The 144179-nt window shown below is 41.0% G+C and overlaps 1 protein-coding gene across 1 annotated transcript; it reads right to left on the reverse strand.

The window, feature by feature from the left end:
- Positions 1-18059: 18059 nt before the first annotated feature.
- On the reverse strand, positions 18060-69409 carry LOC126253147 (peroxisomal membrane protein PMP34-like). Its single transcript, XM_049954292.1, has 8 exons — positions 68993-69409; positions 68367-68427; positions 68224-68290; positions 45506-45657; positions 36178-36297; positions 25666-25913; positions 21527-21594; positions 18060-20646 (listed from the first exon to the last, which is right to left on the reverse strand). Exons 1-8 carry the CDS (start codon positions 69056-69058, stop codon positions 20487-20489), a joined length of 942 nt encoding a protein of 313 aa, XP_049810249.1. The 5' UTR covers positions 69059-69409; the 3' UTR covers positions 18060-20486.
- Positions 69410-144179: the final 74770 nt, after the last annotated feature.

A 144179-nucleotide genomic window follows, 5' to 3' on the forward strand; every position in this document is an offset into this window, starting at 1 on the left:
CTGTCAGAGACAGCAAAGCACTTGGAAGAGCAGTTGAACGGAATGGATAGTGTCTTGAAAGGAGGATATAAGATGAACATGAACATCAACAAAAGCAAAACGAGGATAATGGAATGTAGTCGAATCAAGTCGGGTGATGCTGAGGGAATTGGATTAGGAAATGAGACACTTAAAGGTAGTAAAGGAGTTTTGCTATTTGGGGAGCAAAATAACTGATGATGGTCGAAGTAGAGAGGATATAAAATGTAGACTGGCAATGGCAAGGAAATTGTTTCTGAAGAAGAGAAATTTGTTAACATCGAGTATAGATTTAAGTGTCGGGAAGTCATTTCTGAAAGTATTTGTATGGAGCGTAGCCATGTATGGAAGTGAAACATGGACGGTGAATAGTTTAGACAAGAAGAAAATAGAAGCTTTCGAAATGTGGTGCTACAGAAGAATGTTGGAGATTAGGTGAGTAGATCACGTAACTAATGAGGAGGTATTGAATAGGATTGGGGAGAAGAGAAGTTTGTGGCACAACTCGACTAGAAGAAGGGATCGGTTGGTAGGACATGTCCTGAGGCATCAAGGGATCACAAATTTAGCATTGGAGGGCAGCGTGGAGGGTAAAAATCGTAGAGGGAGACCAGGAGATGAATACACTAAGCAGATTCAGAAGGATGTAGGTTGCAGTAGGTACTGGGAGATGAAGGAGCTTGCACAGGATAGATTAGCATGAAGAGCTGCATCAAACCAGTCTCAGGACTGAAGACCACAACAACAACAACAACAACATAGATTAGAATAATAAAGTTTCTAAACTGATGTACATACAAAAAGTTCAACATAATGTTGCAACCCTTACCAGCTTGTGTCAGAAAACATTTTATTAAAAATCATTCAGAGCTTCAGAATAAAATTTTATTATTATAGCTAATGTACATCAAATCTGCCCGTACACAGCCAAGCCATCATAGTCTACACCAGTACTGTCCAACTTTATGTGCTCAGGAATATTTAACTCATACCTAAGATGGTGAATTTGCCACTTCCGTCACAATCACTATTTTACTACCGCTACCACCACCACCACCACCACCACCACCACCACCACCACCACCACTACGACCACATAATACTGTAAATGTATTTAAAAAAATTAAAATTACATGGATTTACAATTTAAATAATTAATGTGAAGTTTGGCACAGCATGTTTGCTGTTAAATTCAGAAAAATCTGGTGTGTAGCTGGGACAAGCTGTTCTCAATGCCTCACATTGATATGAGTCTGATGGGCTGTGTTGGTGTTTAATTCTTGATGATTCTCATAGATGAAAATGTGACCTCACACAGATATGTTGAGCCAAAACACGAATAAGTTTTTGAAGCAACACTAATGGTCATGGGATATTTATTTCCTCTGAAAGGCAGTTCCTGTACTTACCATGGCTGAAATTTTGTGATTTTTCCTTTGCAGCTGGAGAGTTAGCTCATTTAATTTTGAGGTTATATCCGCCAGGAAACCTAAATCTATGAGTCATGGTATCTCACTACATAGTTGACAGTATTGCCCAGATGGCGATTTCAAAAAATCTCATATCTCATCCAGAAGGCTGCAGAATAGTTCCATAGTGTTCCCTCTACTAAGCCACTTTGTCTGCATGAAGAATTATGTCACTATGCTCAAATTTGATGTATTCAAAAGATTTTTGAAGAATCTATGAGATGTAGATGATCGGATTTAATTTATGAGGGTTGACTGAAAAGTAATGCCTCTACCTTTTGTAACTCTTCAACAGTTGGCAGCATTGGTATGCGGCAGGTACTGGCTTGTTCTGTAGCCTCTTCTATACAGTTCCAGCTGGCGGGAAGCCTTAGCACTGAATGGTTGAGTTGTTAACAGTGTAAAGTATGGAACCCTGAGCAGACAGTCAGTTAATGCAATTTAAGCAATGTGCAGTCATTGAGTTCTTGACAGCAGAAGGTGTCAACCCAAAGGAGATTCACCAGAGAATGAAAGCAGTTTATGGTGATTGTGTTGATGTGAGTACTGTGCGTTGTTGGGCAAGTAAGTTTAAAGATGTTGAAGTGGGAATGTCTGACCTGTGTGACAAACAAAAGAGTTGGACATCCTGTGACACCAACCACCAAGATTCACAAGCAAACTATTGACAGATTGATTCAGGATGATTGTCGTATCAATCAGAGAAATTGAAAGTGCAATTGGCATTTCACAAGAATGTGTGGGTCACATTATTGCTTTGCTTGGCTATCGGGAGATCTGTGCACGACGGGTACCCCAGATTGTGACTCCTGAAATGAAAGTGCAAAGGCTTGAAATTTGCCAGGAACTCCTCTCGTGTTACAAGAATGAAGGCGACACCTTTCTCCATTCAACTGTGAAAGGAGGAAAAATGTGGGTACACCATTATGACCCGTAGACGAAACTTCAGTCTATGGAATTTCGACACAGACTTGCCCCGAAAAAGAAATTCATGATGCAGTCCTCAGCTGGAAAAATCATTGCCACAGTGTTCTGGGATGCAGATGTTATCCACGTTGATTTCCGTGATTGTGGAACAACAAGAAATCACAACGCTGCGAACTCTGAAACGTTGGCTAACAAGGGTCCGAAAGGAAAAGGGAAATGTTTTCCTGCAGCATGACAATGCCAAACCACAGACTTCATGTGCCATCACAGCAGAACTTCAGAGACTGAATCTCACCATACGGCAACCTCCATGCAGTCCAGATTTAGCGCCGTCTGACTTCCAACTGTTCCCAATAATGAAAGATGATCTGCGAGGACATCATTATGCTTCTGATGAAGACGTTGAGGTAACTGTGAAACTGTGGTTGCAAACAGAGTGTAGCGGTTCTGCCTGCTTTATTTATTTCTTCGTTTGTTGTCCTCGGTGTCAACATACTGCTTTGCTACACTGGCTGAAAAATGGGTTGTGGATTCTGACACTGACTACTGTAAATAATGTAGCCGACAAGTACACATTCGCATTTCACTGTAGTTTACTTTCACTTTGCACAACCCCCTCCCCTCCCCCAATAATACACAGTTATATACGTATGGCCAGTGCACTATTAAACTTTCCATAAGCCTTATTAATAGTTTGCAGGTGAACTTCCACATACTGCAACTATAGTTTACTATTGAACATCTAAGAGCAGTAAAACCTAACCACAAAGTCCACAGTTCTTGAAGAATAGAAAGGTACACATGGAAACAGCTACTGTCATTGTTTTTACACACGGCCTAATTGTTAACACTTATTCCACAGTTAAGTTGAAGCATTGTTGTAATCCACATCTACATACATACTCCGCAATACACCATACGGTGCGTGGCAGAGGGTACCTCGTACCACAACTAGCATCTTCTCTCCCTGTCCCACTTCCAAACAGAACGAGGGAAAAATGACTGCCTATATGCCTCTGTATGAGCCCTAATCTCTCTTACCTTATCTTTGTGGTCTTTCAGCAAAATATAAGTTGGCGGCAGTAAAATTGTACTGCAGTCAGCCTCAAATGCTGGTTCTCTAAATTTCCTCAGTAGTGATTCATGAAAAGAACTACTCCTTTCCTCCAGAGACTCCCACCCGAGTTCCTGAAGCATTTCCGTAACGCTCGTGTGATGATCAAACCTACCAGTAACAAATCTAGCAGCCCGCCTCTGAATTGCTTCTATGTCCTCCCTCAATCTGACCTGATAGGGATCCCAAATGCTCGAGCTCAAGAGCTCAGCTCAAGAATAGGTCGTATTAGTGTTTTATAAGCGGTCTCCTTTACAGATGAACCACATCTTCCCAAAATTCCACCAATGAACCGAAGACGACTATCCGCCTTCCCCACAACTGCCATTACATGCTTGTCCCACTTCATATCGCTCTGCAACGTTACACCAAAATATTTAATCGACGTGACTGTGTCAAGTGCTACACTACTAATGGAGTATTCAAACATTACAGGATTCATTTTCCTATTCATCTGCATTAATTTACATTTATCTATATTTAGAGTTACCTGCCATTCTTTACACCAATCACAAATCCTTTCCAAGTCATCTTGTATCCTCCTAAAGTCACTCATCGACGACACCTTCCCGTACACCACAGCATCATCAGCTAACAGCCGCACATTGCTATCCACCCTATCCAAAAGATCATTTATGTAGATAGAAAACAACCGCAAGACCTACCACACTTCCCTGGGGCACTCCAGATGATAACCTCACCTCTGATGAACACTCACCATCGAGGACAACGTACTAGGTTCTGTTACTTAAGTCATTCTAATGAACACAGGTTTCTCTCCTGAAACTCAGCCATGGACTGCCTGTCTTGTGACCAAATCAGGCCCTTATATATATGTATCATCACAATAATAGATACTGAAACTACACATTGTTCTAAGTTAAATTTACAGAAATTACAATTAAAACTTAACTTGTTAAATTAACTGAATACATTGAAAAATTCCATCCTTTCAACAGTTTCTTCTACCACAAGAGTTAGGCCAAATTATTTGTTTAAATGATGAAATTAACAAATATCATTATGCAAACAGTACTTTTGACAAAACTGTTAATTACATTGGAATTAAGGGCTTGCTTTGCTAACATGTTTTCGAATAGGGCCGAATCAATACTTTAACATTACTAGTATTGCTCCTCCAAATGTTTATAGTTAGTACAGAATTTATATTTGTTTATATGTCAACAATAGAACTTAAGTTATGAAACTGATTTCACCCTATAACAAACGACACTAACTAGGAATAGCCGAAATAAATTAGAAAATCAGTTACGTACATAAAACTAAGCACAAAATTAGGTCTGGTGTTATTTACTTTAAAACTGAGGGCCAATCTTTCTCTATTTTGAAAATACAGATTATGCTCATTATGCTAATGGTAAATAGTTAAAAGTAACAAAACAAATTTAAGGAGGCACATGGCAAAACAAGAGGGGAATTAAAATTATCCCAGCTTGTTCGTCACAAGAGTGTTAAGTTCCGTGACGGCTTCAGAAAACTTGTTCATTGTTGGCAGAAATGTATCCAATTGGCTGGTGATTATGTGGAAAAGTGAATATTGGTAATTAAAGATCACATTCTAAGGATTATTTCTGTGTTTGATTTATTAAAATATTCCCTTCCAAACCCAATTAACGAAGGTGAAGGCATTACTTTTCATTCAACTCTTGTATTATGCAAGTTACAAATTGGCTAAACTTCAAAACTTTTGTATGTAAAGCTTCCTGGTGGATAACAGAGTTGAAAAGACAGAACTTTTGTAAATGAATCCTATTTGGCACAAAGAGCAAGAAACCCATTACCTTTTCACTCTTTGATCTGTAATAATAACAACCTTTGAGTGTGGAAAGTCAGTACCCTTCACAAATTTTAGGAATGCAGTAATTATGTCTTCTCAAATACGTCTTCTCCTATAGTGTCAGCACTTTCATGAACTCCTACTCAACTTGTAAAATCATGAAAGACCATAGCAATACATAACTTTCCAATATTGGAATGTCACGCTTTCATCAAACTGAAGCAAAAAACATTCACGTGAGTACCAGGTTGTAAAGTGACATCCTCCTCTAGCATTACTTTTCCTCAACAGAAGTTGTCAATACCAGAAACATTTTTTCAAATTTTGGACAGGTCAGTATTATCTCAGCTATTTACCTGAAAAATTTCATATAATTTTATACACAATATGTTATATTTCAAGCTAAATACAATGAAAGGGGATTGCTTTATTTTCATTGTTACAATCAATGTGTACTAGCTCTGAATGTACAGTAAATTTTTTTTTAGAAATATATGAAATTACAAAATATTTGGCACACTTAAAATTTCTATTATTAATTACACAATCTAGTACTGTTTATTTCTGGATTCATTTATATAATAATAATAATAATAATAATAAACTAATACAAATTCACTTGTCAAGAAAGATTGTAAACCCTTTGGAATATTGTTATTACAGCAGAGTTAGGTGGTAGTGGGCATGTCTCTGATGTGATGGGACGTGTTTTTGTATTTTGGACAAACAATGTAATTTCAGCTTTGTTAATACGAAAATTCAAAAGACAGTGTGATGTAGTAAAATGTGACACAAATAAACATCGAAAAAACAAACATTCTTCAAATTTATTTAGATCGATTGGACCATGAAGACATAAAATGTGAAAATTTCAGTTTCAAGAATCAGACCCCTACATATGAAGAACTGGAGCCAGCTGTGTGAGAAAAGGGGATAAGTAAAATGTTTATTGTAAATATTACTCATCTCAAATCTTATGAAAAGTCTCAACCATAAAGACAGTTGTGATAACAAAGGAGGGAGGGCAGATTACAAGTGTGGATGTCGTCCACGATCAATTGACTAATAATGAAGTTTTGTCTGTTGCAGAAAAGAAAGTTTATGTCATTAACAACATATGTATGAATAAATTTCTGATCACACAAAGCAAGAAAACTGAAAGCTGCCAGACAAAGCAAATCATACTAACAGTTATGATGTACTTCCAATAATGACAGACTAGATCAAATGAAAGAAGACTTTACAACTACAACCAGTGACATCAAAAAGAAAAGATAAGTACAAACTATCTGTGAAGTTAATTTGTTTATGGACTCGTGCTTGTTAACAAAATGAACAGGGATGAGGGTAGTGATGTAGAAATGAAAACTGTAGGATCCAGTCAGGACTTGTCTGAGCCGAGTAAAATTGTAGTCAGTAAAGAAACAGTAAAAGCTGATATTTTTGCAGTTAATTTTAGCAAAAATAGAAGAAATTAAGAGAGATAACAATAGCAAATTAGACAAAGTACAAGATCAGATGGACCACCTTAACAATCATGCTTCAGCAGTAAAAAATAGGTTGTCTGAGAAGTTAAAAAGTGTGAATGAAAAAGTTGATGTTTTAGAAAATAAATTTAATGTTTTGGAAAATGAGTTGGAAGTTGAGTCAGTGAGACAATCAAAGTATGTTGATGATGTAAGAGTTGAACAGAAGGCTGTAGCGGAAAAAAATGGAACAAAATATCGCCAGTTTAAACCAAAAAAATTTAAATGTTGAAAACAATATGCAAATTAATGTAACTGTTTATATCAAAAAAATTTCAGCAGTTCAGGAAATTTATGAGAACCAAAGTGGAAACAGTGCTATTGCATGGTCCAACACTCCTATCAAAAGTTTTCCATCAGACAATTTACATCCAGTGGATTTTCTGCACCTCTGTGGAGATAGTTTTGTGTCAGATATGAATGACAATCAAAACATTAAATTTGTTAAAAGATGTCTTGAAGGTGAAGCTCTGTCACGGGTAAATTCAAATTTAAGGCCATGGGAAACTTATCAGTTTCAAGAAAAGTTTTTTAAATAAATTTTGGTCCAAAGCTGAACAGGAGAGAATCAAAAGTGCATTTTTGAATGGTCCTAATTACAGGAATAGGGACGGCACTTTGAAAGAGTTTTTAAGAGCCAACTTAAAAAATTACCACCCCTTGACAAACCATTTGACAAAATCACCTCGATTGATGCACTTAAAAGGAGATTACAGAACGATTGTAGTGCAGTCTCCCGTACAAGGACCTGACAATTGTCTTTAACAATTTATTTTTAAGATGATGGATAGGGCATTAGGAAGAAGTGTGTATCATAGTAATCGAAATGATAGAAAAAACAATGGGAGTAATTACAGAAACAGAGATAATGGTAACTTCTATCAGGATCAAAGTGCCAATAGAGGCAGACGTTTTGATCAGCAGCAGAATAGGAATAATGGGGATAACCATGGGCATTTTAATAGAAGAAACAATCATAGAAGTAACACTTGGGGAAACGGCAGTTTGCCTCAATGAAGGTCCACAGTTTTGGGGCGAGAAACGAAACGAGCACAAAATCCCCAAGTTACACTTGCAATTAGACAATAATGATAGGGTTAATGATATGGCACATGTATCTGAAATTGAACAGAAGGAATATAAGAGTTGTCATTTATGTTTTGATCAAAAGTTTTGGGATTCTGTTTAATTATGGTGATGTACGTGCTAATCACAAACCAAAATATGAGAGTAGTGAGAATTTTGAAGTAGTATGTACTAATGATTTCTTCTCTTGGTTGGCAAACAGTGTTATTGATGTATGTAAATCAGGTGATGACTGTATTGAATCTGAATTAAGTGATATTTTTTATGCATATGATGATATAAGTGAGAGTCATGGAATACAAGTCTAGTCAAAACAGTTTTTCATTAAGGTCATGCAGAGTAATGATCCAAACAGTAAAGGTGAGTTATCTGTGAGCCTAGAGAATAAAGCTGAAAACTTTTTGAAATTGCCTGGGACCAGATTGATGATAACATAGATAAATGTGCATTCTGGAATAAGTTATCTGTGGTTAGTCATAATTTGTATCCGTAATTTTGACAGTAATGTGTTTAGTGTTCCTTCTGTAACAAGTGATGTTAGTTGTGCCATGGAATCCATTCATTGTGTTCAATCTTTACTTGACAACATGAGTAACCAACGTAATTCTGTGGTACCAGTAAAGTTGATAAAACCCTGCAAAGACAGTGTGGATGTAGCATTTGATGAAATTGAAAGTGATCTTTTGCAGAAAGTATCTGACAACAGAAAGGATGTTTTAGATTTTGGGTACCCTTACATTAAAATTAAGGCTGATCAGTGGGAAGGTAACTGTTTGATACAGATAGCTCGAGTTGTGGTATATCTGAACAATTTAGGGACAAGATCCAGTATAGTAAGAATTTTGTGGAAATGCCCATTGTAGGTGTAAAGGAGTTACAGGCAAGCAATGCAAGTTTATGAAATCTCAAGTGCTGTTAACTTTTAGTATAGAAGACAAGACCTTTGAACATCGATGCATAATGATCCCTAGTCTGGAAGAAAATATACACTATGTTTGCAGGTTCATACAACTATATAATTGTGTTTTGTTTGTCAGGAATGTAGTATGTAAAATGATGTGATTTCTGAAGTTCTGTCTTATCCACTGAAAGAGTTTAAATCTATGTCATACTATATTTGCAGGTTCAGACAACTATAGAATTATGTTTTGTAATAGATTTGTGCTTTGGAATTTGATACATATGTGCCATGATACTATATGAGTAGATCCTTTTACAATTTTGAGTGAAGACTCATTTTATACTGTTAAAAATTAGGAATAATATCTGTGTGTATCACCTTAATAGTTCACTTTTTCATTGCATTAGCCCTGTTTATCAGTTTCATATGTGAACACTTTTTAATCCATTGTCATGTAAACCCTGTATATTTGTTTTTTCAATATAAATAGGCAAAGCATATGCTGTGTGATATGAGGGAAGTATTGAACAGCATACTTAGTATACAGAAAAATATTGCAGTTGATGTGATTGCAGGACAGGAAGTAACCTACCCGTTGGAGCATGTGATGAGAAATCGAGGGAGGAAACCAAAAGATGTGGGTGGATCCACTCCCCACACTCCTGTATGGCTGCACCCTTGCAGGTGCAGTCGACTTACAAGAGATCAGAGGTGCTGGGTTATGTACTTAAGCACCTGTCAACTACATGTGTTGTGTCTGAAATCTGTAAATTGTTAGCCAAGAAATTATACTATATGAAGAATTCCTGGAACTATTTGTTCAGAAAAGAAGTCACTGCTATGGACAGTGTTATTCCACATAAATGTACGTTTTTTCAAGTATGGGATTAACTTCCCAGTACATTATGTAACTTTAAAACAATATTTTTTTTTATTAACTGTAAATGAATCTTCTATGTATGTAGTTTAGTTTGTATGAACTATTAGCAAATAGTGTGGAAGACATTTACGAGTATAGACAGTATAAAAGATGTATACATTTCTGATTTCACACACTGGTATTGGTCTGAAGTTGCTCGATTATGTCACCACTCAAAGCTATTTATGACTGATTACCTGTATTTATCCTGAGTACTGCAATATGGTATCTCATAACTTACTGTTATATGATTATGAACTTTATTAATTTTGTTGTGTCGAAACATTTTTGCTGGTGTGTACCTGGTCTGGTTTAGATTCTTGGGTTGGTCCCCACATCATTTAAGCTTACGTCCTAATTTTTTTTATTATTATTATTTTCTCCTTTCCATAAGTCAACATATCCTTAAATACTCTGGTTTATCTGGCTGATTGATTTTGTGCTATATTCCTCCTCATGACTAAATATATTCTTCTGGTCTGTACCTGTCATGAGTTTGAGTCAGCTCACTCAATCATACACTTAGGCCCTGAATTTTTTCTCTCTCTTCTCCTTCGAAATTGTGACTTTCTAGATGTAAACTTGCAATTTGTAATTTTAGTAATTTACATTGTCTCTGGACTAATTTATATAGTTTAGTGTCGTAGTTTTGACTTTCTATCATTTGTCTTGTGACAGAATGTTCTGCAGATCTGAATGCCATGTTCTCATATACAGGGTGAAAAGTATTTAACCCGACAAACTCTGGGAGGTTGTAGGGGACATCAAAACAAATATTTTTCCTTAATGTCATTTTCTCCTATGAGGACTATTTAAACCGGTAGAGGAAGATTTCTCTGGCGGCAAATTAATTAAACCAACAAACACTTTTCCATTTTTTATGACCAAGACATAACACATTTCAAATACAGTCGATTTTCAAAAATGCCTCCATTGTCAGGTAAACAAAGGTTACACCATCGGATCATGTTCTGTCTGACATGGGCAAAAACCCCAGGAGTATCGTGAATTCTTCTTGCTGCTGCTACTATCCGGGCAACCAAATCCTCTTCTGATGCAACAGGAGTTACGTAAACAAGGTTGCACATCTCTCCCCACACAAAAAAGTCCAGAGGAGACATATCTGGGGATCGAGAGCAGGCCATGGTACAGGACCACCTCTGCCAATTGACCTTTCTGGGAACCATCGGTCCAGGAATCGACGCACACAACGACTTAAATGTGCCGGCGCCCCGTCATGTTGGAACCACATGCATTGTCTTGTAGGGAGCGTGACATCTTCCAGCAATTCTGGCAATGCGCTGGTGAGAAAATTGTAATAGTGCCTGCCATTTAATGGCCTAGGTGGCAGATACGGCCCAATTAAACAGCCCCCAACAACACCGATCCACACATTAACGGAGAACTGCACTTGATGAGCACTAGTAACTGTGGCATGTTGAAGACTCCATCAAGCCCGAACGTTGCTTCATCGGTAAACACAGAGGATGGAAATGTAGGATGCATTTCACACTGTTCCAGGTACCACTGCGAAAACTGTGCTCTGGGTACATAATTAACTGGTTCCATGTTGTGGACATGCTGTAAGTGAAATGGACATAACAATTGCTCTCGAAGGACTGTTCTTACATTCCTCTCATTCGTCCCCATAATACGTGCAATTGCACGAGTGCTGATTGAAGGATTCCACTCCACATCCTGCAAGACAGCTTCCTCAAATTGCAGCGTGCTTACCGTGCGATGACGTCCCTGTCCAGGTAATCTGCTAAATGACCCAGTCTCATGCAGACGTTGGTACACAGCAGCAAAAGTCGTATGATGCGGGATAGGGCGATTAGGATATTGTTGTTGATAAATCCGCTGTGCAGCTTGTCCGTTGTGGTGTGCTACATAGTACGCAACAACCATAACAGTGTACTCACTCCACGTGTATCGTCCCATTAGTAATCAGAGACAATGCACTGTAGACTAATGCACTGTAGACTGGTGGACAGCAGTTGCCTACAACTGAAGAGCGTAATACGGCCTCCACTGGTTTAAATAATATTCATAGGAAAAAATGACATTAGGGGAAAATATTTGTTTTGATGTCCCCTACAACCTCCCAGAGTTTGTCGGTTTAAATACTTTTCACCCTGTATGCTATGATCGGGTACTTCAGTACATCTGTATTCTATCTGTTGGCATCATTCCGTACACCTTTTAGCAAACCTTAATAGTAGTTCACAAAATGTTGTAAAAACATTGTTTCCAAATTTTGTGAGAGGGATATTGTAAAGGGACATCCTCATCTAGCATTACTTTTCCTGAACATAAGTAGTAGATACCAGAAATAGTTTTCAAATTTTAGACACATCAATATTGTCCCAGCAGTTTATCTGAAAAATTTCATATAATTTAATACACAATGTGTTATTTTTCAAGCTAAAATCTATAAAAAGGAATTACTTTATTTTTGTTGTTACAATCGATATGTACTAGCTCTGAATGTACAGTTAAAATTATTATTATTATTATTTTTTAAAATATTTGAAATTATAAAATATTTAGCACACTTAAAATTTCTATTATTAATTACACAATATAATACTACTGTTTATTACATTTATTTCTGGATTAATTTATAAAATAATAATAATAATAATAATAATAATAATAATAATTCCCGTGGAGGCCCGGGAAAAGAATAGGCCTCCGGTATGTTCTGCCAGTCGTAAAAGGCGACGAAAAGAACAAACCACTAATAGGGCTAACCCCCCTTTTAGTGTGATTACTTGGTTCAGGACAGAACTAAAGAAGCCTCGGACAAGCGCCGTCATGGTCGGGGACGACGCTTGAACCCTATGCCCGCCCACAATGGTAACGACACTGCTAGCCAACTGGAAAATGATTTAAATCCAAATAGAGGTGTTTTGCAGGATATGCTTCCTGCAACCACCCTAGAAGGAAAACAAAGACAGAGGATGAGATGGTCAGATGAAGTTAATCGACACCTCATGTTCTGTTATTACCAAGCAACAAACCTAGGAACCAACACAACTGGATACAGATCACAAGTACACACAACATTTATTACCAGATACCCAGAATTAAAATTTTTAACAGAACAACGACTAGCTGATCAGATCCGTGTAATAATCAAAAATAACAGGATACCCCAGTCAGAATTAGAAAACATCAAACAACAAGTACAACAAATACTAGAACAAAATAATGTGCAATCAGAAGAAGAAGAAGAAAATACAGTAATGGACTCAAACATCCCAGAGCAAACAAACAAAGAACAACACACATCAATTAAACAATCAGAGGAAAACGACATCTTAAGACAGCCACCAGAACAAGCACAAATAGAACACGAAGTGACACACATGTTAGATATAGAAGAGAAATTTCAGCTGACATATATAGAATACAAAGACACAAATACAGACATTAGACCATTCTTGCATAGACCACCAAATAACCCACAAGTCGAAACAACAATAACAACTATCAACACAATCATACACAACAAAATAAATGAAAATACAACAATGGAAGAGTTACAACTACTGGTTTATGTAGGAGCACTCACTACACTAAATATACACACTAGGCAGAGATCAGAACCAACCAACACACAGAAGAAACCCACAAAACCAGCATGGCAACACAGGCTACAGATCAGAATAGAAAAACTGAGAAAAGACATCGGACAGCTAACACAATTTATAAGAAATGAAATATCAGACAAAAAACGAAAAAGGTTAGGTAAAATCTCACAACAAGAAGCAATGGAGCAATTAGATGAAAAGAAGCAGAAGTTACAAGCATTGGCCAAACGACTTAGAAGATACAAAAAAAGTGAAAATAGAAGGAAACAAAACCAAACATTCAACACAAACCAAAAGAAATTTTACCAGACAATAGATAACACACACATTAAAATAGACAATCCACCAAACATAACAGACATGGAACACTTCTGGAGCAACATATGGTCAAACCCGGTACAACATAACAGGCATGCACGGTGGATACAAGCAGAAACAGACTCATACAAGATGATACCACAAATGCCTGAAGTGATAATTTTGCAACATGAAGTCACCCGAGCAATTAATTCTACGCACAATTGGAAAGCCCCTGGAAATGATAAAATAGCAAATTTCTGGCTAAAAAAGTTCACCTCAACACATTCACATCTAACTAAATTATTTAACAGTTACATTGCAGACCCATACACATTCCCTGATACACTTACACATGGAATAACCTATCTGAAACCTAAAGATCAAGCAGACACAGCAAACCCAGCTAAATATCGCCCCATAACATGCCTACCAACAATCTACAAAATATTAACTTCAGTCATTACACAGAAATTAATGACACATACAACACAGAACAAAATTATAAATGAAGAACAAAAAGGCTGTTGCAAAGGAGCACGAGGATGTAAAGAGCAACTGATAATAGATGCAGAGGTGACATATCAAGCTAAAACTAAACAAAGGTCACTACACTACGCATACATTGATTACCAAAAAGCTTTTGATAGTGTACCCCACTCATGGTTACTACAGATATTGGAAATATACAAAGTAGATCCTAAATTGATACAGTTCCTAAACATAGTAATGAAAAATTGGAAAACCACACTTAATATACAAACAAATTCAAATAATATCACATCACAGCCAATACAGATAAAGCGTGGAATATACCAAGGAGACTCATTAAGTCCTTTCTGGTTCTGCCTTGCTCTGAACCCACTATCCAACATGCTAAACAATACAAATTATGGATACAATATTACTGGAACATACCCACACAAAATCACACATTTGCTATACATGGATGATCTAAAACTACTGGCAGCAACCAATCAACAACTCAACCAATTACTAAAGATAACAGAAGGATTCAGCAATGATATAAGTATGGCTTTTGGAACAGACAAATGTAAGAAAAATAGCATAGTCAAGGGAAAACACACTAAACAAGAAGATTACATATTGGATAACCACAGCGACTGCATAGAAGCGATGGAAAAAACGGATGCCTATAAATATCTAGGATACAGACAAAAAATAGGAATAGATAATACAAATATTAAAGAAGAACTAAAAGAAAAATATAGACAAAGACTAACAAAAATACTGAAAACAGAATTGACAGCAAGAAACAAGACCAAAGCTATAAATACTTATGCCATACCAATATTGACCTACTCATTTGGAGTAGTGAAATAGAGTAACACAGACCTAGAAGCACTCAATACACTTACACGATCACAATGCCATAAATATAGAATACATCACATACATTCAGCAACAGAAAGATTCACATTAAGCAGAAAGGAAGGAGGAAGGGGATTTATCGATATAAAAAACCTACATTATGGACAGGTAGACAATTTAAGAAAATTCTTTATAGAACGAGCAGAAACTAGCAAAATACACAAAGCAATCACTCATATAAATACATCGGCTACACCACTACAATTTCATAACCACCTCTACAACCCTTTAGACCACATAACATCAACAGATACAAAGAAAGTAAATTGGAAAAAGAAAACACTTCATGGCAAGCACCCGTATCATCTAACACAGCCACACATCGATCAAGACGCATCCAACACATGGCTAAGAAGAGGCAATATATACAGTGAGACAGAAGGATTCATGATTGCAATACAGGATCAAACAATAAACACCAGGTATTACAGCAAGCATATTATTAAAGATCCCAATACCACAACAGATAAATGCAGACTTTGTAAACAACAAATAGAAACAGTAGATCACATCACAAGCGGATGTACAATACTAGCAAATACAGAATACCCCAGAAGACATGACAATGTCACAAAAATAATACATCAACAGCTTGCCTTACAACATAAACTTATAAAACAACACGTTCCTACATACAAGTATGCACCACAAAATGTACTGGAGAATGATGAATACAAATTATACTGGAACAGAACCATTATAACAGATAAAACAACGCCACATAACAAACCTGACATCATACTCACCAATAAAAAGAAGAAATTAACACAACTAATCGAAATATCCATACCCAATACAACAAATATACAAAAGAAAACAGGAGAAAAAATTGAAAAATACATCCAACTGGCTGAGGAAGTCAAAGACATGTGGCATCAGGATAAAGTTGACATCATACCAATTATACTATCAACTACAGGAGTCATACCACACAATATCCACCAATACATCAATGCAATACAGCTACATCCAAACATATATATACAATTACAGAAATCCGTAATTATTGATACATGTTCAATTACCCGAAAGTTCCTAAATGCAATATAACATATACCGTACAGCAAAAAAGGAAGTGACGCTTGATAAAGGTCCGCGTCACTCCATTCCTCACCAGACTTAACGTCTGAGAAAGTAAAGATAATAATAATAAAACAAATTCATTTGCCAAGAAAGATTGTAAACCCTTTGGATTATTGTTTTTAGTGCAGAGTATTTTCCATCGTTGGCCACTACCTTCTCCCATCTTTCGGGCAGTGTGCGAATCCAAAATTGTTCATCTTTTGAAGCAATCCACGAATCGATCCATGTGTGACTTCTTCGTGAGATTGGAAGTGTTTGTCAGTCAGGCCATGTGTCATTGATCTAAACAGGTGCTAGGCAGAGGGAGCAATGTCTGGAGAATATGGCGGGTGGGGTGGGACTTCCCATTTTAATGTTTCGAACTCTTTTTCAATGTGAGGTCGAGTGTTTCGTGCTTCAAAATCACTTTATCATGGCTCTCGCTGTATTGTGGCCATTTTGTCTTTTAATGCTCTGCTCAAACGCATTAATTGCATTCGATAATGAGCACCTGTGATTGTTTCACTTGGTTTTAACACCTCATAGTACACGACGCCAAGCTGGTCCCAACAAATGCAAAGCGTGATCTTGGAGCCGTGAATATTCAGTTTGGCCATCGACGTTGAAGCATGACCGGGATATCCCCGAAATTTTTTGCATTTAGGGTTGTCGTAATGAACCCATTTTTCGTCCCCGGTCACAATGCGATGCAGAAATCCCTTCCGTGTTTTCCTTTGAAGCAACTGTTCACAAACACGCAAACGCTGTTCAACGTCTCTTGGTTTCAGCTCCTTGTTTCTGAATCATGCCCATAGCCTCAAGACATTTTGAAATGGCTTGCTGTGTCACTCCCACTAATTGTGCCAATTCTTCTTGAGTTTGATGTGAGTCTTCACTCAGCAATGTCTCCAATTCTGCATCTTCGAAAACATTCTCTCTTCCACCACTGTGCCGGTCTACGACGTTAAAATCACCATTCTTGAAGCATTGAAACCACTCACAACACACTCTTTCACTAATAGCGTCCTTACCATACTTACTTGAGAGCATTTGATGAGACTCGGCCGCTGTTTTCTTCATATTGAAACAAAACAGTAACACCTCCCGCAAATGACAAGAATTAGGCTTGCAAACTGACATTTTCAATCAAGAACAACTTTATGATGCAGACACAAATCAACTAATGTTTGAATGAGATTATGTTGACTGAGGTCCAAGCAAACTGCCTGACGTCTGCGATCTGTTTCTTCCGACCACTACTTACCGTTGTCGCCACCTATCTGCAAAAGGCAGAGGCAAAGTTGTACACCTTGTATTATACCTTATAAACAGAAATGCTGTATCTAACCTTGTAATATTTAAGGCATAACACCAGTCCCATGTCATTTTACTCTTCAAAATGTGAATGGTATGTCTGGTCAGAACCTCTTAACATTGATGTCATTTGGACCAATTTCTGCTTTGTAATTCGGGAAGAAGATTAACATTTTATTGACAAGAAGGGGAAGAAACTCTTAATATTACAAGGCTGAAGAAGAGAAACCACTATGTACTTTTGAAAACCATCTTCCTGCAGCCACTTTTATTGATTTAAGAAAATCTCAGCAAACCTGTGGAATCTTGAACCCTGGTCTTGAGAGGGTGAGTTTAGTGCCTTGATTGAACCACCTTGCTCCATATAGAATAAATATGCTCTGGAGACTGGAATCACAACCTGTGTAGACTTCCTGAGTGACTCTGGGAAGCAGATTCTCTTTTATCCCCCCCTCCTCCTCCACCCATCATTTAGTTGTTGCTGATTGTGTAATATATCATCTGAGTCTAGGACACACTACGTATTGTTGGTTTCAAGGAACAAATATTTTAATGAAAAAATTAATCTGCACAAAAAAATATTTATACGTGGGAGACTGTCAGCTGTAGTGTGATATGGTGAGATAATTATTACATGAAACATTATTCACAAATATTTTTAATTACAGTAAATTAAAGCAAAGTAAAAATCACAGAAATATGCTCAATGGCAACACAATCACAGTTTTATAGTCTCCTAATTAAACAGAAACAAAATAAAGGGATGTCTGCAAAGGTTCAATAAATACAATAATGCTTTTACAGGGATAGTTTCAAGTTACACAAGATACAGTCCACCCTCTCTTTTAGCTGACATTAAATAGTAGCTTCTTTCATAATTGTAATATAAGGAAATATAGAAAACTTAATCTACTAAAAGCAGTATTGTCTTACATATTCATTATTTTTGATCCAGTGTCAATACTAAACACAGAGAGCTGTTACCTCATTTCCCCTTTGCCATTATTTTCAGGACTGAGTAAGATTCCTGCTTTATGCTCTGAGTATTCCCTATTTCATATGTACTGTGACACAGAAAGATTAAAATATACATCTGGTTTCACAATGTTCCAGTTTCCAAATATGGAAACTAATAAGACCTTGTGAAACTAACATATGTTCAATATAAGAGTTATACTAATGTGATGAATCATAGTGACATACTTAGTTGTCTTTCAATACAGATCCCAGGCTAAAAGAAGTTTAGATTGAGTGGCACAAGAGTTGCCTCTCATTGATAAAATAAGGAAGGAAATAATTTTTACATAACACTGAGAATTACTTTTGGAATTTCAGACCGATTCTGAAGGTGTGCATACTGATGAGAAGAAATAACTATAGGCTTAAAAATGTTAAAACTATTTCCTACTTTGTCATATATGAAGTGACTTTTGTGCTGTTCTGTATAACATTGTGTTGAATTTCCATTTTATTTCCCTGAGACCACCAGAGAACATTTATGTAATAACAGTCGCCCATCAAGTAGTAACAATATGTCTTAAATTTCCATGTAAAAATAGAACTACCCACAAAACACCACAAAGGGCATGCTAAATCTGGAGCAATAAGTTGTCAGACAGACAGCTAGTACTTCAATGTCTCACAGTAACTTTTCTTTTTCAGTAATAGATTACGCATTCAATTTGAGGAATAAAAAACAGGGTAGTTTTGATCACATAAAGCACCTGAAATACCAGTGGGAATGGGAATTTTTTAGAGAGCAATCTTCATCTGCTTTAAGGATGAAGCATTGCTATATATAATGTGGCTTTTTAAGAAGGAGTGGTTCTGAGTGTACATTAGTGTACATTTCTGCTAAAAATAGATTATATATCTGCAATAGAGAGACAAATACCAACCTTTCATCTATTATGGAATGATTATACAGAGATGAAAACTTCGGCAGGCATTAAAATGTATGATGCAGGGCATGTTGAATGGTTAATTATACGGTTTGTGTGAGCTTCAAGTGTCACTGGAAATAACAAAATGCTGAATTGCACATTTAACAACCTCTTGCTTGACATCATCACTAATAATTCATATAATTCCTATTTCTATGTTCAAAGATGTCAGGCTTCACCTCACACTCTGTTCCCATCACAAATATTCTACTTATGGCATCAGCAAGTCCCTACAGATCTTTGAAGCCTTCCTTGTTAACTACATAGCTCCAAGCTCTTTGTGTACCACATTAGTTTTTTTTCTGCAAGTAAGTGAATGAACATTTGACATTTTGGATTTTTACCTCCATTTCATGTGTACGGAATGCATGTATTATTCTACCCAACAAAATCAACAGCAATATTTTGCACTGCAGTGTAGAATGGGCAATGAAACTCCAATAGTCTGATTTGGCCAAGACAGACATGGAGGACACTAACAAGGTTAGTCTTAGTATTTGTCATTACTGAGAAATTAATTTCATGTTAATCATTTTTATAACTTTATCTCTGACATTTTCTTATTTTTTGTAACGCACTTCTTGAAAATGATCTCATGTCTATGCTACTGGGTTCTACTTTTGAGAATAATACTTAATTTTTGACAGAAGAGGATGTTCTACTTTCTTTGATATCTCTTAATGACAGAGGTAAAAAGGAAATTCATATACAAAATTAATAAAACCAATAAAAAATCCTCCAGTGAACAGATAGGCAAGAGTATTGTATGACATACAGTAAGAGTGTGCAGTGAAAAGACAGACAAAAACACAGCATGACACAAACAGTAAGAGCGCCAACGACAAGGAAATACTGTAACTTTCAATGATCACAATATTGTCTATAAGAAATATACATCATTACAATTTCATTGGCAAGTGTCACATATACTTTTCTGATCACTACACTCATACACCACCAAAAGAAATAAAGACTGCTTAGCACTGTCATGTATACAAGAGGATGTCTTACGTGAAATGCCTACTCTTCGAGTGTTATTCATTCTAAAGATTACTGGCCTTTGGTATTCTTAGGTAAGACAGACTAGTATCTACACCGAATTCTACTCTTTATAAACCATTTTCCTAATGATTTCTCTTAATTACTGTTTGTTGATGACTTAACATCAACTTGAAGACAAATGCTGCAATCTTCTCATATGTTGCAAACATAAGTGCAGCAGTTAAAACAGTCTGAAGCAGTTTAGATTCCATTCCCTTGAAGAGTCCACCAACCCCATGTTTCCTACCAAAAGATAAACAGTGAAAAGAGACATTAGTAAAAATACTGTAAAATGTGCCTCACCAAAAAAATTACAATACACTTTTTTAATTAAGAAAACTAATTCTGGTATTGTAAAATAAAGTTTCTGTTACAGTATTTGTTTCATTGTATACATTGCACATGCCACAGCTAACTGTTTAGTGACAATAATACCACAAACCAGTGTAACACAAACTTTAAGATAATTTGCTACATAAAGAAAACTAAATACACTGAAAAATAACAGTTGAACTGTCCAAGAAAGTGTGTTTGAGTTTATCTCTGGGCAAGTGCAATTCTGTAAAACATTTCAACAATGTTTCAATAACATTATTTGGGGGGGAAAAGGCTGATCACTTGTTGGAACTATTGCTCTATTGGCTTTGTTATACTGATACATTACAAGTGAGAAGTACAAGAGGTAATGATATTTGAATGATCAGATAATTAATGTTTTATACCCATCAGAAGCCTGCATGCCAATTTCAACCACCACCTTGCTCCTTGCACAGTGTAGACTGAAAGTCATATAGTCACTTTTCCCATTCCATACACCACAGAAATATCAAGTTCCAAAGAATCCCACCAAGTTACCAAATTAAAGCTTCTTAAATATTACTGCTGTTAGCATTTATTAAGTCACAGAAATGAGCATCAGCATCCTATCTAGTCATATGTTCGGTATGATATGTTTTCAGCTCCAAACAGTTTGCTATTCACATTTCATAACTCATTTGAAATTGCTACCAATATTGCTTTCAGAGCACCTCGAAGTCTCTTTCTTGGCTGTTCTCAGTTCTTATATAGGAGCATAGTACAGTAGAGTTGCATTAACTGTGGTAACAAGATGCATACTTCTTACCTGAGTAAGTATAAAGTCATTTCAATCATCCCAGCATCAGAAGTCAAATCTTTGAAATTGTGCCCATGCTGCAAAATGAAATATAAAAAAGGTGAATTCCTTTGAAGAGTCACTGCAATCACAATTTTTTAAAATTTCCTGCTGCCCAGTCACACTCTTCTTTGGAGTATCATAACAAAGGAAAGGCTAGTTTCTTACTACAAGTAAATTTTCAAATAAACAACAATAAATAAACTTCAATAGACTATTTTCTATACACCTGTCAGGCAGACAACTATGCAGACATTCTACACGGGATAGTCACTTCAGTTTTCCTGGGACCTATGGTTGCTACAATATGCACCTCAAATGATGTAAGCATTGTCAATATTATTTCTGACTACCCATATCTATTTACAGCTGATTACTTTCTTACTGGGTGTAAGAATCATCTAAACACAAGAACAGAATAAGCTGCATTGGCCTGAGGAATTTTGAATGATCTTCATCCCCAAGATATTCTGATTGCAATCTTATTTGGAATGCCATTAAGCATCAGAGCTCACAAATCAGCTTTGTCATAATATTCAATAAACCACTGATCAGTTTGTGGAACTAAGTGCTATACAACTCTGAAAATACAAGATCTTTTAGAATTTGTGCAACAACAGGTGCAACTGTTGTGCATGAACACAATACTGCAGATGATGATTTGGTGAACAGTTTACACTTTATTACACATGATTCTACATTTTTAATTGCAGACAAATACAAATTGAATTTTCTACTCTGCATGTGAAAACAAATTTTGAAAGACCGGGCACTGGTTCTTACTGGACAAAAATGTGACAAGAAATCAGTTTTGATGTTATTTAAGTGACCATCCCAGCACAGGAATCCTTGTCTCGCCCACAGTTTCCTTAAATCACTTAAGAGCCCACAGTTTCCTTAAATCACTTAAGAGGAGATTGGGATGTATTTGCCTTGGTGGCATGGAGCACAACACAGTGGCCAGATTCCAGTGATGTAGTATACTGTATCACTTGCGTACTAAAATTTATTTAATCCATCTAGCTTCACATATTATCTGCAATAAGAAAAATTCAAATGATTCTAACATTACTGTGCAAGCTCTGCAAACAGTCTACTTATCTAATGAAACTGATAAAAGGCTAATAATTACTGGTGAAGTAGGGGGAGTCAAGTTGACCAGTACAGTTATTAATAAACTACTTTATTGTTGATCACTCTATCCCCAGTTCTAGAGAAAGAGAATCACAGAAATAAACATTTACCTCATTTCGTTTCAGTTTAACAAGATTTAATAACATAGGGCAAATATACAACTGAGAATACTAAAAAGTTAGACAAATTAGGTGCACTGATCAGAAAAATGCCAAGTAATATAAATAAAATATATGGATAATAAAGCTGAAGCTGTCCTCCGCTGAAGGTTGGTTCAAACATCACAGTGCTTTACTAGACGTGGCCCTATTGGAGGTGTGTTACTTTTGCATTTCTCCAGTCTCTGAACTAGGTTACAGGCGGTCTTACACTATAACCTAGACTTCAAATCATGATTGTTGCCAGACATGAAAGAAATGATAAAGGACAGAAAAAGTCCTAGGGCCAAACAATGACAATGTTAAGGACCCTGTAGTGTGCAGCCTGTCACACATCACGCCATATATTTAGTAATGTTAGATAAAAAATGATGGAAAGGAAAGAAGTGATATTCACCAAGCTGCTATGAACAAGGCAGAGAAAAAAGTTAGTATTATGGAGAATAATAGCTTACACAAAAATATCTATCTGGATCATACTTTATTTATCCACACAGATTATCCATTTCAGCATACTGATATCATTGGATCAAAACACAAGGGAAAAATTGCCAGCATGAACTTACACATTGTACATTCAAGTACTATTTGGCCTGATACATTGTATTTATTTTTCCCTTGTGTTTTGATCTGACAAGTGAAGTCTGCTGAAATACGTAATCTACATGGATAAATGAAGTGCAATCTAGACAGTTAGTTTTGTATAAATGCTTCATAACTGTTGCCGATCCCTACAATGACTTTCTACCAACTACTATAACGAATAATAAGGTAGTAAGTGCAGCAGCAATTAACCTACACATAGGGTCTGCAAATACATCTGACTTCAGAAATTAAGATCTGGATGAGAAAATAATAAACGTAGTAAGTAGGTAAAAAAGCGCATAAAGGGATATTTATAGTTGATTACTTTTTGTCAGTATATCTGTTTGACCTTTAAAACATTATGATCACAGTAGTGCTACAACACGATTTTAGATAGTAGATATGAGAATGAGAGGACACACAGCAAAATCTGGAAGCAAGGTGGTGTAGCATTCAGATGTCAAACAAAGTAAAGGTAATTGGCCTCAGATTTTCTTTACTAATATAGAGAGAGGAAAGAACAAAATAAGTGAGACACAAACACTTTCACAATTTGATAGGGGGGAAAAAAAAAACACAGGAAGAATTTTAGGGAAAGAAACACAATGCAGGATAAGAGATGATGGGAATTAACTATAGACCAAAACTGTCAACTGCCACATCTCTCAGAGTAGAAAGCCTGAATCATAGAAGATTACTGCATTCCAAGTTGGACAGCTGCACTTTAATCCTGTAAAGGCAGCTGCTCAGATGGATAATGGCTATGTACCAATTTCCAAAGGTTTTTATATTGTGACGGTGTTTTCAGACCTCTAATAGAACTGATTACTTTATGTGCATAATATTTATTTGAGTGGCCCAATCTTCTTCAGGCACTCCTGAAAGTAGTCTTACTCCGCCTTGCTGCCTAAACTACGACCATATGTGAGGCAATATTGATGTCGCACCCTTACTGACAGCCAAGTTTGATTCCAGTTCCTTTGATCCACATTTGTTTTCTCCTGCCAGTACCGTTATTCTGTTGATGTCTTCAGGCTTTGATGGATGAATTGACCAATGACGTATTAGTAAATTTAGTGCTGAACCTTAGACCCCTGTCCTTGTTCATTCATTTCACTCCCACTGAAATGAAGGTATTGTGACATTACATTAAGAATGATCTACAGATCCGAAAACCAGGCTCATAGCACATCCCATGCCAGTGTGGGACATCAGGTATGAAAGAATTCAGAACAACTGAGAAGAGGTGCAAAGAAAATCAACAGCACATCCAACTGAAATGGCCGAACAAACTGAATGTCAAGGAGAAATGCCTGAAGTATCAATACGAAATATGAAGCTGCTATCCTGGCACATTGTCCAAATATCTGGCTCAGAATAATTACAGATTCTACTGAAATAAAAATGGTGACAAAACTCAAACAGGATCAGAGGTTTCAAGTTACACAAAGATTGAAGCTGACATTCAATTTATTACAATCTTGTCAATCAGCTGCTAGTAGTTTTCATCTATTACTCCCACTTCCACATCCTCTCACAAACGTATAACTAATTGATCAGCAGTGTATAATGGCAAAGAAGCTGATTAAAAGTTATGTTTCAGGATATGTTCTACAAACCACATATGGTGCAGTATTAACAAATTTATACCTAGCAGAATGGTATTTCCTTAAAATGTTTCAGAAGACACAGATGGCAGATTCTTAATGCTACGATTCTAATATTTTTAAATTATGCATGTTACAGTCAGATAATGTTAATTTTAATTGGTTCAAGACTATTTATGGAAAATACCTAGAAAATAACAAAAATATTGTCATAGTAACCATTTGTTATCAAAAGAACACACTGCCATTTGACAGTACATTACTAAATTTTTCTTCTGTACAATCTAGATTTCGGATTTTATGCCATTATCGAGTACAAAGCTAAAAGTTCTTAGATCGTTAACACGTAATATCTTGTAAAGTCAGCCCAAAGCCAACTGAGCTCATTGTACCAGTTATGACATGTTAATGGTCTAAGAACTTTTAGCACTGTACTCAATAGTGGCATAAAAGCCATAATCTAGATTGTACAGAAGAAAAACGCAGTAATATTAAGTCAAATGGTGGTGTATTCTTTCAAAAAATACTGTATGACTATGGTTCAGTACTATTGGAAACTTTTTACTTGTTAACCAGTTTTATAATAATAATTATTATTATTCTAAGAACAATATTAACACTTTACCCTAAGTTTTGTCTGCACAATCTGAAGTGGGTAAGTCAATATTGTAGCAACAGCTTTTGCCACTGCTCCCATAAGAAAATAGACCCAACCACTTGTTTCTGTTGGTCCATACACAGCTCTCATGTGCCTTTTCAATGACTCGTACACCATAAATTGAAGAGCAGGGTTCACAACAAGTAATAATGAAGGCAGAGTACCACTCCATAACGACCCCACACCTTCATTGCGAGCTACTCTCATGAGGCCATCTATATAAACAGAAAAAAATAGTTGGTACTGCTCTATATGACACAGAAAACTCATGATGAACAAGAACAATTTAGATAAGTCATCACCAACTTATCCAAACTAACTTCACAACAATTAAGAAGTCCATGCTGTTTAACACACCACCTCCAGAAGAACTGATCTGTGTGTGTGTGTGTGTGTGTGTGTGTGTGTGTGTGTGTGCGCGCGCGCGCAAATGGATTGACTTATTTGCTATTTTAAAATTGGTGTTGTTCCCATGAAATTAGTATGATCCAAATATGTTAACAGCAAATTAATACTTGTTTATTGACTTGTGATATGTTTTACTTACTAATGATATGGTGTTAAATCGTTGTTCACTACCTAGAATGAAAATGATCTAATTTTTCTTCATGGAAACTAGCTTAAGCTTGGAAAGTTTTCCAAAATCTTTGGTCTTTAGTTATTTGATGTAAGATCTTTGATGAACTACTAAATTAAATTCGTGAAGAAACTCAATATTTTGGACTGATTCTTTTGCACCACAGATGAATTTTTATTTAGAAATTTATAGCTTACATAGTGAAAGGAATTTCATAGTTTTGGTAAAGTAAAGGTCCTTTTACTGTTATAATCCTGTGCCAGTGGTGTAATATACTAGGTGATCCATATAAGTTTTCCACCTCTAATAATGAAAATTATTTCCAGTCCGATGACCAGTCGCAAAGGGGTTTATGGGAACGGGATCGGTAATCGGGATATAGAAAACTTAATTCCCATATATGTCGTAGCTTGTATATATTTACACTTGACACTGCGTCTGTACAGAATGAAGCATAACAAAGAACTGACTAAAGTATAGTTAAGATGGAGGCTCGACAGAGCACTTAGAGTTCACAGATATTAAGTTTCGTGGTCGACACGAACTATCAATGCCACACAGTCCCCCCCCCCACCCCCCGCCCGCGGTACGGAGTACTACAGATGTCCAAGGGCGAGGGCGTGTGGGCCTAGATAGAAATCATGCGTGTAGGCACACACATCACAAGTACTTCCATCTCTAAAGAGGTGGGTTGTGCAGGCGCTGCGGTAAGAGGCAGGTCCACTCCGTAGTCAGTCAACCACCGGGGCCAGATGAGGCGGCGGCCGGCCCGGGAGTAAGCGCACGAGGTGGTCGACGTGGAGGCATGTGTGGCCCGTAAGCGGATCGATCCATCCGCAGAAATGAAAGCACGTAGAGATGCTCAGTCACACTCGTGCGTGGGATTGTGAGGTTGTGTGCAATGTTGATGTGTAAGGGACCGTCCGATGGCAGGGGCCACAGTATCTGTCAAAAGAATGAGCCTAGGTTGTCAAACGTCACTATAGAAACGTCATTCACTTGGTGCGGTAGCACGCTGCAGGACAAACTGATAGTAGGTGTGTGCGTGTCTCCGACGTTGGAGGTGAGGGCGCGAAACCTGCACAAGCTGAACAGGGGGCGACGTCGGGAAACCAGTGAACGGTGGCGAACAGTCTTCGGCGGAAGAGGTGTGCGCACGATCAAGGATGGATCGTCTACAGAGTCTGACTGCAGCAGTGTGAGACCATCAGGGTCAACGAAAGCCAGTTTCATGTGATGCAGAGAAACTGTCTGTGTGCAGTCTTGAATCATGGTATCAAAAGTCGTGTCCCCCCCGACACAGGACGTTGAAGAGGCTGCCTAACCGCATCATCACGCAGTATGACATGGGAGCAGTCGGAGAGTGCGGTGGGAATGTAAGTCTTGGGCGGTGAGTGACTGATGGGCGGGTGCAAACGCATTTGTTGAAAATGTGTGTGCATCCGGCTAATGAAATCTAGCGAGGGGGGAAGATCCTCACTAACCTGGGTGAAGAATAAGTTCCCCTGGTAGGACCAGATTCTCGCCGAAAACAAAATCGGATATAGTCCCCTGTAGGTCAGGTTTATAGGTCGAGCATAGACCAAGTAGCACCCATGGGAGAGCTTCCGACCAGAGACAATCATGACATCAAAGGGCCGTCTTGAGGGTGCAGTGCCATCTCTCCACCACCCATTGCTTTGTGGGTGATCGGCGGTATTGTGTATTTTTTTAATACCGTAGATATTGCAGAGGATGGTGAACAGGGAGGATTCGAACTGTTGACCCTGATTAGTGGTCATAGTGGTCCGACAACCGAAATGAGCGATCCACAAGCCAATGAAAACCTTGGCTACCGTCTCGGCAGTAATGTTAGGGAGAGGGACAGCCTCAACCCAGCAAGACAAACGTTTGATAGTTGATAAGACATATCTATGGCCCTCCGAAGGAGGAAGAGGCCTGATCAGATCAATATGTACGTGACGGAATCGTCCTGTGGGAACGCAGAACTTGCCCAGAGGCGGGCAGGTTGGCGGCTGATCTTGTTGCGCTGGCAAGCGACGCAACTGCGTACCCATTTGATATTCTTCCAAACAAAATGTTCTGACATGAGACTTGGAGTGGCTCGAATGCCCGGGTGGGCTAGGTTATGCAAGGCATCGAAAACCTGTCGGTTCAGCTCAGGTGGAAGCACAGTAAATTTAACCTTTGTGAAAACAAGTGATGTTTGTGGGTCTCGTAGGAGAGCCTGAGAAGCTTCGTCAGAAGCTTGGAGGGAGGCCAGATCAGAAAGATCAACAATGCAGGACACAGCACTGATCCACGAGAAGAAATCCGCAGTGATGTTATCTGCACCCTTGATGTAATGGACATCCGTAGTGAATTGACAAACCAGGTCAAAGTGGCGGTAACAATGAGGAGGTGGGGCCTCAGGTGGGTTGCAGAATGCTTGTGCCAGTGGTTTGTGATCGATGAGGACGAAAAACGAACGTCCCTAAACATCAGGACAGAAATGTTTGATTGCCTTATAAACAGCAAGGAGCTCTCTATTGAAAACAGAATATTTTCTCTGAGCCGTAGATAGTTTCAAGAAATGAAGGGGACAAACCGTGTCGCCCTTGCGTTGTTGCAACATTGCCCCCACCATGATGTCGCTGGCGTCCGTTGTGATGAACAACTCAGCTGAGGGGTATGGGTGAGCCAGTGTCACATCATGAGCTAAAGAAGTCTTCAGAGCCCGTCCAAGAGACGGGTTTGATACCGGAAGTTTGTTTGCCTCATAGCGCATCCATCAGGGATGCCTGAACAGTGGCGGCAGAAGGCAGATGGCGACGATAGTAATTGATGGTGCCGAGGAAACAGCGTAGCTCTTTGTAAGTAGCTGGGGGGGGGGGGGGGGGGGCAGAGACATGATAGCCTACACAAGAGATTTGGGAGGCTGTATTCCGGCAGCGGAGATGGTGTAACCTAGGAAGGAGACTGACGCCTGGTGCAACTGAAACTTGTCTTTGTTGACCTCAACACCGTTGGAGTTCAAGGTCTGGAGGACCGTAGACAGATGATTTTCATGTTCTTCTGCTGAGCTGCTGAAAACGAGAATGTCGTCCAGGTAAGCAAAGCAAAACTCAAACTGTCGCAAGATAGAGTCAATGAAACATTGCCATGTTTGCGCCGCATTCTTTAGGCCGAACGGTATGAAGTGGTATTTGAAGAAACTGAGCGGCGTGATAATAGCCGTTTTAGAAATGTCTTCCGGCACTACAAGAATCTGGTGGTAGGTGCGTTCAAAGTCAATAACACTGAAAATTGTGGCACCCGATAACATATGAGTGAAGTCACAGATGTTCGGCATTGGGTAATTGTCCACAACGGTATGAGCGTTTAAGCATCTGTAATCGCCGCACATTCAAAAAGATCCGTCGTGTTCGGGGACGAGGTGGATTGGTGAAGACCAGTTTCTCTCTGAAGGTTGCAGAACACCTGTCGCCAAAAGTTCATTAATCTGCTGCCGGGCCAGGCGCAACTTGATAGGGTTGAGGCGTCAGACCTTACGCCTAATAGGAGGGCCGGCAGTGGTAACTATCTTGAGTGTCATTCAGTCAGTGACAGAAGAAACTGAGAACTGCACATAAGATTGGTTAACGTCCTGGCACTGTCTTCTGACGAGTAGGGTGCGACGAGGCATAGCCGATGGCGCAAGTGGGGAAAGGTAGCACATAAGTCACATGTCTCTTACAGGAGTGCGGCGTGCACTTGTGTGGAGGGGGTGCGTGCACGCGCAGGCCGAGCGAAGGGGAACTGGTAGCGACTGTTCGCTGTTAACCTTGCACTGGACAACCGGCACGGGCGGGAGCAGTGTTGGCATCGCTCGTGGGGCCACAGTGGCCACTGGGTCATGTGGCCGGTTAGTGAGAGAGGCGGAATGTTTATCAACACGCACGGTAGCTGTCAGAAAAATGGGCGTGGTCACAATGGGCACAACTGTCATTAGCAGCACTATTTGAAACACATGGCACTGGATGAGGCGAGCACGACGGGGGCGATTGGAATGTCACAAGCAAGTAAAGTTTGTGGACTAACCTGGTGAGGCTTTGAGCTAGGCTTGGCCGAGCAATCTTGTTTAGGTGGCGGTGCTGTGGTATGCAATTGCAGAAGTGAGGTACGGGCCGCGACGAGCTCGCTGTAAGTGGATGCGATGTGTTGTGTCAGCTTCTCGTTGTCCTTGTGGAGTTGCGTCACTGAGTCATATTCTGACAGTAGATCAGTAACGCAGGTAACAATGTTGCCCGCGAGGGCACAGCACTCGCGTATGTTATCATATGTTGCGGTGGAAACAGAGAGTTGGACATAGGTGCGGGTGCACAGTATGTGAGTGTTCGTGAGATGGTGGAGCACTGAACGCTGTACAACATTCAGACATACTTCTTAATGAGAAAAAAATCCATACGGAGGATTGGTTCATCGATGTCGGCAATGTAGAACATCCATGGAAAATGTAGAGAAGGAGATGGGGTCACCGTAACCTTTACTGTGCCCCAAGGTAGGTAACGTCGTTGCGTTGACAGCTTGTAGAAGTGACTTTGTCTGTGAAGAAGTGGGTGGAGCCATCAAAGTAGGTATGATCGACACATCAGCACCAGTGTCGACCAGAAAGCTAGACCTGATGCAATGTCAGTCACATAGAGACAACCACTCGGCCGGGTGGATGAGTGAACGGAGTGTAATGTAAGAGGACGCCTGTTAGGTTCCCCGCAGGACACAGCGTATCTTAGTTCCTGCGGTCAGCGTTTGGGTATTGGCATGGCAACCTGCACTTCTTGGCGTCGCTGAACACTTCGTGGTACCAGCAGAAAGGGTGAGCAGGGTGAGGAGGAGGTGGAGACTGCGACAGCGGGGGCGGCTTGTCCTCGTTGATTTGTTCTGGTAAATAGACCAGTATGTAAGGTGCGTGGGCGATCCTGGAGTGCTCGGACAGTGGAGAGAGAGAGCCGACGCTGCCAGGAGAAGCAGGTGAGGTGACAGCGGAGCAAGCCCTGCCTCTGCCAGCCGAAGGCCGGTATGCGGGGGCGGCTGTGCCAATGAACAGTGTGGAATGAACTGGCTGATGTTGTCGCAGCAGCGAATACAACTGGTCAGCGATGCGTAGGCAGGAGCCGATGGACTCTGACGAGTGTGTTAACTGATGGATCTGTAGATCGGTAGATAGTTTGGCAGACTACACAGCCCATAGCGTGGCATCAGGCATGGTATGCTCGTTCACAAGAAATCGAAGGTAACTCCAGAATTGTGAGGGGGTGCGTTCCCCCATGTGCTCCTCGCAGATAATCTTGATTATTAACTCTTGTGGCGAGCAGGCAAGTCGTTCCATTACAGTCTTCTTTACAAACTTGTATTTTGGTGCAGGCGGCAGCGAAAGGAGCAGGTGACAAATCAAATCCGAGTGGTCGTGGAGGTGTGCGATGAGGTAGAGAAACTTTGAGTTGTCGTCAGACACACAATGTAACTTGAACAGATGTTCGATGAGCAAGAAACACAATGCTGGGTAATGTAACTTGAACAGATGTTCGATGAGCAAGAAACACAATGCTGGGTTGTCCTCATATAAGGGCGGTAGCTTCGGCAAGTAGCCAGGAGGGGTGACGACGGCGGCTTCGGTGTCTCCTGGGGTAGTGGCTGAACTGAGGTTAAGTCAGAGGCTGGCGCACTAGGCCTGGATTTAAACCAGGCGAGTGAATGTGTAGTAGCGGCAGCTGGCGTAGTTGACTGTGTGTCACGAAAAAAATGGCGCGGCAGGCACGGACAGTACCGTGGAAACAGGCACATGGCACACGAGGGGGGCCCAGAAACTGGACAGTGAGTGACAAGTGCTGGATGGAAACAACCCGCTTCCAGAACAAGGTGAGAGACCAGCGTGGCAGACACAGGTGGTGCCGTGGGAGCGAGCGGCAGGTGGTTGAGCAACCGGAAACGAGGACCACCCCCCTCCCCCCCCCAAGTGTGTGTGTGGGGGGGGAGGGGAGGGGGGGGTGAGAACGCCACCCGTGTGGAAACTATCTGATGCATAACATGCCTGTAGTGCACGTGGCGGACCACTGAGCCGAGGTAAGGGGTCCATGTTACGTGAAAAACTGAATTGTGCATGTAAATTGGACACAACTGCAACACCATGTGCGCAGAACGGATCCAGCACGGGTCACAGTAATGGCGGCGTTGCACACTGCCCGACAGTAACTGATGTAGCATGCCGGTGGGTGGCTAAACACGTGTTTGAATGGAGATCACTTTGTTCTTGAAACACTGCAATTCGAAATATTGTTCAGTTCACAATTCACTGTTGGATGGGCATAATCCGGTGACATGAAGCCTGAGTCCACTGTTCACTCTAACGGCGTAGTTGTCGACCATTGAAAACTAAAGAGGTTAGCACACGGAGTTGGTTGAGAATGCGAATCACTGTGCGTAAATGATGAATATGCCGTTGGCAAAGAAACAACGAAACTCTGTGAGCGGAGTTGTGCTTCCACATCTTCAAACAAGGCTTTGTTTGGTGTGGTCATTGCGTAGTGCATGTAACCTGTTGCATAAACGCAAGTGCGGAAGATGCGAAACACAAACGAACTGCGGGGTCACCACTATGGGAACGGGATCGATAATCGGGATATAGGAAACTTAATTCCCATATGTGTCTTAGCTCATATATATGAATATAATAGAGGGAAACATTCCACGTGGGAAAAATATATGTAAAAACAAAGACGATGTGACTTACCAAACGAAAGCGCTGGCAGGTCGATAGACACACAAACAAACACAAACATACACACAAAATTCTAGCTTTTGCAACCAACAGTTGCCTCGTCAGAAAGAGGGAAGGAGAGGGAAAGACAAAAGGATGTGCGTTTTAAGGGAGAGGGTAAGGAGTCATTCCAATCCCGGGAGCAGAAAGACTTACCTTAGGTGGAAAAAAAGGACGGGTATACACTCGTGCACACACACACATATCCATCCACACATATAGAGACACAAGCAGACAGTCTTTGAATATGTCTGCTTGTGTCTGTATATGTGTGGATGGATATGTGTGTGTGTGTGTGTGCGCGAGTGTATACCCATCCTTTTTTCCCCCTAAGGTAAGTCTTTCCGCTCCCGGGATTGGAATGACTCCTTACCCTCTCCCTTAAAACCCACATCCTTTCGTCTTTCCCTCTCCTTCCCTCTTTCCTGACGAGGCAACTGTTGGTTGCGAAAGTTAGAATTTTGTGTGTATGTTTGTGTGTCTATCGACCTGCCAGCGCTTTCGTTTGGTAAGTCACATCATCTTTGTTTTTACATATATTTAGCTCATATATATTTACACTTGACACTGCGTCTGTAAAGAATGAAGTATAACAAAGAACTGACTAAAGTAAAGTTAAGATGGAGGCTCGACAGAGCACTTAAGAGTTCACAGATAAGTTTCACGGTCTATACGAACTATCGATGCCACAGGTTCATACAATAATTAATTATAGTCAATGTGTTTTTGTAATTTGATTAATAATCAACAAAGAACATTAAACCTGTTTTTTTTTCAAATGTAACTACTCTGTATTTTGGCTCCAGATAATTAATTTCTTAAAAAAAAAAAAAAACAGATTTACACTTATTATGCCTCATATAATTACACAGAAATATTGCTTTTAGAATAGGGATTTTATGTTTCCCTTGTTGTGGGACACATGGCACACCGCATGGAAGGTATGCTACTCCCAATGCCAAAACGTTTTGCCAAGACAGGAGATGGTTGATAAGAAGCGTATTGATCTCTGGAGTATTTGAATGAAGTGTAATGGAATCTTGTGTGTCATCTGAATGAGACACAGCCAGGACAAGAGCACCACAGGCGCAATGATGCAAGCTGGTGCCAGTGCCATAGAGACTCGCCACCTGTGAGAGTTCCAACAGTACCACGGGCAGCGCTGAGGATGAAGATATCGACTTTGCCTCAGCCAATTGCTGGCTGAGTACAATTCGCCAATGACTGGACGGTAACAGACAGAAGCCTACTCAGAAGATAGAAGAGCAGCTCTCGCCCACTTGGTTATATATCATCGTCCAGGGCTGACTTTGATAGGGAATGTTATTTATTGAACTCTTAGAATTGAACAGACAGTTGTTGTAATTGCAATTACTATGTACTGTGAAGTTTACCTACAATTATTTTCACTCGGCCATTGATGGCCTTTTTAGTGCTACATTACAAGCAGTGTTACAGACTTCAATATTCAAGTAGTCACAAAGATAAAAAAAACTTTTAACTCATTTCTGAGACTACGTTACTAATTTGTTGGAGTCTTGTAGAACCTTCGTTCTCCTATCCTGTTACCTGACCCAGGCATAGCTGTCTAATAGTGGCAGCACAGAGAAATTGTCTTAGTGGTGTACTGTATCAGAAGCCATTTCACAATCTCGGCGTATCGTAACAGTGGCACCTCGGCCTCCACAGCTGTAGCAATGAGGCCTTTACAAAACTGGCGACGAGGGTTTACAAAAGAATTAATGCCTCTGTACAATGGAAAGATGAAAAGGTCTGGCTTGGAAAATGTGGTGGTGATAAGTTAATTTCTTTTGAACTGTTCACAGATTCACTGGATTAAATAATAATGTTTTTACCTGTAACTCTGAATATATTTATTTCCCACAGTTCCAATTTAGCCATTTTCAAGTGGTTGCTGCAGAAATGCAATCTAATTACATATACAATTAAAAAATACATACTTAACACTGTAGAACTATTTGAAAAATGGCAACTAGACTCTTAAAAACTTATACGCAGTACATCAGCACATTTCAAAGGGTAAAATGGTCACCAAGAGAAAATAAACACTCATCGCCATTAATGACAAAAGCAGTGAAGAACATCTACACAAAACATAACACACAAAACATAACACACAAATCAACACTGGGTCCACTGCAGGTAATTCTCATCAACAGAAAGACAAGTATTTCTAAAAATTATACTGAAGTATTAACATTAAAAAGAAAAATCCTAACAGACCTTACATAGCAAAGGTTTAAATATGCAACCTAGACATAACAAAATCTTCACTTTTCATGAAATGACCCTGAGGCAGATTTTATTTGCCAGGAAGATGACAAAAGTTTCTGAAATATGAAAGGAATTATTCTTAATGTTTACCTTGCAAATGATAAACCATTAACCTGTGACCATTATGCTGGTCATCTGGACCACCTCCGACATGAATTTGTTAATGCAGCACTGAACTACTGGAGAATGCCAACATAATGCAGTAGAACAGTGAGTAAATCTGTACAGCTCATCTTTCTTTCATCGATAATGTCAAAAATGTTCACACCACTGGCAGCTCTGCCTCAAGAAAAGTTATCTGAAGTAAGAATACTGCCATTGATACTGTAGCAACACTGATTCTTGCAATTAAGCCTGATGCAAAAAATTAGCAATTCAGCTGTCACCAAATACAAAGACTTAGATGTTTTACTGTTAACTCTTATAATGTTAACTTATTTCAGTATACTTCCCAATGAATGTGATCTCTACAGCAATTTTCTGAACTGATAAAGTATCTCTATTTCAGCAAGGCATTCTTCCATCAAACGTGCAATAGTCTACCTAGTGGTGCATCATTCAACTAACCACAAAAACAGAACGTACTCTTTTGCTCCATATTTTCTGCCTGACCTAAAAAGCATATTCTGCCTCAAAAACTAATAATCCAACCCCTTACACACACACACACACACACACACACACACACACACAAAATGTGTCATACCCATTTGCAAACCAATCACATTTACTTATCTTCATGTGCACATGCAACAAAATTTAAACACAAACTATGGCAAATAGCCTAACCACTGACTAATTTCACAAAATTATGATACATCTGTCTACTCACCAATGAGGCCAGTGTATTCAACACCGTTACTTTCATGTGACTTCTTTGGCTGTACACCTTTCATTTTCAGTCGTGTGTTAACAACCCATAATGGAGTTGTCAGAAGAACATTAACAACACCTGAAAAGCATTCAGGAAATTGTTTAAGAGCATTCACATAGAAAACTGTAATTGATTACAGAGTAACAGGAATTACACATAGAAAAAAGTGGAAAAACTACGAGGGTGGTTTGGAACGTTCTTGGAATCACCACTAGAGGTCAGCACTAGCGCAATGTGTTGTTCACGTGATATTCATTGAACTGCTGCCTGTAAACACGTGCCACATCAGTGCTCTTGGAAGAGAGCTGTGACGGTAACATAGCTCTGTGGTTGTTCCCGCGTAGTGACTTGCAAAGATGGAAAAAAAATTGAGATTCGAGCAGTGATTAAGTACTTTGTAAAGAAAGGTACGAAAGCAAAAGACATTCATGGTGATTTCCAGAATACACTGGGGACTCTGCTCCTTGATATTCGACTGTTGCCACATGGACAAATGAATTTAAATTTTGTTGGGAGAGCTTATATGATGACCCACGCAATGGTCAACCAAGATGTGTCACTACTCCAGAAATCATTGCGTAAGTGCACAGAATTTGACGTGGAGGATTGCCAATTGAAAATGTGTGAAACTGCTCACACTTGTCAGATGTCATCTGAAAGGGTATGTTACATTTTAACTGAAGAATTAGAAACGAAAAAATTAAAAAAATTACCTGCAAGGTGGGTGCCACAACTCTTGACGTGTGCCTGCATGCATGTGCTGTTGCCATGGCAAAATTACACGAAGTAAGGTACGAATTGTTGCCACACCCGCCTTATTCACCTGATATGGCTCCGTCAGACTCCCATCTCTTCCCAAAACTGCAAATTTTTCTTGGTGGACGAAGATTCACTTCAAACGAAGAATTGATAGCTGGAGATGACAACTATTTTGCAGGTCTGTAGGAAACTCATTTTCGAGATGGGATCAAGGCATTGGAACATCGTTGGACCTAGTGCATTAATCTATGAGGAGACTACATTGAAAAATAAAGAAAGTTTTTTCTATTCCGTTCTGAGAACTTTTCAAACCACCCACGTATTTGTATGGAGTGCACACAAGCCAGCCAGGCAGCCCCCCCCCCCCCCACACATATACACATTACACAGCTGACAAAAACAACCAAATCTGGATCAAGAAGTTACTCCACTTTGTCAGAAAAAAGGGAAAAGTTGGAGGAAAGAAGTTATCACAAGACAGGGAGAAAAGAAACTATCAAATGATTATTAGGGAGAACTTAATACACATGTCTACACCAATTTTCCTTAAATAGTACCAGTTTTATAATAGCTTACTACATTACAAGTTAAAAAACAATGATTATGCAATATGCATGTGTTAATAACCAATTCTGAAGTGTACAAGCTCCAGTCAAAATAGTGGAATTCTGAAGACTCTTAGTGGTAATCAAAAATACGATGTATGTCTCCATCAAAGCACCACTATTTGTAGATAAGAATGAGCTTCCCGTTCCCAGCCAAATTCAAAACATTCTTTTTTTTGCTTGTGTAACATAACAATCTAAACTTTGTTAAATCAAATCATGCTAGTCTGTCTTATCCAAATAGCTTTATCTCTGTAACTAGTGGCAACCTTCCATCCACTTCAACTTTATTACTACAGACGAATATTTCATTCACAAAGGATGGAATTTTGAGGGTTGCAACAATTGATACATACAATTAAATTAGTTTTCTGTGTCAATGGTTCAAATGGCTCTGAGCACTATGGGACTTAACATCTATGGTCATCAGTCCCCTAGAACTTAGAACTACTTAAACCTAACTAACCTAAGGACATCACACAACACCCAGTCATCACGAGGCAGAGAAAATCCCTGACCCCGCCAGGAATCGAACCCGGGATCCTGGGCGCGGGAATTTCTGTGTCAATCACTTATTTATTATTCCACTACACATTTTGATGGTTCACACAATCAATTTCAGGTGGGGAATCATTTAATTACATAACTAATTTTACTGAAGAGCACAGATGCTTTTCACAATAGCAGACCAAGCGCAGTGAAGGTTATGTTGCATCTTTTGCTGATGGTAAAAATTGACTTTTAGAGAAGACACTTTTAAAGTTAAAGAACATGAATTTGACAGTAAATTGTACTTACATGGACAGCAGAGTAGTGAGAAGTCTGGATACTGCTATTTCTTTTATGTCCTCTTCACTGTACTTTGTGTATACACCATTACTCCAAAGATGATGTACTGGGTGTGATCGAAAAATAATGGGAATTTTTTCATTTTGTGGGCTTTATACATTGAATTTTCTTTTTTTATCTTGTTGGTACACATGTTCCTGATGTATGTTCGTATTTTCAGCTCTTTTGAATATTTGGTTTATCGTTGACACCTGGAAAGGTTATGTGGGTTTTCAAGTGTTCCGCAAATTTTTACTTTTGAAAAAGATTGATCGGAGAATTTACATTAACTTGGGCACCACTTTTGCAAATGTTGACTGCGGCATTTGATGAATCTACTACAAGTAACACAAGAGTTCAGAAGTGGTATACACGTTTCAAAGAAGGTCAAAAAGACACTGACGATGATGACCACCCTGGATGCCCTACCACATCAATTGTTGATGACAATATGGAACAACTAAAGAAAATAGTTCTGGAAAATCGCCAAATCACCATCAGAGAGGGTGCTGATGATGTTGACATATCCTCTGGCTCATACCAAGCAATTTTTTCAGATGTTTTGGGCATGAAATGTTTAGCAGCAAAGTTTGTTCTGAAATCATTGAATTTTGACCAAAACATACATCACGTAGATGCCGCTCAGGAATCTTAGGAATTGCTGACTGAAGTCAGTGACTGAGGATTTCTAAAGAAGATTATAAACAGTTGGCAAAATATGGTTATACAGTTATGATGTAGAAACCAAGGCCCAATTGTCCCAATGAAAACTGCATGAAGAGCTGAGACCAAAATAATCCAACAAGTTAAATCACATGTGAAGGTTCTTCGCAATGTTTTCTTCAGTTATAATGGGGTAGTGCATTGTGAGTTCATGCCTTGTGGTCATATAGGTCTATAAAGAACACTATCTGGAACTTATGCACTGTTTGCATGTAGCAATCTGAAGAAAATGATTGCAATTGTGGCAAAACCACTCGTTGAAATTGCATCACGATAATACTCCCACTCACACCTTGGCAAAATATAAAGCCATTAAGTTACCTCAACAACTGTATTCACCAGACATGGCCTCCTACGCTTCTTTCTGTTACTGAAGCAGAAGAGAACCGTAAAAGTATGTCGTTTTGCCACCACTGATGAGATGCTGATTTGATGAAGGAGCTGAACACCACAATGAAAAGTGAGTTCCAGCAGTGGCATGCAAGATGGGAAAAAGTGCTGACACAAGTGTATTATATCTGATGGGGATTATCTTGAAGGAGAGAAAGTTGATGTTAGTGTATAAATTAAGATTCTTTAAGGGGGAAAAAAAAGAAGAAAAAACTCATTACTTTTTGATCACACCTCATACATATTACATACATACTGTCTTATAGTGGATACAAACCTGAGAAAGTGCAATAGCTGGAACTTGGTTATTCATTACTCTACATTACAATTCAGTTATTATATTAAACAGTTATCAACATAAATATTTTTCTTTATATTAAATGTATGAATTGGCTGCAACAGAACATGGACATCTGCACAATTCAATTATTTTATTAAATGCTTATGTTAAAAAAAAAAAAAAAATTACAATAAATCATGCATATATATTGCAGGTTGAACTTATTGGGAAATGAATGGCAGTGTTTAAATAAATTGCTGCCCACTGAAATTGTGCAGTGGAGAAGATATACAATAAGTAGCATTATGGAGACACATTAGAACCCTCTTGTTCCTGTATGTTTAATGTTACAAACTCATGCTCTTTAACTTAAGTGCTTTCTCTAAGAGACAACTTTTACCATCAGCAAAAGATGCAACATAACCTACAGTGCCCTTGGTTGGCTGTTGTGAAAAGGCATCTGTGCTCTTCACTAAAACCAGCGATGTAATTAAACGATTCTCAACCTGAAGCTAATTGTGTGAACCACCAAAACGCGTAGTGGCAAGATAAATAAGTGAATGATTCAGAAAACTGTTTTATTTGTATTTTACACTACAGTTAAGACTTGGTCTCCCTCTACAATTTTCACCTCCCTTTAACCCCCTTCCCCATGCCCTACCCTTTCCCAATTTTCCTCTGTTACCATATTAAATATACCTCAATGCCTGAGAATTTGTCCTCCCAAATCTCAAATTATTTCTTTTCAAGTGTGCCCTAAAGCTCTTTCTCCCCAATTCCAAGCAGTGTCCTTTCAGTAATTACTCGACTTATCCAACTAATGTTCAGCATACCTCTATAACAACACGTTTCTTAAGTTTCAATTCTCCTCTTGCCTGTATTGACTACCTTTAATATGAGGCTACATCCCATATAAGTACCTTTAGACAAGACTTCCTAACACTTAACTTTACATTTTGTTAAAAAAACTTCTATTTTTAATAATTTTTTTCTTGCTACTGCGTACCTACATTTTATATACTTTTTCTTCAGTCATTGATTAGTTATTTTACTGCCCAAGTAGCAAAACTCATCTACTACTTCTAGTGCATCATTTCTTGATCCAATTCCATCACCATCACCCAATTTAATTCGATTACACACCATTACCATTGTTTTATTTTTGTTTATGTTCCATAAACTGAGGTGAATCTGATCACGAAGTGCAGTTTTCTAATACCAATTTGAAGTTTTAACTGTACAACCTTGAAGATGGTATATTCACATATTAACTTATTTGTAATTCATAAATGCACTTATTATTTTTATTTGATTGTTGATTGCATTCACCTCATAAAGTGGGATGAATCCAATCACTCATTTATATCGTACGGCAAAAATGGAATCAATGTAGCGAGTCTGATCACTATTTTGAATTTAAAAACAAAATATTGGCATATTCACAACAACATATTACATTTCCTAACACAAACAAGTTTTCATAGCTACATTAAATCATACATTCCTATTATAAAGACACTTGCATTGAAAAAAGCTAACAGACAAATTTCAGTTTCAGTAATTCTGTGAAACAATCAACATGAAAGACATTTACTCAATATCATGATTATCTATCCCTTCAAATATATTTTCACCTCACCTTCTATATTCTGGCACAACATTTTTAATATTATGGGCTCTCTCTTTACCAATAAAAAACTGAATCTTCTTTTCATAGGAAATTTCACTATGGTGAAATTGTTTTTATTGAATTCTTGGCAATTTTTATTCTTCTCCTTGTCCATTCCTTCATTTTCATTTGACCAGTGCTGTTCTACATCACTGTTAGATGTTCTCGAGATAGGGATCCTAGATGGGGACTCCCTTTTTTCAATACTGTCACTATCACTTTCACTGGAGACACTAACAACAATACCTTTTCCTGGAGTTAACGCTGAGCACTTTTCTCAGTGTAGCATTCCTTTTGTTTCACAACTCTGTTTTTCTTTTTCCAGTCATCCATCACATTTATTCAGGCAAGTTTTAGAGGTCTGAAATGATGGCATCAAGTGGCTGACACTAATGAATAGAGTAAGGAGGGAGGAGCAGAAATTGAATGTCATGTTCATGGCATTATTTAATCACATTAAAAAATGTGATGACTGAGAGACTGTCACCTATAATCACTTCTGGTCTCTCTAACTGCCAGAGATAAGACAAGACAATTTCAGCAAACCACAATTCAAACATTGTTGGGTCAAACCAACCACTTTGTCTCCTATTATAATCTGCACCAGTTAAATCTCCTTCAGTCCAAGTATTGTGGAGGTGTTTTGCCCTATAAACTGTGTACAGTAGGAGAACTGTGCCATCTGCAACTACTGTTGTATTACACTGATACTTGGTTTGGAACTATCCACAACCCTTTCAGGATTTGTTGTATCTGACTTCACTACTACTTTCACTTGCCCAGGATCATCACTAAGTTGGTCTTATCACAGTTATAATGTTCAAGGGAAGAACACCATTCAAGAACACTTTCAGTTTCTTAAAATAATCATTCACTGTTTATCACATAACTACTGCCCTTGCCCTCTTTACGTTTTCACTTACTATCTAAATGTTAGTTCCTTATTTCCTTTCAGAAAAAAACACTATCCACTTATGACTAGGTCGATTGTCGTTAAATCTTTTTTCAGTTCACCATGCTTGATTACGAAATGTCTGTATGATGTCCCTAACACCATTATTCCTTAGAGAAAGCCCCCATTCACACAAAACAATATTCCTTCTATCAGATTTTCCCCCCCTCACTGTTGAGTAACATTGGTTGGCCACCTATTTTGTATTTGTTCTCTAATTTGTCACTTAACATTGCATAAGGAACTGTAGGACATGTTCTGAGGCATCAAGGGATCACCAATTTAGTATTGGAGGGCAGCGTGGAGGGTAAAAATCGTAGGGGGAGACCAAGAGATGCATACACTAAGCAGATTCAGAAGGATGTAGGTTGCAGTAAGTACTGGGAGATGAAGAAGCTTGCGCAGGATCGAGTAGCATGGAGAGCTGCATCAAACCAGTCGCAGGACTGAAGACCACAACAACAACAACAAGAAACTGTATATACTTTTGAAGCTTTGTGAATGCTCAATCTTCACGATTTGACTGCCTTCATGGCACTTAGAAGTAATTTCTGGATCACTTAGAAGTAATTTCTGGATGTTGATGGATTTCCAGGCTGGTCCTAGAACTTTCTTGTACACTCACATGATCAGATTTACACTTCAAAAAATTCACTTTTGTAAGAAAGTGTGCATACCATCAAAGCAGTATTAACAAAGAACAAAAATTAAACAGTAGCACTCAAGATGTTCCTATGCAAGTAGTAATATTACAACTTACCAATTACACACAGGAAATACCTGATGCCAGCAGAAGTTTTAGTACTGATGCATTTACTTCGTGAGTCCAGCACATAGTTACTGTCTCCTTACAGTGCCATTTGTTGGTATCTCACACTCAGATACGCCACTGTTATAGACATATCAGTCAAGAATTGACATTTGTTAACTGCGATGTTCTTGTTAAGATGCCACATTCACATATCCAAATGTTGAAAATTTGATTCACCTCATTTTACAGTTCAGTGTAATAATCTCTTTTCGAGACACCACCTGCTTTGTCCAACTGCTCTTCCAAGTTGTTTGCCATCTCTGGCAGAATTGCAATGTCATCGGCAAATCCTGAAGCTTTTATTTCTCTTCCCTGAACTTTTAATTCCTTTTTGTAATTTCTCCTTGATTATGCACATTGTCCACAAATGCTTGGTTGTTCCTATAAGTACATCATATACAAAGGAAAAATAGCATTTTCCGTAAGCAATCCTTTCCTGAAACTACGTAGCAAGTGTGACAAATTGTTTACTGAAAATTAATACTATTCTTTTACAAAAGGCTTTCACAAAAACTCCAAATATGCTCATAATACAAAACTTGTTCTTAACTATCTACTTTCTGCATTTTTATAAGGTGGTTTACCTGATGGCTATTTTAATCTGTCTGGACTCTGAAAATTGTTACACACTTATCTGTACTAGCAAAATTTGGACTTAACTAGTTAGCTACTGACAGGAAGTAATCATCGTGTACTTTTCAGGTATCTGGTGAATCGCCAGTTCCAGTTTTCTGCAGTAGAAATGTGTTATTTTGTCCATAATCTTTCCATTCTTAATACTTTTATATAGTGCTTTTTTATGGGAAAAAGGTGCTGGTACCCACGAAGATGATGTTATTCTAGCAGCTTCCACAGTCCTCTGATGTACACTGGTTGTTTCTAGACCACTTTTTGCTTCTGCTATCAACTGCAGAATAACGAACTTGGAACAGCCATGAGTCTACATATTTATTAAGACTGAACTGAGGGAGAGGAGGCCCTACCATCCCGATGAACAGCAACGCAGAAGTTGTCTACACAAGTTGAAGTTGTTATAAAATTCATTTGAGAGAAATTCATTTTACATTCACTAAAAATACTGCAACCATGCCCAAAGTGTGCTTCAGAAGAAGTAGTATATCTGGTAATTCATTTTCTTGAGCACATCTTCCTGTTTCCAATACCAACATATAAAACAAAAAGGTGTGGTGCCAGCTTGTACAGAATAAATCACGCAATTTCATTTGCAAAGAGCAATCTACTGGGATATTTATAATACATTTTGCTCTAAATAAATCAAACACTTTTTGAAACAAAAAAAGTGCCAGTACAATGCACTCTTGTGTGGTGCAGAAAACTGCTTTTATCACAAAAGACTATAGGGTGACATTTGTATCAAGAGTGCCCTATTCTCTTGGTAAAATGCACAGTTTTAACCTGTCTGAAGACATCCCTCAGCACTCTTAAATATTTTCTGTGGTGAAATTCCACATCTGAGCAATGACTATCCCTCAGATTACAATTCAGCTTTGGTTTCTTTCTGCACAGTTTTTGAGTGCTATTTCATTCCCAACAGATCACTTATTAGTACACTATTTTTCATTTTAATGAGAAATAGTTACAATAAATGTGATGGAATTGTAGGGACATTCTTTGAATTTTAGAATTCCTGCGAAACGTCTCTTGAGATTATTTACATAAATGTATGTACTCCAAGTGGACCTGTTAAGCCTAAACATTTCTATGAACTGATGTGTCATATCTGGAAATGATTAAGAAACATAAGGAACCTCAACACCTCTCTGATATCCTTGAATTTGACGTTATGCAGGAACAAAGCACTGAGTGTAGATTTCTTCCCCACTACCAACAAAACTCGCAAGTGTGTTTTTCAGTTACTTCAGCTCTGACATCCCTTCTCTGTGGCTGTCTATAAACATCTATTATTTTTTACTGTTTTTTTAGCATTCTGTTACAAAAAAACAGATTATAGTATGCTGAAAATGTGTAAAGTTGCCATTTTTGAAATCCCTGTGTCAAATGGCATGAAAAACAAGCAACAATCAACAGAACATCCCACAGAAACTAGGAGAAACTACAGGGTCCTATGGTTTTCCAGTATCGGTAAGCACTTGGGCTTAGCAAAACTGTCAATAAAAATATTGGCAACAGGAATGATATATTTATTGATAAAGACATTAACACAAATGTATTCACATTTCACTACTACAGACAAAAAATATTAGTGGACCCACCACACCAGTATGAACATCACTAGTTATTTACTCACCAGCTACGGATCCAAGAAGCAAGTCTCTCACTGCACTGTGCTGTACAGGATGAACTTTTGTTCCCTTAAGGCCATGGAATGTGTAAAAATACACAAAATTTGAGGCACACAGGCTCTCCAAGACAGGAACCATGCCACGATACAACGTACAGCTAAACAAAGCACCATACACAAATAAGAGGACTAATAACAACACAACATAATAGTAATAGGAAGGTGTGTATTCTTATTTATCAGATAGTAATAGGAATTACTAATAATAAAAAAAAAGAGGTCTGAAAGATATGTTTAATATAAGCACAATGATCAAGCACCAATTTTTCTTTAATCTACAGCTACTGATCAGTCATTACCAAGCAAATGTACTATCTCTTCACCTGCTGCACTTACACTACCATTTTCCACATAAAAAAAGAAAATCATACCCATTATAGAAACAGTTCACAATAGGATCAATTGAAATTTTAAACAATTCTCCACATAATTCATTTCATTTTGAATGAACTGAGAAACTTTGGGCAAGTGGTGGTCTATTGAATCTCTGGGAAAGATGTAACCATATTTAAACTCCACAATATCTTACAGAAACGAATACAGGAGAAGCTCTAAGTTTTAAAAATATAATGGCTTTGACTTAAACTTCACAGAATGAACATACTTCATCTGATACAGGTTAACATCCTGCAAATTACATTTTTGCCTTTACAAGATAGTACTGTTTTGACACGGAGAACTGTGGCCATTATGCTTTGTTTCTGGAATTATCAACAATAAATTATCCAGGCACTAGGAAAAATGTATAAAATGGCAATTTAGTAACGAAAATGTGAATTTTTTTCAGTTGAGACAGGAAGAAGTAAATTAGCCAGTGAATCACTGTGTCACAGTTCTAAAAATTATGACAATGTATTGAATTTTTTACATGTTTTACGCTAATACTTCCTCTTAAGAGTCTACCATAAAAAACTGTAATCATATGGAAATGGGCTAAGGCTGCTATAAAAGTACCAAATGAATTTTTTTTAAAAAAGTTAGACAGTAAAATGGAAAGCAATACAGATGTAAACTTTATAAGCCATGTCAAATGATATGAAAATACATTTAGAAGCATGATGAAGCCACAAAAAATACTGCACAAAATTCATTCTGAACCATAGAAATGAACAGGATGAACAGTTTTAAATTCTGAATATATAATTACAGCTAAGTATGCAGAGGAGTTAACATTATTTTTAAAAAATAAAAATAGTGGTCAGACTTTGATTTACTGAGGACCAATAATAAATTTGAAGGATTTCCTGGTCCATACATACTTCCAAAAGGTACACAGAGCATCGAGAATATCATCGATAATACACACCTGGAAATGGAAAAAAGAACACATTGACACCGGTGTGTCAGACCCACCATACTTGCTCCGGACACTGCGAGAGGGCTGTACAAGCAATGATCACACGCACGGCACAGCGGACACACCAGGAACCGCGGTGTTGGCCGTCGAATGGCGCTAGCTGCGCAGCATTTGTGCACCGCCGCCGTCAGTGTCAGCCAGTTTGCCGTGGCATACGGAGCTCCATCGCAGTCTTTAACACTGGTAGCATGCCGCGACAGCGTGGACGTGAACCGTATGTGCAGTTGACGGACTTTGAGCGAGGGCGTATAGTGGGCATGCGGGAGGCCGGGTGGACGTACCGCCGAATTGCCCAGCACGTGGGGCGTGAGGTCTCCACAGTACATCGATGTTGTCGCCAGTGGTCGGCGGAAGGTGCACGTGCCCGTCGACCTGGGACCGGACCGCAGCGACGCACGGATGCACGCCAAGACCGTAGGATCCTACGCAGTGCCGTAGGGGACCGCACCGCCACTTCCCAGCAAATTAGGGACACTGTTGCTCCTGGGGTATCGGCGAGGACCATTCGCAACCGTCTCCATGAAGCTGGGCTACGGTCCCGCACACCGTTAGGCCGTCTTCCGCTCACGCCCCAACATCGTGCAGCCCGCCTCCAGTGGTGTCGCGACAGGCGTGAATGGAGGGACGAATGGAGACGTGTCGTCTTCAGCGATGAGAGTCGCTTCTGCCTTGGTGCCAATGATGGTCGTATGCGTGTTTGGCGCTGTGCAGGTGAGCGCCACAATCAGGACTGCATACGACCGAGGCACACAGGGCCAACACCCGGCATCATGGTGTGGGGAGCGATCTCCTACACTGGCCGTACCCCACTGGTGATCGTCGAGGGGACACTGAATAGTGCACGGTACATCCAAACCGTCATCGAACCCATCGTTCTACCATTCCTAGACCGGCAAGGGAACTTGCTGTTCCAACAGGACAATGCACGTCCGCATGTATCCCGTGCCACCCAACGTGCTCTAGAAGGTGTAAGTCAACTACCCTGGCCAGCAAGATCTCCAGATCTGTCCCCCATTGAGCATGTTTGGGACTGGATGAAGCGTCGTCTCACGCGGTCTGCACGTCCAGCACGAACGCTGGTCCAACTGAGGCGCCAGGTGGAAATGGCATGGCAAGCCGTTCCACAGGACTACATCCAGCATCTCTACGATCGTCTCCATGGGAGAATAGCAGCCTGCATTGCTGCGAAAGGTGGATATACACTGTACTAGTGCCGACATTGTGCATGCTCTGTTGCCTGTGTCTATGTGCCTGTGGTTCTGTCAGTGTGATCATGTGATGTATCTGACCCCAGGAATGTGTCAATAAAGTTTCCCCTTCCTGGGACAATGAATTCACGGTGTTCTTATTTCAATTTCCAGGAGTGTATATTGGGAACGATCTATTGGAATGTATTAGCAACAAACCAACAAGTACTACAGTCAAAATTCCAACAGAAAAAAAAACTGGATAAAAAAAATGCCAAATTTGTCGACGTTACGGGACCCAAACTTAGAAAATGGTCTGGGCTTGCTATCCTTATGGGAATTCTAAAAGGAGGCAAGGATCGATGATTATTGGTCAACGAATCCGTTGATAGACACACCGATATTTCGCAAAATGACGTCCCGCAACCGATTCAGGTAAATACCATCATTTTACATTTTTCCGACAACAGCAATAAGCCAGATAATGCGGACCAGCTTTTCAAAGTGCAATTTGTAATTGATTATTTTTCCAAAATTTTTAAATAAACAAATATTTGAAACAAACAAATTTTGTATATATTTACGTATGTATATCTTCCAAATTCCACAAAAGTGGGGAAACAGGGTTGAGAACTTATGAGAACTAAGGATGAGATTAGTAACACTTAACAATTTATAATCTCCCGATAATGTCAAGAATGCCGGCGACACGCCAAGTAATCCGAATTAGTGCTGCCGGCACCAGGCGAATCAATGTGTATGAGACATGTGGATGGCAAAGTGTTACGATCTACGAGCACTTGCTCAGTAAAAGAGATGTATTTCACAGTTGTGAATATGAACAGCTCTAAAGATAAGAACTTCAGTGCCCCTATTTACTGAACTTTTTTTTTTTCAGTCCATACTACCGCCTTACAAAATATGAAAAGCAAAGAGATTGCTGTAGAAGAGATTTGTATCACACTATTGAAGATGAACAGATACTCATAGCTCTTAAGGTATATATTTTACAGCATCCTTTTTGCTTTGAATGATTATGTCTGTCATATCCTCCAATACTGACCATTCATCCTGGGACATCCTCTATAAATAATTTACTCCTGATTATTGCTTTCCACTCTGTTTCATTTGCAGATCACATCTTTCTAATTGGAAAGCAAAACCAAAGAACGAATTATCCTGAGTCACCAGCACCCTAAACAGCTTAGAATTTTGGCTTGATCTAAGAGGATAAAAATTGAAGATGATAAACACCCAACTAAACCAGTTTAAACTGTCATAAACAAACAACTTCTAAACTACCCATAAAAATCAGGAACTTAAGGAAGCGGATTCTATCAAATCCCTGGTGATATCTGTAAAAAAATTATTGTTATGGTCTTATACACAGTGTGTCCCATTTATCTTTACCACCCTAAATAACTGTTTGTCCAGATGCAAATTACAAAATGTTTCAAGCAAATGTTCTTTAGCCGTCAGAGAACATCGATCAGCATGATTGCCTTTGTTTTAGCTTTGTTTTTTACAAAGATATGAACAGCGGTATGACTTTTTAAAATGGCACCCTGTATTTTTTATTCAGTATTTTATTTCCTCTCCTAAAGACCTATTCAAAAATGTATCACAGTGTACCATTCACTGAAACACAACATTATTAATTACACAACAAAACACTGACTTTGAGCCCAGGATCACAAACTCGTCCACTTGCTGGAGCTGTCAGAAGATAAATGAAAACCAAGTAAAAACATAACACGAAATTGACTCTCCTGTACCATTGCCCAGGAGTAGAACATGCAAAGGTGCTAAAAGTGGTGACACTGGACACCAATACACAGGTGCACTCATCGAATGAAAGAATTATTTACTACTTCCAGGACTGCCTGCTGCAGAGAATTACAAGCAAGCACAACAGATTCCTGCATGTCCTCTGGAGTTGTTGGAATATCACAATAGACATCATCTTTAATGCATCCCCAAAGAAAAAAGTCCAGATGATTTAGATCAGGAGACCTGGCAGGTCAAGTAACTGTTCCTCCTTGATCAATCCATTTAGCAGGATACCTCCGGTTCAGAACACAACGTGCACACAAGGCATTATGTGCTGGACATCCATCTCGTTGACACCACGTAAGCATTCTGATTCTTAGCGGCACTTCATCCAGAAGAGGTGGAAAAACTTGTCTGAGGAAGGTGGCATACGCTGTGCCATTTAGACTACCATTGATGAAATAAGGGCCAATAATTGTAGTACTAAGCATCCCACACCAGACGTTAACTCTCCATTGATGCTGATGTTCCACCTGTCTAAGCCACTGTGGGTTGTTGCTGGACCAATAATGCATGTTCCTTGTATTTACCTGCCCTTTGTTTGAGAAGGAACATTCATTGGTAAATAGAACATTGGAGAAGTAGCCGACCAGTTGCAAAGGATAAAGTAATCTTTACCTAGGTTTCAATAGATATAAATCTATCTTCTTCAGCTTGACGTGGAACCGTTGCTGTATCGCAGCTATGTTTAAAATATTGGAGAAGTAGTTCGGGTTGGCGAGGATTTGCTGCTGTACCCACTGACAGAACTGCACACGATTCTGGAAATAATTCCCATGCAATTCTTGATGTAGGTGTACATAGTAAGAATGGAACCTGTAACGTGTAAGAATACGATGTACACTGGTTTTAGAAATGCCAGTCTCGTGTTCAAGCTGACGTATTCTCGCATGTGGATTCATAGCAACGGAGGCGAGAACAGTAACTTTGGCATCTTCGTATGTGCGAGTGCTACGACGATGGCATTGTCATGGATTGAAACTTCCAATTTCCTGAAGCATTTCAACAAGACGAGAAAACATGTCGAAAAGGTGGGTTCTTGTCAGGATATCGCTCTCTGTACAGTTCCACTGCCTGTGTAGCATTTTGCCTACCTTCAACAAAAACAGCAACAACAACAACAACAACAAGAACAACAACAACAACAATAAAATAAATGTTATGTCAATGCAGTTTGCTGTATTCCTGCCCTACACAACAGTATTTAAAAGGACTAAACTACTGTACTAAATGTACCCGTACATAAGAAAACAGTATTACAATTACTGTTCTGCTAACTTACATTCCCCATAGATGAGTAGCATTTCTACCTTCTCTTCGCGGGTGTACATTCTACTCACACAACTCTTCAACTGCCGATGGTTGAGGGAATGACAGGTGTGCATTCTACTTATGTTTACATTTGTCCTCTGTCAATGTCAGCACGTGGATGTGTTCCATTACCCGAAGAACTTGCACTAAGCGCTGGGAGCGTCAACGTAGATACCAGTTCTACCAGCGGACAAAGGCAACGCAACGGTTCTTCTGTCACGTGATGACTATCTGGGAAAGATGGATCTCTTACTTAAGGACTCAGCATACAGAACATTGCAGGATGACCCAACTGAACGGATAAAACGGAAGACGCTTTCACTGCTGAAGAAGAGTTCTTTACCTGACGACGTTCTCAAAAAACTTCGTCCTGGTGCTGCCGTGCCACCGAGACTATACGGCCTACCCAAGATTCATAAGAAAGGGGTCCCGCTTCGTCCGATCATGAGTAACTTGGGTGCTCCTACCTACAATCTAGCCAAGCATTTAGCATCTGTTCTTGGCCCTCACGTCGGTAAATGCGAACATCACATTCCCAATTCTATGGTGTTTATTCAGAGATTGAAGTCCTTGTCTCTTAGTCCCTGCGATTTGCTTGTGAGCTACGATGTCGTGTCGCTTTTTACACGAGTTCCTCTGGAAGAATCCTTGCAATTAATTGGTGAGAAACTGGATGAGGAAACAACCAGGCTTTGTCGCCACGTGCTGACGTCGATGTACTTTTTACTCAATGACAAATATTTTGAACAGACTGACGGAGTGGCTATGGGGAGCCCATTGTCCCCAATAGTCGCCAACCTTTTTATGGAAGATTTGGAGGACATGGCGCTGAAGACGGCGTCCTTAAAACCAACCTGTTTCTGGAGGTACGTTGACGACACGTTTATGGTGTGGCCTCATGGGAGAGAAGCTCTTGACTGCCTCCTAGATCATTTTAATTCCCTGCATCCTAGCATCAAGTTTACCATGGAGGTGGAAAGTGACGGAAAGCTTCCGTTTCTGGATGTTCTGGTGTACAGAAAGGATGATGGGACACTGGGACACAGTGTTTATCGAAAGCCTACGCCCACGGACCGTTACCTGCATGCTTCTAGCTGTCATCCATCGTTCCAGCGTATGGGGGTCCTGTGGACGTTGGCGAGAAGAGCTTATGCCATTTCAGATGGAGAAAGCTTGACACAAGAATTGGACCACCTTAAGGTTGTGTTCAAGCAGAATGGCTATACAGATAAACAGATCCGCCGTGCTTTCCAGTTTGGACCATCGCCTGAACCACCAGAAGATACCTGCAAATCGGTGGCTTTTCTGCCTTTTGCTGGGAGCATTTCCTCGAAGATAGGAAGAATTCTAAAAAGATATCATATCAAAAGTATTTTTCGTCCGCCAGCCAAGATTAGAGCGCTTCTTGGCTCTGTTAAGGATGACTTGGGTTTGAGGAAGCCCGGTGTGTACAAGATCCCTTGCCACTGTGGGAAGGCTTATATTGGTCAGACAATCCGGACCATTCAGGACCGATGTGTTGCGCATCAGCGGCACACATGGCTGCTTCAACCTGAGAAATGCGCAGTGGCGGAGCATTGTCTCACCGAGGGACACAGAATGCTATATGACGCGACACAAATGGTTGCCCCTGCATCTCGCTATTGGGACTGTGTTTTAAAAGAATCCATAGAAATTCGTTTATCTGACAATCTTATTAATAGAGACAAGGGTTATCTTTCAAGTAAGACTTGGGACCCGGTGTTATCTGACATTAAAAAACAATGGTCTGTGTTTCAATCGTCGGAATAAAAATTTTTAAAATTTCTTTTATTTTTGACAGCGATATCTTGATTTCGCCTCTTTCCACCACTGGCGGCACGCTATGTTTACTGCGCTAGAGGGCAGCTACGGCACCTTCTCGCACACGCGTTGTGGGTCTTCTGCGGCCTATATAGGGGCTGCCGCTTGCGCTGGGCAGTCAGTTCCGGCGAGATTGTGCACCAGCACTCTCACCTGAAGATGGCGGCCAGTTGGACCGCGGAAATATTGTGTCATGGAGACGTTATGATCCGGCTGCATACCCGAGAAGAATATTATCATGATCCAACATCTTTATCTAGATTGGTGGAGTTTTTCCAGTACACCAAGTTTTACACCTGCATTCATTCTGTTCTTTTCATTCCTTATCTTATCGTTTATTGTTTGTCTCAGCATATACAAACTTTGACATTAAAGTTCAGTGAATAGTCCTGTAACATCAACGTAGATGAACTATGAAATACAGTTACCTTATTGTCCTTCGAAATAGTCACCTCCCATAACTATGCACCGCTGAGCTCTGCGATACATGTCCTGGAAACTTTGGACAGAGTCTTCCTTTGAGATGGTGTTCAAAAGTCACGTCACATTTTGTTGGAGGTCAGGAATATCGTCAAATCTCTTTCCTTTCAATGCGAGTTTGAGTTGAGGGAATAGGAAGAAGTCTGGAGGATTGAGATCCTGGTGAGTATGGTGGATGTCCAAGTTGCACCACCCCTTTTTTGCCAGGCACTGTTTGACGATATTGGCTGTGAGAATTGTCGTGAACAAAAAAACCAGGAACCTTGTTGTGCGTACTGGGGTCATACCCTGTGTCGATGTTGCATGAAACGGGTCAAAATTTCAACGTACGTGCAGCATTCAACATTGTTGCCTCAGGTAGAAATTCCTTATGGATAATGCCTTGACTATCGAAAATGGTGATGAGCATCGTTTTGATGTGTGATTTTTTGGCTCTGAACTTTTTCCGACGGGGTGATGTTGGAGAACGCCATTCCGTGCTTTGCCACTTTGTTTCAGGGTTGTACCGGAAACACCAGGTTTCATCCTCAGTGACGATACAGTTCAAGAAATAGGCTGTCACATCCACCACTTTGACAAAATCCTGTGAAGCCTCTAAATGTGCCAGCTTCTGATCATCAGTCCAGTGACGTGGCACAAGGCAACACATTTTCTGCTTCCCTTAACTACTGGGTAAGGATTTGTTGCACGGATTCCCCACTGATCTGCAGTTCATCCAATACTGTGTGCACAGTTAATCGATGGTCATTCATGATTAATGTCCTCACTTTCTCAATATTTTCTTCACTGATGGTGGTCCCGGTCATCTGATATGGCGATTGTCAGAAACACTTTCCCGGCCTCCTCGAAAACGTGTGAACTACTCGTACACACACCTAATGGACAGTGCTTGACCCCCCCATAAACACATACCAGCATTGTATATGTTTCTTTCGGTGTTTTGCCAAGCTTAAAACAAACCTTTCAATTGATCCTTTGCTCGTTCATTGCCCTGTTCTCAGTTCAGAACCAATGCAGTAAACAAGCACTTCATCAAACAGGTCTAACATGGAACACACAAAGTGCTCAACTGAACTATGGTGGGGACAGGTTGTCAACACCGGCTGCTATGCAGCTGCAGCGTTGTGAGTCACCAGTATTGACTGATCAATCATTCTGACTTCATTCACCAAACTTTATTGTCAGAGGTTGTATTTAATGAACTTCATTTCAACAGCTTGGTTTTGGTTATTCTCTCTCTCTCTCTCTCTCTCTGTCTGTCTCTGTGTGTGTGTGTGTGTGTGTGTGTGTGTGTGTGTGTGTGTGTGTGTGAAAGGAGTTACCTTATTTGATTGTAAAACTGGGCAGCTTTATTTGTGGAGTTTAGAACTTTACTTCAAGTTAAGTTTTTACAATCTCTCACAATGCCCAAATATGGGAAATGTTGCACATTCTCTAAGGGTATTCCATACAGCTGTAACTCAGGTTTTCCTTGTCTACTTACCTTCATAGCTATTCTTCAATTCACTGACAAAGCAAAGTCCTCAAAAGTGATCGTTCTATATACTCAGTTTTCTCGGACTTCGTTTTATATTCCCAGGTCATAACATTTTCAGTTAAAACAATTGCTTTCGATTCAGATCCATAGCACTCCTTATTCCTCTTCATTATATCGTTCACTCTCCGCTTCCTACTCTACAACTGACCTCTTCCGCAAGCATCTCCACTTTCTCAAACAGTAGCTTAAGTACATTTCTTCTATAAATACATTCCAAGATTTGGATCTTGGTAGAATGTTGCAAGCTTTCTTGATGTCTAGGAAGAATAACATGATGCTTCTTTTTTTCAGATACTTTTTGAGTAGTGTTAAAAAAATATTCAAATGTGTGTGAATACCCAAGGGACCAAACTGCTGAGGTCATCGGTACCTAGACTTACGCACTACTTAAACTAACTTACACAAAGGACAACACACACACCCATACCCGAGGGAGGACCCGGACCTCCGTCATGAGCGGTCACGCAATTTGTGACATGGCACCTCTAACCACGCGGCCACTCCGCATCGCAAACAGTGTTCTTGTCACAAAGATCAGTTCTATTGTACTCCTGTTTTTCCTAACTCTTGCTGTTCTTCTGCCAGGAGAATTTCAATTATCCTTCAAAGTATGTTTTCTAGACCTTCAAAATTTTTGATCCCTGTGAAAGCAAGGTTACACCTCTGTAATACTGAGGTAGTTTCCTATTACCTTTTCTGAATAATGGTATAGTCACACATTTGGTCCAAACATCGGATCTGATTCTCTCTCAGGGATCTTATTCTACCTCCAGATTGTGTTTAACAGTCTGGACAGCCAATGGATCGAGTATGTTCCTGCCGCCTTGATCATAACTGACTTTAATTCACCAACTTCTCTAGACTTTTTATGTTCATGCTTTTCAGAGCTTCCTCTGCTTCCAACCAACTTAGTCGTGGTTCTTCTTTGTCACTTCCATTCTTCTCATAATACTCAGTCTGCATCTCATTATCATTCAGGCTGCTTTCATGCCTTCATACGAGGGTCTGTTGAAATAAATCTTCATTATTGATTGAATATCTGCCGTGTCTCTGACTAGACCTTCCTCGATAACTTTTATGGTGTCTGGCCGGCCGCGGTGGTCTAGCGGTTCTAGGCGCTCAGTCCGGAGCCGCGCGACTGCTACGGTCGCAGGTTCGAATCCTGCCTCGGGCATGGATGTGTGTGACGTCCTTAGGTTAGTTAGGTTTAAGTAGTTCTAAGTTCTAGGGGACTGATGATCATAGATGTTAAGTCCCATAGTGCTCAGAGCCATTTTTTTATGGTGTCTTAGCATTTCCTTTTATTCGTTATTTCTTTATACAGAAGTTTGTTATTGCTACAGCAGTCTTCTTTTGGCATCTGTAAATTACTACCAATATTTGTTTTCCTCATCAATTATTACTTGTTTTACAGTTAGTTTTTGCTGTCTGTATTCTTGGGTCAATTTTTGATGTCTTCGTCATATCCCTACACTCCTCTAACCCCCCCCCCCCCCTATATTTTTTACTTTTGTTTCTCACATGTATTTCATGCTTTACCCTTTTGTTCCACAATGGTGTTCCCTGTTATTTCACTCTAATGCTTGTCTTCCCACAGATCTTTGTTGCTTCCCCAATAAAGACAACCTGAAACACTTTCCATTCTTCATCACTTCTTGTTGCAGTGATACATCACAAGCTATGCTTAGCCAGACAGACAGACAGACAGACAGACTACAAGGGCAGCAAATGTTACTGCATGTGCAATATTAAAGTTCACAAAGTAACATAACGTGTATTACAAGTCCCTCTGAGTTTTTTGACATATTCACATACTTTGTGATGATGCAGTAATACACAAACTGACCAGAATTAAACTAGACTGGGGATGAGTCAAGTATCGGCGGAGACTGGCTGACTGGCCAAGGACATCAACAGAGAGCCACCGGAGAGTAAATAGGTGGACAACAACAAGAGGAAGACACACGACAGAGATGGTACAGAAGAATAACAGGTCCAGCAAGCCAACCAAGATTGAAACATAAGACATAGTGAATTCAGACCAAGACAACAAGGTGTAGTGAGATCAATACAATACACAGGGAAATCACGACTAACTGCGGAGCTGCTGCACTGCTGGCTTTAAAGGGCTGTCGCAGACACTGATAAGATGACAAAGTGGGCATGGTCTTGCGGCAGCACTTGCTGCAGTGACACTGATGCCCACAGATGAAGCAGCACCATCTAGCGGCTGTCATCAAGTACCATACATTCCGGCAGGCCTTCAAACTCACCGGCAATTAAATGTCACACTGACTATGACTGCTCTTACACTGATATGAGAGGTAGTTTCTTTACTCCTGCCAGTCATGTGCAAAATCTAACACAGTTGGAGAAGTTACTATTTGTTGCCTATTTTCCTGAATAATTTTTCCTAGTGTTTTGATTGGTTTTATCATAATGGAAATTAAAAAGTATTGATACTGGGTAAGACTAATACATGTACTTAGCAGGAAGTAAAAGCCAAAGCAAATTCCAGTTAGACAGACACTGTGCAACACGTGATGAGTTAAGAGGGTGGAAGACTCAAGATTCAAAATTTAGATTTCTACTAACAACAGTTAGTAGCAGGACACTGAAATTTTAATCTCTGCTGTTGAGCCACAATATTCTATAAACCTTTTCCTTTGCCACTCATTCCTGCAGCCAGTCTTCATACTGAAGTTTCCTTCCTACATTTCTCACTTGAATTTCTTTTTACTTAATTATTTAATGAACTTTGAAAGGTTGACGTTATAACACTTATTACCATCCAATGTTGAACATTATTTTGAAATATTCTTATGATTTGTTGTGGATGATGTAGCATTGCATGCTAACAATAACAAACAAGACTATTAGTTACAAACAGGAAATTATTTTTACTTCTGTATCACAGATACATAGTTTTACCAGCCAAACCAATTTGTCACTGAAATACATAAACAGAACAGTCTAGTGTGAACAATATGCTATGCGAAGAAGATACTTTCATTGTGTGAGAGAATGAGAAAATGGTGAAACAGAAGGGGACAGGAATTTTCAGTGTGGCCAAATATTGTTGAACAATGGAACATTATGAATGAAATTACAATATTATGAAAAGTGTAGACTGCTGCTCACGATATAGATGAGACATTGAGATGCAGACAGGCACAATGAGTAGACTGCTATACATTTAAGCTTTCGTCCACAATCCTTCTTCTGAAACAGGCAATGCACACGTTCACTGTCTCCAGCAGCAGTGTGGTCCGACTGCAGTTGCGTCCGACAGGAGCAGCTACCTGGCATGGGTGGTGGGGGTCGAGACGACGATAGGGTGGGGAGAGCAGGGGAGGGGTGGGGTTAGATGTAGTGCCATTTCTGGGGGCATGCATGGATGCAGTGGGGACAGAATAGGGCAACAACATTCAGTCAGGGGAGGGTATGGGAACATAAGGTATATGGCATGGATAATTACCACTTGCGCAATTCAGTAAAGCTGGTTATGGTAGGATGTATCCAGATGGTGGAGACTCTGAAGCAATCACTGAAGTGAAGCACATGGTGTTGGGCAGAATGTTCAGCAACTAGGTGGTCCACCTGTCTCTTGGCACCAGTTTGTTGCTGGTCATCCCTGGGGCCAGACAGCGTGTTGCAATGCCCACGTAGAAAGCCACACATTAGCTGTAACTTAGTTTGTACATCACGGGGCTGCTTTCACAGGTAGTCCTTCCTCTGATGTGATAGGAGGCACCTGTGGCCAGACTGGAGTAGGTGGTGCTGGGAGAATGTATTTGACAGGTCTTGCATCTAGGTCTATTGTAGTGATACGGAGCAAGGAAATGGGAGCAGGGTTGGAACAGGGACAACCTAGGGTATTCCATAGGTTTGAAGAGCAGTGGAATACCACTGTGGGAGGGGTGGGAAGGATAATGGATACAATATTTCTCATTTTAGGGCACAAGGAGAGGTAGTTGACATGCTGATAAAGAACGTGATTCCACTGCTCCAGTCTTGGGTGGCAGTGAGAAATTAGAAGACTGCTCCTTTGTATCTGGGTGGTGGGTATGTGAGAGATTCTAGATGACTGGACAGCCACAGCACAGGAGATCTGTTTCTGTACAAGGTTGGGAGGGTAATTTATGTCTGTGAAGGTCACAGTGAGAGCCTTGGTATATTTGGAGAGGGACTACTCATCTCTGCAGATGCGATGACCACACGTTGCTAGGCTTTATGGAAGGGAGTTCTTGGTACTGAATGGGTGGCAGCTGTTGAAGTGGAGGTATTGTTGGTAGTTGGTAGGTTTGATATGGACAGAGGTACTCACACAGCCAACTTTGAGCTGGATTTCAACATTGAGAAAGGCAGCTTATTCGGTTGAGGAGGACCAGATGACTGGCTAATATGGTGTCCCCACCCTCAGTCCGAATCACGAGGATGTCTTCAATGAATCTGAATACAGTGAGGAGTTTGGGATTCTGGGTGGTTAGTAAAGATTCCTCTAGCTGGCCCACGAATAGGTCGGCATAGGATGGTGCCACGTGTATGCTCATTAGAATACCATGGATTTGTTTGTTAGGTGATGCCTTCTAAGAAGTAACTGTGGATGAGATACAGTTGGTCATGGTGACCAGGAAGGGGGTTGTAGGTTTGGAGTCAGCAGGGTGTTGGGAAAGACAGTGTGCAACAGCAGCAAGGTCATGTACATGGGGAAGTTGGAGTAGAGGGAGGTGGTATCAACAGTGATGAGTAAGGCACCATGTGGTAAAGGAACAGGAACTGTGGAGAGTCGCTGGAGGAAATGGTAGCTGTCTTTTACACATTCCAAGTTCCTCCAGAACCTCAACAGATACTCCCTCATTCGCTTCACCTGGTTCTCCCAGCCCAACATACCATCTTCCTCGATGTTAACCTCCACCTCAAGCATGACAACACCAGTATCTCTGTCCATATAAAATCTACTAACCACCAGCAATATCTCCACTTCAATAGCTGCCACCTATTCCACACAAAGCACTTTCATAAAGCCTAGCCATATATAGTCGACACATCTGTAGTGATGAGCAGTCCCTCTGCAAATATGTCAAGGGTTTCATTGAGGCTTTCACACACCGAAATTACCCTCCCAAACTTGTACAGAAATAGATCCCCCATGCCTCGTCACATAACCAATGTCTGGCCACAAAGGAGCACTCTTCTCTTGACTCAGTACCACCCAGGACTTGAGCAACTAAATCACATTCTCAGCCAGGATTTCAACTATCTCTCATTAAGCCCTGAAATGAGGAATATTGTACCCTCTATCATTCCCATTGTGGTATTCTGCCACCCACTGAACTTGCACAATATCCTTCTCCATCCCCCCTCCACCCGTGCTCCCAAAACCCTTGCCTCATATTTCTGCAATAGACATAGGTGCAAGACCTGTACTATATATTCTACCGTCACCAGCTACTCCTGTCTAGTACAAGTATTTCCTGTATCATCAAAGATAAGGCTACCTGTCAAAGCAGCCATGTGATCTACACACTTAGCTGCAATAAATAACTAAACACAACTTTTCTTTACAACCGATTTCAGTCTTCAGATCTAGGTTGGAACAAAAAGGCAAAAACAACAATGATTTTACAGAAGTGTGATACTACAAACACCTGTCTCATGGATAGTAGAAATGACAACAAAATATTTTGAACTCACACATACCTGGTGCTGCAAAGTGCAGTTTATCAACATTGTGTGAAACAAACATAAAAAACAATTATGTGGTGCATAAAAAATTTTTATATCACATGACTTGTGCATAAGTCATTGCTGATTATAAAAATGGTTCAAATGGCTCTGAGCACTATGGGACTTAACAGCTATGGTCATCAGTCCCCTAGAACTTAGAACTACTTAAACCTAACTAACCTAAGGACAGCACACAACACCCAGCCATCACGAGGCAGAGAAAATCCCTGACCCCGCCGGGAATCGAACCCGGGAACCCGGGCGTGGGAAGCGAGAACGCTACCGCACGACCACGAGATGCGGGCATTGCTGATTATATTAAAACAGTGTAAAACGATTTCTTAATAGGAAATTAAATAAAAAATTAATACATAACCAGACTTAACGGACATGTTAATGTAGCAAATTTCGCCTGGAATGGTGTGTCATACAACAATAGATCAAAAACAAATGTTATAAAAATACTCACAGGACACTGCATTTTTGTTTTTGTTTATATAATTAAAAAAAAAAAAATCCAATGCAAAAAAAAACCAAAATTTATCTGAGACTTCATTTTAATGGACAGAAATAGAAACAGCCTGAGAGTTCTCACTTTAACTTAAAAAAGGGGTAACAAAAAGGAGTCTAATTATGAAATAAAATCTTAGATTGTGTTCAGTAATTCTGCATTGGCTTTTTAAATTTTTTCAAATATGTAAACAAGAACTAAAATCTTCAATGCACAGTGTCCTGTCAGTATGCTTACAACATTTTTTTAATCTGCTATTGTGTAATGTATAACTCCTGCTGAAATAGTAACCGACGGTAAGTCATCAAGTAAAACAAAAGAATTATCTGGCATTCCCCAAAATAGTGTTACAAGCCCTCTGATATTCCTGATCCCCATAAAGAGTGTAGGAGACAATCTGAGCAGCCCTTTTAGACTGTTTTCAGATGATGCTACCATTTGTCATCTAAGTCATCTGATGATCAAAACCAATAGCAAAATGATCTAGATAAGATACCTGTATGATGCAAAATGTGACAGCTGATTGTAAATCATAAGAAGCGTGACATCATCCACAAGCGTTCTAAAAGAAATACACAAAATTTTGGTTACACGATAAATCACACAAGTCTAAAGGTTGTAAATTCAACTAAGTACTTAGGGATTTCAAATACAAATAACTTAAATTGGAAAGATCACTTACACAATGTTCTGGGTAAAGCAAAACAAAGGTTGCAATTTAATGGAAGAGCACTTAGAAAGTGAAACAGGTCTACTGAAGTGACTGTTTATGCCTTACTTGTTTGCCCTCTTCTGGAAAATTGCTGTGTGGTGTGAGATCCTCATCAGATGGGACTGACAGAGGACACCGAAAAAGTTCAAAGAAAGGCAGCTCCTTTTGCATTATTACAAAATAGGGAGAAAGAATCATCATGATAAAATAAGAGAAATCAGAGCTCATACAGAAATATTAAGTGCTCGATTTCCCCTTGCACCATTCGAGAGTGGAATGGTAGAGAAACAGTTTAAATATGGTTTGATGAATCCTCTGCTAGGCACTTAACCGTGAATTGCAGAGTAATCATGTAGATGTAGAAACGTACTACATTAACGTGTCCTTTAAGTTTGAATTTTTATTATTTTTTTTATTTAATTACATAACGATAAATAGTTTTAAGCTATTTTAAGGTACTCATCTATGACTTACGCACATCCCATGACTACACAGAAATTTTTCTTCCCTTCACATCATAGTGCTTCATGTTCATTTCACACTATGTTCACAAACTGCAATTTGCGGTGCCAAGTATGTGCGAGTTCGCAATATTTTATGGTCATTTCTACTGCCCATGAGACAACTGCTCGTAAGATCATATTTCTGTAAAATCGTTATTGTTATTGCCTTTCTGTTCCAAGCTAGACTTGAAGATGATCTGCAGCACAGTCTGAAACCGGTTGTCGGTAAATAAGAAGTTGTGATTCAGACAGTGTTTGTCTACTTATTATAACAAAAGGGTCTTGGATCCTAAAACATGGCTTCAGTTGTGAAATTTTTCTGCAAACACTGCTTTCTATGTGAGCATCATGATTAACTAGCTGCCTGTCAGCATGAATGGCCACTTGCAAACTGGCCAAGAGACAGCTGGACTACTCAGTTGCTGAACACGTTGCCCAACACCATGCGTTTCATGTCAGTGACTGCTTCACAGTCCGTACTATCTGGATACTTCCTACCACCACCAGATTTTCTGAATTATGCATGTGGGAACTCTCCATGCAGTATATCCTGCATTGTCTTAAATCCTCTGGCCTAAAACTTCACTGGTCCCTATCCTCAAGCCACCAATATGCTTCCCTGCTCCCACTTTAGCACTGAACGGTCTTCTATTTCACCAATGCACCACTAGTCCCTTCTCTACTGCTCTCCTTTTCCACTCCCCTTACTCCCTCCCCAGTCCCCCAAACCTCTTGTCTGCACCTAGCAGTTCTACCCTGCTCCCAACAAGTTCTTGCACATTTCCACATGCAACACAAGGCCTTCCTCCACCCCTACTCTGCTATCCCTCACCCTCCCCGCCTCATTCCACTTCCTTACTCCCATCACCCACAACAGACTGTTGCTCCTGTCATGCACAGTTTCAATCTGCAGCCCGACCACAGTGGTCATGTGAATACATGTGTGTTTTCTAATTCGGTAGAAAGTATTTTGGCTGAAAGTGTAAATGTACAGCAGTCTTTTCATTGTTCCTGTCTGCGACTCAACGTCTCGTCTATATGCAACCCACAGTTTTTGAAATATTGTTGAAGTGTGAATGCACTATCTACAGCCAATATCCCCACACATTCCTGTTAATACCATTAGTTCACAACAAAAACAGTAGGTTTACATTGTAAGAAATTCTTTGAAAATGCAGAAAAGAAAGAATAACTAAGAAAAAAGAAACCAAAAAGAAGGGACTTCAGTATATAACAGTAGCAACAGGAGCCGAAAGTGGCCTGGAAAGTAAGAGGAAACACACACAAGATATAATAGTTCTCTGGTTGTAAATTATTTTGTCTGCCGCCTCAAATTTCACCATGTACTTTATATGTCTTGGTAGTTTTTTTCCACCTCTTTTTTTTCTTTTCAAATACATTATGAATAGTATGTGTTCACAGTGTACTATTGAAAAGTGCAGAACAGGTTTCATATCTCAAATAGTCATGTCCCCATTAATATTGCCATTCATGCCTTTAGAGAATGGCCTTAAAGAAACAAACTACCTTGAATCCCACTGAAGGAAGCATTACAGTCACAAATTTCTGTGGCTGACTGAACCTAGCAACAAAAACTGACACAGGCCAGAAGAACTGAATATTAGTATACTACAGCTGAAAATACAAAGCAACTTTTAATTTCTACCTTGCAGTGTTCTGCTGTCACCAAGTGGCCAAGCCTCTGGGGTGACTTACCTCATTAATCCACTGTATCTCATCGTATGATTTATCATATGCTTGCTCTTCTCAGGCATATTTGTTTTCAGAAGCTCTTTGCCATCAACTGAAATATTACTTTTGAAAGTCCATTGTTGAAACTAACAGTAGCACTGGAGATCAGGATTGTTTATTTCCTGGTGGAAATCACTTCTAGTGCTATTGATTCTGCTGCTTCTCGTCATGGACAGGTGGTAAGTATGAGGGTAATCCCAAAAGTAAGGTCTCTTATTTTTTATAAGTACACAGACCTGTTTATTTCTACACTGGTTTACACCAGTTTACAGCTTGAACATTTAGCTATTTTTTGACATATCACCATTTCTGTCGATGCATTTTTGTAGACGCTGTGGCAGTTTTTGCATGCCCATGTCATACCAGCTCATCGCCATGCTGTTCAGAAAGTTATGAACCTCTTCTCCCACCTCGTCGTCAGAGCTGAATCGCTTTCCGGCCAAATGTTCTTTTAACCTACGGAACAGGTGATAGTCACGGGGCGCCAAGTCAGAACCATAGGGTGGGTGGGTGATTATGTTCCATTGAAACTGTTGTAGGAGAGCAATGGTTTGCTGAGCGATGTGTGGGCGAGCGTTGTCATGGAGAATGTATACGGCCTTGCTCAACATTCCTCTTCTCCGGTTCTGAATTGCCCGTTTGAGTTTTTTCAGAGTCTCACAGTACCTGTCAGGGTTATTTGTGGTCCCAGTGATTCAGCTCTGATGACGAGGTGGAAGGAGAGGTTCATAACTTTCTGAACAACATGGCAGTGAGCTGGTATGACATGGGCATACGAAAACTGCCACAGTGTCTACAAAAATGCATCGACAGAATTGGTGATTATGTCGAAAAATAGCTAAATGTTCAAGCTGTAAATTGATGTAAACCATTGTAGAAACAAACAGGTCTATGTACTTACAAAAAAATAGGAGACCTTACTTTGGGGATTATCCTCTTAATAATAAAATTATGATGTGCAGGTTTATAATTTTGCTCATATTATTACAGATTAGTATGGTCTGATTTATTTCAGATATAATATGGAAAAGGAGCTAGGGACTACTAAGAGGTTCTAAATATCCTGTTCTCCACAGAAGAAGATGAAACTTTGTCTGACACATCTGATACACGTCAGGAGCTTGAATTTGTACTTGTTCAGTCGAATGTTGGTGAGGACTGATAAAGATGATGCAGGTAGTGATGCATAAAGACAACCTCCCACTGTTGCTGGTTTAGGGAAGAAGGTTACGAAGGTTCTGGGACAAACTGCAGAGATAAAAATCAGTAAATACTGACAGCCTTGTTGAAAATGTTACATCTGTATCCACCCAAGAGGAAAATACCTGCTGTTCCAAATCACGATCACAGTTTCGAGTTAGGAAAGCAAGACACCGGATAGAAGAAAGACTTAGACTCTTCACAAAAATTTGAGGTATCTCGTGATACTACACCTGATGTAATACATCTCCACACATCAAACTCGACTCCAATAGATCTTTTTCGTAGAGTTTTTGATGCTGATTTGGTTGAGATTCTGACGAGAGAGACAGTAAAATATGCTGCTCAAAAGGAACACAACGTACAAGTAAGTCATGATATCTACAAATACACTGTATTTTGCTGTTATCTGGAAATGGTAAGGTCATGCATAGACATATGTACTGGGAGACCATACCTAACACAAACAATGTCCTTGTTTCGAATTCCATCTCCAGAAATACTTTTGACGAAATTCACAGATTCTTCGATGTCAATGATAATGACAGCATTGAAAAAGAAAAAGTTTATAAGGTTTGGCCATTAATTTCACATCTAAATAAGAAATTTCAAGACATAATAGAGTCTCCAGGGTCAAACTTTTCCATGGATGAAGCGTTGGAGCCTTATTATGGCCACCACTTTATAAAACAGTTTCTAAGAGGCATAGCAATTTGCTATGGTTTCAAATGGGGTGTTTAGCTACATCTAATGGATAGGTCATCTAAAGTGAGCCATATGTTGGAGCAAGTCAAAGACATCCCCATAAGCCAATGGGACATTCTGTAGTTGAAAAGCTCTGTGTGGACTACATTCGTCAGAACAGCACAGTGTACATTGATAATTACTTTAACATGCCCCTACTTGAATCTCTTACTTCAAATGGAAGCAAATGCATATAAACCCTGAGTATGACTGCTTGGAGAAGGCACACATGCCAGATATAAAGAAGGCACCATGAGGTACTACTCATGTGTTACATGATACAGAAAATTCTATCACACTTGTAAGATGGAACGACAATAGTCAAGTGACTCTGGGGACAAATGTACTGGATGAAGGTATATTAGGTGAAAGTACATGCTTGAGGTGGAATAGAGACTCAAGAAAGAAGGTTTTCATACCACGGTCTTCCCTTGTACAGGAATATAATCGCCTCATAGGAGGGGTAGATCTTTTTGACAATCTACGAAGTCTATACTGCATTCGAATAAGATCACGGAAGTGTTACTGGCCAATGATCAGGTTGTGCCTAAATGGTGCTGTTGCAAATATGTGGATCCTATACTGGCAGCTAAATAACAATATAAGCTTAATGTAATGTACCAGACGTATTGTATTTTCAATTTTGACTTCACCCAACATTGAAAAGCCAAGGGGTGAGAGGCCAAGATTTCTGTCACAGGTGCAAGAAGTCATAAGATTTGATAATGCTTGACACATGATTTATGAGCACAACACGCAAAGAAGATGTGGGCAATGTGGTAAATGCACAAAATTTCACTGTGTAAAATTCAATGTGGGACTCCATCCAAAGTGGAGTTTCATTTGGTATCACTGGCGCTAAGAAGACTAAGTTGTCTAATAAACTATTATTTTTGTCATTTGTCCTTTATTATTGCAATGTCTTACTTTATTCTTGCAATGAGTACAGTTATTTTGTTGGTTCTACTTTATGATTTTGCCATGTATACTTAATGTATAAATGAATAATGTAACCTTAAAATATAAATAAAACGAACATTACAATATCTGGAAATTATTATTGTACTTTTTCTACAGTTATTAATGTAATGAATGAAAATCACGAAAAATTCAGCATATTACTTGCGATAAAATTGTGTAAGGAATTCTACCCCTTACAGCCCATCGCATGACATACCATACCTCAATAATTTTACCCCTTACTGCCCACCGTACGATATATCATACGTAAAAAAAAAATTGTGAATTTAAGGCCACCATCATAAATTCACATTGTGATTACTAACCAATGTGGGTAGTGGATGTTAAATTTTATTAAAATCTAAAAAAAATAATAATAATAATTCTGGGATATAATGGGTTAATCCCTTAACCAACATTATTTCCTGCAATTCTTTCTCCTCTTATGTCAGATCAAGGAACCTCATATTTTGAATGCAATTTTGTCACTTCACCCCTATTTTTCCTTGACCGTTAATTCACTTCAGTTATATGCATTTTTACAATTTGTGTAATACTCTTTTAATACTGAGGACAGAACAGGTAATCAAATAACTAATGAGTAGGTACTAACACGAATAGGGGAGAAAATAAATTTATAGTACAACTGGACTCAAAGAAGGAACTGGTCAAGTTCTCAAGGAACTGTTAATTTGGTAATGCATGTAAGCTTGAGGCTAAAATTTTTTTGGAGGGAGACCTAGGCATGATTACAATAAGCAGATCTTAAAATGCAGAATTTCATCAACGTGGTATTGACAAACAACTGAGTGGAAATAAATAAAGAAGCATGTTGCTGCTTGTGAAATCTTTTACCCATATGAAATGAAACTAAAACAGGCATACAATGCAACTGAATGATACAATGATGCACTACAGTAACTGACAAATATCCAATTAAAGTGAAATAAGAGTAGAATATTATTTATTATTATTTCAACTGTTTACAAAATTGCACAATTTACTCACAAGCCTTCTTCTGCTACCAATTCACGCAATACTGAAAGTGTATTCTTTGCTTCTCGTGTGTCCTCCACTGGAAATAAACACATCATCAGTCAACTACACAGCACATTAATGCTCACCAAATACTGTAGCCACACTGTACTCACACTGTAACCTAGCTCTCACTGTGTCCAATGGATAAAATGTCCCCATCGCAACAACGCTGCCCTGTAAACCAGAAACAAAAATGTAATTGTCTAGTAGTCATTTGGCTATGCTATCAAGTAAAATGTTAATGGCAAGCAACAAACTAAAAGTTACTTTGAACCAACAGCAAAGGGCAAGAAAATCTATTAGTGTGTGCAGTACTACTACAATTGGTAGTTTTATTTTAGATTTGCAACTGGTGTATGGTTTCCACTTCGACAACTTAGAAATGACAAGATTATGTCTTCATTTAAAAAACTCAGTCGTTAACTTCGAAAACAGTTACAGCAACAAATTGCTCGACACACGACAATATCAATTCACCATTTGTCACTTTATAATAACGAAAACTCAGAATATAAACAGTGGTTTTTCCTTATACAAATACACTACTTTCTGCGACAGTGGCAGCTATCGGCCACTGTCTACTCTTTAATTGTACCGGTATATAAAATATTGCCAAATTTGTTATTTTATGCTTGTGTTCCTCTCCATTTTGCATTTTGGCACAGTTAAACACAGCTGCCAATAACACAGTTTTTTGCCACTGTATTTATAACAGTGATGTGTAAACATTCATACTTACAGCTGCACCTGCCATAGCATGGACAAGTGTCTCGTACGTAAATAAATTCCTGCTACGGTCACTCATAATTAGTAAATTTACACCAGTATCATCTAAAACACAAAGTTATTTTAATACTACCGGTACAATTCAACACCGAACTTTTTCACAAAAAAGATCCTTTCTAACTTTATGCATCTCATGAAGAAAACTCGCCCAAAATTCTTTTCGGCTCATTCGAAAAAAACTATCTCTTAAATCTTTTCCCTACACATACACCCATCCTCACACCGCTGCTGTTAATATGATTTGCACTTATCGTCCCCAACAAGAATGCACGCTGACAACCCTTTAAAAACCAAAGGTTTTCATTTGTTGTTGTCGTTTGTGACTCTTTCCAAAACGCGTACTAAGCATTTTATTGTGTACAATCAAAAACATTTACACTCGAAACGTTTCAAAATATCAGTAAGACGTTACTACTACGATGATGCCGTCACCGTCGAAACTAAGCATTCTACGACCTAACATTTATGATGTTGGCAGCCCAAGACCTTTGGAGCGCGAAGTTCTAATAGCTTCTCAATGACCAACAGATACGGTAATTACTAGTGCTGACTCTGAACTGCTACTTACGTAAGAGAAACGTCCGTTGACAGCTAAAAACGTACTTGTATAACGACTGTAGAAAAGTTGACAATTTCAGTCATCTACATAATGTCCGACAGAGACACTGCTAAGTTATCTGTGTTTTGTTTACTGTTTAATTTCTTCCCGGTATTCACATTATTTACTTAATTACGTATCCCACATGCGGCATCTGTAAACCATCTCTTTCATATAGAATGAACTTCGCAATGATCACCGTATACCTCGAGATTTTCCTCAACAGAGTAAAAAAAAAAGAAAAATACTGTACTCAAAATTCGAACAAGGACGGGGGGGGGGGGGGCACAGTTATATTCGGATCGTAGACTTGCTACTAGCTAGTATTCGTTAGATGTTCTAGTTTTCTTCAAGATGACACTAGATTTATATGTCTGTACGTATGGCATGGCAGGACATGAAAGTTTACGAACATTATTTTCCGTGGAGCAATGGGACGATAGCTCAGTACATTCCACTAAACAAATTTGCGGCGTGTAATTAAAACGCAATTATTTCCTTTTTGTTATGTTCAAGTACATAACTTCTTTTCAACAACATGTTCAATGCATCTTTGACAAGATGCGGCTTCTGCGAATTTTAAGCCCACGAATACGGCCTTACATTTATCAAGATATTTGACATCTGAATGCCTACACGAACTGTCGAGGCTGTTAAAAGTGAACTAATTAGGAGAAATTTAAAAGTAGAACTAAATACATAGACATAAGCCATTATCCATGAGCTGTGATGGTAGGAGGTAACAGAGGCCCAAGTAATCATGCACTTAAGTGTACACACATACAGTCGCATCACTCCTACAGCAAGGAGCCAATGGACATTAAGCTACGTTGCTGAATTCGATGGCAGGCTAATCTAGATGACTGCTTTGGACCTTAGGATTGTCCTGAAACAGCTACAACATTTCCGCAGCTGTCGAAAATGAAGTAAGCCTCGAAACTCCATTTTTTTTCTTTTCGTGGGCTGTGTCACTTTTTTTTGGTTCCTCTAGCAGCGTGCTGCTGCGCTGATATTTCAATGTTTTATCAAGACTCCAGACATGTACCTGTTACCAAACAAAAAATTAATTAGATAACTTTATAATTTTGTGGTGATGATAACAAATTTATGATTGCACCTCGTACAGCGAAAATCGTGGTGCGTTAACACGGTACATCAAATCAAAACATTGACATTGTTGGGCAGAAAAACAATTAACACTGTTGCATTACTGTCATTCTGTGGGATGAGACAGGCGCGGATGCAAACGGCGGGTGATGAGGGTGCTATAAACGTTTTATGTTTACATATACCTATTAATTTTCAACTTTCTCATTTAATTTTCGGAAATTAAAGTACCACGGAAACAGCCTTAAAAATGGTAGGGAATTTTTGAAAATTACAAGCTACTTTAAACGAATCATAGTTTTCAGTTACGTGCCTGTGGCAACGACTGAATCTGCGAACATAGTGGCGGAGTGATGTCGCAGGACTATCTTTGGTGTACACTGAGGTGACAAAAGTCAGGGGGTAGCTGTATGTACTCATACAGATGGCGGTAGAATCGAGAACACAAGGTATAAAAGAGTAATGCACTGTCGGAGCGGTCATTTGTACTCAGCTGATTAATATAATGTGTTTCCGACGTGATTATGGCCGCACGAAGGTAATTTACAGATTTTAAACGCGGAATGGTAGCTGGAGCTACACTCATGGGACATACTATTTCGAAAATAGTTAGGGAATTTCAATATTCTTAGATCCACAGTGTCAAGGGTGTGCCGACAATACCAAATTACAGACATTACCCCTCACTATGGACAATGCAGTAGCCGAAGGTCTTTCTTTAACGACCGAGAGCAGCGGCGTTTCCATAGAGTTGTCAGTGCTAGCAGACAATCAACACTGCGTGAAACAACTGCAGAAAGCAATGTGGAACGTACTACGAACGTATTCGTTAGGACAGTGTGGCGAAATTTGGCGTTAATGGGCTATAGGAGAATATGACCGTCAGAGTGTCTTTGCTAACAGCATCTTCCTAGGATTGTGACCATATGGGTAGGACCGTCATTGGTTGATTGGGGGAGGGGTCCAAACAGCGAGGTCATTGGTCCCATTGGATTAGGGAAGGACAGGGAAGGAAGTCGGCCATGCCCTTTCAAAGGTACCATACCGGCACCTGCGTGAAGTGACTTCGGGAAATCACGGAAAACCTAAATGAGGATGGCCGGACATGACATGTTGGACCCTACATGAATGGAAAAGTGTGTCCTGGTCATACGAGACTCGATATCAGCTGGTAAGAGCTGATGGTAGGGTTTGAGTGTGGTGTAGATCCCATGAAGCCATGAACCCAAGTTGTCAACAAGTCACTGTGCAAGCTGGTGGTGGCTCCATAATGGCATAGGTTGTGCTTACATGGAATGGAATGGGCCGTCTGGCCCAACTGAACCGATTGTTAACTGGAACTGGTTATGTTCAACTACTTGGAGACCATTTGCAATCGTATATGGACTTCATGTTGCCAGACAAAGATGGAATTTTTATGGATGTCAATGCGCCATGTCAGTGGGCCACAGTTGGTCGACTGGTTTGAAGAACATTCTGGGCAGTTTGAGTGAATGGTTTGGCTACCCGGATCGCCCGTCGTGAATCCCATTGAAATTTGTGGGATATAATCGAGAAGACAGTTTGTGCACAAAATCCTGCACTGGCAACACTTTCGCAGTTATGGATGGCTGTAGAGGCAGCATAGCTCAGTATTCCTGCAGAGGACTTCCAACGACGCCTTGAGTTCATGCCAAACCGAGTTGCTTCACTACACCAGGCAAAAGGAGTTCTGACACGACATTAGGAGGTATTGCATGACTTTAATCACCTTAGTTAGTGTAGGTTCGTCCTGAGCCTTCATGGTATGTGCATGCGTTTTGTGTATTGCTGACAAGCAATAAAGTACTCTATTAAGTACCTGCGATCTCAGTCATTTTACCTGGAGTATCCTCACCTGGGTCTACTCTACAACTGATGTCTCAGCAGCGATTGTTCGCACCTACTACATTACAAATTGTCCTGTGTTCTCTATTTCATCTTGTATGCAACAACAATGGAACCATTTTGCAACTTTAGTCTGGAGAAATACTTATACAAATAGTGACTTATGCAGTGTTCAGTTTAGTGCTTTGTTTCAACAGGAACAACCTTCGCCTTTTTTAAAACGTGAAAATGCCACTTTCTTGTGCAGTGCTGATGCTATCAACAATGCCACATCATGCATCCACACAATGTGTCCTGATTACCAGTATTTTGGTTGACTTTGTTAACAAATGCATCTTTTGCATATGAACAATATGCTGTTAAACAAACTGTCACAGACAGACACAGAGGAATTTACCTCGATTCTATCGCCGGGCCACTTAAATTCTGTTGAATCCGTTTGCACCGCCAGGTGGGCCATGGACAAACACATGCACAGGACTCCCTTCTGCTTCATGACCATCCCATGACGGCTCATCTGTCGTTCTCCTGACAACTGTGATACCACATGCATACCAGAATTCTGATAATAGTACTGTTCACCTCAGTCCACAGCCCAAACTCTCACCCTTACACCCTGATCAACTGGCTGTGTGGTTTGCTCTCACCGAGCGCATCCTCTACAACCACGGAATTTCTTATGACAGTTCCTTGTTTGTCACGTTCCTCAGCCATCTAATTGAGCGTCCTGACACTATTAGTGACTGTTTTGTCGCCCCTAGGTTCCATCAAATATGACATAGTGAAGACAGCAATCCTCCCACACCTCAGCAGAACAGAGGAACAGTAGTTATGCCAAGTTGTTTATGATGGATATTTAGGAATCAAAACGCCTTCCCATCTCTGGAGATGCCTTCAAATGTTAATCGACGTCATACTCATGCTAGATCACACCTTATGAACACCATGGATAGTGAAGTTATCTCCTCAGTCAGAACACAAAATGATCTCACATAAGCAAGAGTCATTAGAAAGAAAAGTAATTTTGGCAGACAGACTTCTGACTGTTGCATCGAAAATTCGAAAAAGCATTAATGCAGCAGACAATAATGACCAGATCCCACCCCACCCATCAACCCCTACCCCCACCCCCTCGCTCAGGGACCAGACCGTGGAGGGTGATATGACGCAGACGAGTAGAACCGAGCCTGCATGATTGCAGCCAAGGATGATATCACTCGCACCTACATGGGCAGCCACCTCCAGCCAGTCGTAACAAACACCCCAGAAGCCAACAACAAGATGCAGCCACGCCTTTTTGGTTTCAGGCACATTCCGGCAGTAATACATGCAACCGCGCAGCACCTTGCTATCACTAAAACAGAAAGAACGATCCGCAGAAGGTGCTCCAGATCGTTGCACTACCAAAAGTCGCCTAGCTACTCAACACGTGAGCCAATCCAGATGTACAATGTTCCCACGTGAGGGCGGTAACTCTATGTCCTGGATCTTATTCGCAACCAACACTTTCTTGTTGTTACTGGGACTGAAGTGAGCGCCATGTCACGTGAGAGACCACCTTTGGAAGAAACTTTTATCTTCCTTCAAAAATCTCTGCGGTGAAAAATTCGCATAATTTAGTATATGTAACCACATCTCGAACCTTGGAGCTGGGTTTGGAAGACATGGCAGTTTTTCATCGCCGACGTCAGGGAACCCATACTGGGGACTGACTTTCTAAGATATTTCCATCTCTTAAGAAATACTTTGCAAACTGCGATATCGTTCCATATCAGCTGCAGTTGAGAACAAATGAAAATCTGTGCTATACTGGGACTCGAATACAGATTTCCTACTTGTCACAAGTGGCTATCTTACGCACTTCAGGTATCTGAGCAAACCTCCAGAAGTGACCCAAATCGCAATTTCTCCTGTTACCTACATTCCCTAGGACTCGAACTATATTACCAAGATTCTGAAGTACTTTACTGCAGGGCAGTGCCTGTGTTGTACTATATAGTCTGAAGCAATGTTCCTTTGGTCATGCATGGAGATTTGCAATGAAGATTTAGGCTACTTTTGAAAGCGTGGTTGGATAGCCAAAGGGGTTAAAAATGTTCAAATGTATGTGAATTCCTAAGGGACCAAACTGCTGAGGTCATCGGCCCCTACACTTACACATTACTTACACTAACTTATGCTAAGAACAACACACACTCCCATGACAGAGGGAGGACTCGAACCTCCGGCGGGAGTGGCCGTGCAGTCCGTGACATGGCGCCTTAAACCGCGCGGCCACACCGCGCGGTCAAAGGGGTTAAAGAGACTGCTCTCGCCAAGCAGGAAATCAGGGTTCAAGTACCAGTTCAGCACAGATTTTAATTTCTTCTTAACTATTCTACAGCTGCTGCCAAACCACAATCGCAATTTGTGAATCATTTCTTAATTTAAATGTGGCTGTTGACTGTCAATGCAGTATCTGTTTCTTCAAACAAGCACTCATGTCTGAAGGAACATTATTTCGGACTATATAATACAACGCAGACACTGCACAACAGTACAGTATTTCCATCTCTCCCCATATTTGGCAAATGTAACTCTTCTGCATTATAGCAGCAGATATTCTCTAAGTGGAATCTTTAGCAGTCTACTGCCATCCATACTTCCAACTTCCATGGACTCCAGCTCACAAACTCTTCTTCCTGTCGACAAACACAAACGGGATCAACAAACACTTCGACACTGTCTGGCGTCAGTGTTGAAGTAGCAACAACTCAGTCCGTACTACCTCGACATTAAACAAGAAACACTATCCATGCACAAAGAGAAACACACTGTACATGATGAAATACGTGCACCCGCAGACGAGCTCACAACTTCTCTTGCATACTTGGAGTAGCTCACTAGAGAACAACTCCATATTTCTAACATTTCCACCTTGAACGAGTCAGCGAGCATGGGGTAGCGGGCAACAGTCAGACATGCACCATTGAAGCAGCCTGCATCATCTACACCAGAACTGCCACAGGTCAGCCCAGTGTATCCTTCTTCCGGTGCCCATGCTGCAATTTTGTGTCCCCCCCAGCCTCAACAGAGTCAGCTATGCAGTTCAGACAATGTGCTCTCCATGACAGAACCGTTAATAAAATCAACACTATGGCAGTCCCTCATCTCTGACATAAGACATGTAGATTAGCCCCAGATAAGCTTTGCACAGCCACCTTGGCTATGTATGAATTATTAAAAGCCGGTGTTATCAGACAGTCTGATAATCCTTGGGCCTTACCCATGTATCATGTACCTAAGGATGGAATACATAGACTGTGCGTGACTATCAGGCTCTCAACGCCTGCACTATCCCTGACTGTCCCACAGTTCTGAATATTCAGGAATATACTCATAATTTAGCAGGCATCCGTGTATTTAATGTACTGGCCTGCAAAAAGACTTATTAACAGATTCCCATGAACGAAGGGGACATACCAGATACAGCTATTATCACACCCTTTGGACTTTAATCCGTTACAAGCTATACGGACACGAAAATGCGGTACAGACATGGTAAAGGTCCATAGACTACTTCTTTTCCTGTTTTCCTTTTGCTACACCTACTTAGGTGATATTTTAGTCTTCTCTACATCTCAAAACAAATGCAGTGAGCATCTCAAACTTGTTTCTGATGCCTTACATAAACCTGGAAGTCAATGATGACAAATGTCAACCTGTGACAATAAGTAGTTGCCTTTCTTCGTTATTCAGTTAGCAGTGAAGGTATACAGCCTACAATACAAAAGACTGAGATCATCAGGCAACCTCCATGGCCACATCACATTTAAGAAACATGCTGATTCCTTGGCATGTTAAATTTTTACCACGAACACCTACCTTGTGCAACTGCCATCCAGATAACAGACAAACGCATTAGCAAGCAAACAAAAAACAGGCAAAAGAGATATTTTAATCGACTCCACAATGCAACAGGTATTTGAGCAAATTAAAGATTGGCTTTCTCAGGTCTCAACTGCAAAACGTTGACCTCAGATAAGAGCAATTCCACGATTGGAATGGTTCTCCAGAAGTCAGTAGCACGAACACGATAACCACCGTCCTTCTTCTTCAAAACGTTGACTGACTCGCAGCATAAGCTGTCGGCTTATGACATGAAATTCTTGGTGGTGTACGAAGCATTACGGTACTTTAAAGACGATGTGGAGGACAGGCCTTTGACCATCTACACTGATCACAGCCCTTGGCAGATCCCATTCACAATTCAGTAAAAGATTGTTACCCAGAGCGGCTTCACCATTTAGATTATATTGAACGTTTCACAACACAAGTTCGACATCTTCATGGTATTGAAAACGTCATAGCAGATTATCTCTCTTTAGGATCAATGCATTCTCAGTGCGTACTGGCTACAACAAACTAGCAGAAGGACACTCATCGATGTGAAGTCTTACATGACACCATAACTAGTTCCCTCATAGAATGCCCCACTGTTCCCAGCTCCTCAAAACAAGTACTGTGTGATGTTTCACAGGACTGTTCAAATGGCTCTGAGCACTATGGGACTCAACATCTTAGGTCATAAGTCCCCTAGAACTTAGAACTACTTAAACCTAACTAACCTAAGGACATCACACACACCCATGCCCGAGGCAGAATTCGAACCTGCGACCGTAGCAGTCCCGCGGTTCCGGACTGCAGCGCCAGAACCGCTAGACAACCGCGGCCGGCTCACAGGACTGTCTTCGACCACTAGTACATCTTAGCATGTGGAGGCTCATGTTCAATAAACTACATATGCTGTCCCATCCAGTGATCCTTCCAACAATGAAACTTGTCACAGACTGCTTCATTTGCCTAAATGTCAAAAAAAGATTGTAAAATTGGAACACAAGCTTCAACTGACTGATAAGAATCCAAAATAGGGTGGCGTACACAGCAGCAACATACCTGTTATTCAATTTCTAAGGCCCACTTTCAGCATATCCACGTAGACCTCGACAGGCCCCTCCTGACTCATGTGGTTTTCTTTATATCTTTTGAGCAATCAACAGGGAGCCCACTGGATCGTGGCTACATCAATAGAAATCACAGCAAAACCGTTCAATTTATGGATTTCCCGTTTTGGTTTGCCAGCCTTAATTACAACTGACTGACAATATGAATCAGCACTTTTTACCAAGCTTTGTCATTTGTGCACTGTTCAGCACTTTAGAGCTTACCACACTCCAAGTAATTGACTAGTGGAGTGCTGGCACTGCACACTATAAACAGTCTTCATGTGACATGTGACATTGAGGGGAGTGGACAAAAGCTCTACCATGGGTGATTTTATGCATGCTTTCCGTTATAAAGATGATCTCCACACATCTCTAGCAGAAATACTTTACGGGGAACCACTAACTCTAATGGCAGACTTCACAGAGCCATCCCTTTTTCCAACAGAGAAGGAACTCTATACGGTGAAGTAGCAAATTGCTCGTCTCAAGATATGCTGCCCCCCCCCCCCCCCCCCCCTCAAAGCACACGGCTCACATAAAATCTTCGTCCATCGAGTCCTAAAGAACTGTGATTATGTACTGTAGTAACGAGAGTCCATACTTTCCATCTGACATTGCAAGTACCGTAATCAGTTCCACACAAAGTGATTAGATGGGATTTCAACAAGTTTACAGAAGTTGGTGCAATCAGTGCCGAGTTACAGGGGAAACCGACGACTGTTACTGTCAATAGACTCAAACCTGTGTGAGTCCTGAGGATACCTCCAGCGTGATGGTAAATAGCACCAACTACACAAACGAACATTACTCACATCGATCAGGATGATGATATATTTATAGTATGGTTAGAAAAGCAACAATTTCAGCCTGAAGTGATCTCAGTTAGACTCGTCACTCACATTCTCATAGTGGAAGGACAACACAATGAACGGAAGAGTAATGAAGGCACACCTGTGGAAATACACACTCGCCATTACAGACTTCCACAGGATGTCAACATAGACACCATTTATTATCGGTTGTGTCAGCTGTCAGAACCTTCACCCTCACAGCCACTAAGAAAAACCATAGTCACAGCACTGCCAAACGAAACAGGTTACACCTGTAGCCACAGTTTCAGCACCTCCGCCGGCCGCGGTGGTCTCGCGGTTCTAGGCGCGCAGTCCGGAGCCGTGCGACTGCTACGGTCGCAGGTTCGAATCCTGCCTCGGGAATGGATGTGTGTGATGTCCTTAGGTTAGTTAGGCTTAAGTAGTTCTAAGTTCTAGGGGACTGATAACCACAGCAGTTGAGTCCCATAGTGCTCAGAGCCATTTCAGCACCTCCACCAGTCACAGCTACCCTTACCCCCACTGCAGTGCTAATCAGCAATCTCTTTAGGACGACCACAATGGTTTCTCCCTCACTTCCACAATATCATGTCTACTGACCAATAGCAACCACTCAATATGCTGAGAAACGGTAGAACCCTGCCCATCTTAGGAATCCAGCCGAAGCATGGTTGCTCATGCGTGCTTGCGCGAAGAGTAGGTCAATGGCAGTGTCATCAACCAGTCTCCCCCTGAGGGCTACACATTACTGGGTAGGGAGCTCTGTAGAGACTCAGCAGCGTCTGCATCAGCTAACATAGGGGAAACTCCTCGGTGAGTGGCACAGTGGTGCTGCATGACTGTTTTTGCAGTCATTTAATTTTGAGTCTTTGAAGTATGTCACGAGTTATGTGTATTGCTGCCAAGCAATAAGGTGTTGTATTACAGACTTTTGGCCTCAGTCGTTTTACCTGGAGTATCCTCACCTGGATCCTCTCTACAGCCCCTTTACACCTTGTAAGCGCACTCATTTTCAGTAACATTCCAGCAGCCATAAAATTACCAATAAATTTCATTCTAAGAGAAGCATAAAGGATTTGTTGATGGCCAACTCTTTCTACTCCACCCACGAATTTCTTAGCAGAACAGACTAAGGTACACAATGATCAGCCAGAACATTATGGCCACCTACCTAATACCCAGTATGTCCATCTTTGGCATGGATTACAGCGGCGACATGTCATGGCATGGGAGCAATGAGGCCATGGTAGGTCGCTGGAGAGAGTTGGCACCATATTTGCATACCGAAGTCACCTACTTTCAGTAAATTCTGGGGTGGGGGGATGGTGAGCTCCAACGCCATGTTTTATCACATCGCAGATGTGTTTGATCAGGTTCAGATATGGCGAATTGGGGGGCCAGCACGTCAATTGGAACTTGCCACTGTGTTCCTCAAATCAAACCACATCAACACATTCCTGGCATTGTGACATGGAACATTATCTTGTTGAAAAATGCCAATGCCTATGGTCCAAAATGGCTCTAAGCACTATGGGACTTAACATCTGAGGTCATCAGTCCCCTCGACTTAGAACTACTTAAACCTAATTAACCGAAGGACATCACACACATCCATGCCCGAGGCAGGGCTCGAACCTGCGACCGTAGCAGCAGCGCGGTTCGGGGCTGAAGCGCCTAGAACCGCTCGGCCACACGGCCGGCCAACGCCTTTGGAAAATGTGATCGTCATGAAGAGGTGTGTGTGGTCTGCAGCTAGTGTACGATGCTACTTGGCTGTCATGATGCCTTGCACGAGCTCCACTGGACCAATGGATGCCCAGGTGAATGCTCTCCAGGGCATAATGGAGTCGCCACCATATTACCGCCGCTCTGCAGTACAGGTATCAAGGAGCTGTTTCCCTGGAAGACGATGGATTAGTGCCCTCCCATTTGCATGGTGAAGAAGATATCAGGATTTATCAGACTATGTGACACTCTGCCACTGTGCAAACATCCACTGGTGATGGCCACATACTCATTTCAGCTGTAGTTGCTGATGTTAACGTGTTAACATTGGCACATGCATGGGCCGTCAGCTACGGAGGCTCATCTTTAGAGTTCACTGCACAGTGTGTTCAGACACACTTTTACCCTGCCCAGAATTAAAGTCTGGTGTTAGTTCTGACACATTTCGCCCCCTGCCCTGTTTTATAAGTCTGCACAGCCTACGACATCCGAAATATGTAATGAGAGATGGCTGCTCAACCCCACAATGTCCAGTCGTTATTTCACCTTGATTCTGCCATATGCTGAGGCCTTGAACACCCGACAAGCAGTGCACTTTCGGAAATGCTCGTGTCGAGCCTCTGGGCCACCACTATCTTCCCTCAGTCAGACTGTGATACATAGCATGTCTTCCCCATTCTACACACAGGCAGCACACTCACTGATACTATGTACACTGTGCATGTGTCTGACTAGCAGTCATTCCTCACCAGATGCTGCTGCTATCGCCTGGATGCGTTTATGTCGATAGTAGGTCGTTGGTCATGATGGTGTGGCTGACCAGTTTTTGTTTTGTTATTAATGTCAGATAATGTATTACACACAATCTTCCACACAAATTTGTGCAGTAATGTGATAAAAGTAAATGATTGTAACAAACTTATTTTTGTAATTGATGATGTGTGGATACAATCGCCTAAGAATTATCATATGCAATGTGCGTATGTTGAAGAGTTACACATTTTATGACAAGTTTGTTATTACTCTTGAAATGAAAATATGTTTAAGATGTTTTGACCTATTCCACTTCCATGAGGACCCTTTCACTTCGGGTTTCCAGGAAATACAATAGCACATCATTTTTTCTTTCTCATTATTTATTGTGCCTTCTCGTTTTCTCGCATGTTCTACATCCGGGAGGATCTCTTCAATTAGGATCTATTGGAATGAACAGTACATCTTATCTAATCCATGGGCTGAACACACCTGCTGTCAGCAAAGTATTTGACACAGTTTTTAAGCCTGCTGATAGAACTAGACAACCACAGATAATTGGTTAGACTAAGACAGAAAGATGAAGACCATCAATTAAGAAAAAAAGAAAGGAAGCATTTACTTATCCAAATGTAAGTGGAAACGACTAAAGGAAACTGTTTGCCCTCCCCTTTCCCCCTTAGCCATGGTCTGCGGTCCTGTCTGTGCAAACTAAGTTGAAACTCGGTGCAACGGCTGATAGGGCGATCGTAAATGAGAAATGCCTTTACAGTCACTCACATCATCCAGCGTGCTGAGTGTCAACTTAGTTTGCCCGGACAAGTACTAATGTACGCAAATTACTGTATTAAAATCATTTTTATGTCTTACCTTTATTGTTATTTAATTCCTATGCAATTAGCCTGCATCAGAAGTGTAGGTGATTTGGGGGGGGAGGGGGGGGGAGTGGAGAGGAAATGAAATGTGCATATGGTATATTCGGCTGAGAACCCCCATCAGTGGAGTTTGACTTCCTGGTGCAAGCCTTTGCATCTGACAGCACCTCGACACCCTGCATGTCGATGATGATAAATGGTGAGGATAAAAAACACTTGCACACACGTGCACACACACACACACACACACACACACACACACGCACACGCACACACACACACACACACACACAGTCCTCAGTGGGGAAAATCCCTGCCCGACCAGGAATCAAACACAGGGCCCTGTGATGGTGAGTTAGCAACACTAACCACAAGACCACGAGCAACTTACAGTGTGGAAGAGAAAGTAAGAAATTATGACATCCTGCATCCTGCCCCCAAGATCACAACCCTGGATCTGTGCCTGGGATGAGATTTCAGAAGATGGATAATGAACTGTCAGAAGACATCTTACAGTATTTGTAAGATAGGCACTGGATAGAGGGAGCTGTAGAGGGTAAAAACTGTAGGGTAAGTCAGAGGTTGGAATGTACAGGTATTCAACAAATAATTGAGGACGCTGGGTTAATGGCTAAACCAAGATGAAGAGATTGACACAGGAGGGGAATTCGTGGACGACCGCATCAAATCAGTCAGATGGAGACTAATGATAAGGCACGGATTTTTAAGTAAAATCGACCTGCAATATATGTACTTATTTATGTAATGAAAGTGGGTAAAATATGTAAGAAAAAACATAATATCACGAAAATATTTTACTAAATATTTAGCATAAAATAATTATTTCTACTGAAATCAACTTCTGAATTACAGTATAGTCCACTATATTATCTTAATGTGAACTCACACTTTCTAGAAACACGAAAAGTATATTAAGACGGTACATTTTATATTACTTAATTAATTTTGAAAGTCTGTACTGCGCTACTAAAAGAAAATTATTTTAGGTCACTTCTGTTTACTAAAACGCCCGTCTTCACTTAAATTACAAACATATCCAACCTCACTTTTTATTTTTAAGCGCAATGAACAATCACGTATTTCTCCAAATTTTCTGCAGTTACAGAATGTCCGATCAGAAAGAATTTTTTTGTAGGAGGAAAATGATCTCTCCATATCACAGGACGCTAAGGCTGCAAGTTTTAGGAGATGATTCCTAGAGAGATGTCGGTTGGAGCGTCTTCTCCTGCACCACTGAGGATATTTCAAATTATTAGCATAAGTCAAGTAGCCTGTATTGAAACTTACTTACTACCCTCTGCCCAGTACTACTTATAATGTCAGTCAGCTTGAATTTGACTCTCTCAACAATTTCTAACGATTTCTGCAAAAGCAGCCTAATACATCCTAGTTCATTAACGCTACAGGCAAGGACGCTAAAGCTGCAATGTGTGAATGTCAGACTATTTTCAATTTTAGGTTCAGTGAAAGCATTTTGCGTCTTTCGTACTGAATCTGAAGATTCTCTAGGAAATGAATTATTCATAGATTTCACGACTTGTTCATTACAAAAAACTAGCAACTTAAGGCCATGTGCCCCACCGCGTTACGACAGGCACTTTCTTGATGTATGAAATTATTTTATTTACTTCTGAGTAGCTGCCGCGCAATTCTTCGGCAATACATTGCAGTGCATGGGCCATACAGGTGAAGTGGATTAAATGCGGAGAGAATACGCGAAGGGCAGCAGTTACCTCATTCAGCGTGTAGGCCGCAACATCTGAATACATTACTAGAACTTTTCCTTCTTAGAGTCCGTCAGACCAGAGCAGTTTAAAGACTGCCTTTCACAAAAACGAGACACTGCTGAATGATTTATGCGTTCCAACACATCGCAGGCAGTCAGTAATGGCTTTGGGAGTTCTTCATCGTCGAGTTTGTCAACACTGAGACTGTGAATGAAACGTCATATAGGTCCGTTGTTTCGTCGACGGTTGTCCCTATATGATGATTACTTATATAGTGCCGTGCACTTTTCAGAGCCTCCTGGTAGCAAAAATCTAAATCGTTTCTTCCCTAATTCATCAGGAGTCTATTGTCCGCTAGTTTTTGTAGTAACGCGCGATATTCCGACACTTGAAATTCATGGTGTGGAGTGTTCGCAGCCGGCCGGTGTGGCAGAGCGGTTCTAGGCGCTACAGTCTGGAACCGCGCGACCGCTACGGTGGCAGGTTAGAATCCTGCCTCGGGCATGGATGTTTGTCATGTCCTTAGGTTAGTTAGGTTTCAGTAGTTCTAAGTTCTAGGGGACTGATAACCTCAGCAGTTAAGTCCCAAAGTGCTCAGAGCCATCTGAGTGTTCGCAGCAACCATTACGAAAAAGTTCATTTGTGGCATTTGAAGTCTTTTGCATCTGGATCAATACCATTTTCTTCTTAGAAGACTGCACTGCTTTGTTCATTGTGTGCGCACCATTACGTAGGCCTGTAATTATGTAGCTGCAGTTGGCACTCCATAGAGCAACCCATATGCTTATTGCGCTCTCGACCAAGAACAGTCTTTTCGTCAGTAATCAAAGCATCGTCCGTCCTAATCCAAGATCTTAAATTAGATGATAATTTTGATACAAGTGGAGACATCATGAACACAAACAGTCATGAACTCTTAAGAAGTACCGTTTAGTACACTTTTCTTTGTGCACACAGGCCGTGGGTCTGAACCGGTATAAGTCACTAACAATCCGAAGACTTCAGACAGCTTGTCTTTCGTTTGCCCTGCTGGCAATCTCGACAGCACACAAAACTCTTTACTACACCCAGTGGTCCACGACAATGCTACACTAGTTTCTACCGCGATTGTGAGGGCTGAAATTTTGAATCCTAGAAAATTGAGCAGAATCACGTCCTTCATGATCCAACTCAAAGTGCAGTTAACCACGTTTTTAACGTGATGTTTTAACCATGTTTAATTGCACTATAACCCATTATTTTTAAAGATAATTTACTTCCTGTTTCAGCTTTTATGGCAGATCTAATTGGGATGTTTTTCTAGGGAGTGGCCTGCTAAGGGGACAAAGATTAAAAAACCAATACTTTGTAATTATGTGTAGCATACAGTTAAAACATATAATTATAGTGAAATATGTAAACATATGTAACGATAAAATAAAATATATCAACGCTAGCTACTTAGTTCGTGAACATTTACACTTTCCACGTGCATAAGAGAGAAGAAAAAATATATGTAACTAACTTAGCACCCGCTGCTTCACTTGTGTAGACTGAATGGTCTGGACAGATTTTTTTTCCTTTAATCGAATTAGTGTGCTGTTACGCCTATCGCTCATGTGTAAATCTACTCACTCTAAAAGTATTAGTGACCCTTTATATGGTTGCCAGCCTTTACACAAGTAAAGTGTTCCAGTAGGTTTAATTTATTTTCATATGGGGAGGTAAAGAAAGAAAGAGACCAATCGGCCAAGTGGTTCTACAGTTATTACCGGTAGTCTTACACACGGTACTGAATTCTCTCATCTCAAACAGATATTCCTGTACAAGGAATCGCCTATAGACATGGTACCTGTTTAGCCATCACCAATGATTAGTTACAACAAAAATACATAAAACAAAAATAATTTTAAAAACCTGTATTAGGCCTACTGAAAAATTGATGTATCAAAGTTCCGTGTCCTTTTCCAAGCAATTCTAACAAAGTCGATTTGTCGTGGTAACTGTTAAATAACTTTCTTTGATTTAGTTCACAAACTTTTCGCACTACTGAAAGCCATAGAGTCATTATCTTTTTCGAATGTACTTCTGGCCAAAAAGCGATTCTGTTTTGTACTCAGGTATATTCATGAAGCTATTCATTCCCTATTTCAATCATTTAGGAACAGAATTTCCAAAAACTAAGAAACACGTGTTCTTTTTATTTCTAACAGAGAAGTCAAATACCAATTTTCATAGACGTAGCTATGCAGTGCTTTAGTAGTTCTTTAATAATGATTTATTTTCATAAAACTTTCATCCACTATTTCACTCCCTTAGGGACTGAATTTCCAAAACTGCTGAAACACGTATTTCTTTATTTCTGACCAAGAAACCAAATACCAGTTTTCGTAATTCTAGATTCAAAATTCTCTTAATAGCTATATTTTTCAAAAATCTTTCATAATTTATTTCACCTTCTCAGAGACGGAATTTTGGAAAATCTCCTCGTAAACGGCGCCTACAGTATAAGATCAACGCCCCTGTGTTTTCACACATCGAAATAATTTCATAAAAATATTCATCCTCTTAGAGGTTGAAATCCAAAAACACTGAAACACCCGTTCTTTATTTGTAACTGAGAATCTCAAACAACAATTTTCATAGGCTTGACTTCAAAAATGATTTCATAATGAAATATTTTCACAAAACTTTTCATTCCCTATTTCACCCACCTATAGATGAACTTAAAACAAGCCCTTACTAAACGACGACTACCGTATAAGATCAATACCCTCTCCAAGTTTCAGGTTTCTGTTTCCATCCCCCCCCTCCCCCCTACCCTACCGCAATGAACCATGGACCTTGCCGTTGGTGGGAAGGCTTGCGTGCCTCAGCGATACAGATAGCAGTACCGTAGGCGCAACCACAATGGAGGGGTATCTGTTGAGAGGCCAGACAAACGTGCAGGGGCAACAGTTCTGGATGACTGACTGATCTGACCTTGTAACACTAACCAAAACGGCCCTGCTGTGCTAGTACTGCGAACGGCTGAAAGCAAGGGGAAACTAAAGTCGTATTTTTTTCCCGAGGGCATGCAGCTTCACTGTATTGTTAAATGATGATGGCGTCCTCTTGGGTAAAATAGTCCCCCATTCGGATCTCCGGGCGGGGACTACTCAGGAGGACGTCGTTATCAAGAGAAAGAAAACTGGCATTCTATGGATCGGAGCGTGGAATGTCAGATCCCAGGTAGGTTAGATAATTTAAAAAGGGAAATGGATAGGTTAAAGTTGGATATAGTGGGAATTAGTAAAGTTCGGTGGCAGGGGGAACAAGACTTCTGGTCAGGTGAATACAGGTTTTTTTTTTTTTTTGGTCATCAGTCTACTGACTGGTTTGATGCGGCCCGCCACGAATTCCTTTCCTGTGCTAACCTCTTCATCTCATGGTAGCACTTGCAACCTACGTCCTCAATTATTTGCTTGACATATTCCAATCTCTGTCTTCCTCTACAGTTTTTTCCCTCTACAGCTCCCTCTAGTACCATGGAAGTCATTCCCTCATGTCTTAGCAGATGTTCTATCATGCTGTCACTTCTCCTTATCAGTGTTTACCACATATTCCTTTCCTCTCCGATTCTGCGTAGAACCTCCTCATTCCTTAACTTATCAGTCCACCTAATTTTCAACATTTGTCTATAGCACCACATCTCAAATGCTTCGATTCTCTTCTGTTCCGGTTTTCCCACAGTCCATGTTTCACTGCCATACAATACTGTACTCCAGACGTACATCTTCAGAAATTTCTTCCTCAAATTAAGGCCGGTATCTGATATTAGTAGACTTCTCTTCGCCAGAAATGCCTTTTTTGCCATAGCGAGTCTCAATATCAAATAGGGGTAATGCAGGAGTAGGTTTAATAATGAATAAAAAAATAGGAGTGCGGGTAAGCTACTACAAACAGCATAGTGAACACATTATTGTGGCCAAGATAGATACAAAGCCCACGCCTACCACAGTAGTACAAGTTTATATGCCAACTAGTTCCGCAGACGACGAAGAGATTGATGAAATGTATGATGAGATAAAAGAAATTATTCAGATAGTGAAGGGAGACGAAAATTTAATAGTCATGGGTAACTGGAATTCGATATCAGGAAAAGGAGGAGAAGGAAACGTGTTAGGTGAATATGGAATGAGGGTAAGGAATGAGAGAGGAAGCCGCCTGGTAGAATTTTGCACACAGCATAAGTTAATCATAGCTAACACTTGGTTCAAGAACCATGAAAGAAGGTTGTATACATGGAAGAGGCCTGGAGATACTGGAAGGTTTCAGATAGATTATATAATGGTAAGATTATATAATGGTAAGACAGAGATTTAGGAACCAGGTTTTAAATTGTAAGACATTTCCAGGGGCAGATGGGGACTCTGAACTGCAGATTAAAACTGAAGAAACCGCAAAAAGGTGGGTATTTTAAGGAGATGAGACCTGGATAAACTGACTAAACCAGAGCATTAGGGAACGATTGACAAGAATGGGGGAAAGATATACAGTAGAAGAAGAATGGGCAGCTTTGAGAGATGAAATAGTGAAGGCAGCAGAGGATCAAGTAGGTAAAAAGACGAGGGCTTGTAGAAATCCGTGGGTAACAGAAGAGATATTGAATTTAATTGATGAAAGGAGAAAATATAAAAATACAGTAAATGAAGCAGGCATGGAGAAAAGAGAACCACTTGTATGAATATCAAGAGCTCAGATGGAAACCCAGTTCTAAGCAAAGAAGGGAAAGCAGAAAGGTGGAAGGAGTATATAGAGGGTCTATACAAGGGCAATGTACTTGAGAACAATATTATGAAATGGAAGAGGATGTAGGTGAAGATGGAATGGGAGATATGATACTGCGTGAAGAGTTTTACAGAGCACTGAAAGACCTAAGTCGAAACAAGGCCTCAGGAGTAGATAACATTCCATTAGAACTACTGATAGCCTTGGGAGAGCCAGCCCTGACAAAACTCTACCATCTGGTGAGCAAAATGTATGAGACAGGTGAAATACCCTCATACTTCAAGGAGAATATAATAATTCCAATCCCAAAGAAAGCACGTTTTGACTGATGTGAAAATTACGAACTGTCAGTTTAATAAGTCACTGCTGCAAAATACTAACACGAATTCTTTACAGACGAATGGAAAAACTGGTAGAAGCTGACCTCGGGGAAGATCAGTTTGGATTCCGTAGAAATGTTGGAACACGTGAGGGAATACTAACCCTACGACTTATCTTAGAAGACAGATTAAGGAAAGGCAAACCTACGTTTCTGGCATTTGTAGATTTAGAGAAAGCTTTTGACAATGTTGACTGGAATACTTTCTTTCAAATTCTTAAGGTGGCAAGCGTAAAATATAGGGAGCGAAAGGATATTTACAATCTATACAGAAACCAGATGGCAGTTATAAGAGTCGAGGGGCATGAAAGGGAAGCTGTGGTTGGGTAGGGAGTGAGACAGGGTTGTAGCCTATCCGTGATGTTATTCAATCTGTATATTGAGCAATCAGTAAAGGAAACAAAAGAAAAATTCGGAGTAGGAATTAAAATACGTGGAGAAGAAATAAAAGTTACGAGGTTCGCCGATGACATTGTATTTCTGCCAGAGACAGCAAAGGACCTGGAAGAGCAGCTGAACGGAATGGACAGTGTCTTGAAAGGAGGATATAAGATGAACATCAACAAAATGGCCCGCCCGGTTTCCGGGCGGGAAATAGCGCCTGCTCCCCGGCACGAATCCGTCCGGCGGATTTGTGTCGAGGTCCGGTGAACCGGCCAGTCTGTGGATGGTTTCTAGGCGGTTTTCCATCTGCCTCGGCGAATGAGGGCTGGTTCCCCTTATTCCGCCTCAGTTACAGTATGTCGGCGATTGCTGCGCAAACAAGTTCTCCACGTACGCGTACACCACCATTACTCTACCACGCAAACATAGGGGTTACACTCGTCTGGCGTGAGACGTTCCCTGGGGGTCCACCGGGTGCCGAATCGCACAATAACCCTGGGTTCGGTGTGGGGCGGCGGAGGGGTGAAGTGGACTGCGATAGTCTTCGTTGGGTTGTGGACCACCGCGGCTGCGGCGGGGCGGAGCCTCTCCGTCGTTTCTAGGTCCCCGGTTACCATACAATACAACACCAACAAAAGCAAAACGAGGATAATGGAATGTAGCCGAATAAAGTCAGGTGATGCTGAGGGAATTAGATTAGGAAATGAGACACTTAAAGTAGTAGATGAGTTTTGCTATTTAGGGAGCAAAATATCTGATGATGGTCGAAGTAGAGAGAATATAAAATGTAGACTGGCAATGGCAAGGATAGCGTTTCTGAAGATGAGAAGTTTGTTAACATCGAGTATAGATTTAAGTGTCAGGAAGTCGTTCTGAAGGTATTTGTATGGCGTATAGCCATGTATGGAAGTGAATCGTGGACGATAAATAGTTTAGACAAGAAGGGAATAGAAGCTTTCGAAATGTGGTGCTACAGAAGAATGCTGAAGATTAGATGGGTAGATCACATAACTAATGAGGAGGTATTGAATAGAATTGGGGAGAAGAGAAATTTGTGGCACAACTTGACTAGATGAGGGGATCGGTTGGTAGGACATGTTCTGAGGCATCAAGGGATCCACCAATTTAGTACTGGAGGGCAGCGTGGAGAGTAAAAATAGCAGAGCGAGACCAAGAGATGAAAACACTAAGCAGATTCAGAAGGATATAGATTGCCGTAGATACTGGGAGATGAAGAAGCTTGCACAGGATAGAGTCGCACGGAGAGCTGCATCAAACCAGTCTCTGGACTGAAGACTACAACAACAACAACATCCTTGAAGTTTTGGGCTGAGCAATGATTGGTCAGTGAACGAGTCAGGCCCTATTTCACGCCCTTAGGGACTGAATTTCCAAGAACACTGAAACACGTAAATTCTAACCAAGAAGTCAAATACCAATTTTCATAGATGTACCTTTAAAATACTTTAGTAGTTCTTTAACATCGAATAAAAAGATTACCTAATTTTTCACCCCATTTGCAAAAATGCTGAAACAAGTATTTCTTTATTTTCGTAGTTCTAGCTTCAAAATTGCCTTCGTAGCGACATGTTTTCAAAGAACCTTTCATCCCCTAAAGTATGGAATTTCGAAAACTCCTTATTTAGACGACACCTGCAACATAACATCGACACCCCTATGTTTTAATCTAACAAAATAATTCCATAAAAAATTTTCATCCCCAATTTTATCACCTTAAGGATTGAATTTCGAGAAACACTGAAACACGTATTTTTTTATGTCTAACCAAGAAGTCAAACACCAGTTTTCATATACATGGCTTTAAAACTGCTTCAGTTGTTCCTGAATACTGATTTATTTTTAAAAAAATGTTCACCCTCGTAGCGGTTTAATTTAAAAAAATGCTGAAATACGTATTTTCTTTTTCTGACTGAGAAACTAAATACCAAATTTCGTTGTTCTAACTTCAAAATTCCCTTAATCGCGACATATTTCCAAATACTCTTTCATCCTGTAGTTAACTTCCTAGAGGTGGAATTTCGAAGAACCCCTTACTAAATGATGCCTGTCAAAATTTCAAGTTTCTGTCCTTGACGGTTTGGGATGGGCGGTGACGAGTGGGTGAATCGGTCAGGCTCTGTTCTCCCCCGCCCCACCTACCCCTTAGGGAATGAATTTCCAAAAACACTGATACACACTTTTTTGTTTCTAACCAAGAAACAAGATACCAATTTTCGTAGACGTAGCTTTAAAATCCTTTTAGTAGTTCTTTAATAGTGATTTACTTAAATAAAACTTTCACACATTATTTCACCCTCTTGGGGTTTAAATTTCCAAAAATACTGGAACAGGAATTTTTTCATTTTTGACCGAGAAATCAAATATCAATTTCAGAAGTTCTAGCTTCAAAATTGGCTTAATAGCGCCATATTTTCAAAGAACCTTTCATGCCCTATTTCACCCCCTTAGGAGGAGAATTTCCAGAAATTTGTTATTAAATTATGCCAACAGTATACTCTCTTCAGATTTCAAGTTTCTATTCTTTGCGGTTTGCACTGGGTGGTGATGAGTCAGTCAGTTTGTCAGGACATTTCTTTTATATATAGAGATTACAAAAAATTCGGTCTCTACTAAGGAGCAGAAAAAAAACGCCTATTGGAGACCGTAGATTGGTTGTCAGGCCTGCTGTTACAACAGTGAGGTCTGCTGGATGCATGTATCTTACTCACAGAATTACTGTACGTGACTATGCACTATTGTTTCGGTTAACATTGCATCGAACTAAAGAATCAGAAAGATTGCGCCCATAAACTCGAGATGTGATTATAAAGTTTTAATGATCAAGTCAAAAAAATAAAGTTGTGTAATATCGTTTGTTTGTTGGAGGTAGATGTCTGCAGTCCTGATAAAGATTAAAGTCCCTGCACCACAGCACTGTAGAATGTCACTAGAAAAAGCAAAATAAAATAGTCTAGCCCACTGATCAATTGGAACATAATGCAGTGATTAGTATTTTGCGTCTGAAGTGGAACAACGCTGTAACACTCGCTGGTGAGTTGATGGAAGTGTACAGTAACAACGCACCATCATATTGCAGGGTGGTTAGGTGGTGTAGACCCTTCCAATGTGGTTAAAACAAGTCTGAATGACAAACATCAAAGTAAAAGATCATCTTTCTGTGAAGAAATGGGAACTGCAAGAGAACTGAAGGCCCTGATTCTCGAAGATCGGCGTATCATAATGGAGGTGATAGTGGAAGAAGTGAAAATCAATCGTGGATCAATTTTCAACCTCTTCCTCGACATTTCGAACATGCCAAAGGTATGCGTTCCTCGATTGCTCTCTCCCATCCAAAAAAGCCACCGAAACAGGCAGCAGTGGACATGTTGCATCTGCGTCAAGTCTATCTGTATGACTTCTTTGGTCAGCTAACACTGTGCACGAGTGCTGGATGCATCAAAATGACCACGAGACAAAGGAGAAAAGCAAGCTTCGGAATATAAAATTTTGATCTCTGGTCCCCCCACCCCCTTCCATATCCCCTGATTTTTGAGACGGCAATTTCCTCAACAGCAAAAATACAGATTTCTACAATCATAGCGTCCGCGAAGTCATGGCAGTGGATATTTCTACTCGAGTGCCAATAGAGTCACTCTGTGTGTGTCCTCAGCCACGGAGGCGGGTTCATTGCATTTAATAATTTAGAAGTAATCATGGAGGAAATAAACTGTTTTATGCATTCAAAAACACTTGATATCATATGTGCTACACATGATGTGGTAAATTTGAAAAATATCGCTTAAAAACGATAATTATAAAATTATGAAAATGTGTTGCTTTGCTTTTTTTTATCGCTGTCAGTTTCAGTGGAAAACTTGTGTACGGCAATGGGACGAATTTAAAGACTTTTTCCAGCGTCTACCGATCAGAACCAGGCTGGCACGGAATTTAAATCATTATACAGATTTTCTCCTTATTCTGATCATGGATTTAAAGATCTCACACCCTCTGCCTGCTGACACTGACCTGATGCAAGAGATTTACCATTGATGCAAGAGTATGGAAAGTTTCCACACGTCTTATAAGAAAGGATGTGAGAACGGAGGCAAAATATGTTCTGTTAGGTGACTGTATATAAGAGATAGTACATATCTGTATATTTTAGGTATTGTTAAGTGTCTAACAATTGACTCATTCTTTAAAAAAATCACGGGATGTGCTTTGCATGTTTGCTGTGAAAGTTGCATTTCTGTACATTCATAGCCAATGACATTGTCGTGTAAGTGTGCAGATAATTCACAATTGACTTTAGATTTTGTAATAGGATCAAAATTTATGATAGCTTTTTTCTACTTTTGAATACGATGTGCAAAACAGTGCCTTAAAATGAGTTTACTGAAACAACTGGGTAACTTGAAACGATACGTAGTTATCTTGTTTTTAATGTTGGCATCATGGTATGCGTAATGTAACTGCTGGTTTTTCGCATGATTCTGAAGAATCATACGATGAGCAGTAGTTTTAGGAATAAATTGAAGTAAACGAATGAAGTTGCTCTCCTCTAGATATCCTTTACGTTGTTGACGTTTTATGTTGTTGACCAATATTTCCTTTATGGTTAGAAATCGCAAATAATGAGGTGAAAAGACTTCCATCGAGCATCACTAAAATCTTGCAGTAATGGTAAATCTCTTGCCTCAGATCGATGTCAGCAGGTAGAGGGCGTGAAATCCTTAAATCCACGATTAGTATCAAGAAACAATCTGTATAATGTTGTAATTGCCATGTCATCTTGGTTCTGATCTGCAGATGGCGAAAAAAGTCTCCAAATTCGTGCCGTTGTCGTTTACAGGTTTTCAGTTAAAACTGACAGCGAGAAACATAGCAAAAATTTAGTAATTTTAGAATTTCGTGATTTTATAGTTTTCATTTCTTAAACGACTGTCTTTCAAATTCATCACACCATATATAGCCACGTATTGTTTCTCTATGATTATTTCCGATTCACTAAATGTAATGAACCCGACTCTGTAGCCGAGGACGCGCGCGGAGTAGATCCATGTGACGCTATAACCACTCGTGCGGTAATATCCAGCTCCCCAAGTCATTTATCGTAGGGAAAATTGAAGGGTTAATATGTACAGAAGGACCAACACCACCATCAAGTCTCATGTAGGCAGCTTAATTTCTTCGCAGTGATAATTAAAACTGTATGACTAACCCTACCATTGTACAGTGAAGCGCCAAAGAAACTGGTATAGGCATGCGTAAGCAAATGCAGAGATATGTAAACAGGCCGAAAAGGGCGCTGCGGTCGGCAACGCCTATATAAGACAACAAGTGTCTGGAGCAGTTGTTAGATTGGTTACTGCTTCTACAATGGCAGGTTATCAAGATTTAAGTGAGCTTGAACGTGGTGCTACAGTCGGCGCATGAGCGATGTGACACAGCAACTCCGAAAAAGCGATGAAGTGGAGATTTTCCCGTACGACCATTTCACGTGTGTACCGTGAATATCAGGAACCCGGTAAAACATCAAATCTTCGACTTCGCTGCGGCCGGAAAAAGATCCTGCAAAAACGGGACCAACGACGACTAAAGAGAATCGTTCAACGTGACAGAAGTGCAGCCCTTCCACAAATTGCTGCAAATTTCAACAAGTGTCAGCATGCGAACCATTCAACGAAACATTATTGATATAGGCTTTCGGAGCCGAAGGCCCACTTGCGTACCGAGTGCACGACACAAACCTTTACGCCTCACCTGGGTCCGTCAGCAGCGACTTTGGACTGTTGATTACTGGAAACATGCTTAGTCGGACGAGTCTCGTCTCAAATTGTATCGAGCGGATGGACGTGTACGGGGGAGACAACCTCATGAATCCATGGACCCTGCATATCAGCAGGGGCCTGTTGAAGGTGGTGGAGGCACTGTAATGGTGTGGGGCGTGTGCAGTGGTATGGGACCCTGATACTTCTAGATACCACTCTGACAGGTGACACGTATGTAAGCATCCAGTCTGATTACCTGCATATATTCATGTCCATTTTGCATTCCGACGGACTTGGGCAATTCCAGCACGACACTGCGACACCTCACATGTCCAGAATTGTTACAGAGTGGCCCCAGAAAGCCATTCTGAGTTTAAACACTTCCGCTGGCTACCAAACTCCCTAGATATGAACATTATTGAACATATCTCGGATGCCTTGCAACGTGCTGTTCAGAAGAGATCTCCACTCCCTCGTACTCTTACGGATTTATGGACAGCCCTGCAGGATTCATGGTGTCATTTCCCTCCAGCATTACTTCACACATTGTCGAGTCCATGCCACGTCGTGTTGCGGCGCTTCTGCCTGCTCACGAGGGCCCTACACGATATTAGGCAGGTGTTCCAGTTTCTTTGGCTCTTAGTGTATAATGTGCACAGGCAACAGTGTAGCTTGTACAAGCATTGTAAGGAGAATCTTTTTGATACTTAGTTGTCATTGTCGTGTTATTTTGATGAAATTCTGGTTATGTTTAAATTCTGATGATTTTTTTCAGACCTCTGTTTCCATTTTACGCCTTCAAATTTATAGCTTTTTTGTCTTGCAAGATATTTCTTTCACTGTTACATTATTCGCATGTGTATTCTCTCGTAATACTGACAAACAGCGTCAGTATTTTCCAATCTACACAAAAAAAAAGGTTCAAATGGCTCTGAGCACTAAGGGACTTAACTTCTGAGGTCATCAGTTCCCTAGAGCTTAGAACTACTTAAACCTAACTAACGTAAGGACATCACACAAATCCATGCCCGAGGCAGGATTCGAACCTGCGACCGTAGCGGTCGCGCAGCTCCAGACTGAAGCGCCTGTAACCGCTCGGCCACCACGGCCGGCCAATCTACACCAATCAAATTTAGAAACCACAGTTCCGCAGTGGCCTCCTCACAAAGCCATCTCTGTAATACGACACATAAATCGTGCGAGATGATCTTAGCAAATGGGCAATGGGCAATGACATCAGTAGCCTGTTGCTTGGCGACGCTAGTTGAGTTCTTTTGTGAAGTGACTGTTGATGTAAAGGATTAAGAAGGTTGAAGTTTTCCATACGAAACGCTATGGCTATGGAGAGGAAAGACAATACTGGAAGAGGCACATTTTACTCTGTACACTGCCGTGAATGCACAAAACTGTTGCATATGGGGTTCTATTTCACCACATGTTGTACAGGAACATCCGCTGCACTAAGCTTATGTGGCTGTGTGGTTCACTCTTGGTCCGCTTCTCTTAATGACGATGATACCTTACGCGAGTGTTACGTATACAGCGACATCTCCAAGTTATAAGGACCTCTTTGTGCATCACATGATTCCAGTTTCGCAAGAACGCAACTGTGTTCACACCACTATTTACATGTAAGATAGGGCGACACCACATGTCGCTTGCCAGGTGAAAGATTTTCTTCAAAAAATCCTCGGTAACGACCGCATAATCTCTAGGCAATTTCAACATGTATGGCCTTCCTGATCCCTGATCCCCTGACCAAAATCCATGTTAAGTCAGGTTGTGGGGATATCTGAAAGATCGTGTCAATAAGGGATGTATCCGCTTTCTTCCTGATCTGAAGGACAGGATAGAATGAAATATCGCTCTGATAACACAGGATATGCTGCAAGCAACTGTTGACCATGAAGTGTTATGGATGAAACATGTTGTTAAGTCATATTGAACATATGTTGTAACTTGTGACCATATCCTAATTAACGGGTCAGAACCACCATTATCATGTGTCTGATCGTTCCTACCCTTTTCTGACTGCTTACAGGCCTATATTTTCATCTGGTGGCAGAAAGTAGAACTGTTATTTCTTTCAGCATACTCCGCGAGTGAACCAATTAATGAACATACCTATGATGTTGCAGCATTCTATGATGTATACAGCCCGCACTGCCGCACTCAGAACATCATCAGTTTAATTATAACTACCTGGTACATGGAAATAAGCGTACGGCATTGTGGGCCGGGAGTCCCCCATTCGGGGAAGTTCAGCCGCCGAGGGCAAGTACTTATTGCATTCGGCGCCACATTGGGCGATTTGCGCGTCGGAGATGGGGATGAAATGATGATGAGGACAACATAACACCCAGTCCCTGAGCGGAGAAAATCTCTTGCCTCAGCCGGGAATCGAACCCGAGTCCCTTGGCGTGGCATTCCGCCGCGCTGACCACTCTGCTATCGGGGGCGGACACCTGGTGAACAAACAGAGTATACGCGAATGGGGAATCATTCTACATCTTTATTCTTCATGTCTATATATTTGTAGCCTCCTGCCGCTAGAGGACTCTGATGTAATCTAGTTTCGAATTCGAAGAGTTCGTCCGCACCCTCTCCTTCAACATGATAGTGCCAGACCATACACAAGTGTTGCGACATGTGCAACAATCCAACGTCCTGGGTTCACTGTCATTGAACATCCTCCATACACTCCCGACTTCACTCCACCCAATTTTCATCTGTTTCCAAAATTTACAGAACATCTTCGAGGACTTCACTTTGATAGCGATGGAGCGGTGCAAGCAAAGGTGAGGTTACGGCTACGTCAACGAAGTCAAACATCCTACAGTGACGGTATCAACAAAGTGGTTTCTCGTTGGGAGAAATGTGCTCGTCGCCATGGTGACTATGTTGAGAAATAAATATGTAGGCACTAAGAATAAAGATGTTGAACGATAGTAACGTTTTTTTTTTTTTTATGAAAAGAGCTTTGAGAGTTTTCACATGAAATTTTCGGAGGCGTCACTTTGCAACACGCCTCGCAGGTAGATGTGGGGCCATATCGATTCCACAGCTTATGTTAGATGATAAACTGGAGAAAGGCAAAACTACGTTACTAGCATTTGTACGTATAGAGAAAGCTTTTTTCAATGTTTGTCGGGAAACAATCTTTGAAATTTTGAAGTATCAGGTGTACGATACAGGGCGTGAAAAGTTATCTACAACTTGTACAGATACCAGACTGCAGTTATAACAGTCGAAGGGCGTGAAAGAGTAGCAGTAGTTCAAAAGGGAAAGACAAAGAGGCGTAGCATCTCCCTGATGTTATTCAGTCTGTACACTGAGCAAATAGTGGATCAAAAGAAGGAGAAATTTGGAAAGAGAATTAAAGTTGAGAGAGAAGAAATTAAAAATTCGTGGATTGGCGATGACATTGTAATACTGTCAGAAACGGCAAGGACTTGGAATTGCAGTTGAGTGGAATGGGTAGTATCTTGAAAAGATACTTTTCAAGAGTATCTTGTGCAAGACTAACATTTAGCCACCCAGCATGTTCATCTGCTGCACATACCATTACTTCAGTTTTATTTTTGTTAAAGTGTATAGTACATCCATCAGCTGCCACACGTTACATGTCATTAAATACCATTCTCAGTTCCTGTTCCATTTCGGCACCACTTTTATGTCATAGTATACCTATTAGAAATCAGAGGAGAAGTTTAAACTACAATCATTCGCAGTACTCTTACCACAATCAAATCTTACAGGGCATTTCTTAAAATGGAACTTAACCATTAACGGATTCTTCGTCGCATGGGGCGTTTCAACGAAAATCATTATGAAACAGCTGCTTCCTCCTGATACAGTATAACCTCTTACTTTCAGTGTCAGTGTTAGCTAACCCACAACTTTGCTGAATCTAGATTTCGAATCATCACCAAAATTTAAAAAGCTTATTATTCAGTAGAGGCATGTTATATTGGTCGAAACCATTCCTTTTGAAACATAATGTTCGTTTACTTTATTTTAGGATATGAAGGTTGTCGTTGCGATATATGCATTATCCCGAGGAGAGGCTATCGAGTTTACCATATTACAGTTCTTTTTGATCCACTGTTGATCGCTGGATCACGACTCAGCACGGTATTAGAAAGCATCGCTCCTGAGAAATTCAGCTTGACCTTCATTCAAATGATATTCTACGAACTATAGATGAAGGGCAACAGGTACAGTCCATATTTCTAGATTTCTGAAGGTGGTGTCCCACTGTAGACTGTTAACGAAGATACGAGCGTACGGTTTAGGTTCCCAGATACGTGAGTGGGAGGAACACTTCTTAAGTGATAGAACCCTGTACTTTGTACTCGGCGGCGAGTGTTCATCAGAGACAAGGGTATCGTCAGGAGTGCCTCACGAGAAGCATGATGGACCGCTGTTGTTTTTTGCATACGTAAATGATCTAGCAGATAGGGTGGGCAGTAATCTGCGACTGTTTGCTGATGATGCTGTGGTGCACTGGAAGGTGTCGTCGTTGAGTGACTGTAGGAGGGCACCAGATGAGCTAGATAAAGTTTCTGGTGGTGTGATGATCGGCATCTACCTCCAAATGTAGGATGTTGTTGTTGTTGTGGTCTTCAGTCCTGAGACTGGTTTGATGCAGCTCTCCATGCTACTCTATCCTGTGCAAGCTTCTTCATCTCCCAGTACCTACTGCAACCTACATCCTTCTGAATCTGCTTAGTGTATTCATCTCTTGGTCTCCCCCTACGATTTTTACCCTCCACACTGCCCTCCAATACTAAATTGGTGATCCCTTGATGCCTCAGAACGTGTCCTACCAACCGATCCCTTCTTCTGGTCAAGTTGTGCCACAAACTCCTCTTCTCCCCAATCCTATTCAGTACCTCCTCATTAGTTATGTGATCTACCCATCTAATCTTCAGCATTCTTCTGTAGCACCACATTTCGAAAGCTTCTATTCTCTTCTTGTCCAAACTATTTACCGTCCATGTTTCACTTCCATACATGGCTACACTCCATACAAATACTTTCAGAAATTACTTCCTGACACTTAAATCTATATTCGATGGTAACAAATTTCTCTTCTTCAGAAACGATTTCCTTGCCATTGCCAGTCTACATTTTATATCCTCTCTACTTCGACAATCATCAGTTATTTTGCTCCCCAAATAGCAAAACTCCTTTACTACTTTAAGTGTCTCATTTCCTAATCTAATACTCTCAACATCACCCGACTTAATTCGACTACATTCCATTATCCTCGTTTTGCTTTTGTTGATGTTCATCTTATATCCTCCCTTCAAGACACCATCCATTCCGTTCAACTGCTCTTTCAAGTCCTTTGCTGTCTCTGACAGAATTACAATGTCATCGGCGAACCTCAAAGTTCTTACTTCTTCTCCATGAAATTTAATACCTACTCCGAATTTTTCTTTTGTTTCCTTTACTGCTTGCTCAATATACAGATTGAATAATACTGGGGAGAGGCTACAACCCTGTCTCACTCCTTTCCCAACCATTGCTTCCCTTTCATGCCCCTCGACTCTTATAACTGCCATCTGGTTTCTGTACAAATTTTAAATAGCCTTTCGCTCCCTGTATTTTACCCCTGCCACCTTCAGAATTTGAAAGAGAGTATTCCAGTCAACATTGTCAAAAGCTTTCTCTAAATCTACAAATGCTAGAAACGTAGGTTTGCCTTTCCTTAATCTTTCTTCTAAGGTAAGTCGTAAGGTCAGTATTGCCTCACGTGTTCCAACATTTCTACGGAATCCAAACTGATCTTCCCCGAGGTCCGCTTCTACTAGTTTTTCTATTCGTCCGTAAAGAATTCGTGTTAGTATTTTGCAGCTGCGGCTTATTAAACTGATTGTTCGGTAATTTTCACATCTGTCAACACCTGCTTTCTTTGGGATTGGAATTATTATATTCTTCTTGAAGTCTGTGGGTATTTCGCCTGTCGCATACATCTTGCTCACCAGATGGTAGAGTTTCGTCAGGACTGGCTCTCCCAAGGCCGTCAGTAGTTCTAAAGGAACGTTGTCTACTCCCGGGGCCTTGTTTCGACTCAGATCATTCAGTGCTCTGTCAAACTCTTCACGCAGTATCGAATCTCCCATTTCATCTTCATCTACATCCTCTTCCATTTCCATAATATTGTCCTCAAGTACATCGCCCTTGTATAGACCCTCTGTATATTCCTTCCACCTTTCTGCTTTCCCTTCTTTGCTTAAAACTGGGTTTCCATCTGAGCTCTTGATGTTCATACAAGTGGTTCTCTTTTCTCCAAAGGTCTCTTTAATTTTCCTGTAGGCAGTATCTATCTTACCCCTAGTGAGATAAGCCTCTACATCCTTACATTCGTCGTCTAGCAAACCCTGCTTAGCCATTTTGCACTTCCTGTCGATCTCATTTTTGAGACGTTTGTATTCCTTTTTGCCTGCTTCATTTACTGCATTTTTATATTTTCTCCTTTCATCAATTAAATTCAATATTTCTTCTGTTACCCAAGGAATTATACTAGCCCTCGTCTTTTTACCTACTTGATCCTCTGCTGCCTTCACTAATTCATCCCTCAGAGCTACCCATTCTTCTTCTACTGTATTTCTTTCCCCCACTCCTGTCAATTGTTCCCTTATGCTCTCCCTGAAACTCTGTACAACCTCTGGTTTAGTCAGTTTATCCAGGTCCTATCTCCTTAAATTCCCACCTTTTTGCAGTTTCTTCAGTTTTAATCTACATTTCATAACCAATTTAAAACCTGGTTCCTAAATCTCTGTCTTACCATTATATAATCTATCTGATACCTTTTAGTATCTCCAGGGTTCTTCCATGTATACAACCTTCTATCGTGATTCTTAAACCAAGTGTTAGCTATGATTAAGTTGTGCTCTGTGCAAAATTCTACCAGGCGGCTTCTTCTTTCATTTCTTAGCCCCAATCCATATTCACCTACTACGTTTCCTTCTCTCCCTTTTCCTACACTCTAATTCCAGTCACCCATGACTATTAAATTTTCGTCTCCCTTCACTATCTGAATAATTTCTTTTATTTCATCATACATTTCTTCAATTTCTTCGTCATCTGCAGAGATAGTTGGCATATAAACTTGTACTACTGTAGTAGGTGTTGGCTTCGTACCTATCTTGGCCACAATAATGCGTTCACTAAGCTGTTTGTAGTAGCTTACCCGCGTTCGTATTTTCCTATTCATTATTAAACCTACTCCTGCATTACCCCTATTTGACTTTGTGTTTATAACCCTGTAGTCACTTGACCAGAAGTCTTGTTCCTCCTGCCACCGAACTTGACTAATTCCCACTATATCTAACTTTAACCTATCCATTTCCCTTTTCAAATTTTCTAACCTACCTGCCCGATTAAGGGACCTGACATTCCACGCTCCGATCCGTAGAACGCCAGTTTTCTTTCTCCTGATAACATCCTCTTGAGTAGTCCCCGCCCGTAGATCCGAATGGGGGACTATTTTACCTCCGGAATATTTTACCCAAGAGGACGCCATCATCATTTAATCATACAGTAAAGCTGCATGCCCTCGGGAAAAATTACGGCCGTAGTTTCCCCTTGCTTTCAGCCGTTCGCAGTACCAGCACAACAAGGCCGTTTTGGTTATTGTTACAAGGCCAGATCAGTCAATCATCCAGACTGTTGCCCTTGCAACTACTGAAAAGGCTGCTGCCCCTCTTCAGGAACCACACGTTTGTCTGGCCTCTCAACAGATACCTCTCCGTTGTGGTTGTACCTACGGTACGGCTATCTGTAGCGCTGAGGCACGCAAGCCTCCCCACCAACGGCAAGGTCCATGGTTCATGGGGGGGAAATGTACGATAGTGTAAGTTATTGCAGTTGATTAGGAAAAACAGATCAGTAATGTTCGAATGCAGCATTAATAGTATGGTCTTTGACCCAATATCTAGGCGAATTGCAAAGTAATATGAAATGGATCGAGCATGTAAGGACTGTAGAGGGAAGGTGAATGGTTCATTGGGAGTATTTTAGGGAAGTGCGTTTCAGATGTAAAGAAGACCACATAGATGACACTAATGCGACCTATTCTTGAGTATTGCTCGCAGCAAGTCGATTAAAGGAAGACATCTACGCAGTTCAGAGGCGGGCTGCTAGATTTGTTACCTGTAGGTTCGAACAACACGCAAATGTTATGAGATATTCCGAGAGCGCAAATGAGAATCCCTTAAGATCGAGTCTCTTGGTTATCGGCAATTCAGCTTAGAATCCATTGAGTAACTGTTTTGATGACTAGGCGCATCGGTCAGTGTAAGAGATATTACGGCCAGGAGATAACGGCAGGCAGTACTCTGAACTTCTCAAGATGGAACGTGCGTCAAGTACCGTCTCTGCGAGTAATCTGTGGAATGTTTCGGTGACAGGCGTAAATATATTTTTTCCCCTTTTTGCGGTTGAAGCTGAACGATGATGGGAATGTGAAGTCGACTGTTGCCTACATTTGTATATATGGTAACACAAGAAAAATAATTGCATAATGAGATTGGAGTACTCCCGAGACTATACGAAGTCGTTAATTGACGAAATATGCACGTTTGCTCATCCTGTGGGTAGTTGAGTAAAAGCTGAAGTTGCCCATAGCGTAACCTAGGCATAGATATCGTTGCTCGCCTCCGACAGTATGGCGAGTTTTTGTTATGTGAAGGATGGGCGATAAGGATTTAACTTCCCGTTGAAGATATGATCAATTAAAGTCCAGTCAACGAAGTAAAATTATGGGGAGAAAAGGGTAGTTGCAAGTTTTTGTACGGTGGTAGGGTGGGACGCCATGAACAACATACTAAAAATTCTGACCGGCGTGGTATGGGGTGGGGTGGGGGGGGGGGCGGGGTGGGGGGGGGCGTTTAAAGGTAACTATTTCTGTTTACTTTTAGTAATTCGAAAATTGCTGTTTCTAGAAATATATGTCACAGTACAAAATTAAACTCCATTAAATTTCCTACAGAAATGGTCCGACTTATTTGTCGTTTAGGATTAACTCGCAGGCTATTAAAAATAGTGTTTTAATGGTAAAAAATTAATGTTTATTATTGAATGAAGTGGATTAAAAGCAAGTATTAAATATGTGTACCATGTCTTAATTGTAGTAGAGGAATTTCAAGGGATAAATTGTCTTCTGAAGGAGCAGAAGCAAGAGGTGAGAGGTAGGTCGCCGGATTGTGGGTCACCCATTTCCCTCGTTAGTAGATCTGAAAACTGAAGAGCGAGCAAACGATTCCCCACTCTCTCTACCCCACTACGCCACGAGAAGCAACTACAGGGTGTTTCGCAAAACTGTACCAACCCTTCCACAGCACGCCTTATGAGACACTGGCGATGCACTACACAGATAACGCCCGGGGAAGGGTGTTTATTTTCCACAAAGTGCAGTAACACTTCACGGAATACATATATGAGTTACTGGAATGAGATTTTCGCTCTGCAGCGGAGTGTGCGCTGATATGAAACTTCCTGGCAGATTAAAACTGCGTGCCGAGACTCGAACTCGAGACCTTTGCCTTTCGCGGGCAAGTGCTCTACCAACTGAGCTACCCAAGCACGACTCACGCCCCGTCCTCACAGCTTTACTTCTGCCAGTACCTCGTCTGCTACCTTCCAAACTTTACTGAAGTTCTCCTCGCAGGAGAGAGTCATGGACTTAAGTGTAGAGAGAAACCGACTGTGGCATTGTAGAAATACTTTCGTCTGCTTTCTCTTAGTGGTCTCTGGACAGCACTAGATACCAAAACCTGGATGGCTAAAGGGTAAGTTGAATCTCGCTTCTTCCAATAACAAGTCTAGCGTCTGGACTACTGCAGCAGTACAGTGGAGAGCAGAGATCTCTTACTGGCGCTGGTGCATAAGGGAAAGAACTGGAGAAGGGTGTACAATGCAGTGAAATCCAAAACGAATATAGCGGTTACAAAGGGCTAAAACTATTTAATTTATAGCGATACATCAATAAGAATTACAGAAAATATGAAAGAAAGTACTTTATAGCTGTTCTCTGTGAGTCCCCTTGATCACATCGACAAGACGTAAATGATAATCAATTTCCCTCCATACATTCTGATGCATATGAGGAGTCAACGACGGCAAGTGTAATAGAAATGAGCATTTTGAGATATACAGGGTGTTACAAAAAGGTACGGCCAAACTTTCAGGAAACATTCCTCACACACAAATAAAGAAAAGATGTTATGTCGACATCTGTCCGGAAACGCTTAATTTCCATGTTAGAGCTCATTTTAGTTTCGTCAGTATGTTCTTCCACCTACGCTCAATGGAGCACGTTATCATGATTTCATACGGGATACTCTATCTGTGCTGCTAGAATATGTGCCTTTACAAGTACGACACAACATGTGGTTCATGCACGACGGAGCTCCTGCACATTTCAGTCGAAGTGTTCGTACGCTTCTCAACAACAGATTCGGTGACCGATGGATTGGTAGAGGCGGACCAATTCCGTGGCCTCCACGCTCTCCTGACCTCAACCCTCTTGACTTTCATTTATGGGGGCATTTGAAAGCTCTTGTCTGCGCAACCCCGGTACCAAATGTAGAGACTCTTCGTGCTCGTATTGTGGACGGCTGTGATACAATACGCCATTCTCCAGGGCTGCATCAGCGCATCAGGGATTCCATGCGACGGAGGGTGGATGCATGTATCCTCGCTAACGGAGGACATTTTGAACATTTCCTGTAACAAAGTGTTTGAAGTCATGCTGGTACGTTCTGTTGCTGTGTGTTTCCATTCCATTATTAATGTGATTTGAAGAGAAGTAATAAAATGAACTCTAACATGGAAAGTAAGCGTTTCCGGACACATACCCACATAACATATTTTCTTTCTTTGCGTGTGAGGAATGTTTCCTGAAAGTTTGGCCGTACCTTTTTATAACACCCTGTAGAATTGCTTTTAGCCAAGGAGGCACATACACAAGGTCTTTCACATAACCTCATATAAAAAAAGTCACTTGGTATCAAGTCCAGAGATCTATGTGGCCAAGAGCACAACACATCGTCATCATGTCCAATATGGCCAATCTAACACTTATGGAAAATGTTGATTTAAAAATGTGCATGCTTTCCGATTCATTGCACTTGCGCAAGGATAGTAATTTTTAACTTTCTTTTACATTCTCTGTAAAATGTATCGATGTATCACTATGCATTAAACAGTTATAGCCTTTGTCATCGGTATATTCACTTTGAATTGGCCTGTACAGCCAATTCTCTCAATACATGCCATGGAGTGTATTCTGCCACATCAGACCATGCATGTATGGGTATATTGTACAAGTGTGAGCATATTTTATTGACATGTCTTCGGTTCATTTATGTTCAGTGAATTACATGTGATAGAAGGAACATTAAAGGAAGAGGATAATGGTATTTGGATAGTTGAAACGTTATGGAAAAAAAAATTTCATGTAGAATTATGTGTTACATGTTCTTCTACTCTCTCAAACTCAAACACACACACGCACGCACACACACACACACACACACACACACACACACACACACACACACTCACACACACACACATGAACACACATTTTATTATCTTCTGCTTTTTGCACACAATCAGTATGCATTACATCAAGTCTTAGCACACCCAGTTACAGTCATCGCAGGTGTCAAGTTGGTACTTCACTTCATGTAGTTATTTGTAGCTAACTTATCAACATTTACCTGTCACATGTTTGTGACAGACAGAATAAGCTGAGGTCTTGGAAACAACATGTAGCAACAAACTATGAAAAGAAATAGAGTCATTTGTTGATTGTTTCCCGCATTTTAAGGCCATCTCTCTCATTTTGCAAGGTGGTTAGCTGAGCTGTGAGAAGGCCACTGTGAAACTGCGATTTCTAAATTTGATACGCATAGAGAGAAAAATGCTGATGCTGTTTGGCAGAGTCATGTAGGAATAATGTTACAAAGAAGGTAATTTCTTGAACGAAAAAAAAACTAGAAACTCTAAAGTGAAAAATAGCAAATTGCATCTGAAACTCATCGTCAGAAATTAAATGATCCTGATCAGCTTCATCGTCCTTTTGCACTGTGCACTGAATTTGTTTAATCCAAAACTTCAATTCATAATGATAACGCTCCCCTATTCAGTAAGCATTTCTTTATGCAAGTATATTCATCTGGAATGCACTTGATAAGTAATTTTGTTCACCTTTGTCCCTTAATGAGACACCTGTCGAGAATGGACAATTTCTTTAATGAACGTATTCCAGTTTGGTTACAGTGCACTTTCTCTTAATTTTGATATCTTACACCGACGGAAGAAAATACCAACAGTGTCCAAAATAAACGAAAGTTGATAAGCGTGTTTCTACATCTAAAAGATGACATCTATTCAGATTTCGGGCGAGTGGCGTAAGAGTGGTGCCAGCAGAGCCATCATGAGGATGCAAATTAGATTTGCTTTAAATACACACTGGAACAATCGTGAGCTTTTGAGATTAGATATAGTGAGTTGATGATACTCAAGAGTGCCTTTAAGACGACGAAGACGCCATTATCAACAGCTCAAGGGCGTTTGAACGAGTTCGTGTAATAGGGCTACATGAAGCTGGATGTTCCTTCCGCAATACTGAAGAAAGACCTTCAGGAATGTAGCCACTGTACATGTTTGCTGGCAGCGGTGCTCACGGGATGGCACGGTCGCAAGAAGAATGGGCTCTGGTCGCCCCCATGGCGCTACCAAGAGGGAAGACATTGTGCTCGGCATACGGCTCTAGAGCATTGTACTGCATCTGCAGCAGGTAGCAATTTGGGCAGCCATTGGCACCATAGTGTCACAAAAACTGTTACAAATCGATTATTTCAAGGATAACTCCGAGCCAGACACCCTGTAGCATGCATTCCACTGGCCACAAACAACCGCCGTTTGCGACTTCAGTAGTGTCACACGAGAGCTCATTAGAAGGTGGAGTAGAAGTCTGTTGTGTTTCCCGATGAAAGCTGGTTTTGCATCCGTGCCAATAATGATTGTGTACTGGTTAAGAGGAGGCCAGACGAGTGCCTGCAACCAACCTACGAGCAGCCTAGACACCCTGGATATACATCTGGAGTTATGGTTTGGGGTGCGATTTCGTGTGACAGCAGGAGCACTCTCATGGCTATTCCATGCATTTTGGCCGAAAATTTGTACGTAAGTCTGGTGATTTGACCTGTTGCGCTGCCGTTAATGAACACCATTCCAGTGGGTGTTTTCCAACAAGATAACGCTCGCCCACATACCGTTGTTGTAACCCAACATTTCTTCGTAGTGTCGACATGTTGCCTTGACCTGTTTAATCACCTTATCTGTCTTCAATCGAGCACCTATTGGACATCATCAGACAATAACACCAGCATCATCCACAACCAGCATTAACTATCCATATATCGACTGACCGAGCGCAACAGGCATAGAACCCCACCACACAAACTGACATTCCACACCTGTGCAACTCAACGCATGCACATTTGGATGCTTGAATTCAACATTCTAGCGGTTGCACTGGTTATGAATGTACCAGAATGTCACATTTCCAATTGCTTTTCTTGCTCATACATTAACCTGTAAACTTGCAATGTTAATCACTTAAATATGTTACCTAGACAAATGTATTCCTGCAATTTCATCACTCTACATTAACTATTTCTTGGTAGTGGGTTGTTTTCCATCAATGTGTCAAGAAGTAATTATCAGAATTATTTGAATCTAATTAGAATCATTTAATTGTACATACACTGTCACTTTCTGGTGTTACAATGCGGTTTTAAGATACAGTAGCTGACACCCAATGTCAAGTTATTTCACACACACTTTCAGCTTCTGGTGTTACACTATTATTTGAGATCCAGTACCTGACTCCCACTGTCAGGTTATGGTACATATACTATTACCATGTGTTCAAGAGTAGTGGTAGCCACCATATCAACTGATCATCATGATCCCAACTAAAAGTATCCAGGAGTGATGGCAGTCACCATGTCAACTGACTATAATTGCTCCAGTATTATTCAGGGTAGTGGCAGTCACTTTGTCAACTGACCATCATTGCTCCAACTGTATTCAGAGTAATTGTAGTCAACATATACCAATTGACCATCAATGCCCAATCATGTCAGCATGTCAACTGGCCATCGTAGTCTCACTACATTTGGAGTAACAGTAGTCACCCTGTCAGTTGATCATTATTGCCCATGTGTTCGCAATGTCTGGGTCAGTTTGTTATATTTCTCGTAATATGGTCATGCAAGAAGAATATGTTACAATTTTCATGTAACATGGCGATGTATCGGACAATTTCTTACAATTTTGCTGTAGCATAAAATAGGGTAATTTATTATAATTTCAGTGTAACAGGGGGCAATGTTTTACAATTTTACTGTAACGTGACGATGTATGTGGCAATTCAATTAAATTTTACTGTAAGATATCGATGTATAAGGCAGTTAGCTACAATTTTGCTGTAACATGATTTTGCATGGGACAGACTGTTACAGTTCTGCTGCAACAAGGTGATGTATAAGGCAGTTTTTTATAATTTTGCTGTATCATAATATGTTACAGTCTGCTGTAGCATTTAGTTGTACACGACGATTTGTTACGATTTTACCATAACATACCGATTCATGGAGCAATTTGTTACATTTTTGCTATAACATGATGATGTACAGGACAGTTTGTTATTATTTTGCCATAAAATGACGGAGTATGGGAGATGAAGTGTCATGTAGTCTCCACTGTGTGGTAGCATATGTTGGCATTATCAGCAGAAGATGATAAACATTTGGTACTGCAAGATAAAGTTAGAACCCCATGATGAAGTCGCTATAATGTTTGTTTGACTTTGAAAGTTTGTAATGAAAGCATAACAAATGTCATTTCTTATATACGAAAATGTGCCTTACTACTATTGAGTATGCTATTTCATCGAAGTATCATGTACTTTCCACTGTGCGATAGCGTAAGTTAGCATTATCAGCAGATGATGACAATGTTTTGCAGTGCAAGATAAAGTTAGTACCCTAACATGGGAGGATCAGTATTACGTTTAGCTAACATAGATATTGCTTTTAGTCAAACTAAGATGAGTTTCTGACAAATAAAACAGACGATTTAGAAGCAGGAATGACATTGTTTACTTTGGTACAACGGGCTAACAGAATGTCACTTCGTTCCATTAATATTGAATATCAAAGAGTGTCTACATTTTTGTGGACCCCTCTGTATTAACGTTTCACCTAGAACATTTTTTTCGTAAGATGCGTAGTTTTCGAAATATTTAGTTGTCTCAAGTTAAATATCCTGTAAAAATAGCGTTGAGATTTCGCCCGATTTTATTCCAGGCCTTCCTCCACTAGAGCATTGTTTTCTGGTGTTCGAATACTTTCAGGATAGTTATGGTTTTTATTCGCTAGCGAGCCCATTTCGCATCATTTTGGCACTAAGTTTTGCACTGTAGATTTTGCTGCAGCTTTTGTCAAAACAAATGCAGCTTCATACTGTTGCCCACACTGTCTCGCACACGTATTCCACGAATCGTGCTTCGCGTATCACTTGACAATGAACACGAACGTGAATGTTTTATCGTGAGCATCATTTCGTGTCTCATTCAGCTGGACCACTAAACACGTCTGTTCCAACCACTCACTGAAATGTCATGATAGAGCGAAGTACTCGGGACAGAGCGTGCGGGAGATCCTCATGCACAAACCTGCGACAGCAACCGAATGAGCATCCAAATTACGGTTTCCAGTTTCTTCTGCCATGGGCAGTTCTTCTTTTAATTAAGATGGGTCTGTTCCGCGGCAGTTTATAAATTTTTCAGAGCCAGTTTGATTTTTCCCACGGTTTATATGTACCAAGTTTCATAACATGAGGTCGTCCCCATAGCTGAGTAATCAGTACAGTGGAATGCAACGTGTGGGGCTCGGATTCGATTCCGGCTGGGTCGGAGATTTTCTCTGTTCTGGAACTGGGTGTCGTGTTGTCTTCACCATCAGTTCATCCTCATCGACACGCAAATCGCTCAAGTGGCGGCAGCTAAATAGAGTTGCACCAGGTGCCCGGGCTTCCCACAGGTGGGGCTCCTAGCCTTACCACACGCATTATCATTCATGTTATGAATGATCTCCTGTGATAAGTATGAAAAAGAATATACTAAAAATAAATATATTAGGTCTACAACTTTGCTTCCGCCGTTTTGCAACAGATGGCAGTAGCAGCTGGTGGTGGTGCACATGGTGTCATACAATAAGTTCAGGCATCAAAATACTAGTCGATTTGTGATAGCATCACACAGTTATTCTCGACTGAACATGTCAACTTACGAGGCCAATTATCGTCATTTGCAGGAAGTTTTAATTTTCTGCTTTAACTTGAAGAAATCTGCGTCTGAGACTCATAAAATGCTGGGTAAGACCTATGGTGAGGCACCTGTTAGTGAAATATTGTTCAGAGAATTGTTTCAAGAACGGCGATTTTGCCGTCGAATGCCGGCATGGCGTTGGAAGAGAGAAGGTTTACGAAGCTACTGAAACCGACGGAAACAATCACAGGAGATCGTTATCGAAAGGAATTGATGCGTTTGAGCCGAGCACTGAAAGAGAAACGGCAACAAACAACGATAGACATGAAAAGTGATTTTGCAGCATGACAGTGCTTGACCTCGTGTCGCAAAACCCGTTAAAACATACTTAGAAACGTTTAAATGCCAAGTCCCACGCTACCCGCCGTATTCTCCAGACATTGCTCCCTCTGAGTACCACCTTTTTCGACCAAGCGGCACGCGGCCTGGCTGGTCGACACTTCCGTCATATGCAGAAGTGCAAAACTGGATCGATTTATGGGTCTCGAAAGACGACAAGTTCTTCCGCCGAAGGAATCGTATACTACCCTAAAGATGGGAGAAAGTAGCAGTCAGCGGTGGCCAATACTCTGAATCGTAGATGCTTTGTAATTTTTTCACAATAAAGCTTCGAACCTCGAGAAAAAATGCCGGTAGCAAAGTTGTAGACCAAATATGAAATAAATAAATGAGTAGAGTTGGCACAGCAATGAAATAAAACGATTCTTTGTTTTCTGATCTGTTTGTCATAATCCTCTAAAAACGACGAGTAGGAAATTCTTCGGAGCGTTGCATCAAGACGACACTTTACGTCGGCTGAAGGTTTCATCCATGCCACACAGTACGGAAATTTGTTACAATGAGTGCTATGTGAGGCAGATTGTGTGAACTAAATGTAAAGAATTTGAAGGCAGCATAGGATGAACAGAGGCTGGCTGTTACATAAAGTGCACAGACAGATATGCAATGTGCGGTCAAGGCACTACAGAGTTAACGTAGAACCGAAGTCAGCAGCAGCCGATAACTACTTAGCAAACAACTCTGTGTTAGCTAACCTGGCGCTTAACTCCAACTTTTCACACCACGCTGCAGGAAATGACCAAAAACGTAATGAAAGAAACATTTGTACAGGAGGTGGAGATGAAGTCAGTAATGGCATGTAAATAGCCAGTTCTTCAAGATTTTAAGATCTACAACGGTGCTTAGGGAAGAAACACAAGATAGAAAAATGGCCAGAAAGCAAACAGGAGAGGCAGATAGTTGACACATGGCCGTCCCTGAGTCTCGTAGCCTTCGAAGTGGAGAGCTCAGGCAGCGGCAGTTAACATTTACAGTGTGACCACACATGGGTGTGCTGTACATTGATAAGCAAAAACATTACTACCTCCAAACTGGTCGTACATGACACGCAAGACGACCGTAAAACTCGCCTAGGCAATTCCTTTTATTATCTCTTATTTTAGTTACACCAGTTTTCTTATATCGCCCCAGTTGTAATTATGTGCGGCTTACGTGTCACGTAAGATAGTCGCTTCAGTAAATGTTGTTTGTTCCCTTGAAACTTGTACCGCTGGCGGCGAACCTGTCCTCTATGCACTCGTTGTCTATAACCAATATCTACCGCGGGAGAGGATTCAAGAGTGGACTGCTGGTCGCCGCTGAAGAGCGTCGTCGAAGTGTCGCTAGCTCACTCTTGCACCCGTATCCAGCTACCTAGGACATGTTTCCTTCGTAACTCCATTGTGGAACTAAGTCCGAAAAGGCAAACTTACAATTCCAATGTGCCGCCGCTCGGTCTCGTCACGACCGGTGACGTTGCAGATCGATCTGGGGGTATCCAACTGCAGCCCATAAAAGAAATGAACTTCCTTCTAGTCCACGAGAAACTTCGTGTTCTGTAAGTGTCCAGACCCTGACTATCCTGACCAGACTGTCTCTGCACCTGATCACAATTGTATTTCGTCGTGGAACCGGCTCTCCTAGTTCTTAGTAACTTAGCAGAGGTAGCTGCACATTATCTAACCAATAGAGGTTGGTGGGGGGGGGGGGGGGAGGGTGTTACTTGATGGAATATTGGACGTATTCCATGGGCAGATATCCAAGAAATCTTAAGGCCAGAACATCAAATATTCATTCTCGTCATACCACTGCTGCAGCTTCTTTGTATGTGGGGAAGACACTATCGATGTTGGAACAGTTCTCATGTATGAACCTCATCGCCCCCCCCCCCCCCCCCGGGAAAGAAAAGAATATAGCACTACCACCACAGTGCTTTCTGAACATTTCTGGCACTGCATGTCTCGAGCACCCTCTCTGAAGACATAATTTCACACTTCCATTCCCTGACCAGCAAATTTCCATTGTCTAGCCACATTGTTCTCATTGTGCACTACAATTTTAGCTGATGATTTTGACAAGAGCACATACACGGTCCATGACACATTAATACATTAATGTAAGCACAATCTATGTTCCACGTCAACGTGTAATAACCACTCACAGACGGCAGGTGGCAGCACTAACAGTGGGGGGTATATAAAGCGTGTAAGAGGGATGTGGAAAAGAGTGCAGACGTTGTCCTAAGCGGAAATGGAGCGATTTATCTGATGTCTAAAAGTCACGATCATTGGCTTACGGTATATGGGTGGAAACATTTCCGAAACGGCTAAGTTTGTAAATTTTTCGCGTTTTGCAGTGATTAAAGTATACTATGCACAGCAAAATGACGCTATCTAAAACTGCGGTGCATCATGGGCCATAGATGACAAGGGTGAACGACGGCTGCAGTGGTATTGGCAAATAGACGTACAACTGTTGAGCAACTGACTGCCCAGATGAAGCAAGGGGATACCAACACTGTCTCCTCAACGACCGTACAACGAACGTTGCTGCGTATGGGCCTCCGCAGCAGGCAGTCGATTCATGCGGTCGCGCTGAATGCTGTGCATCGGCGAAAAAGGCTGTATACGGTCTGCAACAATCGTCGGGAGGGACCAGGCTGGAGGAGGGCGTGCCATGGGCCGGGGAATGTTTTCGTGGCATTCCGTGAGTGATCTCGTCATTCTGAAAGACACAGTGGATTAACAGAAGTATGCATCTATACTTGGGGACCAGTCTACCTCTACACGTACACTTGACAGCAAAAAAAGTGGATCACTGCCGAGTACAACCAACATAACGAAGCTGTGTTGCAGGTCCTCTAAACACCAAAACCCCATGGGGTACAGTCGTTTGACTACACACAATGGGTACCGCAAGAGACTACTAAGAGACCAAAGGTCTTTATGGCAGTCAGTCTAAGCGTCAACTAATATCGTCATACAAAACATATTAGAAAACACGTTCTTAGCGATGAGAAACCCCATAACACTCATAAACTAACTTTAATTACAACAAGTGACATTCCAAAAGTTCTGAGAAAACGGATTATTTTACATATATCGTACAGTAATCCTTAGTCAAAATTAAATACTTGAGACAATATATGGATTTACAAAGCTGTACGGCAATTGGAAAAAGTTTTTCGCTCTCTAAAAGGTTTTCCATCCACGTGCTGAAGGTCGCTCAACGGCGAGTGGCCCTGGAAACTGGATATTGGACGAACCAGTAGAAAAACGCGATTAACGGCAACAAGCACTCTAAGGAAATCTCAACAATAACAGTGAATCACCAGTAATTTCTCGTAACACATCAACAGCTACGTGTACACAAATTTGAACTTTAAATGACATGACCAACGTCGTCGTTATGGACCTGGATTCAAACCCAGCACCTATAGCCGTTGCCACCTAAGCTATGCTTTGTTTGTGCCTTATTGGGACCGGATAACTAGGCACAAAGAGACGTGAAGTATAGACGTTTGCACCAGTATCAGTTATCAATTCAGATCCTGAAAATAAATGACGAAAATGTTTGTACTGAACTGGAAATCCTCTCATAACAGTTACCGTCCTGAGAACTAAACCCCAACGACGTTTAATATGGTGTCATTGACAAGGAACAAGGTATGCTCATGTTTAAAATTGAAACGCCACCATATAAAGCTTGTGACAGGGATGTGAACCCAGCACCTAATCGGATTGTTAACGAAGTACAGTCATGCTCAAAAGTATCCGAACGACCTGGATTGCATTTCGCCTGATTCCCATGCAACACACATAACGCAGCTGTCTAGCAGATACTCTAATCGCTCCTTGATACAGTCGTTTGACTATTGAAAATGGTTCCAACAAATCACCACTACAAAACACTGCTCTGTATCGCAATAACTCAGGATGTAAAGTAATACCACGATACTAAAAATATCAGGGAACACCTCATCACGGATAAGACTGTCCTTAAGGCTTGTAAGCTCGCATTTATTGCAATAACTGACATACCTGAAATGTTAGCACTCTCATTATTACGTCAGATAGGTAATTCACGTAGTAAGTTCATCGTATTCATGATTTCCTCTTCAAAGTAACATACCATACTTGTTATTTAACACAAAATGTCATTAAAAATTTACGTTATTCACGAGCAGCTAGTTGGGAATATGTATGAACTTCAAATGACACGACGAACCGACTCGTTCTGCATATGGATTCAAACCCAGGTCATGCAAACTAAGATTTCGTGACTGACGGAAATTAACAGTCATTCCTGACTAGGCATAGAGAGAGTGATATACCTCGATTTTAGACAGTATCAGTTAACAAATATCAACTTTAAATTACATAACGTAAACATTTTTAACGGTCGCGAATTCCTACCCAGCATCTATTGTCCCTGTTAACGAACTACGAGAGATGTTAAATACTGCTTCTTCACAAGTAACGTACTTGAAATGCAGTGAGGTAAAGCTTTGTGTTGGACAGGGATTCGAACCCAGAACCTAATCGGATTGTTATCGAAGCACAATCAACTTTGACATATCGGATTTTCTCGCCAGTAGCTAGATGTATTAAATGAAATGACGAGACGAAACATTAATTTTTCCTTTCCAGGACTCCAACCCGGCACATATCGCTGTTATATTCTAGAGAAAAGGAACGTTAAGTATGGGTTTGTTACACCAGCAGCGACATGTGAGCATGTTTGAACTAGAAATAATATGACGAAGTGTTCAGTGCTGACTGAGAATCGAACCCCAAACATATCGTTGTTGACTACACACAAAGAGGCGACACTTACCGAATTTTTCACCACCAGCAGCTCGGAATAACATCCCTGAACTTACAGTGATCTCGCAAATAGTTCTGTGTCTCACTGGGAGTCAAAAACGTCAGATATCGTTAGTGTTGACAACGAATGAAAACGCATTAAAAATAAAAATTATTATCCACCAGCAGATAGGTGTTCTCATGCTAGAGCTTGAGAATACATAGTGAAAAGTTTAGTGATGGGTCATTCATGCGCAATATGTGGAGATGTTAAGGAATCTGCAGTTTTGAACAAACAACAAGTTGTAGTCGAGCTGTATTGTCACGAAGGGATCAAATTCCGCGTTAAGGGCGGTCTGAGTTGTATTCCCAGTTCAGAACCAATTTTATCGACGTACAGAAGCTCAAATAAAAGACGGAATAAATGTCCTGTGACCATACACAGTGTTTGTTTCGTCACTAGAAATAAATAACTAGTGTAAGAAAAGTTACTGGTGATAGAGTTTCTACATGTCGCCACTCCTTACTTTATTGTGGTTCCACCTAACGTCTACTTGGTAGAAAAGGAATATCATGTTTAATGTGATTTTGAGACCACAATGCCATTATACCTTCTTCACTTGGCGTAGCCAGAACAGAATAGAATCTACCTCTCCTTATCAAAAAACATCGGCAGAAGTTGGAATCGAACCGAGACCAACAGTATATGAAACTATCATCAGTCCAACAGACCACCACAGCCACTTCTCTACAGCTCATTTCTCTGCCATAGCACCGTTGCGGCACACAAGATGAGAATTCCGACACACAGGCTCCCTGTAGTGGTTTGCAGGATGTTCAGTACATTCATTTACTTGGTTGACCGAATCGCCGTGAACTAGCTGCCTTGGCTACCCAGTGCATACATTCGACTCTATTTTGTAATCACCGAAATAAAATAACGTAACTGCCACCTACACAGAACTGCCAACAGTGTAGGATGCAGAAATTTAAATAGGAAGTGTTCCTTTCGATTTGAGCTACTCTATTGCGCTATCTGTTTGTTGAAACCATCGTGCAGTGCAAAATAAATGCTGTAACTGTCTGTCTCTCAGAAGTCTATATCCGGCCATATGCATTATCTCACAGCACTGTGGAATGCCGAAGTTCTGGAGGAACTGTTGTTCACTTCCAGAGGTGCTGTACCTATGTCACAGCTAGTAGCGTAACGGTAAGCGTCGTGCACTGATGATAAGACGTCGCGTGTTCTATTACATTCGCTACTACATTTTTTTAAACGCAATTCTGCTGTCTGCTAAAGTATTCAATTTAATGGAACTTTGAACATAATTCTCTTCACTTCTCAACCCTAAATAGTTGCATGTGGAAAAAAGGCTAACTTCTGTGTCATTTTGTTCTTTTCAGGTTTAATAGACGGCCAGGCAGCAGATGCACTCGAAGCTTTTGTATTATGTATGGGGAGAGCGCATCGTGCCAAAATAGTCAGAAAAGTATTTTCTACATTAGCTGTCGTCTGGTAGTGGCATTTTATTCTTCTCCAAACCTTGTTTGACAGCTTTAACTCAGAACAAGTTTTCTACATGCATGTAATCAATAAACTGCATGTGCATTGTCAGACTGTTATACACTCCTGGAAATTGAAATAAGAACACCGTGAATTCATTGTCCCAGGAAGGGGAAACTTTATTGACACAATCCTGGGGTCAGATACATCACATGATCACACTGACAGAACCACAGGCACATAGACACAGGCAACAGAGCATGCACAATGTCGGCACTTGTACAGTGTATATCCACCTTTCGCAGCAATGCAGGCTGCTATTCTCCCATGGAGACGATCGTAGAGATGCTGGATGTAGTCCTGTGGAACGGCTTGCCATGCCATTTCCACCTGGCGCCTCAGTTGGACCAGCGTTCGTGCTGGACGTGCAGACCGCGTGAGACGACGCTTCATCCAGTCCCAAACATGCTCAATGGGGGACAGATCCGGAGATCTTGCTGGCCAGGGTAGTTGACTTACACCTTCTAGAGCACGTTGGGTGGCACGGGATACATGCGGACGTGCATTGCCCTGTTGGAACAGCAAGTTCCCTTGCCGGTCTAGGAATGGTAGAACAATGGGTTCGATGACGGTTTGGATGTACCGTGCACTATTCAGTGTCCCCTCGACGATCACCAGTGGTGTACGGCCAGTGTAGGAGATCGCTCCCCACACCATGATGCCGGGTGTTGGCCCTGTGTGCCTCGGTCGTATGCAGTCCTGATTGTGGCGCTCACCTGCACGGCGCCAAACACGCACTCGACCATCATTGGCACCAAGGCAGAAGCGACTCTCATCGCTGAAGACGACACGTCTCCATTCGTCCCTCCATTCACGCCTGTCGCGACACCACTGGAGGCGGGCTGCACGATGTTGGGGCGTGAGCGGAAGACGGCCTAACGGTGTGCGGGACCGTAGCCCAGCTTCATGGAGACGGTTGCGAATGGTCCTCGCCGATACCCCAGGAGCAACAGTGTCCCTAATTTGCTGGGAAGTGGCGGTGCGATCCCCTACGGCACTGCGTAGGATCCTACGGTCTTGGCGTGCATCCGTGCGTCGCTGCGGTCCGGTCCCAGGTCGACGGGCACGTGCACCTTCCGCCGACCACTGGCGACAACATCGATGTACTGTGGAGACCTCACGCCCCACGTGTTGAGCAATTCGGCGGTACGTCCACCCGGCCTCCCGCATGCCCACTATACGCCCTCGCTCAAAGTCCGTCAACTGCACATACGGTTCACGTCCACGCTGTCGCGGCATGCTACCAGTGTTAAAGACTGCGATGGAGCTCCGTATGCCACGGCAAACTGGCTGACACTGACGGCGGCGGTGCACAAATGCTGCGCAGCTAGCGCCATTCGACGGCCAACACCGCGGTTCCTGGTGTGTCCGCTGTGCCGTGCGTGTGATCATTGCTTGTACAGCCCTCTCGCAGTTTTCGGAGCAAGTATGGTGGGTCTGACACACCGGTGTCAATGTGTTCTTTTTTCCATTTCCAGGAGTGTAGATAACATCAGAGATCGTTGATGATTAATTTCTCTCTCATGTTTAGCATTGTTTTAACAACACTAAAAGAAATCTTACGAAAACTGTGCACTGTATTGTAAGAAAGGAAATTAAACTACCCACGATAACCTTACGACGAAAGTCTGTTTTAACAAAACTGAGTATCTGTACAAAAGCGTGCCTCTATCTGCACGAATTAGTAAAACACTATTCACTTAGATTTCGATTGGGTCTGTGTTTAAACGGTATGCTGTGTCATACTCAACAGGTATGCAAACGTGGCATTTCATAAATAAAGTTACGTATTCCTAGAAACCTAAAATTTGCTTATGAGCAGCGGAAAGAGGCGTTACCTGTTGTGCAGCATTGTAAGTTTTTCACCATTGCACTATGAGCTGAAAGTATTTTCTTACGATTTGCTTATCGATGTTTGATCTAACTGCTTGCAGCTCTTACACTGAAGGGATAAAAACGTTACATTCAGCGAGGCTGGAACCGCGAACCATAACAGTCGCGTTTCCACAGGTCAGCACTTCAACACAGAGCTAGCGGATAGGTATGGTTTGCGTCATCCTCTTAGGTCAATACTGGTTACAACTCGTAAACCGCTATTTACAGGACGAGATTAGTTGCGATTGCCACGTTCAATGACTGGTGGGTTGAAAACCGTAAATTTACAATCTTCTGTTACACCTCAAGCGATAACAACGCAGGTTATTCAATGGAAATGACACGAGAAATCAAGTGAACTTCAAGGCTTAATTCCGTGCACACCTGGAAGTAACTCGTCGATCACAGAGTTGCCAAACATACCTTGCGTTTTTGCCAAATCTCAGTTACATTACCAGCAGGAAGAAGACGAACCGATGTGATCCTACAGCAGGCTGGGAAGTGACCATAGCTGGCGCCTCAAAGACGTGACTGCTCCGGCCTGGAATACGTAATGCGTCTGATTCGCATTTCTGTAACTAGGTTTAGGGACTGGAGCTTAGTTGCTAATAATACTCAGAACTGACTGCTACTAAGCATCAGAAATCAGTAACTGTCATAGTTGTTTTTATATTTCTTTCGTAACTGTACTCAAAACTAAGAAATTCATTCACGGACGTTTTCGTGACTCGCAGATAGTCGAGCACAACAAACAAATAAAAATAAACAGAGAATGTGTGTGTGTGTGTGTGTGTTTGTGTGTGTGTGAGAGAGAGAGAGAGAGGGAGGGAGGGAGAGAGAGAGAGAGAGAGAGAGGGTAAAAATTTGTTGTAAAGACATTGAATACTGGTATGTAAAGAAATCTTTAATTAAAATAACTCGCTCCACATCATTACGAAATGTCATATTCATGATCTATGGAACAAGTATTAATCTAATCTAATCATATCATATTGCTGAGTCATGAAGTACCGAAATTTTTGCCTGTATCAGTAACCAAATCTAAACTTGAAAATAAAAGACGACAGTTTTTGTAATAAACCGGGACTCCTATCAAGACCCTTTCATCCCTGTTAACTAACCATGAAAGATGTCTCATATACCTCAAATCAGAAGTAACGAAGTGTGTATGAATTTGAAGATGAAGCGCATGATGTGAAGTTCTGCGACGGAGATACGAACCCAAGACGTAATCGGATTGTTAACTAAGTAAAACCAAATGTTAGGTATAGGTTTTTCTTGCCAGCTACTAGGTGTTTAATCTAAAATAAGGACACAAATTTTTGTGCCTGAGCGACAATCGAACCGCACTCCTATCGTTCTTCTTTATTGTCCACGAATATTGCTTAAGTATCAATTGCTTACTCACCAACATGAACAGACATTAAAAATGCACGTTAATTTTCACTAGCAGGCCGGCGTGCACATGATAGGGCTTGAAATGGAGTTATGAATATTTTTGTACTGGATCAGGATTCAGACCCACATATTTACCTTTGGAGGAGACCTAGAGAAGACTGCAGTCTTGGGAAAAGGAATGAAATGATTGAACTATACTGTTCCGAGAGATTCAGATCCTCGGAAGAGGAGATACGAATTCGAATCACAGTCCAGCACCAAATTTTTCAACGTCTCTAGTTCAATCAAGTACAAGTAAAATAAGAGCCTTGTTCCTTTAGGCGGCTATCAGTTCATCAAATAAAATAAAATTTTCTAATGTAAGTAAGTTTACTGGTGACAGTATTTCTGTTTACCCTGACCTCCACCTATGTCATTTTCCAACGTAAACCGGCTCTGCCCAGTTTGGAATGAAGGAACGTGATGTTTAATGCGGATTATGGATTATAACAGCTTTCTCTTGAGGTTACCAGAAGTAAAGTAAATCTGTTTATGCCTCTTAAATGTAAATGCCTGAACCCACGCATTGCACTTGTGATAGTTCGTTCCACCAGACCATTGCGGCCACATTTCCCAGCCCCAGGAGTGTGCTGTAATGGATGATGTGCTTAGCTTACTAAACTAGTCACGGTGGAAAAAACGCGAGTTTATTAAATGGTTAAGTAGAAGCAAGCTTCTGACGTGGAGATTATGCTATTCTCACGTCAGCAGGATGTAAAGACTCTTCTAGGCGTCATAGCCTCGATTTGAAGCCATTTGAAAATTTTCACTAATTCAGGAAATTTCTTAGTTCCAGAAAATCCACTGTGAAGTGTGAAGTTACCGGATAATTCGACTATCACCGTCATTATTACTATCATTTTCTTCATACCGCTGCTGGAACTCATGTGCTTGAAGATCATTTAAGTCCTTTTGGTCATTATAGAAGTAGTTGCCCAAGAATAAGTTCTTTCCCTGTCTACGGAATCCTTTTCATGTTAATATCAAACATCAGCAATTACTCGTAGATCACATTAAAACTAAAGTAATTGATGAAGACCTTACTTGATAACGAAAACGCGCTGCCTTTCTTCATTTACTTGCGCCTAGAAATGGCTGTCGAATACTGCCAAACCAAAATCCAAGGGATCTTACTGCCTTCCAATATACGTCACTGTCGGTTCTTCGGTATGGTTTGGTCGACGTGGCCTGTTTCAAGTTGTGTATGACACAGAATGTTTTAGAAAATCAATTGTTTTCTTTTGCAATAAACAGAAAGATTTTCATTCTAAGCTATCCAAGTCCAAAATTTTCGCAATATTAGTTCAAATTTAATATTCGATTCCATAATGTAAGGAAAGTATTTCACATTTGCAAAACCCGCATCCGATTCTCTGTCCTTACACTTAGTCGCTGGCCATAAATTCTAGCTCAAAGTGACGCCAGTTTAAGTAACCTAATGTAGCAAAGACTGTTTGCCAGTGCTCTTTCTCACCGGAAAATATGCAATTCACTCGTTGGGTTCCATAAGTACACTGTAACAGTAATTTCTGTGTGTATGCAATGCATACGGATTGTAGAATTTAGTGGTGCTCTCTCTTCCACTTCTGTGTACAATATGCCTGACCTAAACGGGCCCTTTATCATTACAGTCCCTGGGCGGTGCAACATCATATTGACAACAGTAATGTGCTTATACTGACAACCTCATTGTTCGTTTTACCCTATTTTGTAATCATTTAAGTAAAACAACATGACCTTCGAGTGGGAGACATTTCGTCCCCCTTTTCCTTCTGTGAAATTTGTCAGTAACCTTTTTGCCTTCGAACCAGCGAAATGCGGCAGAAAGGTTGTAAAACAAACTTCCCACAGTTTGTGACCTCATTTTAATACCCCGTGGGAGCAGGCATAATATTTTGCTTTTTGAACACCGAACAATAACACACAATGATAGCAGATGGAAGGATACAAAGAAAAAATCAGACTCATGGGTGTGGATCCATTTCATCATAAGTTCATCATAAGAAGACTAAACAAGAGGGAAACATTACGAAAGCAATGAATACGCTGGTTAGTATACATTATTTGTATAGATCTGAAGATGAAAAAGCGCAGATCTGTACAGTGCCCGCATCTGCACTTTAGTTTCTGTCTTAATGGCCATAAGTTTTAGTTTCTTCTCTTCTGAATTAGCAAATGAATTGATTATTACGTGGTACAGAATAATTAGGTAACTGTGTTTCTTACAGCTTCCATTCGCACCAACATTTTTGTACATTCTCGTGCAATTCATGAAATTCTACTTGTATGATCACAAGACTGCACATAGATGCAATCGATTTCGAGGTTCAAAGTGTTTGTTATCTTATTTTTCGTGACAGGTTGGGAAAGTTGATTTCCAAAGACTTTTTATAGTACTGAAATAATCTTTTGTAACAAAGTAACAAGGTAAGCGTTTTATTCGTATATATTTTGTGGGAAACTGTAATCGTGATGGAAGATTATACACCTAAATGTTTGACACAGCTGGTAGGAGAAAACGCTGCATATCAACCAAACCCCGCTCATAAGGCCGTTGCAGCATCCCTGAATATGGAAGTTAATAGGAATATTAAAAAAAGGGAGGAAGGTTTATCTGTTTAGCAAGAGTAATAGAAGGCAGATTTAAGACTACCTAACAGATCAAAACGAAAATTTCTGTTCCGACACTGACAATGTTGAGTGTTTATGGAAAAAGTTCAAGGCAACCGTAAAATGCGTTTTAGGCAGGTACGTGCCGAGTAAAACTGTGAGGGACGGGAAAAACCCACCGTGGTACAACAACAAAGTTAGGAAACTACTGCTAAAGCAAAGAGAGCTTCACTCCAAGTTTAAACGCAGCCAAAACCTCTCAGACAAACAGAAGCTAAACGATGTCAAAGTTAGCGTAAGGAGGGCTATGCGTGAAGCGTTCAGTGAATTCGAAAGTAAAATTCTATGTACCGACTTGACAGAAAATCCTAGGAAATTCTGGTCTTACGTTAAATCAGTAAGTGGCTCGAAACAGCATATCCAGACACTCCGGGATGATTATGGCATTGAAACAGAGGATGACACGCGTAAAGCTGAAATACTAAACACCTTTTTCCAAAGCTGTTTCACAGAGGAAGACCGCACTGCAGTTCCTTCTCTAAATCCTCGCACAAACGAAAAAATGGCTGACATCGAAATAAGTGTCCAAGGAATAGAAAAGCAACTGGAATCACTCAATAGAGGAAAGTCCACTGGACCTGACGGGATACCAATTCGATTCTACACAGAGTACGCGAAAGAACTTGCCCCCCCCCCCCCTTCTAATAGCCGTGTACCGCAAGTCTCTAGAGGAACGGAGGGTTCCAAATGATTGGAAAAGAGCACAGGTAGTCCCAGTCTTTAAGAAGGGTCGTCGAGCAGATGCGCAAAACTATAGACCTATATCTCTGACGTCGATCTGTTGTAGAATTTTAGAACATGTTTTTTGCTCGAGTATCAGGTCGTTTTTGGAAACCCAGAATCTACTATTTGGGAATCAACATGGATTCCGGAAACAGCGATCGTGTGAGACCCAACTCGCTTTATTTGTTCATGAGACCCAGAAAATATTAGATACAGGCTCCCAGGTAGATGCTATTTTTCTTGACTTCCGGAAGGCGTTCGATACAGTTCCGCACTGTCGGCTGATAAACAAAGTAAGAGCCTATGGAATATCAGACCAGCTGTGTGGCTGGATTGAAGAGTTTTTAGCAAACAGAACACAGCAGGTTGTTATCAATGGAGAGACGTCTACAGGCGTTAAAGTAACCTCTGGCGTGCCACAGGGGAGTGTTATGGGACCATTGCTTTTCACAATATATATAAATGACCTAGTAGATAGTGTCGGAAGTTCCATGCGGCTTTTCGCGGATGATGCTGTAGTATACAGAGAAGTTGCAGCATTAGAAAATTGTAGCGAAATGCAGGAAGATCTGCAGCGGATAGGCACTTGGTGCAGGGAGTGGCAACTGTCCCTTAACATAGACAAATGTAATGTATTGTGAATACATAGAAAGAAGGATCCTTTATTGTATGATTATATGATAGCAGAACAAACACTGGTAGCAGTTACTTCTGTAAAATATCTGTGAGTATGCGTGCGGAACGATTTGAAGTGGAATGATCATATAAAATTAATTGTTGGTAAGGCGGGTACCAGGTTGAGATTCATTGGGAGAGTGCTTAGAAAATGTAGTCCATCAACAAAGGAGGTGGCTTACAAAACACTCGTTCGACCTATACTTGAGTATTGCTCATCAGTGTGGGATCCGTACCAGATCGGGTTGACGGAGGAGATAGAGAAGATCCAAAGAAGAGCGGCGCGTTTCGTCACAGGGTTATTTGGTAACCGTGATAGCGTTACGGAGATGTTTAAGAAACTCAAGTGGCAGACTCTGCAAGAGAGGCGCTCTGCATCGCAGTGTAGCTTGCTCGCCAGGTTTCGAGAGGGTGCGTTTCTGGATGAGGTATCGAATATATTGCTTCCCCCTACTTATACCTCCCGAGGAGATCACGAATGTAAAATTAGAGAGATTAGAGCGCGCACGGAGGCTTTCTGACAGTCGTTCTTCCCGCGAACCATACGCGACTGGAACAGGAAAGGGAGGTAATGACAGTGGCACGTAAAGTGCCCTCCGCCACACACCGTTGGGTGGCTTGAGGAGTATAAATGTAGATGTAGATGTAGATCCTCCTATGACACGAGCACAGGCTTTTCCTCCTATAACGCTACGGAGCTGTTCCTAGCACAGCTGAGAATTGGCAACATCGCCACAAACATTTGGCAACACTGTGACAGTGCAATTACTTCCGCGTATGTTACTGAACTGACTCGCTAAATTCACTTGATATTCCCTTTCCATTTGAATGATTCGTGGTATATAATCCTCACGTAAACTAAGACACTGAGACAGAAATTTCAATTTTTTTGGCTTAAGAAGTACTATTCTTCACATAAGTGACAACTTTTAACATCTTTCACGATGCGTTATGAGGCTGAGCGACCAATACCATGACGAGAGTGGCGTGGTGGCAGCAGCGTGTCCGTAGCCCCGTGGTACCGTACGTGTCTCGTGTTACACCGGATAAGAAAATCGTCAGTTCTAACGGTGGTAGCGGGAGAACGTGCGAGCTTTCTTTTTGTGCATTATTTCATGGAGCTTTTAATTCCCAGAAAAAAATTCTGTAACAAAATCAGAAGAAAACCTTTACACATCAAATCCTCTTGGCAGCTCGACTCAGTAACTTGTGTTAATGGTCGTAGATCTCGGCTTTCTGACTGCCAAGCTGCTATACAATACAAGCGTCTCTGAAGAAATTCGAATCGACCGTCAACGATACGAAATTCAATAATGTTCTTCACTTAAGACTGCCATGCCAGGGTGATAAGTATGAAGGAAATAAATTGATTAGCAAATCGTAAGAAAATACTTTCAGCTCATAGTGCAATGGTGAAAAACTTACAATGCTACACAACAGGTGTAGCATTGCTGACAAGCAAATTTAAGGGTTTCTAGGAATACGTAACTTTATTTATGAAATACCACGTTTGCATACCTGTTAAGTATGACACAGCATACCGTTTAAACACAGACCCAATCGAAATCTAAGTGAATAGTGTTTTACTAATACGTGCAGATAGAGGCACGCTTTTGTACAGATACTCAGTTTTGATAAAACAGACTTTCGTCGTAAGGTTATCGTGGGTAGTTTTATTTCCTTTCTTACAATACAGTACACAGTTTTCGTAAGATTTCTTTTAGTGTTGTTAAAACAATGGTAAACATGACAGAGTAATTAATCATCAACGATCTCTGATGTTATCTATAACAGTCTGACAATGCACATGCAGTTTATTGATTACATGCATGTAGAAAACTTGTTCTGAGTTAAAGCTGTCAAACAAGGTTTGAAGAAGAATAAAATGCCACTACCAGACGACAGCTAATGTAGAAAATACTTTTCTGACTATTTTGGCACGATGCGCTCTCCCCATACATAATACAAAAGCTTCGAGCGCTTCTGCTGCCTGGCCGTCTATTAAACCTGAAAAGAACAAAATGACACAGAAGTTAGCCTTTTTTCCACATGCAACTATTTAGGGTTGAGAAGTGAAGAGAATTATGTTCAAAGTTCCATTAAATTGAATACTTTAGCAGACAGCAGAATTGCGTTTAAAAAAATGTAGTAGCGAATGTAATAGAACACGCGACGTCTTATCATCAGTGCACGACGCTTACCGTTACGCTACTAGCTGTGACATAGGTACAGCACCTCTGGAAGTGAACAACAGTTCCTCCAGAACTTCGGCATTCCACAGTGCTGTGAGATAATGCATATGGCCGGATATAGACTTCTGAGAGACAGACAGTTACAGCATTTATTTTGCACTGCACGATGGTTTCAACAAACAGATAGCGCAATAGAGTAGCTCAAATCGAAAGGAACACTTCCTATTTAAATTTCTGCATCCTACACTGTTGGCAGTTCTGTGTAGGTGGCAGTTACGTTATTTTATTTCGGTGATTACAAAATAGAGTCGAATGTATGCACTGGGTAGCCAAGGCAGCTAGTTCACGGCGATTCGGTCAACCAAGTAAATGAATGTACTGAACATCCTGCAAACCACTACAGGGAGCCTGTGTGTCGGAATTCTCATCTTGTGTGCCGCAACGGTGTTATGATAGAGAAATGAGCCGTAGAGAAGTGGCTGTGGTGGTCTGTTGGACTGATGATAGATTCATATGCTGTTGGTCTCGGTTCGATTCCCACTTCTGCCGATGTTTTTTGATAAGGAGAGGTAGATTCTATTCTGTTCTGGCTACGCCAAGTGAAGAAGGTATAATGGCATTGTGGTCTGAAAACACATTAAACATGATATTCCTTCTCTACCAAGTAGGCGTTAGGTGGAACCACAATAAAGTAAGGAGTGGCGACATGTAGAAACTCTATCACCATTAACTTTTCTTATAATTGTTATTTATTCCTAGTGACGAAACAAACACTGTGTATGGTCACAGGACATTTATTCCGTCTTTTATTTGAGCTTCTGTACGTCGATAAAATTGGTTCTGAACTGGGAATGCAACTCAGACCGCCCTTAACGTGGAATTTGATCCCTTCGTGACAATACAGCTCGACTACAACTTGTTGTTTGTTCAAAACTGCAGATTCCTTAACATCTCCACATATTGCGCATGAATGGGTTGGAATCCTGGCCGCCGGAACCGTGCGACTGCTACGGTCGCAGGTTCGAATCCTGCCTGGGGCATGGATGTGTGTGATGTCCTTAGGTTAGTTAGGTTTAAGTAGTTCTAAGTTCTAGGGGACTGATGACCACAGCAGTTGAGTCCCATAGTGCTCAGAGCCATTTGAACCATTTTTTGAATCCTGGCCCATCACTAAACTTTTCACTATGTATTCTCAAGCTCTAGCATGAGAACACTTATCTGCTGGTCGATAATAATTTTTATTTTTAATGCGTTTTCTTTCGTTGTCAACACTAACGATATCTGACGTTTTTGACTCCCAGTGAGACACAGAACTATTTGCGAGATCACTGTAAGTTCACGGATGTTATTCCGAGCTGCTGGTGGAGAAAAATTCGGTAAGTGTCGCCTCTTTGTGTGTAGTCAACAATGATATGTTTGGGGTTCGATTCTCAGTCAGCACTGAACACTTCGTCATATTATTTCTAGTTCAAACATGCTCACATGTCGCTGCTGGTGTAACAAACCCATACTTAACGTTCCTTTTCTCTAGAATATAACAGCGATATGTGCCGGGTTGGAGTCCTGGAAAGGAAAAATTAATGTTTCGTCTCGTCATTTCATTTAATACATCTAGCTACTGGCGAGAAAATCCGATATGTCAAAGTTGATTGTGCGTCGATAACAATGCGATTAGATTCTGGGTTCGAATCCTTGTCCAACACAAAGCTTTACCTCACTGCATTTCAAGTAAGTTACTTGTGAAGTAGCAATATTTAACATCTCTCGTAGTTCGTTAACAGGGACAATAGATGCTGGATAGGAATTCGCGTCCGTTAAAAATGTTACATTATGTAATTTAAAGTTGATATTTGCTAACTGATACTGTCCAAAAATGAGGTATATCACTCTCTTTATGCCTAGTCAGGAATGAGTGTTAATTTCCATTAGCCACGAAATCTTAGGCTGCGTGATTGGTTCAAATGGCTCTGAGCACTATGGTACTCAACATCTAAGGTCATCAGTCCCCTAGAACATAGACTACTTAAACCTAACTAACCTAAGGACATCACACACATCCATGCCCCGGGCCGGATTCGAACCTGCGACCGTAGCAGTCACGCGGTTCCGGACTGAAGTGCCTAGAACCGCACGGCCACCGCGTCCTAGCCTGCATGACCTGGGTTTGAATCCATATGCAGAACGAGGCGGTTCGTCGTGGCATTTGAAGTTCATACATAAACTAGCTGCTCGTGAATAACGTAATTTTTTAATGACATTTTGTGTTAAATAACAAGTATGGTATGTTACTTTGAAGAGGAAATCATGAATACGACTAACTTACTACGTGCATTACGTATCTGACGTAATAATGAGAGTGCTAACATTTCAGGTATGCCAGTTATTGCAATAGATGCGAGCTTACAAGCCTTAAGGACAGTCTTACCCGTGATGAGGTGTTCCCTGATATTTTTAGTATCGTGGTATTACTTTACATCCTGAGTTTTTGCGATTCAGAGCAGTGTTTTCTAGTGGTGACTTGTTGGAACCATTTTCAATAGTCAAACGACTGTACCAAGCAGCGATTAGAGGACCTGCTAGACAGCTGCGTTATGCAGGTCGCATGGGAAACAGGTGAAATGCAATTCCGGTCGTTCGGATACTTTTGTGCACGACTGTACATAAAATCAGAAGTTAAATATCAAATGTTTTCACCAATAGCGAAATGCTGGAACCTTAATTGACGATAGAATTGTTTTTGCCTGACTGGGATTCGAGCCCAGCATCTAGCACCGTCGTTTTCTAGCCAGAAACAGACGATAAATAGCTGTTGTTGGTTCACCAGTAGCGAGATGGGCGCATGTTTAGCTAGACATCAGGCGACGAAAAGTTCTGTGCTGAATGGAATTCAAACCCCGCACATGTGGTCACGAAGAAACGTTAACTATCAAATTCTTTTCCAATAATAGCTAGGAATGGCATGTTTGTACTGTCAATGATGTGATGGAAAATACTCTGCTGGCTAGAAGTTGAATCCACAACATGTCGTCGTTGGTGATCACAACGAACACAACGTCAAACCCAAATCCGTTTTCACCAGTAGGATGGAGAGGAATGTTTGAACTTGAAAAGATGTAAGGAAACGTTTGATCTTGTAATGTTGTGATAAAACGCTCATCATGTGGCTGTGAGTTGAAACGAACACGTTACAGCTGACAACGCACGAAGAGACTTTGAAAATGCAACTATTTTTCACCAGTAGTTCGGAGTGCACATGCTAGGGCTTGAAATGAAATAATGAATATTTTGTGCTGAGCAGGTTTCGAAACCAGATAGGTGCCTTTCGAGGACGCCAAGAAGAGTTTGCAATCTTCGGGAACAATCATTTAGGTTTAATTTCGGTCTCTTGATAATTCTATCGCTTTCGATGTACACTGCTGGCCATAAAAGTTGCAACGTAGTGAAGGCAGCATGCAAGAAACGTCAAATTGGAATGAAGTGTATCACGTGCTTGGATACGTAAGCGATTATCGTTTCGGAGCAACCGCCCAACTTAGCTAGAAATAACATCATCTATTTTCTGTTTTAAGGAGCAGGCAAATGAAAACGAGACATGTGGAAAAAAGCAAGAAGACCAAGGAGTATTGCGCTAGTTTCATTCTCGTATCACTGAGATGTTGAGTGAAATAGATATTAGTGTCAGTGGCGTTGAGAAACATCTGACATCCTTAAAACTGAGCGAAGCCCGAATTCCCGGTGGAGCCCTTATCAGACTCTATACCCAATTTGCAGCTGAGCCCCTCTGCAGCTGAGATCCCTCGAGCAAAAAGCCGTGGCCAGTATCTGGATGAAAGCACATGCTCCACGAGTATAGAAGAAGGGTAGCAGAAGTGATCCACGAAAGTACCGTCCAATATCCCTGACAACCATTTGCTGTAGAATCTCAGAACATATTCTGATCTAGAACATAATGAGGTATCTCGAACAGAATAACCTCTTCATTGCCATCAGTTCGAATTTCGAAAACATCGATCGTGTGAAACACAACATACTGAAAGCCATGCATGAAGGCAGTCAGGTAGACGCAATATTTCTCGAACAGCATTTGACACAATGACAACACAACGCTTATTAATAGTACCAACACAATGCTTATTATCAAAAGTACGAAATTATGGGGTATGAAGCGAAATTTGTGACTATGTTGAAGATTTCTTGGTAGGGAGAGTCTTCGAGAGACGTACCCTGGGGAAATGTGTTGCGTACCTTGCTATTCATGTAGTATTTGAATGGTTTTGTGGACAATAATAACAGTAACTTCAGAGTTTTCGAAGATGATACAGTTATCTATAACAACGTACAGTCTGAAAGAAACTGCACAAGTATCCAATCAGATCCTATGTAAGATTTCAAAGTGATTTAATGATTAGCAACTTGTTTTAAATGTTCAGAAATGTAAAAGTTTGCACTTCACAGAACGAAAACACGCTGCAACCAATGACTATAATACCAGTGAGTCACAATTGGAATTGGTAAACTCATACAAATACCTGAGTGTAAAACTTTGTAGGCACATGAACTGAAGCGATCGCCTTCATGGGCTGGGTCACGGGTAAAGCAGGTAACAGAACGGTTTTGGGCAGAATACCGATATAAAATAAGGTTGTATACCTGGAAGAATTCTGGAGATACTAAAAGGTATCAGATAGATTATATAACGGTAAGACAGAGATTCAGGAACCAGGTTTTAAATTGTAGGACATTTCCAGGGGCAGATGTGGACTCTGACCACAATCTATTGGTTATAAACTGTAGATTAAAACTGAAGAAATTGCAAAAAGGTGGGAATTTAAGGAGATGCGACCTGGATAAACTGACTAAACCAGAGGTTGTACAGAGTTTCAGGGACAGCATAAGGGAACAATTGACAGGAATGGGGGAAATAAATATAGTAGAAGACGAATGGGTAGCTCTGAGGGATGAAGTAGTGAAGGTAGGAGAGGATTAAGTAGGTAAAAAGACGAGTGCTAGTAGAAATCCTTGGGTAACAGAAGAAATATTGAATTTAATTGATGAAAGGAGAAAATATAAAAATGCAGTAAATGAAGCAGGCAAAAAGGAATACAAACGTCTCAAAAATGAGATCGACAGGAAGTGCAAAATGGCTAAGCAGGCATGGCTAGAGGACAAATGAAAGGATGTAGAGGCTTATCTGACTAGGGGTAAGATAGATACAGCCTACAGGAAAATTAAAGAGACCTTTGGAGAAAAGAGAGCCACTTGTATGAATATCAAGAGCTCAGATGGAAACCCAGTTCTAAGCAAAGAGGGGACAGCAGAAAGGTGGAAGGAGTTTATAGAGGGTCTATACAAGGGCGATGAACTTGAGGCCAATATTATGGAAATGGAAGAGGATGTAGATGAAGATGAAATGGGAGATACGATACTGCGTGAAGAGTTTTACAGAGCACTGAAGGACCTGAGTCGAAACAAGGCCCCGGGAGTAGACAACATTCCTTTAGAACTACTGACAGCCTTGGGAGAGCCAGTCCTGACAAAACTCTACCATCTGGTGAGCAAGATGTACGAGACAGGCGAAATACCCTCAGACTTCAAGAAGAAAATAATAATTTCAATCCCTAAGAAAGCACGTGTTGACAGATGTGAAAATTACCGAACTATCAGTTTAATAAGCCGCAGCTGCAAAATACTAACGCGAATTCTTTACAGACGAATGGAATAACTGGTAGAAGCCGACCTCGGGGAAGATCAGTTTGGATTCAGTAGAAATGTTGGAACACGTGAGGCAATACTGACCTTACGACTTATCTTAGTAGAAAGATTAAGGAAAGGCAAACCTATGTTTCTAGCATTTGTAGACTTAGAGAAAGCTTTTGAAAATGCTGACTGGAATACTCTCTTTCAAATTCTGAAAGTGGCAGGGCTAAAATACAGGGAGCGAAAGGCTATTTACAATTTGTACAGAAAGCGGATGGCAGTTATAAGAGTCGAGGGACATGAAAGGGAAGCAGTGGTTGGGAAGGGAGTGAGACAGGGTTGTAGCCTCTCCCCGATGTTCTTCAATTAGTATATTGAGCAAGCAGTAAATGAAACAAAAGAACAGTTTGGAGTAGGTATTAAAATCCATGGAGAAGAAATAAAAACTTTGAGGTTCGCCGATGACACTGTAATTCTGTCAGAGACAGCAAAGGACTTGGAAGAGCAGTTGAACGGAATGGACAGTGTCTTGAAGGGAGGGTATAAGATGAACATCAAGAAAAGCAAAACGACGATAATGGAATGTAGTCGAGTTAACTCGGGTGATGCTGAGGGAATTAGATTAGGAAATGAGACACTTAAAGTAGTAAAGGAGTTTTGCTATTTGGGGAGCAAAATAACTGATGATGGTCGAAGTAGAGAGGATATAAAATGTAGACTGGCAATGGCAAGGAACAAAAATTTGTTAACATCGAGTATAGATTTAAATGTCAGGAAGTCGTTTTTGAAAGTATTTGTATGGAGTGCAGCCATGTATGGAAGTGGCACGTGGACGATAAATAGCTTAGACAAGAAGAGAATAGAAACTTTCGAAATGTGGTGCTACAGAAGAATGCTGAAGATTAGATGGGTAGATCACATTGAACTGAATTGGGGAGAAGAGGAACTTGTGGCGCAACTTGACTAGAGGAAGGGATCGGTTGGTAGGACATGTTCTGAGACATCGAGGGATCACTAATTTAGTATTGGAGGGCAGCGTGGAGGGCAAAAATCGTACAGGGAGACCAAGAGATGAATACACTAAGCAGATTCAGAAGGATGTAGGTTGCAGTAGGTACTGGGAGATGAAGAAGCTTGCACAGGATAGAGTAGCACGGAGAGCTGCATCAAACCAGTCTCAGGACTAAAGACCACAACATTAACAACATGAAAAAGAACGAGGTACATAAGTAAATCAAAACTAAAATCAATGATAAAAATATGTTTACATACTTACTCAGAAATTACCAGTAAAACACTGAATTTTATGGATGATTCGTGTTTTCAACTGATTCTTACACTTCTTCATTTATGCCAAACTTTCATTTTCTTGTTTAATTATCCTTTTGGAACAATATTAAAATCTTAAGATTTTGCCGCTCCCAAAAACTAGCCGCATCGGTCGGTGCCATGGTTCGCTCAAGCATCCCCCCTTTCCCCCCCCCCCCCCTCCCCATCAAACCTCCCCGCCCCGTAGACCCGCTTCTGCTCGTGGTTTCGCTGAGTCGGCAAAAGTCAACATAACCTTGAAGACATCTGAAGATGTGAAGTGCAGCTCTAGACGAAACGTTAAGAACGAAAAACTTTCATGGATCGCTACCACACAACCGATAAGATTCACCACTTTATTGTTTGTTCCGTGTGTTATCGTATTTTGACTGTTTGTGCATCACATTTGATGTAGTGAAGAATGGGCATCAGTTCAGCATTTTCATAAACGTATGTGAAAAACCGCCTAAAAACTAGATTCAGTCTGGCTGGAGCACCAGATTAACGGTCTTAATCCTGTGTCTATTTGATCCGAGATACTTGCCTCTCAAATTAGCATGCCGCGCGTTAATACAAGCTGGTCCACAGGAAACAACTGTACATAAACTGCAAATGCCCCAGTTAATGTGTTAGTTCAGTTTTCTCCAATGAACAATTATCCGCATAGGTCGAAGCGACTTGTTACTTCGGAGCTTTTTAGCCGCACGGGGTAGCCGAGCGGTCTTGGGCGCCTTGCCACGGTCCGCGCGGCTCCCCCCGTCGGAGGTTCGAGTCCTCCCTCGGGCATGGGTGTGTGTGTGTTGTCCTTAGCGTAAGTTAGTTTAAGTCAGATTAAGTAGTGCGTAAGCTTAGGGACCGATGACATCAGAAGTTTGGTCCCATAAGACCTTACCACAAATTTCCAAATTTCGGAGCTTTTTCTGAAGCCTGTCGGCGCCGCAACTCGTGTGAATGCCGGCATATACGAGTTAACGAAACCGTTCGCTTCGTAATCGCTTTAACGAGTTTGCGGTCGTTCGCCTATCAGGCGGCACTTCCGATAGGAAGGGCTCAGCACTTTTTGTTGCGTAATATCTGAGCGCCGAGACGGGAACGAGTCACTGGCGATGCTGCATTGACCGACGCTTTCTGGGATAGATGTAGCAAGAATTTCTCAGGGCAAGAGGGCTTACTGAAAAAAGCGATGCTGTCATCGAAAAACGTAACCTGTAAAACAAAAGCAAAAAACCGTTATGTTAGTTAAAAATGAAAGTAGTGTATTACTTTCTGGGCAACCCTCGTAAAAAGATAATGTGTCCATTGATGTTAACACTAATCATTTACACATATCCTGTAAACTGACTTTTTCCAATAATTTCGACAAAAGAACAATTCAAATAATCTATGGAAGATGTAACTAACTAACTAACTAATTAACTCACATAGCTGTAGTGTGTCAATTTTGTGTCACAAATTGCGATGGAAAAATGAACGTAACGTTTCTAAATCAAATGTGCAAGACTTCCTCCAGAATGATTTGGAAGTAAAGTGTGTGCAAAGTTTGTCCCACGCACCTTAAGTCTCCAACAAAAGCCATGACACGTGGACGCGCGCCGCGACTTGATTAAAAAACACAAACAGTACTTTTCTGGGTGACGAGACCTGGTGCTACCAGTACCAACCTACCACGAAACGACAAAGTGCAGACAGGTTCTCTGATGGTCTCTCCAAGACCGATGGAAATGGAAATGAGGGTTTGGCGTCACTGGGCGGGAGGCCCCTTAAAGGACAGGTCTGGTCGCCTTGGTGCAGTTCTTATCATTACGTTCGACGCCACATTGGACGACCTGCGCGCCAGATGGGGATGAAATGGTGATGAAGACAACACAACACCCAGCCCCTGAGCGGACCCAGCCGGGAATCGAACCCAGGCCCCTTAGCACGGCAGTCAGTCCCGCTGACCATTCAGTTATCGGGGCGGACTTATGTTAGGTGTCGAGCTGTGTATGGAAGCGAAACGTGGACCACGGGAAGAGAGCAATGAAACTATTAGAAGACTTTGAAATATGGTGTTATAGGGGGTTGTTGAAAATCAGATCTGTTGATCGAGTAACGAATGAAGAGCTATTGTAATGAGTCGCCGCGAAAAGTGCCTCGAAGAGAGAGGACGATTGGGCACATATTGCGACATGACTTTTGCTGAAAACTGTGTAGTTCAAGGGATAGTAAAAAAAAACAATCTCAAGGGCTTGCCTACATATGAGCATACAAGGAAGACAGTCGATGATGTGAGCTCCAGCAGTAACGCATAGTTGAAGAAGATAGCTGGTAAGCAACCAAAATGGAAGCTATATTAAATCAACTTTAGCACCGATGACAGAAACATAGCAGCCAAACATTGTAGGCAGGACGCTTAGATTTACACCTGCACTGCTGGAAAAAAAAAAAAAAAAAAAAAAAAAAAAAAAAAAAAAAAAAAAAAAAAAATTATTCGTGTTTATTGTTGTTACCAGGCTCGTTAAGTTGTATAAGGGGCCTGAAAAGCGTCACACATTGAGCGCTCACTGTGAAGAACACTTGAGGTGCCGTGTACTCACGCGAGACAGATTTATCAGCGCCTGGCAGAGTTTGGGAGGGTCCCCATTGTGGGCCAGCAGGTCGAATTGTGCAATGTCCAGATTTGTGGGACATACAGGTGTACAGGTGTGACAGTGGCCCGATGCTGGACTGTTTGGAAACATGAGGGGAGATATACTCGTCGTCAAGGTTCCGATCGGACACCTCTGACTAGCACAAGGGGCGTCTGCCACATTGTGCACCAAGCATATCGTAACCCCCTCACAACTCCGCCTGCCATCCGAGAGAAAGTAATGCACCCTACAACGCCATAAGTCGGTAGCTAGCAGCAGCTAGATTAGGGAATTACCGTCCTATGCGCAAGCTATCGTTAATGCCACAACACAAATGGCTGTGCTTGAAGTGATGCTGTGACTGAGAAACATGGACTGTCGACGAATGGCGTCGCATTGTGTTCAGCGATGAATCGCAGTTCTGCCCTACCCCATACTGCCCCATAGGACATGATCCTCGTCAGCGAGAATGGTGGCGACCTGGGATGGGTTCCCTTTCTTCCGATGTTTTGGAGAAGCACAATGGTGTTACTCTTGGTCTCATGGTGTGGGGAGTCATCGCATATGACATCAGGTCACAGCTGCTTATGACTGGGGAACTCTGACTGCACAGTGGTATGTCACAAACAACAAGCATCTCGTATGTTACCCTCCAAAAGAGTATATTGTTGTGCTATTTTTCAACAGGACAGTGCTCGTGTCTCTGAACTTTCTGCGTGATGTTGACATACTCCCATGGCTAACAAGATTCCCAGGTCTGTCTCCAATAGCACACGTGTGGGACCAACTCTGTCCCATTACCAGTATTCAGGGCATCAAGAAGGTCTTTTGCTTGTTTTCAAACCCTGCTTGAATAAAAGTTGTAAATGAGAGAACCTGGTCGGTGCAGCTGCAGTTTGGGCAGAATCCTGCCTGTTCAGCAGACAGGTTTCGAAAAATTTGTGGCTGATTCTGTTATACAACACTTTTTCCAAAACTTGTGTACTGTGCCAAGTAAAGAAATCAGTCGTTAGTTTTATGCTTTCTCATTTAGTTTACATGGTTTTAAGGAGTCTATGATCTTTGCTCGTTTCAGATCACGGGGTATGTTACCAGTTTGGAGAATATTAGTAAAGAATGCTGCTAGCCATTTTTTTACATACTTCCCACTGTGAGTTAGGTATTCTGAATGGATGCCATCAAAACCAGGTGCCTTCCATCTTTTGATTTCTTTGAGAGTTTCCTTTATTTTCTTACTGCTGAATGGTCAAGAGTAGTCCGACTCAGATTTGTGGGCTAGTTTGAGAACCATCAATTCCTTTTTGATCTTAATTTTATGTGGTCGAATCTTAGGAGTTCTAGAGGTGAAGGAGTTAATGTTATTTGCTACTTGCTTGTGAGTAACAACCTCCTTCATGCGGTTTAGTATGTTGGTACCTTCTATTTTTCTCAGCAAGGACCAGGCTTTTCTGTTTGAGATGCGAAAGTCTGAGGACTCATCTACTTCAGTCCATTGTATACAGTGGGCTGCATCAATACTGTGCAGAAGTTCGTCGACGATTAGACGGTCATTGTTATCACATTTTTTTTTGTTGTAATTTCGAACTTGTCCCTTAATAGGGGTACACTGACGAAAAAAAAAAAAAACGCAACAGCAAGATGCAGTTATGTGACATAAACGAAAGTTGGTAGGACCTACATCTGAAAGATGATGTCTTTTCATATTTCACACCAGTCGCAACAGAGTGGCCTTAGCAGCACCACTATGAGGACACAAATCGATTTGCTTTAAGTACATGATGTAATGGTTGTCAGCGTTAGCTACCTTTGACACTGGACGTGGTGAGCTAATGTTCGTCAAGAACCCCTTTCAGGCGACAAAGAAGCCACTATCGTCACCTCACTGAGTTTAAACGAGGTCGTGTAGTAGGACTACGGGAAGCTGCGTGTTTCTTCTGCTATACTGCAGAAAGACTCGGCAAGATTGTGGCCACTGTACTTCACTGCTTGCAGTGATGGTCACAAGAATGTACAGTTGTAGGAAGACCGGGCTCTGGGCGACCACATGGCACTACCGAGGGGGAAGACCGATGTATTCAGCATATGGCTCTGTCACATACTGCATCTCCAGCACCAGTCTGAGCAGCAGTTGGCACCACAGTGACTCAACATACTATTGCAAATCGGTTACTTCTAGGACAGCTCCGAGCCAGACGCCCTGTAGGTGCAGTCCACTAACCCCAAACAACCGCCACTTGGCACTTCAGTAGTTCCAAGCGAGTGTTCAGTGGAGGACAAGGTCGATGTCTGTTGTGTTTTCTGATGCAAGCTGATTCTGCCTGGTTGCCAGTGATGGCCTTGTGTTGGTTAGAATAAGGCCAGTTGAGGATCTGCAGCCAACTCGCCTGCCTGCTAGACACACTGTACCTACCTTTGGAGCCATGGTCTCGGACGCGATTTTGTATGACAGCAGGAGTACTCTCGCGTTATCCCGCGCAGCCTGATTGCAAATTTGTACGTCAATTTGGTTATTCGACCTGATGTGCTGCCGTTCATGAACAACATTCCATGGGGTCTTTTCCAACAGGATAACGCTCGCCCACATACCGCTGTTGTAACCCAACATTCTCTACAGAGCGCCGACATGTCGCCTTGGCCTTCTCGATCAGCAAATCTATCTTCAATCGAGACATTTGGGACATCATCGGACGACTCCAGTGTCACACACAATCAGCATTAATCATCGCTGTATTGACCGACAAAGGGCAACAGGCATGGAACTCCATCCCACAAACTGGTATCCGGCACCATTACATCACAATGCATGCACTTTTGCATGTCTGAATCAACATTCTGGTGGTTGCACCGGTTATTAATGTCCCAGCATTTCACATCTGCAATTGCTTATCTCGCGCTTACATTAACATGTGATCTTGCAGCGTAAATCATTAAATTTATTAGCTAGCCACATGTATTCCCAAAATTTCATGACTCTACATTAATTTTTTTTGTACTGCGTTTTTTCCGTCAGTGTACATGCAACTTGCAGAAGTTTTTTGATATAGTACACTTATTTGCTATGAATAGCACGGCTCCAGTGTATCTCCTATAGTTTCTGCTTGCTGGTGGGATCCGTTCAATGAACGCAATGGAAGAGCGGGCAAAACGACGCTGTGCTGGGCTGTTTCGGCAGTGACGGCAACGAATCACAGGACAGTGTTCCGTCTGAAGGTGGTCACATTACTCTGCGTTGTGTGTTGTACGTTTAGACTTCTTCACTGTTGTGAAGACATTTTCGCTGAAACAAGGGAGACTGTGACAAGAAAACGAATAAATCATAATTACATTATTCTGTAACGAGCCGCCGGAGACCGTGTGTCCCTTAGACCAAAATAGTCAGAAGGTATCCTTGAATATTTTACGGTAGAGTTCTAATTCACCCTGTGTATAATATGTATACTCTTAACTTCATATACTGTTACTCGTATTCCTGTATCGAAGATTATCATCTTTTCTAAAAATCCGAGGTTGTTAATATACAGATGAGACACTCAATTGGATCCCTGAGTTAATTATAGCATATTGGATCCCTGAGTTAATTATAGCATATTGTCTGTGAATAGCCCATTGATAAAAATAATGACTCATGCAGAATGTAAACTGGATATTTCACTTACACCTTTATTTTATGGTACTGGATTGCCTTTCGTCCGCAGTGTTCTTAGCAAAAGAGCTACTACGGCACGGCTCAAGACTCGTCCTCAAGTGCTTAGATCTGCGACTACATCTTCTGTACTTTCCCAGTGGCGAACGGGAGAGTTTGTATGCTGTGATGCAGCCGAGGGCTATGTTGACAGCAGGATAGCTACCATCCAAGCCGGAGAGGCCTTCTATAATCAGACAAATCGTGTCTCGCAACTTTTGGGAAGGCGGGTGGTATCTTTATATAAGGTGAAGGGAGTAAGCCACACACATAAATTCAAGGGTACAGGCAGCTAGAGACAGAGGAAGGGGAAAGCAGGTACCTCCCCCCCCCCCCCTCCCCATAGAATAAAATCTTCGTAGCCGAACTCAGCTCGCCTCCTCCTCCTCCTCCTCCTACTCCTCTTCCATCACCAAACATAAGACGCATCAGCTCAACATTAATTTGAAGAAAGCCATAACATGAAAAATAACATGAAATGACCATCACCCCACCCCCCACACCCGTATCAGATAATGGGTACATTCTTGCATGGATTAATACTGTTGTTCTGGTCTTCAGTCTGAGGACTTTGTCTCTCTCTCTCAACAATTTTTGCCTGTCACACTTCCTCCCATTATCAAACTGACGATTCCTCGATGCCTCAGGAAGTGTCCTACCAACCGATCTCTCCTTTAGTTGGACCACTCATTTCTTTGTTTCTCAGTTCGATTCGGTATCTCATCATTAGTTATTCGATTTAATCCTCAGCATTCTTCTGTAGTGTCACATTACTTATTCGATCTAATCTTCTGCAATACCACATTTCAAGAGCTTCTATTCTATTCTTGTCTGCACTAGTTAGTGTCCATATTTCACTTCCATGCAAGGCTGCACTCCAGACAAATACCTCCAGGAAAGACTTCCTGAAACATAAATTTATATTTGATGTTAAAAAATTCCTCTTCTTCATAAGCGCTTTCTCGCTATTGCTAGTCTGCATTTTATATCCTTCCTGCTTCAACCATCATCAGTTATTTTGCTACCCAAATAGCAAAACTCATCAACAACTTATCTCTTTTCGAGACACTATCCATATCGTTCAAATGGCTCTGAGCACTATGGGACTTAACTTCTGAGGTCATCAGTCCCCTATAACTTAGAACTACTTAAACTTAACTACCCTATGAACATCACACACATCCATGCCCGAGGCAGGATTCGAACCTGCGACCGTAGCGGTCGCGAGGTTCCAGACTGTAGCGCCTAGAACCGTTCGGCCACTTCGGCCGGCCCATATCGTTCATTTGGTCTTAGTACGTCCTTTGTCATTTCTCAGAGAATTACAATGTTGTTGGAAGTTTCAACGTTTTTATTTCACCTCCCTAAAGACTAACTCCCTTACGAATTTTCTCCCTGCTTTCCTTTACTGCAGCCTGAATGTAGAAATTGAATCACTTGGAGGCTAGATTATAGACCTCTTACATGTCCTTATTAACTAGCGGTTCCCTTTCATGTCCTTCTGTTCTTAAAACTGTGGTCTATTTTCGGTACAAGCTATAGGTGACCTCTCGCTCCCTGAAGATTATCTCTGCCACCTTCAGTTTTTCAAAATGTGTATTCCAGTGAGCATGGTCAAAAGGTTTCTCTGAATCTACAAATGCTATAAATGTAGATTTACCTTTCTTCAACCTATCTCCTAAGATATGCCGTAGGGCCAATACTGCATCGCGTGTTTGTACTGATCTTCCCTAGGTCGACTTCTGCCCGTTATTCCATACTTCTGTAAATAATTCTTGTCAGTATTTTGCTACCATGACTTTTAAATTGATACCTGGGTAATATCAGCAACTGTTAACGACTGCCTTTGTATCGGAACTGCACTTTTGTTTAAGTCCGAGGGTATTTCCCCTGTATCATATTTCTTGCAGACCAAGTGGATTAGTTTTGTCAAAATTGGCTCTCACGAGAATCTCTCTGACTCTCTGACTCCAAGCGTTGTCATCTTTTTCTCTGCCTCGTGATTACTGGGTGTTGTGTGATGTCCTTAGGTTAGTTAGGTTTAAGTAGTTCTAAGTTCTAGGGGACTGATGACCATAGATGTTAAGTCCCATGGTGCTCAGAGCCATTTGAACCATTTTTTTATTGTCATCTATCCATGGGTCATATTGGATTGAAGTCTTCCGGTGTTACCGAGCAAGGTGGCGCAGCACACTGGACTCGCATTCGGGAGGACGACGGTTCAAACCCGCGTCCGGCCACCCTGATTTAGGTTTTCCGTCATTTCCCTAAATCGCTCGAGGCAAATGCCGGGGCGGTTCCTTTGAAAGGGCACGGCCGACTTCCTTCCCTAATCTCATGAGACCGAAGACTCGCTGTTTGGTCTCTTCCTCCAACCGACCGAACCCAACCCTCTTCCGGTGTTCCGTATAATTCGTCTCGCGATATCATCTATCGCATCGTCATCTTTTTCTGCTTCTTTTTCTGGGACATTTCCCATGTATATAGTCCTTCTATATTTTTTCATTTCATCTTCCGCTTCTTTGCTTAGTACTGGCTTGCCATCTAAACTTTATATTTTCATACAGCAGCTTGCCTTTTCTTCAAAGGTCCTTTTAAACTAAGTTTTAGCGTTGACTGAATTATGCTCTGTGCACGATTCTGGCGGCTATCCCTTTCATTCCTTTCCCACGGCCCGTGTTCCTATCATTTTTCCTTCTCTAACTTATGTTACTATAGAATTACAGTCCCCAATCACAATTAAATATTCGTTTCCGTTAACCATTTGAATAATGTGGTTTATCTCATCATACATTCTTCCAATCTGTCCTACATATCTGTGTTACCTTTGTGTCTGTGTTGCCTAGGATAATATTTTCACTACGCTTCTCGTAGTACCTTACGCGCGTTCTTATTTTACTATTCATTATTAGACTTACTCTTGCATTACCCATATTTGATTTTGTATTTATAACTCAGTGGTCACCTGCCCAAACGTCCTATTCTTCCTGCCACCGTACTTCACTAATTCCCACTATATCTAACTTCTCACTCTCCATTTCTTTTTTTAAATTCTCTGACATATTTACCCTATTATGGAATCTAACATTCTGTGCTCCGATGCGTGGAACGTCAGTTCTGTTTTTCTGAGAGCGACATCCCGCTGAGTAATCCCGACCCGGAGATCCAAATGGTAGCCTATTTTACCCAAGAGGATGCTGTCTTCATTACGTTACACAGTAGTGCTGCATGCCCTCGGGAAAAATAATGGCTGCAATTTCCCCTTGCTTTCAGCCGTTTGCAGTGCCATCACAACAAGACTATGTTGGCTAATATTTAATGGTCAAATTAGTGAATCATCCCGATTGTTGCACTTTGCAATTATATGTAACTTGAAAGTGTTCTTTCGACCTAGACAA

The sequence above is a fragment of the Schistocerca nitens genome, chromosome 4 (assembly GCF_023898315.1).
Source record: "Schistocerca nitens isolate TAMUIC-IGC-003100 chromosome 4, iqSchNite1.1, whole genome shotgun sequence".
In the NCBI taxonomy this organism is placed as follows: Eukaryota; Metazoa; Arthropoda; class Insecta; order Orthoptera; family Acrididae; genus Schistocerca; species Schistocerca nitens.

Excerpts from the sequence above, each read along its gene's own strand:
- LOC126253147 (XM_049954292.1), bottom strand. The coding sequence starts at position 69,058 with ATGAGTGACCGTAGCAGGAATTTATTTACGTACGAGACACTTGTCCAT. Across the intron at positions 68,428-68,992 it reads ATGCTATGGCAGGTGCAGCT|GGCAGCGTTGTTGCGATGGG; the intron begins GTAAGTATGAAT and ends TCTGGTTTACAG. Across the intron at positions 36,298-45,505 it reads GCTTCTTGGATCCGTAGCTG|GTGTTGTTAATGTTCTTCTG; the intron begins GTGAGTAAATAA and ends AATGCTTTTCAG.